General features: G+C 52.4%; 2 protein-coding genes across 10 annotated transcripts; both read right to left on the bottom strand.

Moving 5' to 3' along the window:
- Positions 37,243–91,135, bottom strand: SRC (SRC proto-oncogene, non-receptor tyrosine kinase). Of its 8 annotated transcripts, none has more exons than XM_021077969.1 (16): positions 90,768–91,116; positions 71,154–71,217; positions 59,706–59,872; positions 57,982–58,256; positions 56,861–56,960; positions 55,880–55,897; positions 50,455–50,487; positions 49,491–49,589; positions 49,215–49,318; positions 47,449–47,598; positions 45,875–46,030; positions 43,083–43,262; positions 42,090–42,166; positions 40,152–40,305; positions 39,860–39,991; positions 37,243–39,550 (listed from the first exon to the last, which is right to left on the bottom strand). In XM_021077969.1, exons 4-16 carry the CDS (start codon positions 58,247–58,249, stop codon positions 39,342–39,344), a joined length of 1,680 nt encoding a protein of 559 aa, XP_020933628.1. In that variant the 5' UTR covers positions 58,250–58,256; positions 59,706–59,872; positions 71,154–71,217; positions 90,768–91,116; the 3' UTR covers positions 37,243–39,341. The 8 variants fall into 8 exon arrangements, with proteins under 8 accessions (XP_020933628.1, XP_020933630.1, XP_020933629.1 ...); XM_021077971.1 differs by having other exon boundaries at positions 57,982–58,253; XM_021077970.1 differs by lacking the exon at positions 90,768–91,116 and adding an exon at positions 79,429–79,457.
- On the bottom strand, positions 112,448–141,360 carry MANBAL (mannosidase beta like). 2 transcript variants are annotated; one of them, XM_005672921.3, is made up of 4 exons: positions 141,275–141,360; positions 129,845–130,053; positions 113,266–113,378; positions 112,448–112,861 (listed from the first exon to the last, which is right to left on the bottom strand). In XM_005672921.3, exons 2-3 carry the CDS (start codon positions 129,992–129,994, stop codon positions 113,271–113,273), a joined length of 258 nt encoding a protein of 85 aa, XP_005672978.1. In that variant the 5' UTR covers positions 129,995–130,053; positions 141,275–141,360; the 3' UTR covers positions 112,448–112,861; positions 113,266–113,270. The 2 variants fall into 2 exon arrangements, with proteins under 2 accessions (XP_005672978.1, XP_020933214.1); XM_021077555.1 differs by having other exon boundaries at positions 112,448–113,378; positions 140,777–141,277.

The following is a 142,503-nucleotide window of genomic DNA, read 5'->3' as shown; positions in this document are numbered from 1 at the left end:
ACTGGGGGTGGGCTCAGGCAGGACTGGGGGTGGGCTCAGGACTGGGGGTGGGCTCAGGACTGGGGTGCATCTGACGATGTGCCATTCCTCCCCCGCTCGTCTGGGGTGGCAGAGAAGATGACGGGTGTTAGGCTGGACCAAATGGACCAGGGAGAAACCTTTGTTTCTCTGGGAGAGAGGTGAGTGTCCATCTGGATGCTGGAAGTTGCCTTGGGGAAGGAGAAGAGAAAAAGGACTCTGGGAGAGATGGGCGAGAGAGGAATCAGCAGGAATTGGGAACAAGAGTGGAGGTGGGATGTCGAGGTGTAGGGAGGGGTCTTTGGATGTTTTTCTTTCCTTTTGCTTTTTAGTGCCGCACCCGCAGCATATGGAGGTTCCCAGACCAGGGGTCTAATCAGAGCTACACCTTCTGCCTATACCACAGCTCACAGCAAAGCCAGATCCTCAACCCACTGAGCAAGGCCAGGGATCGAACCCACAACCTCATGGTTCCTAGTCAGATTTATTTCCACTGCACTACAACAGGAACTCCATGGATTTCTTACCCAGAGATGGGGCCAGTGGTTTGCACTGCTGGGGCTAAGGCCGGCACTATGGCTGTGTGTGTCCAGCAGGGGCTGGTATGGATGCAGAAATGCACCATCTACAGGAGGGGGTCTCTGAAGCCCTAGGCCTGATGGTCCCAGAGAGAGGAGAGGGAGTAGGGCACAGCCCTGGGAGCACTGATGCACTCTAATGGGAAGATGGGGGAGGATCCAGCAAAGAAGGGACCAAGACAGCAAACAGGTAGATTCCCCCTTTTCTCTCTCCCCGTCCACACACACAAAACACACACAACACACACACACACACACACACACACACACAGTATAGTGATCAGAGTAACAAAAAGATTTGGGACTGCTCTATCATTGTCTTCTCATGATGCCTTAACTTACCTGTCTCCCTTGGAGCTCTTCCTCAGCAAAGAGCCCAATGGATGCTCATATAGGTTAGAAGGATGAATGGTGTATGGGTGGCTGGGTGGATGGATGGATGGACGGATGGATGGATGGATGGATGGATATGGTTGAAGAACCAAATTCTTATACCTCAGCTGAGGCAGCAGCTCAGAAGTTGGAGAGGAGTCCTAACCTTTGAGGAAGACTTGGCGGGAAGAGGGGACAGGTGGGCCATGAAGGTAAGAATAGGAATAGTCAGAGATGACTTGGGGCTCCTGATCGTGGAGCCCTGGGTGGTAGTCATGCCCATTACTAATGAGAATGGGATCAGAAAGACATCCCGTGGGTGGAGAGACAGTACAATGGAATTGAGGAGCTGGGTAAGGGCTTCCTCAAGCTCAAGTCTGTGGCCGGAGGGGAAAAGAAAGAGGTCCGATGTGCAGGAGACACAGTGGTGCTGGTAGTGGTGGGGTTTCAGCACAGTGGACAAGTGCACCCTGGAATGTGTGTGTGTGTGGAGCAGAGAACCTGGGAGTGTGCGAGTGGGAAGAAGAGGAGTCGGGGAAGAATGGGAGAAACAGAACTGACTGACACTTAACTCATTAAGCAGGTTATGGACACATAGAGGAGCCGGCAAATGAACAGGCAAGGAGAGCAACAGAGAGGGTAAAGCCCACTCTAATCATGTAATCACATCTCAGGGGAAAAGATGAGGCCCAAACGTGTTCACACACAGCGAGATGGAGCAAAGACAGGATACAGGTCCTGGCACCTGCTGCTGTGTGTTTGTGGATGATGGGTGGAGGAACTCAGGGAGTAAGAATAAAATCAGATCATAGAACCAGACAGAATAAAATTCATGTGTGACCACTCTGCTGGTCACCTTCCTGATAACAGACTTCCTGTAGGGAAAGGGAGTGGGAACCAGGATCAGGGGAATGAAAGAGAATGTCAAGGCTTTAGAACAAAACTCTGCAAGCCCCCAGAAAAGAGAGAGAGCTGCGGGGGAAGGGCAGCCAGCCCAAGCACGCACACACACACATATATACAGCAGCAATGACGCACAGCCTCAGAGCAAAATTCAATAATTCTCCTCTGGAGAGAGGGAAAGAGCAGAGATGAGCAAGACACAGTCAGATACAGAAAGAGAAGAGGGATTAGACGTCAATAAGAAAGTTGAAAAGAAGCGGGGGCAGCAAGATTCACAGGCAGACAGATGGGGGGCAGGCAGAGACAGAGGTGCAGGCTCACGTGTGCCCACACGCACCTCACCAGACACCCCACCCCACATAGGGCACGGGGAGAGGCTCCGGGTGATATGCCAGATGGATGGTAGATGAGTGGAGGGGGTCGTGGATGGATGGTGGATGAATGCGTGGAGGGGGGTAGATGGATGGGTGGATACATGGAGGCAGGGTGGATGGATGGGTGGATACATGGGGGAGTGGATGGATGGTGGATGGACGGGTGGTGGATGGATGGATGGTGGATGGATGCATGGATGCGTAGTGGGGGTGGATGAATGGATGGATGCGTGGAGGAGGGTAGGTGGATGGGTGGATATGTGGAGGGGGGTGGATGGATGGATGTTGGATGGACAGGTGGTGGATGGATGGATGGTGGATTGATGGGTGAATGCGTGGGGGAGTGTGTATGGATGGATGGCTAGATGGATGGATGAAGCACCCCAGACACTGGAAACAAAACTTAATAGAGATCCCAGACAGAGAAAGTTCTAGAAGTCTTGTGCTGGCTCCTCCACCCGCCTCCAACTTCTCCTCAGCTCCAGGAGGCTGCCTGACCACCATCAGTGGGCTCCCTTCCCTCTGGCCTCCAGTTGGGTTTGGCCCATGAGATGCCCTGACAGGAGACAGGCGGGGGAGGAGAAAGCTTCCCGGGATCACCTCCACTGGCTGGTCCCCTGACAGAAGGCCACCGCTCCTCTCAAAGCGGCCCCTCTCTGAGACTGTTGCCTCCAGGTTTGGTCATTATATCCGCCCCTCATCCCCTGAGTAGCAGAGGTGGTCACAACCTAACCTCTGTCATTCCCAGGTTTCTGGGTTTTTGTATTACCACACTTGGCAACTTAGTGCCCTTGTAAGTAAACTCTCCTCTAATGTTCCTAAAGTCGAATGTTCTATCTCTTTCCTGTTGAGACCCTAACACAAACCCACAGAGAGAAGAACAGACAACACACATGTGTGCATGCATGAACACAAATGCACACACACACGTGCGGGGAAACAGAATGCACACAGAAAGGGGAAGCAGGGATACGGCTGGCCCTGGCAACCTTGTTTTAATAACAAAAAAGTAGAAATTATCTCAATGTCCATTACCTAAAGAAAGGCTACATAGTCCATGATGTTTCTCTTCTCTGAAATATCATGCAGCCAGTAAAAAGGCTGACATACAGCCTTGTGTGTTAAGATAGAAAGAGATTCCCCCCAAATTGCTCAGTCAAAAATCCCGCTGAACAATATACACAGCTCAGTATAATTTCTACGGGGAAAAGCACCCTAAACCCAAAACCATCAAAACCACTTTCTATTTCTATAGGGAAAATCGTGTATGTACATATATGTGTATATATATGCATGTGTGTGAATCTAGGAATGCGTGTGTGTGTATATCTGTATGTATGCATGTGTATCTGCTAAAGTAATAACCGTGGTTGGAGAACAGGGTGGGAGGAATGTCAGAAGGACCCCTTTAGTCTTTGATAGGGACTGTGTTGCATCGGCTGTAGATTGCCTTGGGTGGTATACTCGTTTGGATAATATTGATTCTTTTTTATTTTATTTTTTATTTTTTTTATTACTCAAGTGAATTTATCACATCTGTAGTTGTATAATGATGATATCAATCCGATTTCACAGGATTTCCATCCCACAGCCCAAGCACATCCCCCTACCCCCAAAACTGTCTCCTCCAGAGACCATAAGTTTTTCGATGTCTGTGAGTCAGCATCTGTTCTGCAAAGAAGTTCAGTCTGTCCTTAATATTGATTCTTCCAATCCAAGAACATGGTATATCTTTCCATCTGTTTGTATCACCTTTGATTTATTTCATCAGTGTCTTGTAGTTTTCAGAGTACGGGTCAGGGACCCCCCTTTAGTCTTATCTGTTATTCCTTACTTTTCATACACAGAGGAAGTGTCCGTGGGTCTCTTAGGTAACCAAATCCTAATTTTAACAGGAGAGGAGGCAGCAAGAGGAGAAAGAGAACTAGAAAGTTGAAACAGAAGACCCTCTAGACAGACACAGCTTCCATCGGTCTGTCCGCCTATCCTCCCCACCTTCCACGGTTGTGGGTCAGCCCCTCCTCTGCACCGACACAGGCAGACCCTGTCCCAAGAAGCTCAAAGGAAGACATCCAAAGCCACACACGTCTGGGTGCTCCAGACACCTCCGGGGTGCCTCCCTCGGGGAAGGGTCAGAGGGCATTTCTGGGGAGGACACAGACCAGGATAGACAGGGGAAGTGGGGAGGCCATGCCTCAGAGGAACACCCTCTCACAGCAACAGATGTGGGGGTCGAAGCTCAGTAGGAAGAGGCCTGAAGAGGTGTGGCTGGGAGGGAGGGAGGGCACCGACCTGGAGGAAGCAGGCTGAGCAGGTGAGGAAGGCAGGAATAGCCCCCACAAGCAGAGATGCCTCAGCTCAGGGAGCAAGAGAAGCCTCCAAAGGAACACAGGAGAGACGGCTGGACACGGGGGTGGAAAACCAGGAGGCTCATCATCCTGGGAGCCCAGGGTCCCTGTGGACCAGGAGAGACATGGAAAGAAAGGACCTGATTCTGTCTGGAGGTCAGTGGAGGCCTCACTTGAGCACCATGGATGGGCTCAAGTTCAGCTGCAGGTGTTTGCAGAGGGCGGGGGGTGGGAAGGATGAGGAGAAAGTCAGGGCCTAATGTTTTCTCCCAAGCTCTTCCGTGGACTGAAGGAGAGAGCAGACAGAAGGTACTGGGAACAAAAGGTCAGTGGAGGGAGGTGAACGTGTTTGTCTCGGAAAAAAACCCAGGAGAGGGGAAACATGGTGTTGCCAAGGCAGCCATGCTGACCGGGGGGGGGGGGGATGGAGAGAAACAGAGTAGAAGATGGGGGTGGGGGGTCAGAGGAAGAATCAACGTAAAGGTGGGAGGCAGGATAGGAGGAGGGGGCCGCGATTTCCACCCCCCAGATGGCGGAGGGGCAGGGGAAGCGGTAGGGGAAGTCGAGGCTCTCCTCCCAGACTTGGTGAATTTGCCATGCGGGTGGGAACCCCAAGTGAGGATGAAAAGGTGTTTGGGTCCATGGGCCTGGCTGTACTCAGACATGAACAAGGGGGCAACAGTAGCCCCCCCGATGTGCAGGGCATGGCCCAAGGAGAATGTGTGAGCAGAGGAGAGCAGAAAGAGGAGACCACAGCCTAGGGGGCTCTGATACTGGAGGGAGGCGGGGAGGCAGGCTGGAGGAGCGGACAGACAGAAAGGTACACACACCCTGGGTGTGAGACTCAGAGACCACAACTTGGGGAGCCTTTATTACCCCCCGCATCTTCTCATGGTGTAACAACTGGTCTGTCTTCCCCCAGACTCTGAGTTTCCTCAGGACACAGCTGGGACTATGGGCTCTTTGCCCTGAGCAGAGCGCACAGTAGGTGTTCCACTGGCATTTAGTGATGGGTGGATGGGTGGATGAGTGCCATCCAGGGACAAGATTTGGGGTCCTTGCTGAGGCAGAGCTGAAGAATGAGACAGGGATCCTGAGCAGACTCGGGGGATCTCTTGGCAGGAAGGGGGCCCGTATGGGTCTTGAGCAGTAGGGGAGACAGAGAGAGACATGAGGCACCAAGCAAGGGAGGGACATTCAGTGCTGATGAGAACAGAAAGCGATGCCCACCCTGGGGTGTAGAGATGCTGGGGGAGGGTGTTGTGTTGCTCTGGATTTAAGACACTCAAGGGGGAGCGTCCCAGACAGGGTTGGCTCTGAGAGGGTCTCATCTCCAGGAGCATAGCAGCTCTCCCATGGCGGGCAGGGGCAGGGTGGTCCAGGGAATCTGTATGGAGTAGAGAAATTGGGCACAGGGGAGAACCTGGTCCCCCGCAGGTGTGAAGGTGGGTGGAGAAGAAGCAGTAGCTGAGGAAGAACATGTAGAGCACAGGATAGATACCAGCCCAGAGCTCCCTATGGATGGATAGGTGAGTGGATGGATGGATGGAGGATGGACGGACAATGAATAGACAGGCATTCAGGAAAACTTGAAGCAGGATGGAAAAGGTGGGAGTCCGCCTTGACCCTGAACACACACACACACACACAAACACACTCATACACACACACACTCACACACTCACTCACCCACCACACAGCAAGCCACAGAGAAAGAAAAACTCTACAAGCCTCAGAAACAAGAGAGGAAGCTGCGGGGGAAGCAGCAGCTACGCGTACACACACAGAGCAGAAATGACGCACAAACAGAACGAAATTCAATAAGACTCCTCTGGAGAACTGAGGGCGATGAAGTTAGAGGCAGCAAGAGAGGGGGTGGTACGGCAAGAAGTTTGAAAATTCGAAGAAGGGGCGCAGAACCCCCCAGGGAGGCGAGGAGGTGGAGGTACCCATGTCCCCAGTTTAGCACAGACACCACCCAGCCTGGCGCCCTGGCTCCCAGGAGCCGCCCTGGGGGGGTTCCTAGGTGGATAGATGGATCCCAAGGGGTGAGAACTGAGCCTGAGGAAGACCCCAGGGGGACCCAGGCTGCAGGTAGCTCCCCACAGCTCCCTCCTCTGCCTCCTCCCAGCTCTCAGCCCCCAGGAGGCTGAGCTGTGCTGACAGAGGCAGGTGCCCCCCTCCCCAGGCCTGGGCCCCCAGCTTCCTGCTGGGCCTGGCCGGAGCAGGGGTGGGATCTGAGGGAGGGGAAGGTGAGGTCCGCTTGTTTGATCCCCTGGACCTCAGGCTGCCAGACCCCCCTCCTCTCGAGGCAGACTTCTAGAAACTTCTCCTGATTCACTGCCACCACCCCTGGCTTCCTGCACCACCCGGGCAGTTCCCTGACCCACACCTCAGCAGCTTTGTCAACAGACCTCCTCAAATCCCCTTCATTTGTGGAGAGTTCTGTTGGGACCTGACTGAGGCCAGGATGGGAACAGGGCTCCAAGGAGACCGTGGTTTTATACAAAAAGCCTTAATTGTTCTTTAAAAAAAAAACAAAAAACAAAAAACAAATGCAATAGATTCTTATCTCACCTGTGGAATTTAAAAATTATTTTCAGAGTTCCCATTGTGGCACAGCAGAAATGAATCTGATTAGGAACCATGAGGTTTCGGGTTCGATCGCTGGCCTTGATCAGTGGGCTAAGGATCCAGTGTTGCCGTGAGCTGTGGTGTAGGTCACAAATGCAGATCGGATCCCACGTTGCTGTGGCTGTGGTATAGGCTGGCAGCTGCAGCTCTGATTGGACCCCTAGCCTGGGAACCTCCATATGCCGCTGGTGCAGCCCTAAAATAAATAAATAAATAAATAAATAAAAATTATTTTCAAAAAGGAGAGATGAAGCCAGTGGGGAGAAAGAACAAGAGCATGGAAGACATGAGGCTCACAGCCACCTGTCCAACCTCCCTCCAGGCCAGACCCCAAGAGAGGGCCGCCCAGGCTGGGAGGCGCCGGCCACCCCACAGGGAGAAAGATGACCAAAGGTACAGTGCTTGGGGTGCACAGAGAGTGCTCACTGGGTCCCTTGGGGCCCCGAGGAAAGGGTCAGCAGGGCTTCTCTGGGGAGGGCCCAGGACCCAAGGCCTTTCCTCTGTGTGAGATGGGGGTTGGGAGACGGGGAAGGACCTATGGCAGCCACTTCAAAGGGACGCTCCCTGTTGCTAGCATGTGGCAGGAGCTGAGCCAGCTGGGCAGAGTGCAGTGTGGTGGGGGGAGTGGGGAGGAGGGAGCCAGGACAAGCCCCTGGGAGCACTGAGACCCTACAGAGGCTGGTAGGGTGTGGGGGGGACGCTCTGAAGGAAACTGAGGGGCCACAGCCTGAGAGGTGTGCAGTCCTGGCCCCCAGCATCAGGGGCCCCTGGGGGCCAGAGGGAACGAGGAGTGAAGCGGGCTGGCTGGCATCAATGAGCAGGTGGAGGGGCCTTGCTGGAGAGCTGCAGGGGGAGGAGAAATGACTGGGGCCTAATGTCCCACCCCCACCCCAGTCAGCTCCTGGTGGGGGGGGAAGGAGAGGGAAGATGGGAGGGAGACAGGAACCTCTCTCCTCAGTTGGGAGGGAGGTGAGCAAACCTCCCCCTGCCCACCCCCCCTGCCCCCCACCAAGAGGACCCAGGAGGAGGGGGAGAGGACAGCCGTTGCCAGGGCAACGACACTGGCCATGAGGATGGGGAAGAGCAAGGGGGTGGTGGGAAAAAGCCTTTGGGGAAAGAATCATGAAGAATTGGGGGTCGATTAGAGGTGGGCGTGGGGAGAGGGGAAAGGTGGCCAGATTTCTGGCTCTGGAAATGAAGGGTGGCTCTGGTCAGAGGATAGAGAATTTGGTCCTGGTTTGGTGAGTTTGTAATGCTGGTGAGACCACCAACTGGAGCCAAGGAGGGAACCATGGATATTCAGGATCTGAAGTGAGGCAGCATCTTGTGGAGGGTTCCCTTGAACCCCCAGGAGTGGAAAACAAGGCCACGGAGGCTACAAGGGAGAGAAGGAGGAGGGTGCAGCTTGAGGAGCATCAATGCTGAAAAAGCAAGAGGAGAGAGAAGGGTCTGGAAAAGTGCCCAAGACAGAGACACACACACACTGAAGTTCAGAGTGACATAGAGTCGTGAGAAGCCCCCATCACTCATCTTTTTTTTTTTTTTTTGTCTTTTTTTAGGGCCATGCCTGCAGCATATAGAGGTTCCTGGGCTAGGGGTCAAATCAGAGCTCCAGCTGCTGGCCTACACCACAGCCGCAGTAGCACAGGATCCGAGTCCCATCTGAGACCTACACCACAGTTCACAGCAATGCCAAATCCTTAACCCACTGAGCAAGGGCAGGGACTGAACCCACATCCACATGGATCCTAGTCAGGTTCATTAACTGCTAAGCCACGAAGGGAACTCCCCATTACCCATCTTGCAGCGCAGTGATAACTGGTCTCTGAGCTCCTGTGGGGTGTGGACTTTAGGGTTTGGGTCCTCAGCGAGATTCTGTGGGTGCTCCGGGCAAGTTTATTGGATGGATGCATGATGGGTGGATGGATGGATGATGGATGGATGGATGAAGGATAGATGGATGGATGAAATAGTCCAGGCATCAAAGACTGATGACTGAGTTGTGGCAGAAGCCGAAGGGATTGGGGTGGGGAGGGAAGTGCTGAGCAGCCCCTGAGGGAAGAGGGGACAGATGGGGGTGGACGGCAAGAGTGAGCACAGTCAGAGATGACTCCAACTCCTCGCTTCAAAGCCCCAGGTGGTGGTGGTGATGCTTTGCACTAATGAGAACCGGGAGAAAAAGGCATTTGGGGGCTCAGGAGATGATGCACTGGGTTTGCATGCGAGCCCAGAATCAGTGGCAGGAGGGGGAGGGAATGAGTAGGTTGGAGCTGCAGAAGGACACGGGTGTCGGTGCCAAGAAGGATGCTTCCAGAAGGACCTATGGGAAGCAGGTAAAAAGTAGGAGGAGGGAAAGATCCAGGACATGGAACTTGGGGCCCTCAATGTGAGGGTCTATGAAGCAGAAGGACTCAGGGAAGAAAGAGGGTCAGGACAGACAGACCTACGACACAGCTCAACAACGGTGTCGCGGGTCGTCAGATGGGCAGACAGACAAAGCGTCCTAGAGGATGATAGGGGGCGAGACCCGATCTCATGCCTGCCTCAGAGAGAGCATCGGGACCCCAACACATGTCCACATGTGCGTGTTGCACGCCCATGGTAAGGCAGAGAGAAAGTGAAAAATTTCACAAGCTTGAGAAAGAGATGGAGTTGAGGGTGCGGGCTGTGCACCCTCTCACACGCGCTCACAGCAGCAATGACGCACACACGCAGAGCGGAATTGGATAACACTTTCTCAGGGGAGTGGGAAAGCACAGCTGAGCGAGAGAGATCAGGACAGAAGCAAGGAGAGCGAGATGCTGTGTACATTTAACAGGTAGACAATAAACCAGAAGAAGGGGGGTGGGGCCTTCAGGGGACCCACGGGCAGGCAGGAGGAGGGAGGCAGGGGAAGTGCACGGGCACACACACCCTAACACACACACACACTAAGCTCTGCTCCTGGAACAGGCTCTGGATGTCACTGGAGGGGCTGAGAGGGTGGGGTATCCCAGAGAGGGTGAGAACAAAACCTAGGGATGGCCCCAGAAAGAGGAAAGCCCCTTAGATGATCCTAATTCAAGTGTGACATCGATTTCACAATGGGATCTTTACTGATTCATAGAGCGGAGAACAGGCAACACAGAAACACACACACGCACAAACCTAATAACTAGGGCCAAGTCCAAAAAGCACAGGAAAATTTAAAGAGAGACTAAGAGAATGAAGCAGGGAAAGAGATACACAGAGCTCTCAGAGAGCCCAGGTGACAGATGAAAAGGCACGGACAAGGTTTGGAATGACCCTAGGGCCTGGAGAAGAGGGAGCTGGAAGGAGACAGCATGTGTTGGGCTCAGCCTTCTCTGCAATGCTAAGTAAAAACAACCAGGAGTTCCCGTTGTGGCACAATGGTTAACAAATCCGACTAGGAACCATGAGGTTGCAGGTTCAATCCCTGGCCTTGCTCAGTGGGTTAATGATCCGGCGTTGCCGTGAGCTGTGGTATAGGTCGCAGACGCGGCTCGGATCCCACGTTGCTGTTGCTCTGGCGTAGGCAGGTGGCTACAGCTCCGATTCGACCCCTAGCCTGAGAACCTCCATATATCACGGGAGCAGCCCTGGAAATGGCAAAAAAAAAAAAAAAAAAACCAAAATTCTCATCCTTGGAGGGGAAGAGCTAAATAAACTCCAGTGCAGCCCTTCCCAGGAATCCTGGGAGCAGAGGAAAAGGACTGACGGCAAAATACGTTCTAATAGGGAAAAGGAGCCTTCAGAGAACTGTTGAGGGTAAAAGCCCGCGAGAGAATAATACACACAGTATGAGGCAATTTCTTTTAAAAACAAGAACATCAACGGTATTTTGAATACTATTTACTAGCCCATGCCCTGCACTTTCTAGAGGAATATATATGCTGCCGAATCTAATTGCTTGTTGATTTTTGTATATTGACTTTGTATGCTGTGACCTTGTTAAACTCACTTAATAGTTGTAGGAGTCTTTTGTGTAGATTCTTTAGACATTCCTATGCAGACAACAACGTCATCTGCTAAGAGAGACAGTTTTACTTCTCTTCCCGTCTGTATGTGTGTTTACTCCTTTTTCTTGCCGTATTGCACTGGCTAGGACCTCCACTGTGATGCTAAAGAAGACTGACAAAAGCAGATGTCCTTGCCTTGTTCTGAGCTTAGGCGGAGAGCAGTCTTTCTCAAGTGGGTATTATTTTAGCTGCTATTTAGGACCCTGTATATATATATATATATATATATATACATATGCTGAATTTTTCATACTAATTTGATCATGCTAGCTTCCTCTTGGAAAAGAAATTGCGGACCAGAATGTGGGCTGAGGGGACAGCAGAAGAGACTGTCTTTGGTCTCCTATGCAGTGTTTTAATATTTTCAGATAATACGTTCGTATATCACAGGTGAGAGCAAAAAGTAATTTCTATTAAAAAATAGAGTGGGTGGCAGAAAGAGGAGGAAAAAACTGACAAAGAACAGAGAGTTAGAGGAAACCCAAGACTTCCATGTGTCTGTCCATCCCTCCTCTTGCCCCAGGCCCAAACATTCCCTAACCTCTCCTCTGCACTGACATCTGGAGAAGAAATCTCACAACGTTCGCCTGGTGGAGAGAAAGGCACCCAGGCCAAGGAATTCCTGGATGTTCCCAGAAGAGGGTTCCTGGGAGAGAGTGCCTAGGAAATGATGGGGATATGATGGGATATTGGGAGAGAGGCTGTCTGGGGCTTCATCAAAGAGAACATGTGCTTTATCCTTTTTTTTTTTTTTCTTATGCACCTGCTTATGGGGGCATATGGAAGTTCCCGGGCTAGGGGTCAAATCAGAGCCACAGCTCTGGCCTATGCCACAGCCACAGCAATGCCACTTCCAAGTCACAGCTGTGACCTACGCTTTAGCTTGTGGCAGTGCCGGATCCTTAACCCTCTGAGCGAGGCTAGGATCAAACCTGCATCCTCACAGGAACCATACTGGGTTCTTAACCAGCTGAGCCACAAAGGGAACTCCCATGGTGCCTTATTCTTGAAAGATAGCTTTGGAAGCAGAAGGGAAAGAGGTCATTGCAACCTTGCTGACACTGAGGAGAAGCCCATGGGACCTCCCCGGGGGCCTCTCCACGCAGCAGATTGCTTTCTGCAATGGAAGAGAGATCACGGACCTGGCAGACAGGAGGTCGGTAGAAGGATTTGCCGAGTATGATGGTAGGTGGGCCCAGAGGAAGTGGGGGCGGCTATGCTAAAGCTGAGGCTTCTCAAATGGAAGGAGAGAGTGGACAGGAGTGAGCCAGAACAAGACGGAATGTTTCTCCACAAGTCAGAGGGAAGTGAGCACGTTCCCCCGCTGAGAGGAGCCTGGAGAGAAGGGAGAGCATGGCCGTTGCCAGGGCAACCATATCTGCCCTGAGGATGGGCAGGAATAAGGGAGAAGACAGAGAGATGTCAGAGGAAGAACTGGCAAAAAATTGGAACTAAATTGGAAATGGAGGGTGAAGGAGAAGAGAAGGTGGTGGCTGGATTTCTGGTCTTGGAATTGGGGGTAAGGATGAGGGAGGAGGGTGGGGATGAGGAGGAGTTTGGTCCTTTCTTGGTAAGTCTGTGATGGGGCACCCAGTGGGGCTGAGGAAGGTGCAGTGGATATGCTTAAGGGAGCTTCTGCGCAGAGCAGGGTCTCTGAAGCCCTGAGCATGCGGAGCTCATGGAAGGAGAGAAGGAGGAGGATGCAGCCCTGGGGAGTGCTGGTTCTGAAGGGTTGGAAGGAGGAAGAAGGTCTGAAAAAGTGGCCAAGGCAAAAAAGATGGTTGTCACCTCCCAAAACACACAGAGCATAGTGACCAAAGTGACAGAAAATCTTGGGAAGTTCCACCCTACATCTCATAGTGCAGAGGTGACAGGTCTCTTACCTCTGGACTCTGATGGGCCCCTGCAGGACATGGGCTGGGGCTTTGGGGCTCTGTTCTCAGCAGAGGTCCAGTGGGTGCTGGGGGCAAGTTTGTTGGTTAGATGGGTGGATCTATGGAGGGATGGATGCATGCATGCATGCAGTGGTCCAGGCTTCAATTTTCTGGCCAGGCTAAGGGAGGGGCTGCTAAACCAGTGGGGGATGGGTGCTGAACAGCTTTGGGAGGAAGATTCTACAGGAAAGAGAACAGATGGGCTGTGGGTGGCAGGAGAGTGAGGACTCAGAGATGACTCGGGGCTCCTGGCTGTGGACCCAAGCAGGCAGTGACACTCAGTGCTAATGAGAACAGGGAGAGAAACCCATTAGAGGTGCGGAAATGATGCGGTGAGCTTGTCATATGCTGGGTTTGAGGTACCAAAGCCAGCTGGGAATTGGCTTTGAGTTTTCAACTCATGAGCAAAATGGGAGTCTGGCCTGCAGGGCTGTCAGCCTTGGGGGGCAGGGGAGCATGTGCAGGGGAGGGAGTGGGGGACACACTGGGCATCCCAGAGTGCAAAGGCAGGTCGGGGGACAGGAGAGGGGTGGCAAGGCCATGGACAGCCGACCGCCATGCACTCACACCACACACACGCGCACACACCATGGACCAGCCCAGGTTCTGGCATGAAGCAGGTGTTTAATAAACCTCTCGTGGATGAATCAACAAATAGTTGGATAAAGTGTGAATGACAATGACCCAGAGACTGGGAACCACCTCAGCCCAAGCCCCCAAGGGAAAGACATGAGAGACTGACAGATGTTTACACACACACACACCACAAATGGCTCACGGTCTCAGAGCAAAAATTCAAAAAAGTTCCTCTGCAGAGAGAAAGGGAATGTGGTTTTGGAGTGAGACAGAAACAAAAGGTGATAAGAAGGGAGAAGGAGCCGTCAGACAGAGGGACACATATGGGCACACCCTACACACACACACACACACACACACACACACACACACATTCTCACTGATTGGCACAGAATCCAGCACTTGTTAAATGATGGATGGATGGATGGCTGGCTGGATGGATGGATGGGGCCAAGGTGGATGGATAGGTAGGTGGATGGATAGATGGAGGGATGGCTGGAAGGGTAATCCGGAGAGGAGAATAAAATTTGATAAAGGGCCCAGAATATGAGTGAGTCATATATATGTGCGCGCACACACACACACACACACACAGAGGATGAGCCACTCACAAGGGAGGGCCAAGCCTGTGAGGGCTCAGAAGAAGAACACAGAAGCTGGAAGAGGATGAAAAACACAGCCAAGAAAGGCAGGGGGGCCGGTGGGGAGCTGGGGCGGAGGGTCCAGGAGGAGCGCTGTGAAGGAAGAGACTTGACAGGATTGGGTCACCAGTCGGATTCCTGCCTGAAACTCCTGAGTATTTCTAGAGCACCTACTATGTGCCAGCCACTGTTGAATGAGCAAATGACAACAGGGAGCTTCTGTTGTGGGACTTTCAGCTCCTCTTCTCCCAGTACGGATCTGCTGGTCCAGAAGACAGAAAAAGGCCAAGTAAGTTAGTGAGATCATTTTTGACATCGATGAGAATTGGAAGGAGGGTAAAGCAGGATGGCAAGACAGATCTGAGGGTGGGGAGGGGTGCCCTTTAGAAGAGATGATGAAGAAAGCCCTGCCTGAGGAGGTGGCATCTGAGCTGAGAACTCACTGACAGAAGGAAGGAGGCAGTTTGGGGAATTTCTGGGAGAAGTGTCTTAGGCTGAAAGAATGACTTCGGCTAGAGCCCTAAGACAAGAATGAGCTTGGGGACGTTCCTGTTGTGGCTCAGTGGTAACAAGCCCAACTAGTATCCACGAGGGTTCGATCCTGGGCCTCGCTCTGTGGGTTAAGGATCCAGCGTTGCCATGAGCTGTGGTGTAGCTTGCAGATGCAGCTCAGATCTGGCATTGCCATGGCTGTGGCATAGGCCGGCAGCTGTAGCTCTGATGCAACCCCTAGCCTGGGAACTTCCATATGCCCCAGGTGCAGCCCTCAAAAAATGTTTTAAGAAGCAATAATAAGGAGTTCCCGTCGTGGCGCAGTGGTTAACGAATCCGACTAGGAACCATGAGGTTGCGGGTTCGGTCCCTGCCCTTGCTCAGTGGGTTAACGATCCGGCGTTGCCGTGAGCTGTGGTGTAGGTTGCAGACGCGGCTCGGATCCCGAGTTGCTGTGCCTCTGGCGTAGGCCGGTGGCTACAGCTCCGATTCAACCCCTAGCCTGGGAACCTCCATATGCCGCGGGAGCGGCCCAAGAAATAGCAACAATAACAACAACAACATCAACAACAAAAAAGACAAAAAAAAAAAAAAAAAAAAAGAAGCAATAATAATAATAACGAGCTTGGCACGTTGGAGGGGTAGCAAAGAGGCCAGTGGGGCTGGACTGAGTGAGTGAGAGGAGGAAATGAGAGAGCCCTTGACCTTGTTGAAGCTAGCACAAGGTCATGGCCAGATCATGTCAGACTTCGCAGGGTATAGCATAAAGCTTGGGTTTTATGGTCAGTGCAATGGGAAACCATTGGAAGAGTTTAAGCAAAGAGTGGTTCTGTCTGATTTACAAGATCCCTCTGGTCTGGACACAGGAATAGAAGCAGGGAGCCCAGGGAGGAGGTTGGGCTATTGTCGCAGAGAAAGGATGGCGGCTTGAGTTAGGGTGGAGCAGCCAGGGGTGAAGAAAACAGAATGACTCTGGGATCCCTTGGAAGTTCATTCGGTGAGACTTACCAGTGAACTGACCGGGGAGTAGGTATGAATGATGAAGGTAGCAAGGGACTCCTGGATAACTTCCAGAGTTTCAGGGTGGTGTGATTTATTGATCTGGGGAAGACTGGGGAAGGAACCGGTTTTCAGGGAGGATGGAGTGATTTCACCTTTGGGTGTAGGGAGTTTGAAACGCGTGTTGGACAGCCCAGTAGAGATGGTGAATGGTCAGTGGAGTCTGGAGGTCAGGGAGCCCTGGAGTTTGGGAAGCACCAGAAAATAGATAGTTTGGGGAGTTCCCTGGTGGTCTAGTGGTTAGGACTTGGAGCTTCCACTGCTGCAGCCTGGATTCAATCCCTGGTCTGGAAATAAGATGCCACAACAAGCCACTGCACAGGGCAACCAAAAAAAAAAAAAAAAAAGTATGCTAAACTATCGAGTTAGAGAGATTGTGTAAATCTAGAAGAGAAGGGGAACCAAATAGAAACTACTGTACAGCCCAGGGAACTATACCCAATATTTTATAATAACATATAAAGGAAAAGAATCTGAAAAAGAATATATACATATATGTATAATGATATCTATGCTGTTATGAAACTAACATGACAGTGTAAATCAACTATGCTTCAATTTTTTTAAAAAAAGAAGAACATGGCAGAATAACACTTGTATTCCTGATACTAACGTGTCATCAGCTATGTACAATTGCTGTTAAAGAAAATGCCAAAATCAGATTTATAAAGAAGGTTATTTCATCCATAGATGGATGACCAACAAAATCAATGATAAATCTTTCCTAAGCATATATGTTATATGGTATATACGTGCTAGTCATTGGACCTTTATGAGGTATCTTTAAGAGCTATTATTCAAAACAAGTATGAAATAAATATATTAGCCATGTCTTTAAATCACTCTATCACACAGTATTAAATCAACATTTTAAAAAATGTTGAAATATTCAATATTTTCAATAATGCTCAGTAATAGTTAACATATTGTTCAAAATAAAATAAAACACGTAAATGGGTTTATTATTAATAGAAAATTTTAATTATTAAAATATTTTATCTTTAAACTTTTATTACTGTGCATGCTTTAGAATGGCCATAAACAGCAATAAAAAAAATCAATATATTAAGGTTTAAAAAAAGAGAAAGTGGCCATTTAGAGGTTGGGGGAAGTGGGAGGATCCAGCAAATGAGACCAAAATGCGGAAAAGTAAAATCAGAAGAATCTCGTATCATGAGAGCCAAGGAAAGTGAATGATTTGAGATTGAGAGAGTGTTCAACCACATTCCAGCTGCTGGGACAGGGGAGATGAGGGCTGAGAATGGACCACTGGATCTGACAAGCTGGAGGTCACTGGTGACCTTGCCAAGCGTGGTGTCGGTGTAAGGTGGCGATGAAAGGCAATTAGAAAAGTTTAGAGAAAGAACGGTGGGGGCTGACGTTCAAGGTCTTGACATGAGTAAATAAGATGGAATGACAACAGGTGATGGCTTGCGAGTGGGATGGCTTGAAGTTGCGACTTTGGAGTTGGAGCTGTTGTTGCAAGTCAAAGATGCCGTCATAGTTGAGGTCATGTAGAGGACAAGATTCTTGGCGCTTGGGAGGTCAAGACCATGGTGGCGGCTACACCATCCACGTGGGTGATGAGGTAGGTCATCAGGGATGGCCACAGGATGAGGAACCAGGAATTACAATCCTCACTGGTTGAGGGAGCAGGTGGGAGACTGGAAAATGACCACCCCAGTGAGAAGTGCTGGTGGGTTGAGCAAAGCAGACTCGAAGAGTGATGCAGAAGTACCACCCTCCAAGACAGGGCAATTTGCGGTCTTGTTTACCGACCCAGGGACCCCAGGAGGAGGAATACATGTGGGAAAGATGCTGAGTCCACTTTGGGACAACAAGGAGTGGCAGGTGCCTGGAGGGACATCCCAGGTGGAAGCATCTAGGAGATGGCTGATCATACAGAACGAGGCTCAAAATAATGATCAGACAGGAGGTGAAAAACCAAGAATCATGGTATTTGAGTGGTTACTGAGACAGTGAACAGATGGGAGGAGAAAGGAGAGGGGCTGAAGACACAGTCCTGGGTGAGGGATGGAGGCTCTTGTTTTAGGCTTGGGTGGCAGCTGTAACAGTTACTAGGGTGAGGGAGGTGAGGTGGGGGTCAGGCTTGGAGACTGGAAGTCAAGGGCTCATTTGGAGCACACTGGAGGCGAATCGCCTGAGGTCGCCCACGTGGAGATGTGGATGCGGGAATCTGGGCTTCAGGCCCTGGCTGGGAGTCCTCCGCACAAGGCTTGCTGGGTTTTCAACTCATAGGACTGGATGAATCAAGATTCCCCAAGGAAGTAAGAAGAAAGAGACAGAGAGAAGACCTCCAAAGACTGAGCCAGGGGCTCCCCAACATTTCATCAACAAGTGGTCCTGTAGCTTTTCCCCAGCAGCCAGTCAGGAAGGACAGGACAAGGAGAGATGGAATGAATGTCCTGAAAACTGAGAACAGCGATGAAATGCTGCAAAGGTTGAAATGAAAATGTCCTCTAAATCCGGTTACATGGAGGCCACACCGATGACCTTGACGGAGGTGGAGGGAGGTGCTGATCACAGTGGGGGAGTGAAATGGGCTTGTTGGGGTGCAGGGGCAACTCTTTCCCCAAGCTTTCTGAGAAAGAAGGAGAGCGACAGAGCCGTAGTTGGTGCAGAGATGGGGTCAAGGGAGGGATCTTTTTCTAGGATGGGAGAGCTCTGCCTGCTGGCTGGAGGGATCCAAAGTTTTTTCCAAACGGTAGCCATCCTTCCAAAAGTACAGCATCTGAGACAAGGAGGTGGAAGTGGGCACGGAGAGGAGGACGAGGAAGAGACGAAAGGCGCACCCCCTGGGTCGTTCATTCGTTGGTTGAGAAAATCTGTAATAACAGCTATCCATTTAATCCTTAATAATAGCTACGGATTGTGAGCCTGGCCCTGCTGTAACAGCTTTTCAAAATTCATCTAATCCTCGTGACACCCCATGAGGAACGTGCTGTCAGTGGCTTCATTTACAGACGAGGGGACTTGGGAAGGTGACAGGTGTTTGAGCAAGAAGTGGAAGGACAGGCGCAGAGGTGGGGGGCCAGAGAGGGGGGCTGTGCCACAGGAGGGGCTCAGCAGGGGCTGCTGAGGGGCTCCCAGAGGGAGAGTCAGCAGGAAGCCTGACAGATGGCTGTGGCCGGCAGTAGCTGAAGAATCAGAGATGACGCCAGGGTCCTGGCTGCAGCCCCCGATTGGGCGCTAATGAGAACAGGAGGAGATCCTGTTTGGGAGCTGCGGGGACAAGGTGGTGGGTTTGGGGCACCCGTGGAGAGGCCCAGCCAGTGCTGGCTTCGGGTCTTTATCCTTGGGGACCGCAGGAGCTGGGGGTGCCCTGCCCAGGAAGAAGGGGCAGAGTGGGCAGACAACAGGCTCAGGACAGGAGACGCAGAAAAGGGAAAGACTTCCCAGCCCTTTACACTTTGAAAAAAAAGCGCTTAATATATACCACCTCGTACCACTTAGAGGGTGACTCTGGAGCCGGACAGCCTGGTTCCAATCCTACTTCCACCACTTACTTGCTGTGTGAGCTGGGACAAGTCACTTAACCTCTCTGAGGCTTGGTCTCCCATCTATAAATGGGGGTAATAATAGTATCAAGAAGCATATTGTAAGGAGATTAAATGAAAAATACACATAAGGCCCTAGGGGCAGTTTCAGGCAGGCAGGAAACAATATCGAAGATTAGCCACTGACCTTGCAGCTGGCCTTCCATTCTGTCCTGCCCTGCCCTGAACACCCAAAGCCTTGAGGAAGGAAGACACACAAAAGGAGAATGATGGGGAGTTCCTGTCATAGCTCAGTGGTAAAGAACCTGACTAGGATTCATAAGGATCCGGGTTCGATCCCTGGCCTTGCTCAGCGGGTTGGGGATCTGGCATTGCTGTGAACTGCGGTGTAGATCTCAGATGCGGCTGAGATCTGGCATTGCTGTGGCTGTGGTGTAGGCCGGCAGCTGCGGCTTTGATTCGATCCCTGGCCTGGGAACTTCCATATGCTGCAGGTGCTGCCCTAAAAAGCAAAAAATAAATAAAATAGAATAATGATAGGATCCCAGATTTGTTTGAACAGCCACATGTATGAGAGAGCCCAGGAGGAAGGTACATGAGGCACAGGGGGTCAGGAAAGACTGCAGAGCGGGACAGTTGAGCTGGGCCTTGGAGGGTGCTTACGAGTCAGCTGGCGGAGAAAGAAGGTTCATTCATTCTTCCAGCCACTCCCCAGCCTCCCCATGGGCCTTGATGGTGCCTGGCTCTGTGCTGGAGAGGGGAGGCCAAAGCTCTGGAGGGAACCTGAGCACCAGGCCGGCCCTCATGTCACTCCCAGTCTGGTGAGGGAGGCAGGCATGAAAGAAATAGATTGTTCTAGGAGAATGTGGTGACAGCCAGCAACCGGGGATGTGCTCAGGAGCTTATGGGAGCCCCAAGGCAGGATGCTGACTTGGGGGTGACAGAAGGGGCAGAGGAGGGGAGCCAGGTAAAGGGTATGACAAGCGAAGGAGGGTTGCATCCCAGGCCGGGGACAGCCATAACCAAAGGCTTCAAAGGGGACACCTTGTGTTGTGAAGGTCACGGGTGTCCCCAGGCTTCCCGACCAGGCTTCCCTCCACCATCCCCACTGCCCACAGGCCTCTGTGGTTTCCCTTGCTCCCTGATCCCTACAGAACACCTCAGAAGAGCCATACCTGGGGGAGGGAGGGATGGAAGGCAAGAAGGAAGGAAGAGAGATGGAGGGAGGGAGGAAGGAAGAAGGAAGGGGTAGATGGAAGGGGTGAGGTGAGCTGCGACACAGCCAGAGAGAAGGGAGGGGAGCCACAGGGTGGCTGAAGCTCTAACCAGCCTGTATGGGCACCTGCTGCGTGTCCACACTGTGCTGAGCACACCTGACATGAGCCATCACATGGAGCCTCAGAATTTTTTATCCCCATTTTGCAGGTGGGGACACCGAGGCTCTGAGAGTCACTCACGCGAGGATCATTGTAAGATGGGAACAGGTGTTGGGCACCAAAGCCCAGAGGCTAATTTATCTCCCGTGTTACGGCGAGAGGCAGGAGGCAGAGGCAAAACCACATGGAGAGAAGATGGCTGAGTTCTCTGAGCAGGAGGCCACCTGGGCCACGGGAGAGGCTGGGAGGGTCCAGACTATTCCTCCCTCCACCTGCTGCCATGAGCCACACCCCACTTCCCAGCCCCCAGCCCCGAACGCAGCTGAAAGAATGAAGCCCCTCCACGCCCGGGCTCCGGCCCTCTGCCACACTCAACTCCTGGGCTGCAAGGAAACCTTCTAGAAGCACCACCCAGTCTCCTGCTGCTACTCGCTCCACCTGCCTTATCAACCCCCCCAACCCCCCACCAGCTCTTCCTCATTCTTGAAGAACCTGAAAACAAAGGGACGGGGGGGCAGAAAAAAGGGATGGTGGGACACTGGAAGGCACCCAGCATGGCCAGTGCCAGCATCCTGAGGGAGGCAGCAAAAGCGAGAGGAGGGGTGACAGGGTCTCTCTGTCTCTCTCCACATCCCCTCCCTCTAGTTTTTTCTGCTGGATTTCTCTGTCTCGCTTCCTCTCTCCTCTCGTTCTTTCTCATCTCACGCACATGTGTGCGTGCACGTGCACACACACGCGCGCACACACACATCTGATGGAGCCCCAGAAGGAGAGGAAAGGACGGGGTGAGGGGGAGACTGTCAGACAGACAGACTTGCCAGACAAAGACATTCAGACGGGTTGACAAAGACACGTGGGGGTGTCCCAGGCGGGGACCCCCAAATGCTTCTAAAGGAACTGGAGGAAGAAGAGAATGGAGTCCAATCTGCAGAGAAAGACACACACCGAGAGGAAAGGTTCACAGGTACAAGGCAATTGTGAAAAGATCTCAAAATGTTAACAGCGGCTCCTTTCTCTCTGGGAGGTGGGATTACAGGGGATTTTTATTTCATATTCTTCTGCACGTTCTCTCTGGAATTTTCCACCTTCTCTGCGGTGAACACATATTACTTCTGAAACCAAAGGAAAACATAAATGTCATTTCTGAAAGAGAGAGCACATCTGCGGGGTTGCGGGGGGGAACAAAGCCTCCAAAGCCGCAGAGGAGCAGCGGGAGCGCGGACGGCACTCACATACACACACACACATGTGCATACACACAGTCGTCCACGCAGGCTTGCACACACATGGGCTCACACATTCACACACCCCTTCACCTTCACACAGACTGCCACCCACAGGCACACACAGCCTCCCTTTCTTTGGGAGTTTGTGTTCCCAGCACGAATAGCCAGAGAGAAATTCCAGAAACGTCCAAGGAAGGAAAGAGTGGAGAAGACGAGAAAGGAAAGGCACTGAGGGCAGCCTGGAGACAGAAGGACAGACACACACACTCACACCCCTCCAGCCCAGGGCAGGACTCTGGCGGCCACTGACACTGGGCTCCTGATGCCCTCCTTCTGCTGATGGTGGTTGCGGTTATAACTTTAACGAACTGTTCTTATTACAAAGGTAATAATGCCATTTGTGTTCCTGGCAGACAATTTAGAAAAAAAAAAAATGATGCTCTACTTTTTGAATGAGCAACAGAACTTATGAATGGGAGTGACCAACGGAGACACAGGGAGAGCAAACTGTGAGAAACCACAGAGAGGAAGCAAGAGAGGTGAGAGCCTGCAGAAGGATGCACACAAACACACACACACACACACACACACACACACACACACACACACACACTGATGCGGACAAAGGGGCAAGGGCAAGATGGCAATTCGAAAAGGCTGCAGAAGTGGAGGGTGGCACGCAGGCCGGCAGCTGGTGTCCAGGGAGCCAGGCACGTGGACCCAAGCCCAACAGACACCCCTTGGAGCTCCCACAGGGTGGGGGCAAAATTCATGAGGACTTGAGTGATGGGAGGGGGACTTGTCATCCCGCAGACACACACTCCCGGCCCCGGCGTCTTCGGGACAGATTTTATGAATGAATGAATGTGAGTGTGGGTGGGAACCCCAGGGTGAGAGCAGAACCCATGCAGACTGAGACAGACACCAGAGACAGAGGGACAGGCTGAGACACAGAGACAGGCTCTGAATCAGATCAGAGACAGTAACAGCGGCTGAGAAGGGCAGAGAGCAGAAGAAGGAGGGGCAGTAGGGGGGGGGCAGGGGTGAGGGGCACAGCAAGGAGGGGCCCAGGTTACAGGCCAGCTCAGGTCCACGCCCAGCACCGCCCCCGCCCCCGCCGGGGCCCCCTCCTCCGAGAACCAGGATCAATAGGCGACTTCTATTGTTTTCTCCCCGCTTCTCTGTATTTTCTAAACGATCTATCATGAAGATGGATGCGTTACTTTGGGGATCAGGAGGAAACATGTGCCTTGAAAGAAAAAGAAAAGAAAGAAAAATGGTACAGAGATGGAGTGGAGATGAAGCTACAGAGAACACGCAGGGGAGTGATCAGACACGTCCACACACACACGTCCTGGGACCGGGGGCAGAGTGGGGGGGAGCAGGCAGGAGTGGGGGGCTGGGGGCGGGGGAAGTGGGCAAACAGGCATGGAGCCCCAGATCTCCAAACACCCCTGCACTCACCCAGGGAGAACATGCTCCTGGAGACCGGGGATGCATTTGTTGATCACCAGCTGTGTGCAGGCGCACCTAGGGTTAGGTTGGTCCCTCAAGCGTACCAAAATCTTGGGTGGCAAGAGGTCCGGGCAGGAGAAGGTCTCCAGAGAAGGGTCCCAGAGCCCAGAGGCTCAAAGCAGTGTCCCGGGGGAGGAAGAGAAAATTGCCAAACAGATGGGAAGAAGGCCTGGGGCGCAAGGGGGCTTGCTTACCGAGCAGGAGGAAAGCTCATGCATGGGGACAAAGGCTGGAGGAGCAGAATGCGTGGTGAGACAGAGGCAGGACAGCGAGAAACAGAGGGAGACGCAGACAGAGACAGAAGCACAGATGAGCAAAGGAGGCTGAGGGTCTGCAAGGCCTCGGAAGTTGGCTTTGCTCTTTGCACAATGAGAGTGGAGGGATTTAGGGTCTGGAGGTTAGGGGTTGTTTCTGAAGAAGAAAGATCAGAGAGGAAGCCGGTGGAGCCTTCCAGGAAAATATGGGTGCCCTTGGGGGGAGAAGTGGGTGGAGAGCTGCTTAGGGAAGAGCAGCTGCAGGACGGGTGACTGTGGGGGGTGGAGGGCTGGGCTGACCTGGGCACCTAGAGGAATGACCGGGACCCCCACGTCAAAGGGGTCTCGGGAGCAGAGAGTGGGGTGAGATTTGCGGCACTGCCAGATATAGCGGTGTGAGGACCCCTCACACACGATGCCCCAGGAAAGGGGGGGAGTCATAGCTGGGGTGCCCCGGGGAGCTCCAGCAGGGTACGGTGGGCAGGGGGAGTGGAAGGAGAGGCAGATGTGAAGACTCACTCACAGACACACACACCAGAGGCCGGCAGGAAGGGGAGCCCGAGAGAGGAGGAGGGACGGAAGGAAATACGTGGCATGAGACAGACTCAGACATGGCACATCTGGAAAAGTCGAGGAGGAGGGAGAGGGAGGCCAAGACACAGAGAGAGAGGACGAGCGTTGGGGGTGTGGGGAGGCAGAGAGGGAGGAGAGAAGGAAAGAGGGATGCAGAGCCCGTGATGGGATGAGACCCAGAGACAGAGGGGAGAGTCACGCACGGGGAGGCTGAGAGGTGGACAGAGAGACCAGAGAGGGGAGCGGGCTGGGGAGCGCCCCCTCCTCCCCTCCTTCCTGTCTCAGAGCCGGGCAGATTCAGCAACCCTCAGAGACAGAGGGAACGGGCTGGAGGGAGGGGCACGAGCAGAGGGGTGTGCACACTCACAGGTGCATGCGCGCGCGCACACACACACACACACACACACACGCGTGTGCGCACAGCCCAGCCAGTGCGCGGGAGAGACTGGAGGGGCGTTGATTGAATAGAGGGATGAATGCAGCAGACTCACAGAATGAGCACAAAAGCAGGAACCCTGCAGAGAGGGGGCCCTAAGCAGGGGCTACTCTGTCTCTGTCTCTCTCATTGTGTGTGTGTGGGGGGGGCACAAGCGCAAAGAATGACAATGACCCCCAGGGCTGGAGCAGAGAGAAGAGAAAGCAAGTACAGCGTGGTGGACACTCAGAGGAACAGACATACACACACATACACACAAACACACAACAAAGCATTTGGTGCTCGAAAGGAGCACAAAGCCACCTACTGCTCCAGAGAGGAAGGTGGGAGAGAGAGCGAGGCAGGAGAGGGGAAGGCGGCCCTCTCCATACCCACCTGGGGCTCCGGGGATGTCACTGTCCTAAGCACAGGTGACCCAGAGCCTGAACTGACAAAAGGATGCATGCCATTAGCACGCAGTGGAGCAGGAGCTGTGCTGGAAGCCTCTTCCTTCCCCAAACCACAGGGGGAAGACACTTTGCTCAGGGTGAAAGGGGGAGCTTGGGAGGGTGACTCAGACCTGGATGCAGAGCTCTGAGGCAGGTCAGGACTCGGGGCAGTGGGGTGAGAATGCCAGGGGAGGGGTCCCTGCGGTGGCACAGGGGCAGAGGAAGGTGAGGCTTGAGGAGCACTGGGGACTGAGGTCCGGACTCTGTTTTGTGGGTGGCAGAACCAAGGAGTGACGCACCAGGGAAGACACATGTGGTCAGAGGGGTTTGAGAAGGCGCTGCTGTCTGGAGAGGGTGATGTGGGGGAAGCAGGGGTGGCCAGCCAGCCGAGGGGCAGCAGGAGGCAGCCTGGCAACAGGGAACAGCAGGAGACTGAAGAGGCGGCCATGGTAGGTGGCTCAGGATGGAGAGAGGGAGTCCAGGGTGCAGCCAGCCCAGGGGGTGGCAGTTGGGGGGAGGCACAGGTCATCCTGGGAACAGGCGGGCCCAGTGTCCCAAGACAGGAGGCCTTTTGAGACTTAAAAAGAGGCAAAGTGGGCAAAGTGTGGTCTCTCCATATAAGTGGAATATTATTCACCCCATAAAAGGAGCAAAGTCCTGACACACACTATGATGTGGATGAATCTCGAAAACATTACTCTAAGGGAAAGAAATTAGGCTCAAAAGGTTGGGACGTATGGTAGAACTCTGTTCATTGGAAATATCTGGAAGAGATAAATCCACAGAGACAGAAAGCAGATGGGTGGTTGCCTGGGATGGGAAGTGGGAGGAGAGGGAATGGGGAATAACTGCTTAAGGGGATGGCGTTTTATCTTGGGATATTAAAAAAAAAAAGCTTTGGGACTAGATAGAGGTTGTACAACACTGTGAATGCACTACATGCCACTAACTTGTTCACTTTAAAATGGGGAATTTTACGGTCTGTGAATTTCACCTCCATAAAACAAAATTTTTAAGAAAAAATAAAAAGTAATTCACCAAGCAGGCACGTGAGGAAAGGGATTTCCAGGAGGAGCTACCAGCACCTGCAAAGGTGCAGAGGCCTGAAGAGGGTGCAAAGGGGAGCGGGGAGGGGCTTGGAAGCAGAGGAGAGGAGGCGGGAGGGGGTGGGCTTGAATGCTTCTGGGATGTGGGAGCCTCAGGGAGCTATGGGGAGGGAGAAGGTAAGATCGGAGCCGCTTTGCAGAGCTGTGCCTGGTCTCCACGTGGCAAAGGGGTCCATAGGGTGAGATGGGAGACCAGGAGGCCAGAGAGGAGACAGGTATCAGCCACTCAAGGAGGGCTGGTGAGGTGTGAGCCGTGGGCGCCAGGTGGCGAGGTGATTCAGCCGAGCCTGCTGCCCTGGAGTTGGGACCCAGTTAGCCACAGGTGAGAGCGGGTGGGGTAGCTGCGGCTGGAGCTAGGGACTGCCTCCCTGGGGACTGGGTGGGCAAGAAGAGGCACTTCCCTGCATCCCAGCCAGGCAGAGCTTAGAAATGAGGTGGTTCAGTCAGTCCGAGAACACGAACTGAGTACCTTCTCCACGCTGGGCAGCACTTAGGAGCTGGAGACGCAGCACTGAACAGACACGCCCGCCCTCCTGGAACCCACAGCACAGTGGCAGGAGGATGGTGTGAGAGACTGAAAACAAACCAATAAATCCATATCTAAGATGACAGCTGGCAGGAAAAAGTGCTTTGAAGACACACAGAGCAGGAGAGGGGCAAGAAGAGCTAAAACAGAGGCTGCTGCGTTAGACTAAGTAGTCAGGGAGGCCATTCTGAAGAGGGGATGATGGAGTGGAGACCTGAGGAGGTGAACAAGCACACAGACTGAGAGAGAGAGAGAGAGAGAGCACTCCAGCCAGGGGGGACGGCAGGTGCAAAGGCCCTGGGGTGGGAGCAGCATGTCTCATTCAAAGAAAATCGAGGACCGAGTGGCTGCAGCAGAGGTGACAGCAGTGAGGAGGGGGCAGCAGCAGAGCCCTGCCTGGGGCCAAGGGGCTTCAGTGTGGGTGCTGGGGAGCTCCCAGGTTCTGCAGCAGGGCACCCCCCCCCAGGGAGAGAGATAGAACCTGGGGAGGACAGGGGCATGGAGAGAAGGACAGGAGGACCTGTCCGGCTCCAGCCCGGCCAGCGCCCCCTAGAGGGGTTGGTTGCTGGAGACTTGAGTTATCCCTGAAAGTTTCCCCAACAAACTAGCTCAGCAGCAGGAAAGCAGCAGGAGGGCGAGAGCAAGGAGCTTTGGACAGACGCGTTAGACTGCAGACAGACTGCAGACGCAGGCCTGACGCCGCTGGAGGAAAAGAGATGAAAGCCTGAGAAAGGCTTCGAGGGGGAGCGGGGCGGTGGGGGTGGGGGGTGGGGAGCGCAGCAGCGCGAGGCGAGACCCCCACGCCGCCAGGGGCTCGGGATGACGCACATGGCTGGGCCCACGTGGGGCACAAGGTGTGACATACCGCCTGCTCTCAGACTGGCGAAGCCACCAGGCACAGACGGTGACGTGTGCCATCCGACAAAGCCCCACGGAAGGGGATACAGAGAAAGAAGAGGAGGGGGAGGGAGATGCGGGAGCTGGAGAGCCAGGCGGTGGGCGGGGGGCCGGATCTGTGGCCAGACAGACAGACCTAGGAGCCCCCAGACAGAGAGGGAAGAACACACGGACACAATCACCCAAACAGACCCCTCCCTGAGATCCACAGACAGACACCTCTGTGCACACTCAGCACTGCACATGTGGGAGACAAGGACAGAAAGACACACGGAGAGTCTGGACAGACAGCTGCCACACAGTAAGACCTATACAGAGACCAGCAGACACACCGGTTCACACCGGCTGAAACAATCAGAAACTCAAGTCGGGACAAGTCAGGACACAGAGACCATCAGATAAACACAAACACATGGACACAAAGAGGCACACAAACGCAGACACTAGGATGCCCAGACGTCCAATACACACACAGACACATCCACGGACACACAGACAGGAGGACCAGATACTCACACACATTGGTGCACAGCGACAGACACACAGACCCTTACCCTGAGTCAGACCAAAACACACATACACTGAAACACGGAGGGAGACGGGCAGGGAGCAGGGGGAACGCCCAAGGGCAGGATGGATGGACGGGGAAGTTGGAAAAAGTGAGAAAACAAAGACGAAGAAGAGGATGTGAGGCCAGATGCCCACCAGGCTCGGGGTCGCCCCTCCACACCAGGGGCCCAGCCACGGCTATGCGTTTGACCTCAAGACCTGCCCCACAGCAGGGGGATTAGGGGTTGGGGGATATTTGCGCCCCTCCTGCCCTCGGTGGGGTCAGGGCAATGTTTGTTGACTGATGCATGACCAAATTTGCCTGATGTTGGAGGGTCACTCTGAGAGGCCAAGTGCACCTTGAGGGGACAGGTGACATGGAAGCCAGTGCAGGGCAAGACACGGAGAAGGAGCCAGCAAGGAGGCAGGGGGAGAGTCAAAGGATGCGGGGTCCCAGAGGTTCAGAGAATGGCCTTGTCTGCAGACTCAGCCCTCAGTTTGCTGGAAACGGGGAGAGGCCCTGGGGAGAGCCATTTCAAGGGGTCAGCGAGTGAGAGGGAGGTGCCCTGGAATGGGATAACCCTGGGATAGGACGTGGGCAGGTGGGGGCCTCGAGGGGGGTTCCACGGGGGGAGACAGACCCTGGCGGGTGGATGGCCCGGGGCTCAGCTGGGCTAGAGACCTCTGTGGCAGCCCGTTGTTTGCTCCTGATGGAGTGAACGGAGTTGGCGAAGGGGGCTGGGGAGCTGCAAGGGGCAGGGGGAGGAGGGCCAGGCCGGAGCCACAGCCGAGGTGGACAGGCCAGCACACATGCAGCATGAGCAGCCAGCAAGGGAAGAAAGGAGAAGAGAGAGAGAGAGGAAGAAATAGAGCCAGGCTCACCTGGAAAATTCTAGATGGAGCCCCCAGGAGCGGGAGAGGAGGAGAGAGAGGCAGAGGTGGGGGAAGCAGGAGCGAGGGGGAGGTGGTGGGCGAGCGGGACACACACACACACACACACACACACACACACACACTCTCACGCACACATACACTCCTGCAGTGACGCACAGAATAGAAGCAGAATTCAATAATGACTTGGAGACAGAGCGGAGGAGCGGGGCGAGAGCGGAGAGCGGGAGCAGAGAGCCAGGGGAGGGAGGGAGCGAGTTAGACGCACACAGCCCGTCTCAGGAGGTAGTCAATAATTGTTGATTGAATGAGGAAACAAAGATGAGGGGATCTCAGAAGGAAAGCAACGTGCGAGAAAGTTCCGAGACGGAGAGACAGAATGCCACACATATACACAGTGAGGGGAAAACAAAAAATCCCGATCGAGTTCTGGATTCAAAACAATGAGAATAAACAGTCCTGGAGTCAGAATAACAGTTCCCTTGGGGGGCTGGGGGAGGTCACGAGCCAGTGCTGGAGGCTGGGGGGTCTGTGTCTGCTCCAAGGGAAACGGTTCCACAGGTATAGACAACGCGTGAAATTCATTGGGATTTTTCACTTAAGATTGTGCATTTTGTGGTATGTTAAGCTATATCTCAATTTTTTTTTAATGAGAGAATGAAGATAAGAGAGGAAGGAAAGAAGTATATCAGATGGGGAAAGAGGAACAGGTGCACACGAGCACGCGTGGGCACAGGTACACACGCGCACACACACACACCACACACACACACACACACACAATGCGGCAATGCCCACAAGAGAGACAGCGGCTCGGATCCAGCATTGCTGTGGCTGTGGTGTAGGCCGGCAGCTATAGCTCCGATTTGACCCCTAGCCTGGGAACCTCCATATGCCGCGGGTGCAGGCCTAAAAAGACAAAAGACCAAAAAAAAAAAAAAAAAAAAAAAGCTAATTCGACCAACAGAGAAAGCCTGCTGCTTAGACCTTCGCAAGGAAAGAGAGAGACCCGGGACTGGCCGGCGGAGGGGGGGGGGCACAAGGCTGGAAGGCAATGGCCAACATCAGCCTCTGGAGCTGGAGGCATCAGGGGGTGGGGCTGCTGGGGCAGGTGTCCACCACCGCATGGGACAGCCTGGCCAGAGTGACCTGTTGGAGGTGGGGGTGATGCATGCATATGGGGGAGAAGGGGGCCAGGAAGGTGCTGAGTCTGTGATGCGCCTTGAGAGGTGCAGGGGCCAAGTTTGGGGAGGGGCCCGGGAGCAGCCGCGCTGGTCTGGAGCCCATGACACAGGGGCAGGGGAAGAGGGAGGGGTCGTGGGCACTGAGACAGCCCAGCAGCAGCTTGTGCAGGGAGAACGACAGTGGACCAGGAAGGGGGGCGGGGTGGGGAGTAGGAAAAGGGCCCAGAAATAACTCTCAGACAGACAGGCGGATGGCTAGATGGATGGAAGGAAAGACAGGTCACCACGTGCTCATCGGTGGAGTGACAGCAAACACCAGACAGAGCTGCAGCGATGGATGTAGACAGAGAAACTTAGGGGATAGCCGGGAGAGAGACGGACCCCAGAGTGCATGGAAAAATCCAAACAGAGCCAGAGAAAGGAGAGGAACAGAGAGCAAGGGGTGAGAGATGTGTCACACACACACACACACACACACACACACACACACACTCAGGCGTGCAGTCATGCGAGGTGTTCCGTACTGACCGAGAGAAAACACAGAGCAGGAGCAGAGCATTAGGGAAAGTGGCCAAGTTGACACAGTGACAGCTTGTCACACACGGATACACACACACAACCTCTCTCCGAATCTGTGCACACGGGGCCGTTTCAGAATGGCCTTTGAGACAGGGGGGCCACAGGCGGGCAGGAGGGAGACACACACACACACACACACCACTGCCCACCCCAGCAAAGGAGAGGCTGGAGTGTTGATTGAATGGAAAGATAAATGCAAATAGCTCAGAGAATAAGCATAAAAGCCGAGAACCCCAAAGACAGGGGCCTGGGCAGGGGGCTACTCCGTCCCTGTTAGTCCTCAGCGGGGCTCTCTCTCTCACTCACACACACACACACACACACACACACACACACACACACACCCGGCGGGTAGGAGCAGCTGCTCACAATGGATGTTCTAGGAAGAGCTGGGGTGTGAAAGGAGACAAAGCCCCCAGCAGGGACCCCCAGAGCAGAGCAAGAGCGGCCGCAGCTGCCCACGCTGGGAATTCCACATGCCACCAGGGACAGGGACAGGGCACAGACCCCGGCTCGGCCACACGCACAAGCCTGAGGGCCCCGCACGAGGGGTGTGGGGAGGAAGCGAATGGGGGACATGTTGTTGGGGACACACACACACACACGACTATGCGGTCACAGCTTGGCGGAGAGAACGCATTAACGCAGGGAGCGCACAGAGTCAGGCTGAAACCAACTGAGAGGCAGAGACAGAGAGAGACAAAGAGCAAAACAAAAAGAGAGACAGAGGCAGACCCGGAGACAAAGGAGAGGAAAAGAGAGGGAAACGCAGAAAGGCAGTGGGGGAGGGGTGAAGAGCTGACCGACAGACCGAAAGCGAGAGGGACGCGACCAGACAGCGGGGCGACCCTGGGCAGAGGGGCGGGCGGCCTGGAAAGAGGAAGCCGAGGTGGGGGCTGTGGAGGAGGAGGGGGAGAAAGATCCGCAGAGGAGGGGACAGAGCCCCAGGCCGCCTCTGAAGAGCAGCCCCATCGATGGGGGTTTTAATCGGGGTTTTAAGACGGAAGAAGCAAAGGAATGAATGAAAGAAAGGGACCTTCGGCACAGCCCGCGCTGGACTCAGGCAACAGCCGGGGGTCCGCAGGGGACCACAGGCCACACAGCCCACGCCACCCACATTGCACAACCCGCGCACAACCACACACGGCCCAGGAACACACACACATGAACAACTGCAGGAAACCGGAGAAAAGATAAGGTTCCCATAAGCCCAGGGAGAAGGGGAAGGAGAGAGACGCAGAGACAGAGGCGTGGGGAGAGCGGAGTTGCGTGCGCCTCTCTCGCCCTCTCTTGGTGTCAGTCTGTAAGTCTGTCTGTCTCCCTCTCGCCGCTCGCTCTCCCACATACAATCACACCCCACACCCCAAAACAGGGGTGAACCAGGGGGGGCAGAGGAAAGAGAGCATGTGATGACCGGGTGGCTGTCCCACCTCCTGGCTTTGGCACGCACAGCTGTCCCGCTGCCTGGACGCATCCCTTCCCCACCCCCAGCCCCGCTTCTCCACTGCTGCCCTCCAGCCTTGCTCAGCCCCCTCCTCAGGGGAGCCCTCCCAGACCCTCTCCTCAAGCTCAGACCCCGTCTCTACTCTCCCAGGCCTCTGCACCTGTTCTGCTCATTGTCCGTCTGGAACAGTAAGTGCCTTGCCCATGGCTGCCCCCCACCCCCCTCAGATTGTTCTCACTCTGAACCCCAACCCCTGACCGGGGCCAGGTGCTCAGTGGAAATGTGTTCGGTGAATGCTTACACCCTTGAGGGAAAGCAAAACTGCAAGGTGTAAGGATGAACGTGGAGGGGAAAAGCCGAGGGTGAAAGAGGCAGGCAGAGGGAGAATGGCAGAGCCCTGGAGGGGGACAGAAAAATGGGGCAGTGCTTTTAGAATAATCTAGAAGGAGGCACCTGGGTGGGGGCAGAGGCCTGGGAGCTGGCAGGCAGTGGTGGGGTGAAGTACTCTCAGTAGGCACAGGCAAACACACACACACACACTCGCACACAGCCAGGCAGGGGCAGCTGCTCCATGCTGAGTGTTTTCTGAAGAGACCAAGGAATGAAACAAAACACCCACCCCCAGCCCATGGCAAGGGGAGGGGGCTGCAGGGAGAGAGCCCATGCTGGAAACTCAGCAAGCCTGCAGATGAGAGAGGGCCGAAGGCCTGGGGGATGGATGGAGAGCAGACACACAGACACCAGGGCCACGCACGTTTGTTGGAGGAGTGAATGAATGAACAGAGATCCCAGAGCAAAGGCCAAACCTGCTAGGGTGAAAGAAATGACGAGAGGGACCGAGCCACAAAGACTCAGGGGCCAGGGGTGACACCCGTGGCTTTGATGCACTCACCCCCATGTCAGGGACCAAAGGCAGGGGGCAGAGTGGAAATGAAGAAAGACACGGGGCGAGGGTTGCTGTTCTGCCAGCAACAGTGTTTGTCCAGACCCCACATAGAGAAGGCACTCAGTAAATCTGCAGCCCACAATACCTTTAAGGGCCCTTGACAAGCATACTTTAATTTCTTTTAAAATCAGAAGAAAAATGAACTCAAACTCAAAGAAATTGTTTTCATCTATAATATGAATATATTCAACTTTCTATCAGTCTTGTGGGAAAATAGAATTTTTTGGTATTTTTTATGAAGGAAGCAGCCCATGAAGGCAAAGCTAACTAGAGCCCACGAAAGTCATACTGGGGCTCTGGTTGAGCACCCAAGCCTGGGACCGGGTAATACACGGCCAAGGTTAGGACAGACGCTACTTCAGGGAGTGCTGGAGTCAAGGAATCCAGGGAAGGGGCGATGAGGGGGCCTTCCCTGAGGAGGTGGATATACAGGCTGAAGGAGGAAAAGACACGTCAGGCAATCAGGTGGCTGGAGCCAGATTGCTGACAGGAGAGGCAGACAGGGACACCAGAGACAAGGGATTCCGAGTAGGGCCAGAGGTGGGAGGAGGAAAAGAAAGGCCATGGCAGAGTGCGGGGAGGGATGGCCGAGCCTCCCAAGGCATGCGGCCCAGCGAGGGAGGCTGAACGGTGGGGCCCCCTGCAAAGGGGGCAGGAGCGGACAGGAGGTGCGCTGCGTTTGGAGGGTCGAAGGTGAGGTGTCCAGGGGACGGTTGCCAGGGAAACCATTCAGGCGGGAGGCCTTGAGGTGGAGGCTGGAAGGCGAATGGAGGCCAAGATGGGGGTGAGCAGAAAGTGACCCTCGGGAGCCCCGGGGAAGGGGCTGGGGGTGGACAACAGGTTCATTCACAGATACGCATGCACTCGGATGCATTCATACCAAGGGCGGCAAGAAAGGGAGGAAGAATGAGAAGGAGGATTTTAATAAAACTGCAGGGAGGTGGAGGTGGGAGGTAGAAAAAGACCCACTGGCACAGAGATCCAGCGGCAAATGCGCGCGCGCGCGCACACACACACACACACACACACACGCAGGACAATCAGAGAAAGAGAGGGGTATTTAATGAGACCACAGCAAGGGGGAGGCGAGGTGGCAAAGGCAGATACACAGATGGATGGACAGATGGACAGACAGGCAGAGCCCTGAATCCCACGGAACACACTGAGGGGAGCACAGGTCAGGTATGGGTTGAGAAGAGCCCCAGGGAGGGAGGGCTGGGGAGAGTGGGATGGACAGACAGATGGGCATCTCTCAGCCAGACCCCCCCTCCGACCCCCACATCAACTCCCCTCTCCCTCCACGTCTCTTCCCGGCCAGTCCTTTATTTCTGTGTTTCTGTCGGTCTCTCTCTTTCTCTCTGCAAACCACAGCTTTCTGGAGCCCCAAGAGAAAAATGGGAAAAGAAGACAGAGATGAGAGAAAAAGACGAGGGACTGTGTGTGTGTGTCCAGCACGAGGTCTGGTTGGAATTTTTAGGAGGGGAGGGAGGGAAGAGACGAAGGGGCAGAGGATGAGAAAGAGACGAACGGCAGCGCGGGGCCACAGCCTGGAAGGGTCAGGAACACCCACATGCTCCACACGCCACGCACACCGCACACGCACACATTACACACCGAGGAACCGCAATTCCTGGAAGGGAGGTCAGTGAAACTGTAGAGAAAGGGAGGCAGGGAAGGGGCTGAGAAAGACAGAGCCAGCACAGGGGACTCACACAGATACACAGGGAGGCACGTGCAGTCACAAAGCCGCAGGGGCCGTGGGGGGTGGGGGGTGGCGGTTTCCTCTTTGGAACAAGTTTTACGAATGAATGTCTCAAAGAACCAAGAGACTGGCAGTCCAGAGGGAGAGCCCGTGTCTGTGGGCCAGAGGATGGAGAGACAGAGACAGACACGGAGGCCAGTGGGCAGAGAAGAGGCAACAGACCCAGATGGACACACACCCCAGAAACATGTCCCAACCTCTCTAGGTGGGAGGGGCGGGTAGAGAGCACAAATGACCGTCTTTTTTATGTGCTTTTCTGTATCTTTCCTCCTCTGCTATAAGAAATATATTTATATATATTACTTTTTCTCCACGGGAGCCAACATCTCATTTTTCTCAAAAAGGAAAAATGCATGCAGAATAAGAAAAAAAAACATTGAAACCTGGAAGGGCAGGTGGAGGGGACAAGGAGGTCTCCGTGTCTCCAATCCCCTGCCGTGGGCTGGAAACTGAACAGGGCAGCAGAGGGAGGAGCCAGCAGAAAGGCCGTGAGATGGCGGTCCCAGCCGGGTGGACGCTGCTCTCACCTCTTCACTCCGTCTCTCTCTCGAAGAGTCGAGCAAAAAGCAAACCTGACAGAGGCCCAGAGTGAGGGAGTCAAAACCAGAGAAGGAGCCAGAGACACAGCAAACTTCTGCCTCCCTTCCCTGACCAGGCAGCACCCCATGGGCCACATCTGGGTGCATCGGGCAGAATTTCCCCAGCCCCTCAAGCTCTCATTCTAGTGATGGAGCCGCGTGAACCTCTGTTACGTGACAACCTTTTTAAGTTCCGGGGGGGTCATGGAAAACCTCCCAGAGGTGGTCTATGGGGCTCATAGATGTGTTTTGAAGGATGAATAGGAGTTTGTCAGGCTGCAGAGAGGAAAGAAAGGCATTCTCAGTTTTGGGAACAGCCTGGGCAAAGGCTCGGCTGTGTGGGAGGGCCCGGGGAGAATAAGAGGCCAGAAAGCTTGGTAAGGAGAAAAAAAAAAATCTGAGACACACAGAGAGAAAGAGAGACTTGAAAAACAGAGACAGCAGCAAGGCACAGAGAAAGAGAAACTAGCAAAAGTGAGAAACAGACACATATAGAAACAGAGACAGAAAACCAGAAGCAGCACTGAGACACACAGAGAAAGACAGAGAAGTAGGAGGAAGGAGGTTTAGGGAAGAGAAAAGAAACAAAAAATTGTCCAGAGAACCTGGGCCAGAGTCAGGGAGAGCTTGTGAAGCAAAGCCAGACAAAGAACGAGAGACAAAGGCAGAGAGAGACACAAAAAGAGGCATACACACTGAATCACAGGGCGAGCCACGCTGCCGCCGAGAGATGGAAAGGGGGCTGGGGGGCCTCCCGGCTCCACCGGCCTCCCAGCACCCAGCACCACGCAGGCGCACTCCCTACCCGTCACTGCAGCGCAGGCCAGCGCTCTGTCCCCACCAGGGCTGGGTCCCGGGCTGCTCGCAGTGTCCCTGCGCTCCCAGGCACATGTGGGACCTGGTAGGAGTGGCCTGTGCACACCCTGAGCCCACACGCATCCCTGAAGACATACGCGGTTCCCCACGCAAATGAGCAGAGTCCGGCCATACGCATCGGACCCAAGGCCCCGGGGAGGCTGAAGGTTCAGGCAGAACCACTTGGAGTGGTGTGTACACAGTACACACAAATCCCTGCACATAGAGACAGAAAAAAATAGGTTCATACATCGGGGCATACACCCGCAGGAGCCCAGACTCACAGACCACCTGGACACATGTCCACACACCAACACAGACACCCATGAGCAGAGACCCATACACACCCACGTGAACACAAAGGCACACACTCCCACGAGCCTAAACGCATACCATGCTCCTGTCTCTGTGCCCCAGACACATGCACACTCACAGGGTCTCCCGTGTCCATTCTTACCCAGACACTGTGGTATCTGGCTCGTGATATTAACAGTAAACAGAAAAACGCCTTGATTTTGATCTCCCCTCCCCCCTCCCCGCAAGCCCTCCAGCTCCAGTGCTGCCTGCAAAGACCCCTCTGACCACAGTCTGTCCCTCACCTCCCCGCCCCTCTCTCTCCAGCACACAACAGATACTCAAGAAACCACTGGCCAAATTCTGAGGTCTGTTTGTGTTTAATCAGACAATATGCAAAGTATTTACAACCAATTCCAAACCCCCCTCCCCCCCCAGGCCTGGGCTGTGGAATGTGGGACTCCCCCAGGCCCTGCCCAGAGCCGGGGGGTCCCCTAGGCCTCTGCATAGTCATCTGAAATCTACAAAACACTGTTTTTTTAAAAAAAGGGACCGTATTAGGACACCTTATACAAAGGGTGCTGGGCAGTCGGAACAGCATTTGAGATCACGCCGGGGTAAGTGAGCCCAGATTTGACCAGGGCGGACAGGAGAAGACTCGGGTAATAAACATGTATGAAAGAAAAAGTTGAAATTTCATAGGCAGGCACCGCTTGGCCTCCTTCCCCACTGGCAGGGCCTGGCTGGCTCGAGAACCCCTGGCAGCGGGAGTGTTATTGCTATGATGGGGGTGGTGGGGGCTGCGGGTGAAATGTACAACATGTCTGGGGAACAGAGCAGGGGGCATTTTTACATGTTAAATATGGACACACACATGGAGCACACGCACACACACACACGCACACGCACACACACACACGTACACGCACACAAGGGCCCTTGGCACAATGCCTACAAATTGTCAGCTGCCCCTTTTAGGAAGGGCACACTGAGGCCCGGGGAGAAGCCACCAGATATTCCCAAGGCTGCACGGCAGAACTAGGGCCAAAACACCAACCCTTCATACCACGGGCTGGCCTCACCACGTGGCGCCAGGCCACAGGATCTGGACAGGAGTGGAGCAGTTGCAGAGCAGTGGCAGTGCCATGGCCACATATGGAGACAGACACTGCAATCCAGAGAGGAAGCAGGGGCTGCCCAAGGGCACAGGGCCAGACCTGGTGCACATTAATAGACACCCCGGTCCTCTCTCATCCCAGCACAGGCACTCCTTTCCTATGCACGAGTTAAGGGGTGCCAACTTGGGGAGAAGAGCAGGGGCCAGGCATTGAAATGACACAGGACGAATTGGGGGAAGGAGGACCAGGGGTTCCTTCCTGAGGCCAAGGCCTCCCAACCACTTGGATCTTCTACTTCTGCTTGATTGCCTCCAGAGCCTGTGAGCTCACTCCCTTTCATGGTTGGCTAGCTCTGAAGGTAAAAAACCACCCACATTCTGATTGAAATCTGCCTCCTTATCTTTGAGCCATCGCCCTTCATTTCTAGCTCAGCCCTCTATCCACCTCCACTCCCCACCCCCACAACAGCCCCACTGAGCAAGCAGTGGCAACACGAATCTCTCTGCTCTCTCTAACCCATCCTCAGGCCCCTTGTCTCCTGGGCTGCCCCAGTCTGTCCACGATGCCTCCAAGGACAATCTCGCTGGTTCCTGAGGAAGACAGAGGGAGCACCGGGTTCCAATCCCGCCTCAACCGTGAACTGCTCTGTAGCCTTGGACAAGTCACATCCCCTCTCTGGACTCAGTTTCTCCAGGGGTAATACAGGGACAAGGAGTTGATGATCTCTGAGGATCCCTCATGTCTAAGGAGGGCAGGGTTGGGGGGGTCCACCCCACCCACCATCATCACGTCCAGCTAGGCCTTGGGCCGCCCAGCCTGGGAGCCACAGCACAGGGGTCTGGACCCAGTGGCCTCCACCAACGGGTCTTTCAGAAATGGACGGCAAGTAGGGTGGCAGGTAGGCCAAGGGCCAGGGGCCCATCACTCCTCTTTGGAAAGGCTCTTGGGCCAGCTCTGCAGACAGACCTGGGAGAGGCGTGGAAGTGGGAAGGAGCCAGTGTGTGGATTAGGGCGAGGCTAAGAAAAGGGCGCCCTCAGCCCCAGCCCTTCTTCCCAGTTCCTCCTGCTGAGATGCGCAGAGCTCAGGGAGGGCGTGCAGGGAGAAGGCGGGTGGCTGGGCGGAGGCCCGGACACAGTCACTGCGCCAGCCTCAGACCCCGCCCCCAGGGCTGCCCGGGGCCCCAAGCCCTTCCATGCCACAAAAGACGGAGGGGCCTTGTCCTTGGCCCCTCAGAGAGGATCAATGGCGGGCAGGCAGAGGGAGGCGAGACCCCATGTCAGGGGCCACCCAACCCAGGATCCAAGCTGAGAAGGCAGTCTGGCCCTGTAGCCTGTACCCTATAGGTTCTCTCCGGGCTGGTACTGGGGCTCGGTGGACGTGAAGTAGTCCTCCAGGAAGGCCTGCAGGTACTCGAAGGTGGGCCGTTCCTCCGGGTCCTTCCGCCAGCACTGGCACATGAGGTCATGCAGAGACTCGGGACACTCAGGCGGACAGGGCATCCGGTAGCCCCGCTCCACCTGGTCCAGCACCTCGCGGTTCACCATCCCTGTGGGCGGAGGGAGGCGTGAAGCGGCTGGCTGCGGTGAGAAAAGTGGGGCGGGGGGAAGCGGACAGGGACAACAGAGATGGCTTCCTGCCTAGGACAGGGTGGCCGTGACCATGGGGAAGGGAGCTGGCCTTGGGCTGGGAGCCCTGAACAAAAAGAGAGCCTAAGATCAGATGTTCCACCTCTTGGTTATACAGATGGGGAAACTGAGGCCCGGGAGGGGCTGTGACTTGCCCGAGGTCACCTGAGCAGAGGGGCCCCAGGGCAGGGGCAGAAGGACCAAAGATGGGCTGCTAGGCGCCCTCTTACCAGGGTAGGGCACCCGTCCCTTGGTTGTGAGCTCCGTCAGCAGGATCCCAAAGGACCACACGTCGGACTTGATGGTGAACCGGCCATAGAGGGCAGCTTCTGGAGCCGTCCACTTGATGGGGAATTTGGCACCTGCAGAGGCAGGTAGGGTCAGGAGAAGCTCAGGAGAACGTCCTGATCACTCTGCCAGGTAGGAACCATTCTCATCCCCACTTGACAGAGGAGGAAACTGAGGCTCAGAGCAGGAGCCTGACTCCCTATGGCCACACGGCACTGCCGGGACCCTGCCCACCTTGCCGAGCTGTGTACTCATTGTCTTCGATGAGCCGAGCCAGCCCGAAGTCGGCCACTTTGCACGCGAGGTTCTCTCCAACCAGGATGTTGGCAGCACGGAGGTCTCGGTGGACATAGTTCATCCGCTCCACGTAGGCCATGCCCGAGGCGATCTGCAGGCAGAACCCCGCGAGCCTGGTTCAGGGGCGACCCTGTGCCCTTCCCAGGTCACAGGGCATGTACCCAGGGGTGGGGCCATCCCCAGGGGTGGACAGACAACCAAATACCCTGCCCTTCCCAGGTCTTCAGGCAATGAAGTCAGTTTACAATAAATACTGTTGGCACAAAAAGCAGGACCAGCACCAGGTGGGGGTGTAGCACAGGGGAAAGGGCAAAGGGTAAAGGAGAGGCCCAAGACCAGATGCAGCCAGGAAAGTGGAGTGACCATGAAAAAGAGGCCCCAGATGCCCCCAGAGATGCAGATGAGTGCCAGCTCCTGCCTGTTGTCCCAAGTCTCTTCCCTGAGCCTCAGTTTTCTCATCTGTTAAATGGAATAATGGCCATCCCTATCTCCCCTGATTGTGATAAGGATTAAATAAAAACTAGCTGCTGGAGTTCCCACTGTGGCACAATGGGTTAAGAACCCAACTACAGCAGCCCGAGTCGCTGCAGAGGTGCAGGGTCAATCCCTGGCCCCACATAGTGGGTTAAAGGATCCAGCATTGCTTCGGTTGCAACATAGGTCAAACCTGTGGCTTGGTTTCAATCCCTGGCCCAGAAATACAAAATATGGAGTTCCCGTTGTGGCTCAGTGGGTTAAGAATCCACCTAGTATCCATGAGGGTGTGGATTCCATCCCTGGCCTCGCTCAATGGGTTAAAGAATCTGGTGTTGACACAAGCTACAGCATAGGTCACAGATGCAGCTCAGATCTGGTGTTGCTGTGGCTGTGGTATAGGCCAGCAGCTGTAGCTCCATTTCCACCCCTAGCCTGGGAACTTCCATATGCTGCAGGTGTAGCTCTAAAGAAAAGAAAAAAACAGAAAAGAAACAAACAATAAAGTTCCCATCTTGGCACTGCGAAACGAATCTGACTAGTATCCATGAGGACACAGGTTTGATCCCTGGCCTTGTTCAATGGGTTAAGGACCTGGCATTGCCGTGAGCTGTGCTGCGGGTTGTAGAGGCAACTCAGATCTGGCGTTGCTGTGGTTGTGGCATAGGCCAGAGGCTATAGCTCTGAGTCAACCCCTAGCCTGGGAACCTCTATATGCTGCAGGTGCAGCCCTAAAAAGATTTTTAAAAAAAGAAAGAAAAAAAAAAGAAATAAAAATTTTATTTTTTTTAATTTTAATTTTATTTTTTTGCCTTTTTGCCTTTTCTAGGGCCGCTTCCCACAGCATATGGAGGTTCCCAGGCTAGGGGTCTAATCGGAGCCATAACCACCAGCCTACACCAGAGCCACAGCAACTCGGGATCCGAGCCGCGTCTGTGACCTACACCACAGCTCATGGTAACACCGGATCCTTAACCCACTGAGCAAGGCCAGGGATCAAACCTGCAACCTCATGGTTCCTAGTCAGATTCGTTAACCACTGCGCCATGACGGGAACTCCAAGAAATAAAAATTTTAAAAAGTAGTTGTTGAGTAGTACCTACAGCAAGCAAATATTAATACATGTCTGTTGAGTGACTGAATGACTTTCAGACAGAAGAAAACTGAGGCCTGAGGTTCCACAGTAAGTCAGTGACTCCTGATGCCCAGGTAAGGGCTCTTTCCTCTGCCCAGAGCCACCACACAGCATCTAAAGTGGTACCAGGAATACATGTGGTGAGGTCAGCAAGTGTGGGAGCAATCAAGGCAAGCTTCCTGGAGGGGGCACTCAAGAATCCAGAACTGGCTGACCAGGTCGGCGCACTCGAGGCCAGGTGTGGGAGGCAGGAGGGGCAAACTCACCTGAGCAGCCATGTCCACCAGCTGAGGCAGTCGCAGGTACTTGCCCGTCTCACCCTTGAGAAAGTCCAGCAAACTCCCTGGGCAGAAAGAAAGTGGCTCTAGCCCCAACGCTGTTCCCCCTGAGCCAGGAAGCAGTGATTCCCAGACGCTGTTCACCGGGGCAGGCTGGGCTTGCTTTAACCGCACTGCAGATTTTATGTAAACCCATCTCTGAATAAAGCCTTTGTTTGTCCCTCTTGAAAAGGCAAGCAGGATGGAAAACAACCAAAGGTGGACCTCCAGGCAAACAGCATTGGGGCACAGCCATATAAGGAATACTATTCAGCAATAAAAAAGGAACGAACTACTGATACGCAGCGCAAGAAGGAAAACCCTTGGATGTAAAAGATTTACATATATGAAACTCTATGAAACAAATCTGTGAAGCAGAAAGCCCATCAGTGGCTTGTCTGGGTTTGAGGCCAGATGGTGCTGTCTCTGGAGGGTACAAGGGTGCTTTCTGGGGGTGATGGAGCTCTAGATCTTGATTGTTCTAAGAGAGGCACGGTGTATCCAATTGTTAAAATGCACTGAACTGGATGCCTAAAACGGGTGTACTTCATCATATGTAAATCATACCTCCAAAAAGTGGAATTTTGAAAAAAAAAAAGTTAAATTTAAAACTAAGTAAAGGTCAAGCCAGGAACTTGACCCAAATGTAGCTCAGCTTGGAGGATCGGGGGAGTTCTCCTCCCAAGCCTGGAATAGCCCACAGCTTTAGAAAACCAGCAAAAGCGGGGATACCAGGTGCATTGTGGGAGATCACTTAAAAACAAAACGAAACAAGAAAGGCACTCTTTGGTTTAACCTTCCACTGACATGGGAAGTTGATTCTTTCCCTTCCACATTTAAAGACAGACACGCTACACCTGCCCGAAGCGCGTCCCACCTGCCCTTTGGTGAGGACCCCAGCGAGGGGCTGCCCGCGTCTCCGCGCCGCCACGAGGGCCTCACCCTTGCTCATGTATTCCGTGACGATGTAGATGGGCTCCTCCGACACCACCGCGTACAGCTGCACCAGCTTCTCATGCCTCAGTTTCTTCATGACCTGGGCCTCCTGCAGGAAGGCCTCCGGAGACATCGTGCCAGGCTTCAGGGTTTTGATGGCTACCCTAGTGGTGCCATTCCAGGTCCCTGTATGGAAAGGGGGGAGCTGTCTCAGTGGAAGACCCCCATGCCCGTCTCATAGGGGACCAGGATCTGCCTTCCTGGATGCCAAGTTTAGCTCTGGCCTCCCTAGCCATGTGCCAAGTCCAGCCAAGGCCCAGCATCCACCCCCCCGCCTCTTTTTTTAAGGCCACACTCACGGCATATGGAAGATCCCGGGGTAGGGATGGAATTGGAGAAGCAGCTGCCAGCCTATGCCACAGCCACAGCAATGCAGGATCCAAGCCATGTCTGTGACCTACATCACAGCTCACGGCAATGCCGGATCCTTAACCCACTGAGCAAGGCCAGGGATCGAACCTGCATCCTCATGGATCCTAGTCAGGGTGGTTTCCACTGAGCTACAGTGGGAACTCCAGCCCAGCCCTTTTCTGAGCCTCAGTTTCCCCATCTGCAAAATGGGCATAATGGCAGGACGCTTTTCACAGGTCTGCCCAAAGATTAAATGAGTTTCTGGTACATGTTCAAGAAATAGTAGCTGTGGTTAGGACTCTGATTATGAGAAACGTCCCCAAGGCAGCACGTTCTTCTGAGAGTTGGGAGACATGGTTCCAACTCAATTGCTCTCTCCTGGGTGGTCACGTTCCCTCTGGGTCACACATCAAAGGTGCCTCAAGCTTTAGCAAATTTGGAATGTGTAATGGTGGGGCTGAGGTGGGGGCTGAGCTGGTCTCAAGGCAAGGCCAGGAGAGCAAGAGCTGGTATCAAGACACACTCCCCCCAAAAGGAAGACTTTGCACCAAGTTTGGCTCCCACCTCTGCCTCCTGCCCAGCAGTGGGACTATAGGCAAGTCAGTTCCCTTCTCTGAGCCTCAATTTTCTCCTCTGGAACATGGGGACGCTATAGTATCCACCTGCAGGGCTGTGTGAGGATTAAACGATATTTTAACCACTAGACCAAGTTCATTGTGAGGACACAGTTATAACAGCAGCGACTGCCATTTTATTATTATCATTTGGTGTGTTTTTTTTAGGGGGGAGTGTTTTTTTCTTTTTTGGCCACCCCACAGCATATGGAGTTCCCGGGCCAGCGATCATAACCAAGCCGAGGAGTGCCCACTGTGGCTCAGTGAAAACAAACCCAAGTAGTGCCCATGAGAATGCAGGTTTAATCCCTGGCCCTGGCATTGCCATTAAGGATCCAGCATTGTCATGAGCTGTGGTGTAGGTCACAGATGCAGCTCAGATCCCGCATTGCTCCAGCTGTGATGTAGGCAGGAGGCTGCAGATCCGATTCGACCCCTAGCTCAGGACCTTCTATATGCCGCAGGTGCTGGCCTAAAAAGCTTTAAAAAAAGGAACCAAGCTGCAGCCTCAGCAACACCGGCTCCTTAACCCAATGCCAGGGATCGAATCTGCATTCTGGCCGCTGTAGAGACGCTGCCAATCCCATTGCACCATAGCAGGAACTCCGGGCTTTTAAATTGTGAGGCCTCAGGGGAAGCTGTTCTAAACCAGTGCATTTAATCTGAGTTTTTCTCCGAGGCAGGCCTGAGGCTCCTTGAGCGGCCTTGAGCCTACCTACCCCTTCCTGTCCTGGCCTCCATCTGTGGATTGGGGCCCAGCCCATGTCTGTGGCCCTCCAGACACAGGCCATCTGGGGATTCACTAGTGAACCTGGATCATCCAGGGAGGAACGAGAGCCTCCTCCTCTGGCCTCACTCATGCCCAAGCCAGGAAGCAGGTCTGCAGCCACCAGAACAGCTGATGCTGTGGATGTCTCAGGGTTTGCTCACATGTCTGTGCCTAGAAGCTGGCTTCTTCACCCCGGCCCCTCTCCCGCCAACACCTCCCGTTTCCTGACTCTGCTGGACCTCCAGCCGGCAGGCCTTTGCCCCTGCGGTGCCTGCCACCCAGGAACCCCCTGCTCTCCTCCACCACCTCTTCCTCTGAAGGGAGGAAAGTGGAGGCAGTGATGTCAAGCGAATACTGCGGCTCAGGTGGAGCGACCTTGGGACCTGCACAGGCGATCCCTCCGCTGGACGCAGGCTCACTACCCTGCCTCCCTCACCCTGAACCGTGTCAAAAGAAACCAGTCAGCAGAAGAGAGTCTGGGTTTTGTCGGGGCTGCGAGATGTGTGTTTGCAGGGACGGGTTTGCCATTTGTCCAGAGTTAGACAGGAGATTGTTCCCAGGCCTGGAATACTCCAAACCCGGCACTTCCCAGCGCTCCTCACGTGAACTGAGGCTTCTTGTCCCACAGCGGAGAGCGAACATACAGACGCACGCGGGGCCAGCATTCTCTCAGCCCCACTGGTGGGTCCTGCTATCACCAGCCCCATTTTACAGCTGGGAAGATCGAGGTTCAGAGTGAAGCCACCCACCTGGCCCAGACTACACGGCGAGTCACTGAGGAGTCACGATGCCCCGCCCCAAGCAGGTGCCACGGTCTGTGGAGGGGGGCAGTTTACACCCCAGCTTGCTGCCAGTCACCCATATTGAAAACGGGGCCCACTGTTCAGCAGAGGTGCTGAGACTCATGAAGGTGAAGGCTGGGAGAACTAATGAGGTCTTGAGCTGCTGCAGAGACTACACTGGTTCTCAAAGCCCCCCCTGCGGGGACAGGGGCAAGGACTTACCCATCCACACCTCTCCAAAGCAGCCCTGGCCCAGCTTGACCTCCAGCCGCAGCGACTCCCGGGGGATCTCCCAGGCATCCTTGGCCAGGCCCTGAGTCTGCGGCTTGGACGTGGGGCACACAGTGGTGAGGCGGTGGCACAGGCCATCTGCGTGTTCTGAAGACAGAGGCAGGAGGTGAAGTTCAGGCCAGGCAAGCGCCCCGGGGCCTTTGGGTTCCACAGTGCATACAGGCTTTGGGGACATCCATGATGCCCTCCAGACCAGGTGGACACACCTGTGTGTACACACCCTCCCCGACACAGGCCCATGCTGCCTCATACGCCTGCTCCCTGAGGCATTCATTCATTCATCAGACTTTAAGGGGTGGCTACCTGGGCAGGTGCCAGGGAGCCAGTGGGGGACAAGTCCAGTGGAACCCTGTCCTCAGGGAGCTCACAGTCCAGGGTGGCACCCAACTTCCCTTAATCCCCTCCCAGGATCATGAGAGTGACAGAAGGGAGCTGTGCATGCAATAGCAGGAGGGCTGGGTGGAATCCTGGAAGGCTTCCTAGAGGAAGAGGTGTCTCGGCTTAGATCTGCAGAGGATGAGCAGTTGACTAGGGAATAGGCCCTGAGGAGGAATAAGCCACAGGGTTGGAGGAGCCGAAAGGAGGCCGTGGGCTTCAGGCGAGTGAGTGGGGGAAGGAGGCCCCAGGTAAGGCAGGGAGGCCAGCTGGGTTAGACCACTTAAGGCCTCAGAGTTCCATGTGGGGGTTTCAAACTCCAAGGTCACCCCTGGAGGGTTTCGATCTGGGGGAACAGGGCTCAGAGTGAACCCAAGAGTGGTGGCCCAGGGGATGGAATGGGGTGGCAGCTCCTGGAGGGAGTTGGAGGCCCAGCTGACAAAGGAGGGGAAGCTGGCGCTCTCAGCAAAGGCCACACCTGCACGCTGAAGCCTCAGACACACAGCACCCGTGGAGATCTGCCCGCAGCGGAGCACACAGGCCACTATACGTCAGTCCTCCTGGGCAGCCCCGGACATCCACACGGCTCAGCCACATTCTTGCACACGTGGCCAGGCCCGGGCCCGCCACCTGCGCGTGAGCTCCCCGCCTGCCACGCTCTTTCCCCCTCTCTGCTTCGATCGATCTAGCCGCCCCCTCCTTGTCTCCCGGTAACCGGTTCTAACCGGTCCTAGGGCTGCAGAGACAAATGACACCAGCCTATGCCCCCTCCTTCCCGGCTCACTCCTCCAGGCAGCCCCCTCCTCACCAGACAGCTGCTGGGAAGAGAAGGAGGATGGAGGGGCGGGGGTAGGGGGAGACGGGGAGGAGGGGGCCTAGGGAGGAAAGAAGGAAGAAAGAGGGGGAGGGAGGAGGGGAATGGAAGGCGGGAGAAAGGGGAAAGGAAGAAGGGGGTGCGAGACGGGGGCCCACATCCGCAGGGTGAGAGAAGCCCTGGCCTTTGTCGGCCCCAAAGCCCCCCACCTCAGGGTCTGCAGCTCCCAGGACAGGCCAAGACTGCCCCCCATACCCTCGGAGGGCTGAGTCTCGCCCGCGCCCAGCTGGCCCCCCGGAGGCCTCCCGACACTCACTGGAGTAGTAGGCCACCAGCTGCTGCAGGCTGTTGAACTGGGTGCGTGAGGTGATGTAGAAGCCGCCGCTGTCCAGCTTGCGGATCTTGTAGTGCTTCACATTGAGGCCCTTGGCGTTGTCGAAGTCGGACACAGAGAGGCAGTAGGCGCCTGCAGGGGCGGCCAGAGAGGAGCGTGACCAGCACGCAGACACCCCTGCCGCCCCAGGCCATGGCTCTGAGTGCACCTGCCCGACACAGGAGGTGAGGGAGACCAAGGCAGAGCCAGGTCTGGTCCAGCCCGTCTCTGAGCACCCCGGCTCTGGGGTGGCCACAGGGCCAGGGCCAAGTGACAAAGGGGCACCTGACTGGTGAGCCTTTTCATGCACTCTTGGTCTTGGCAAGATGTCTGAAGCCCGGGTGTGCATCCCAGCGGTGTGTCTGGGCCTCAGTTTCCTCCTCTGTACAATGGGGCTACTCCTAGGGCTGCTGGGAAGATTCGATGAGATCACATATAAGGGGGCCTGGTACACAGCAGGTGCTCAATAAATGTTTGCAGGGAGCCTAACGGGAAAGGCCCCAAGTGGCTGTGTGTTCCTGGTCTAACTGCCTCCCATCTGCGGGTCCACCCAGGGAAGCACTGTCCATGCCCTGCCGCTTCCTGAAGACTCCAGGCTCAGGCAGGTGCCAGGGGTTGGCTGAGGCTGGGGCGGTCATGGGCAGGGGACCATGTGCTGGGTGTGGCCTGAAGGCTGCCAAGGCTAAGCTGGGCCAGCCCTGGTGGCCCCCTTACTGTTTATTGCCTTTGAGTCCACAGAACCCCTGGACGATCCTCAGGGTGGGCTTACAATCTCCAGTGTAAAGAAGGGAAAATGAGGCCCAGAGAGGGAAAGCAGCTAGCCTCAGGTCACCCAGCAAGGACTTGAACCTGTACCTAGGTCTCTACAGCCTGCATGGGACAACTATGACTTTCTGCAGATGGCCCAGGCCATGTGCATGTAGAAGCCACAGGCCTGGGTCTAAGGCCAAGCCCTGAACACATGTGCACACTCACAGCCATGCCCATGTCCAGTGGCTGCCTGTGCAGACATGTCCACACCCCCAAGGACAAACCCACAGCAATTCACTCCCACACAGCAACACACAGACAACTCCACCCCCCGTGCACACACACATGCTGGGACCCACACATGGCATGGCACGGCCACACAACTGCTCATAAATGCACACACATGACATGGATGCTCTGCTTTCCCATCTCCTACTGAGCCCCAGGCCCACAGAAGCGGGAGCTTTGTTGCCATGGTGATGGGGAAGTCTGCAACCCACTTGCAGAGGGGCTGGAGAGAAAGGGAGTGATCATTCTCTGGCAGAGGGGAGGGACTGCAGAGGAACAGAGGCCAGGACTGTTGGAGGAAGGGCAAAGCCAGGTCCCAGCACCCATTCCAGCCCCCAAGGCCCCTGGAGAAGAGGAAGGAGAGGGCCCATTGCCTCAGCACCCTCCCTGGGAATAGCTCTGTGACCATCAAACCTCCTGACGACCTGTACCTGTTCCTCATCTGAGGAACCTAAAGCCAGAGAGCTTGGCCTCTTTTGCTGCACCTCTGGCCACCCCAGATAACTCAGTGCTCCTTAAAAGTACCTCCCTGCCTTTGAGCCTGTCTTTTCTCCAGCTGGAGGGCTGTTCCCACCCGACTCCACATACCAAACTCCTATTTATTCTGCAACACCCAGATCAAATAACCCACAAAGGGCTCAGTTCCCACCGGCCAGCAGAAGCACTCATACCTTTCGTGGTTTCGCTTTCTCGCACTAAGAAGGTCCCTCTTGGGTTCTCCGCATTGAGCAGTAACCTTTCTGACTCGCGTCTGGTGATCTTGCCAAAGTACCACCTGGCGTGGGAGGAAGAAGGATGGTGCTGGTAGTCCAGGCTTCTGCCCGCCTACAGTGCCTCTTCCTGGAATTTGGCTGGGCCCGGGCAGTCAGCCTCCCACTCCAGCCCAGGAGAGCAGCTCGGACCCAGCAGTGGCAGTGAGCTAGCAGGAAGCCAGAGTTAATACTCACTCCTCAGCTTGGATGGAGTCGGAAGGTGCCACGTAGTTGCTGGGGATGTAGCCCGTCTGTCCTGTGCTGAGTGAGTGGGCCAGCCACCAGTCTCCCTCTCTGAGCAAAGGGAGAGGGAGGGAGCAAAGGGGAAGAAGGGAACCATCAGCAATGGGTCCCGAGGTCTGCAGTCTTCACAGGTGTTGCGCAGGGGTGGGGTCAGGGGGGTTGGCTCTTGAGGCTGAGTGAGGTGCAGGGAACAGTGGCATCAGGCCACTCACAGCCCGCCAGGCCGAGGTGGCCTGGAGTGCTTCCTCTCCCTATCCCAGATGCCTCTTGGCCAAGGCTGACTCAGATGAGGCCCGAATTCACAGGGGCAGAGTCCTGAAATGGGAAGTGATCTGCTCCCTCCAGATAAACCAGGTCGTCTCAAGATGCCAAGAGCCACCTAGGGATTGAGGGAGGGAGCTCCCTGTCTCCAGGGAGCAAGCAAGTTGTAACAGAAGATTCCTGCCTCAGGGGGAGGTCCACTCAGACCTTCCAAGCCTCCTGAAGCCCTGAGATTTGGAAGGCCAAGCCTGGGAGCTGGTGAGACCTGGGTAGAGGCAAGGGGTGGCCCTTTGGGGGCTTGGTGACAACCCGGGCGCCAACCTTACAAACTAGAGCGATGACTGGCTTTGTTACAAATCATGGGTCACACCCACAGGGCTCCTTGACTGAAAACCACAGACCTCCTTCTGCAGCCTACCCATCTCCGGGGGAAACTGAGGCCAGAGGGGGCTGGGACTTGCCCAAAGTCACACAGCGAGTCATGTCAGAGGGAGCTGAGGTGGCGGAGCCCCAGTGCCCAGGGCCCTTCTGCACTAATTGCCCCTGGAGGAGGATGGGGAGGAGCAGGTGATGGGGACAGGGTGATGGGGCAGGAGGAGCCCCTGGCAGGGCGGGTCCCCTTGGGCTGGGGGGCAGGGGAGAGGGGCGGAAGTACCTTTGCAGCCATCTGAATGTGAACCAGGTCTGGCTGGAGCGGGGGTCCAGAGACACAGAGGAGGGAGGAGAAAGCGAGAGCCCAACAGGAAAGAAGAGGCAGAGATGGGGGTGGTGAGAGAGAGAGAGGCAGAAAGAGCGAGGGAGGGAGCGGGGGTGCCAGGCGGTGCTGGGGACCAGGGACAAGGGGACAGGGTGGGGCAGCCACAGAGGCCTCGCATCCAAAGCAATCAAAGGGGAGGGGGAGAGGGTCCATGGGGAGGCCAACGGGAAGGGCTGCCTGGGAAATAGGGGCCAGCGCCCTCCATTCCCACTATGCTGATGGGAAGACTGAGGCTGGAGAAGCAAAGGCTCTGCTCAAGGTCACACTGTCCACCCAGACTCCTGACTCCCAGATAAGAAGGAATCCTTCCCTACGGGGGTGGGGTGGGGGGGTGGGGCATGATACTTTGCTGAGCATCTGGATCAGAGGCTGCTTTTGACCTCACCCCCCACCCCCCACCTCCCCCACTGACACCGCAAGCAGGATGCGCTCCCCCATCCCCATTGCCAGGACCTAGGGAGAGAAAGGCTCTTGCCCACAGCCACAGTCTGGACTTGAACCTGGACCTCTGGCTCCTGGTTCTGAGCTGTCCCTGACCTATATTCTTCAGCCCATTTTGAAGATGGAGAAGTTGAGGCCGGGAGAGACAGGGGCTGAGGGAGCTCTTTGAGAACAGGTGAGTACAGGTGAGCATCCCAGAGCCAGGGGCTCAGCCACGAGGGCCGAGGCTCCACCATAGGAAGGGAGAGGGCTCCAGGGTAAGGAAAGAAGCCCTCAGATGCCCAGAACCTCCATCTACCCCTCTGTGTACATGGCAGGGGGCGGGGGGGTTCCATAGCTGTCTGTCCCATTTGACCTTCAAGGCCACCCTGCAAAGAAGGAAGGGAGGCCACAGCTCCCAATGAAGAAACTGTAGCACAGAGATGTCTCGGAACCAGCCCAAGGACACACAGCACGCAGGCCCGAGTAACCCAGCACTTTCTTTGTACAGCTGGGGAAACTGAGGCAGAGAGCGGGACAGAGACTTGCCCAAAGCTACACAGCAAGACCTCACATCACAGGCAAGGGCTGAAATCTTCCAATCTAGAATCTTCATTTCATCAAGGGAGAAAAGAAGGCACAGAGAAGGGCAGTGATTTGCCCAAAGCCACACAGTGACAGAGCAAGGGTGAGAAGCAGGGGCCCTACATGCCAGCGGCCAGACCCAGCAGGCCTCCGGGATGCCTGCAGCCTCCCCAGGCCCCTCAAGTCTCGGAAACCCTCAGGGAAACTGGGGGAGACAGAGGAGGAGGCAGCAGGGCTCGGGTCAAGGGACTGGGCTGAGGTCTGGGTCAGAGACTACAAAAGAGGGCAGACTAACAAAGCCAGAGTTTGCAAGCTGGCCTCAAGGGAGCTCCCAGCCTCGCACTCACAGTGGAAGGCCGACAGGACCGTGTGCCCAGAGGCCAGCCAAGCAGGGCCCCAGAAGCAAGGAAGGTTCAGCTCTGCTGGTGTTACCCAGAGTTCAGCCGGCAGAGCCTCCGGCTCCCGGACGCCAGCCCTGGGTGAGTTTGGGCTCACAGTCCAGTTTGGTGGGTTTTATCTCATGAGGGCAGGGAAAGAGCTGCACTGCCATCCCACTAAGGATCCAAGGACCAGCTTCAGCCTGGGTCCAGCTCAAGGGGCACCTAAGAACTTGAGCACCAGCGTCAGACCATCCTGGCGCCATCCCAGGCTGTGCTACCTTGGCCCCGCCTCGGTTTCCTCATCTGCAGGATGGGGTTACTCATGCCCCACTCCCAGAATGGAAAATACCAACACAGGGCCTGGCACATAGGTGCTCAATGTGTGTGGCAATATCTTATTTGGCTAAAAAAGAAGGAAAACGATGAAATCTGCCTCTCTATGGTCCCCCTCCCCACTCTCCAAAAAGTTTTTTTAAAAAAAGAAACAAAGCAGCTCAGTCCCAGTCTCCACTAAGAATTTGCTGTGTGACCTTGGGCAAGTACCCTACCCTCTCTGGGTCTTAGTTTCCTCATCTAGAGGAAGGCGATAATCTTCACCACATCTCCCTGGCAGGCAAAGCGTGTCAACAGTCAGCATCAAGCCAGGCTCGGAGTAAGCTGTGTACCGTGATTATCCTCTGGGCTTCAGTTTGCTCCCCTGTGAAATGGACATCGCAAGCCCCATCTTCCCGTGCCCACAGTCGGGGAGGGTCGACCCTGCCTCAGGTGGCTGTGAGCTGGCCCTGCCAAGGGTCATGGACTACCCTCCCAAGGAGAGGCACCACAGCTCCCCAGATCAGTCCAGTCTGGCAGGGATCCCAATCTGAGCCCAGCGTCAGAAGTGCCAGGCATTAACCTAACAGGTAGAGCAGATTTACTGCATCTGGCACTTTCCCTGGGGCCTGGTCCTCACCAGCCAGGCAGGAGGCGGTGGGGGAAGGAAATCACACACTTGCCCTGCCTGAGCCCTCATCTTCCCACACGTGGCCAGAGGGGAAAGCCCTGGACCAGGAGTCTCCAAGCTACGATCCTCCATCCCCACCGCTGTCACTAGCTGTGTGACTTCAAGCTACTGACCTCACCTCTCTGAGCCTCAGGATCCTCTCTTGGGAGCCTAGTCTTTGTGGCTAATCCAGGCTGGCATGTGCAACAGGCATGTGGCAGCTCTGGGACCTGGAAAGTCATGCCAAGTTTGGGTCCTTCTATTTAACTCATTTGGGCTGTTGGGACGGGTTCTAGAGGCACTTTGGGGATTTTGGACAACCTAGGGCAGCCGGGCACGGCCCAGGCAAGTTTCCGGGCCCTGAGGCCCGGGCCTGTGGGTGATGTGGAGAGAGCAGGGTGAGGCCGAGGAAGGTCATGTGAAGACAGCAGGAAGGGGTCCATTGCTCCACGGTGGGGAGTGGAACTGGTGTGCCCAGGGCAAGGGGGCAGAGGCCAGCATCCCCACAGAAGCGGCTGGAATCTGAGTGGGAGGAGAGGGCAGCTTGGGAAGCAACCCAGAGTCAGACTCAGCAGGGCTCTGACCCCTGAAGACAGATGCCAGGGCAGGGGGGCTCAGGGCAGCCATACCTCAGCCCTCGGCGGACTTCCTCGGACCCAAGGCCACACAGCACCCAGGATTGTAGGAGCAGGACCATTGGGCAGGAAGATCCAGGGAGCAGGGTCTCTAGGCTACTACTGTGAGGAAACCACCCCCCACCCTCGGCCCGCCCCAGCACAGACTTAGAAAGGCCCTCACTCACACAGGATGGCCAGGTGGGGCAGGAGGTTGACAATGATGGACCCTAAGCAGTAATAGTGGAAGGACAGGCAGGAGGGTTCTTAGATAAAGTATGAGACCTGGACACCTCAAATTTGGGTGACCCATCTTCCACTAAGCCCCGCCCCCCACCCTGTTACCCCTCCTCTTCCCCTAATGCCAGCCCCCCCACTCTACCATCACCCAATGTCTCAGGCAAAGGAGCAGCTGAGTGCTGTGATGTGACGAAGGCTCCTGAGCCTTTCCCACCCGCCAATCAGGGCGCCTCACTTCCAGGCCTCCATCACTTCCAGGCCTCCCACAGCCTCAGACCCAACAGCACATCCTGCAGCTGTCCTGGAAGGCGGGAAGAAGGAAGGGCAGGAGTGAGTGAGGGCTGCCCTCTGACTCTGGGTGAAAGACGCAGAGGTTTCCAGAGCCTTTCCTCTGGCCATGCCTTTGCTCTACCAGCTGTGACAACACTGCCCCACCCCACCCCCACCAGATCAAGACACCCTTCCCACTGTTGCTGGCTGAGGTCCCCCCAGTACTTCAAAGCCTCCAACCTGAGTCTGTCCATCCCTGCTCAGCGCCCCCGCCCCCCTCCTGGCTCCTCTGTGAATCCACGGAGACCCTCCTCCAAGGGCTGGGGGCCACGCCTACTCCTCCCAGCTCTGCCATGACTAGCTGTGTGACCTTGAGCAAGTCATTGCACCTCTCTGGGCCTCAGTTTCCTCATCTGTAAAATGGAGCGAATATGCATGTCCACTTCCCAGGGCTGTGCTGCTGTACAAACAAAACAACACAACTGAAAGCGCTCAGCCTGAGACCCCGTTTACCCGCAGGGCTCAAGAAATGGTGGCTATTTTATTACTGTTCACCTTGTGCACCAGCTCTACCTGGGCACCCCAGCCCCCTCCCCAGGTGCTGAGCAGCAGGTGATGGGGGAACCCAGAAATGTGGCAGGCCCAAGAGCAACCCTCAGGGAGTTCCCAGTTTGGGGGGAGGCAGATGCAAACAGCTGGAACCATAAGAGAATCAGAGCAGCCCTGGGACTCAGACAGAGGCAGGTGGGGGGAGCTGGGAAAGCCCCCTCCCCCAGGGAGAGCAGCTTAAGGAAGGGAGAGAGCTGCTGCCCAAGTTCCAGTCCTGGCTTTGCTACTTGGTAGCTGTGTGACCTTGGGCAAGGGCCTTCACATCGCTGAGCCTCAGTTTCCTCATCTGCAAAATGGAGGTGGCTCCTCCCCCATCACTGTAGCCCCGGCGGGCGGGACTGCAGCAGAGTAAACACGAGGACAGGGGTAAAAATGCCTGCTCCCTTTTTTCCCTTTTGCCTCACAAAGAAGGCGGTTCTGAGCTGGATCTCGAGGGATGAATAGGAGTTCGCCAGACAGAGATGGGAGAAAGGGCATTTCAGGCAGAAGGAACAACATGCACAAGGTCAGGGAGGCACGAACAAGCAAGACATGCTTGGAAACAGTGGAGATGACCAACTTCCTTAGCCAGGCCTTTGAAGATGCTCATGGATCGAGTCTACTCTACCCCTAGAACTCGGTGTCCTTGCAGTCCTGAAGGTATCCGCCCCTCCAGCGCTCCACCCACCTTGACGGGGACGGCTTTCCACCACCCCCACAGGCCACGTGACTTCACAGGGCTTCCTTCAAGGTCCTGCTTGAACCTCCCAGCCCTGGTGGTCACCACAAGAGGGGGACACACAGCAGGGGCCCCGAAGCCTGCACTGACCCTGGCCTCGTCCTCTGCCTGCCACTTGGCCTGGACTGGGGCTGGGGCCCGGCCACACTCTGGCTGCAGGAGGGCATGGCCTTCTCCACCCAGGCCTCACTGGGCCCAGCACTGGACCCTGCATGCGGCCGGCACTCCAGGTGGGCTGAACGGGGAGAGGGTGAGTTAGCAGGATGGGGACGGGAATGGGGTGTGATGGGGAGTGACGGGGTGATGGGACAACCCTCCCCATTCTCAGCCTGGGGTGAAGGGCAGGATCTGGTCAAACTAGTGGGGATGAGGACAGAAGCTGGGGAAGCTGGAGGGGGTGCAGCCAAGGGAGCCAGACCCTAGGAAGCGCATGCCGGCAGCAGCCCCACCCCCACCGCCAAAGCGCCCCCACCCAGCCCGCCCCGCCCCCGGAGTGAGTACACACCTGACATCCACCTTCCTCCTAAGGGCCAGCGAGAGAGAAGCAGAGAGAGGGAGAAGCTGAGACAGAGCTGGAGGGAGCAAGCACTGGCAGGGAATGGGGAGCGGGGGTCCCCGAGGCTGGGGGGATGCTGGGGAGCGGGGGATGGGAAGTGGCAGAGAGGGGACAGCAGGCCCTATAAGGGCAAAAATGCAGCAGGTGTGGGGCTGCATCCTGCCCTCCCCACTGTGATCACCCCTGGGTATAGGACCCAAAGCCTGCCCCACCCACTGCCCATGACAGGTGTGGCACCCCACCCTGGAAAAGGAGGGGAGCGGGGCAGAGGGGAAGGACTCCCATCCCATGGCTACAGCCCCACTCACCCTCACCAGTTCTTTATCCCCACTCACAGGGCCCCCCCTCCCCCTCACACGCCAGCTTGGCTCTTGGATGCCATGCCCCAAGGCTGGAGTTCCTGCAGGTGAGCCAGAGATGCCCACCAGGGTGCCTGCCCACCACCCCTTATCCCATCACCTCATCCCCATGCCCTATCCTGACCCCTCTCCCACTGGGTCCCCCAAATGGGTCCCCCCAGCCCTCCGAATGTGGGCCCCTCCCTCTACAGCTGGAGACTCCGGCTTCACTGGCTGTCCCAGGCTCTCCAGTGCCTATGTGGACACAGCCTCCAGCTCACAGGCTCTGCTTTGTGTGGTCCTGGGTCCCAGGCCCAGTCCTGCCCTCACCACCTGCAACTTCTGCGGGTTCTGTGATCTGGAACGCTGTGCTCTGTTGACCAATTACAGAGCCTTCCCAGAGCCCCTGCCTCATCACTCCTGCAGGCCCCAGGTCAGCTCCCTGGACCTTGGCTGCCTTGATGCTGAGCTCTCCCCACTGCCCATCAGGCTGGCCTCCCCACTCTGGGGTCACTCAAAGCTGTCTGTCTCAAGACCAGGCCCTGGATCAGGGTCCAGAGGGGTGACGGGGAAGGGGGGGCGGGGGACTCACGTGTTGTTGACAATCTGGAGCCGTTCCCCTTTCTTGAAAGACAGGTCAGTCTCTGTCCGTGACTCATAGTCATAGAGGGCTACAAAGGTGGTCACCCCGCCTGCAGGGCAAGAGGGGCGTGTCAGAACGGCCAAGGCCTTGGCTGGGGGGAGGGGCGGAGTTGGTCTCCTACCACCAGCCCAGAGGCCTGGTCCCATTCACAGGGGGCGGGCCTCTATGCATGCCCACCTTGTCCAGGGGTCCAGGCAAGCCTGTGAAAGGTGTAGGAAGCATGCGTGTCTCTCCGTGTCTGAGTGTGCCCACTGGGCTCTAGGTTATGCTAGCTGTTGGTTTATCTGTTTGGTACCTGTCTTTCCCATAGAAGCAGAAGCCCCCAATAACAGGCATCTTTGTTTTGATCCTAGAGCCTGGGGGTCCTCTATGGGTGTCTCCGAATGAGCTACTGACTCTGTGTGTGTGTGGCTCTGTCTGAGGGTGTCCGAGTAAGTGTCGTGTTTGTGTGAGGGTCTTAGGTCTGTGCGTCTTCAGGACCTCCAACCTGCTCCCCGTGCCTCCCTGAGAAGCCCCCAGCTCTCATGGCCTCAGTTTCTCTCTCTCGTCCTCTATCTCTAGGACGATATGCTCTGTATCAGATTCACCCCTAAAGGCAATGAAGTGTGCCTGGGACTGCTATATTACCAAGGCGCCAGCAGAGGGCGCAGGGGCGCACCTCGGCGTTCGGCGGGGCTCTGAAGACCGAAGCCCCCCGTCTCCCTCCCAAAGAGCCCCGCCCTCTTGGCCACGCACCGCCTCCAGTCCTGATCCTTCTCTGGGCTGACCAGAGCCAAGAGCAAAGCCTCCAAGCTGCTCCCTGTGCCTCCCTGAGAAGCCCCCAGCTCTCACGGCCTCAGTTTCTCTCTATCGTCCTCTATCTCTAGGTCCTTTATGCTCTGCATCGGATTCACCCCTAGAAGCAATGAAGTGTGCACCACACTTTCCAGTTTATAAAGCCTCCAGGCAACTCCCAACAGTCCCCAAGGCCCAGTAACCCACAGGCTCCTCCCCTTCAGTGAGAGAAAGAGCAGAGCAGCCTAAGCCCGACAGCTTAGGCACCCGGCACCCACACTCCCAGGCCCACTGACCAGCCAGGGGCCCCGCCCTCTGCGGGGAGGTGACAGTGTCCGAGGAGTTGAAGCCACCAAACAGCTTGGGCTCGGCGGCCGCAGGGGCGAAGGCCGTGCTGGGGCCTCGATGACCATCCGCGGAGGCTGGCTTGCTGGGGGTCTGTGAGGTGGGAAAGGCACCACCGCCACCGCCGCCGCCGCCCCCGCCGCCGTGGGTGTTCTCGGCAGGCTCCAGGCTGCGGCGCCGCTGGCTGGCGTCCTTGGGCTTGCTCTTGTTGCTGCCCATGGTTCTGCTGGAGATGAGAGAGAACCTTAGGGTGAAGACCTCAGGGAGCAGGCCGGGCTGCCGGGGTCCCTAAGCTTGCACTCCCACCCATTCTACAGACAGGGAAACTGAGGCTCAAAGAGGTCTCTTTGGGTAAATTAGCCTTCCAGAACCTCAGTTTCTCCATCTGTAAAATGGGAACAATGATGGTACCCATGAAGTGCTTCTTTGGTACAGGGCCAAGCACAGAAGAAACCTCATAATCAGAAGCCCTAACCTCCCCAACCTTCCCAGGTCACTGTTTCTCTCCATTGGGGGCAGGGCCGTGTCTGAGTCACATCTGTGTTCCAGGCACATCGGAAAGGGCTAAGGGTTTGTTGAGTTAATACATGCCTGACTGAAACTGTCTCACACCAGAGGGAAAGTGCTAAAAGTTGCAGCCAGGGCAGGGGTACTGCAGGCAGCTGGAAGAAGGAGAAATGGCTGGGAGCTCACTCCAGCCCCAGGGCCTTTGCACATGTGGTTCCCTCTGCCTGAATGCTCTTCCCTGATCCCTTCACCAGAGTAACTCATGCCTCCTTCAGTTCCCAGCCTAAGTCAAGTCACCTCTTTGGAGGCAGCATGTGGGGGATGGGAGGGAAATGTTTAGGGGTGATGGATGATCTTGACTGTGCTGATAGTTCCGTGAGTGCATCCATGTGTCAAAATTATCAAGCTATACACCTTAAATAAGTATAGTTTATTGTATGTCAATTACATCTCAATACAGCTATCAAGGGGGAAAAGTCACCTCTTTGGGAAGGGTTTCCCAACTCCTTTCACTGGTCTAAGTCCCTCTGCTTTTTGTGCCTCTTCTTGATAAAATGTGGCCCAGATTTGGGGGTTGTTTATGGGTTTATATGATTGTTGTCATGGGCCTTTGCCTGTCTAGCTCACTGCTGTGCTCCCTGCACCTAACACAGGGTATGTATGGCACAGTAGGTGCTCAATAAACAGCTGGACGAATGAATGAATCTCTCAAGAGTTAAGAGTTCTCTGAGCCGGAATTCCCATCATGGTGCCATGGGATCAGTGGTGTCTCTGCAGCGCCAGGGTGCAGGTTCAATCCCCAGCCTGGCACAGTGGGTTAAAGGAACCAGCATTGCCACAGCTGTGGCTTAGGTCGAAACTGCTGCTCAGATCTGATCCCCGGCCCAGGAACTCCATATGCCAGGTGGCGACCAAAATAGAGGGGGAAAAAGTGGTAGAGATCTCCGAGCCAGAAATCTGGGAGGGCTAGAGATCAGGGAGCAGAGAGACACCCAAGCTGCACACTCCCCAGGGATGCCCGCAGCCCTGCCACCCCTCTTCGCTTCCCATGTCTCCATCCTCAGGTCCTGGCTCCCACCCACCGTGCCTGGCCAGGTCTCCCCCCACCCCCCACAGCCATCCCTCCCAGCTCCCTCAACTTGGCAGCCCTGACAGGTCACCACCTCACCTGGTGGAAGGCAGGGGCTCTCCCAGAGGACCTGGGAAGTAGCCCGAGGTCTCAGCACAAACACCAGGTATGGAGTCAAGGGTCTTGCACTAGAGGACCTGCTCCACCTCTCCCTGCTGGGTGACCTTGGGCAAGTCACTTCCCCTCTCTGGGCCTCAGGTCCTCATCTACAAAGTGGGAAGAAAGCAGACCTCTCAGGACTGTTGGGAGGATAGGATCAGAAAGAGAAATCACCACGGCTCTGACTCTGGGATCAGATTTCATCAGGCTCTGACTCCAGCAGGCCTGGTGCTGAGAACTACCCAGACCTGAAATATCTCTCATTCCTGCCAAAGCGAGAGTGAGGCTGGGTATGGCACAGTGGTTAAACGGCTTTGGGGAGATCCCACTGTGGCTCAGTGGGTTAAAGAACCCAACATAGTGTCTGTGACGAGCTGGGTTCCATCCCTGCCTGGCCTCACTCAGTGGGTTAAGGATCCAGCATGGCTGCAAGTTGCGGTGTAGGTCATAGATGCGGCTTGGATCCCACATTGCTGTGGCTGTGGTGCAGGCTGGCAGCTGCAGTTCCGGTTCGACCCCTGGCCTGGGAACTTCCCTATGCCACAAGAGCAGCCCTAAAAAAAAGAAAGAAAGAAAAGAAAGGTGACCTCTGGAGCCAGACTCCCCAGACTCAAATCCCGGCTCTGTCCCTCGTCAATGGCATGACCTCAAGCAAATGATTTAACTTCTCTGTGTGCCCATTTCTTCATTCGCAAACGACTGGACATCTGAAGGCAGCAAGGCAGAAGGCTGGGAACATGCGGTGACCCTGCCCCATCAGCTATCCTGATCCTGTGATTCTGGACCTGCTGGTGACATGAGCTCCAATTATTCTCCAGGGGATGCTGCAGGCCTGGAATCTGTCCAAAATTTCCTCTGGAAACCCATGAATGGAAAAAGGTCCCCTTGACGGGTTGGGGCCTCGGCAAGACTGTTTGCCCTGAGCACCAAGCCCAGCTCTGTGACCCTGCCCTTCCCTATGTGACCTTTAGCCAGCCCCTGTAACCCTCTGGCCTCAGGCTGCTCATCTGCACAATGGGGTCATGGCTTGCACACTCCCTGGGGACCATCCAGCTCAGAGAATGTGGGGCCGGGAAGGCCCTGGGGAGACCTGCTCACTGGGGCCTCCTGACAGACATGCCAACGGGCCTAGGAAGGCCAATTTCTATGGCAACCCAATCCCTTGAGGTCATGGTTCCCATCAGCCCTCATACAGGTGGTGTCCCAGGGGACCTCCTGACCCAGTTACCGACAGCTCCAGGCTTAATGGAGGCTGGGCCCCCACCACTGTACCCTCCCCCTGCCTGCTCCCTGGTATAGCGGTCACAGCACCAACTGTGCAGCAAGCCCTCTGCCAATCAGCACAAGGGGACACAGAGAGGATCTGGCCAGGTCCTGCCTCAAAGGATGCATGCTCTCACAGGGGACTTGTTTGTGGGACTTCGAGAAGAAATAAAAAATTACAAAAAACATTTAAAAATACATTTTTAAAAATTTTAATGAGGGGAGTTCCTGTCGTGGCTCAGCAGTAACAACCTGATTAGGATCCATGAAGATGTGGGTTTGATCTCTGGCCTTGCTCAGTGGGTTAAGAATCCGGCATTTCTGTGAGCTGTGGTGTAGGTCACAGATATGGCCCAGATCTAGCCTTGCTATGGCTGTGGTGCGGGCCGGCAGTGGTAGCTCTGATTTGACCCCTAGCCTGGGAACTTCCATATGCTGCAGGTGTGGCCCTAAAAAGCAAAAAAAAAAAAAAAATTAATGAGGAACTTTCTATGAATCCAAACTTTCTTCAGATGAACTAAGTGATAGAGAGTGAGCCCCCTGTCACTGGAGGTAATCAAAGATAGGAGAAAGGGTACTTGGTTGATGCACCATGGAGGAAGAAGGAAAGCTAGGTGTTCTGAAATATTTGCAGAATAGACAAAAGACTAAAGGAGCACAGACACATGATTTGCCTCCTGCTTTGTTCCTGAAATGCCACGTTGTAGAGACCATGTATCATTCTGTGATAGTCAACCACTCCCAGAGCCTGGACCTTGCACTGGGCCCCGTTCTAAGCACTTTGCAAATATTGACTCATCAAACCTCCATGATAATGGAGGGGTAGATATTAATAGTGTCCCTATTTTACTGATGAAGAAGCAGAGGTACAGAAAGGTTGAGGCACCTGCCTGAGGTCACACAGCAAGGGTGAATACAAAGGAGTGGGGACATGAAACCCCACTGGACAGGCTGGGATCAGGAACTGCTCCTGGGATCCACCTCCTGCCCGCTGACCTCTCTTTCACATACGAACAGCCAGACACCATTGGCAAATGGAGCATGAATGGATAAGCAGCCTAGCCCAGTCACTAGAGAAAGCCAAGATTTTAAGCTTGGACAAGACATCACATGCTTGAGGAAGGACAGCACGTTTAGGGTGGGGTCCAGTCCCTACAGGGCTGCAGCGGTGCTGCATGACCTTGGAAGAGACACTCCCCCCGCCTTGACCTTGGTCTCTTTCTTGAGGCAAGCCTCTGTCTCAGGGCACAAACGCTAAGTCACCATGAGCTGGGGCTCTGAGAAGGGCCAGACCCCACATCTTTTCCGCCACGCGCACACTCCAAAGCAGAGATAGATCCTCAGAGTCCAAGAGGAAGTGGTGGGGCTCCGCATTGGGGGTGTCTGAGGTTTGCAGAGGAAGGTGCCCTCTTTCCTTCCCGGGAGTGGGAGGCACTCCCAACCACAGGCTCTGTACCGAGGGCCTGCGCTACCACTAAGTGAGAGGCCCCGGGGCTGCCCTTCGGCACCTCCGACCAGCGCCCCAAAGCCTCGTGCTCAGCAGGTCCCAAATGGACATGGCCTCTCCCTCGAAGGCTTTCCCTCACCCCGTGTCACTGTCTCAGGGCTGCTCCCCCATCCTCCCTGCTACTCTCCCTCAAACGCATCCCTCCCCCCGCCCTATCTGCAGGCCTCGGGCCAGGTCTCTGTCCTCCAACCTGGGAGAGCAGTGGCGGCCCCTCCAGCGCGCCCTCCTGCGGCAGCCAGAGGCATCTCCATAATCCACACAAACAAATGGGGCCTCCTCTGCTCAACACTGTCCACAGAAAACTGGAAACGACCTCAGGGTGTATCAGAGAGGGACTGGACAAGCAAATAATGAAGCTAATTAAATGGAAAGAGAGCTCAGTGTGGCCTGGGAAGAGGCTCACACACACTGTTAAGTGAAAAGAGGAGGGTGGCCGTGTAGAATGTCCTCTGGGCCACTCGGAGCCTGTTTCCTCAACCGGAAAATGGGGGCAATCATGCCACCTATGTCAGAGGCTTGGTGGGAGGATTAAATGAGACAACGCATACAGTGGGCTTAGGGTGACACTTGCCATGGAGGACACATGAACTACAGTTATTTCTGTAAGGAAAATTAGTGCGTGAATGTGAATGTGAATGTGTGTGTGTGTGCGCGCACGCGCGCAGAGGTGCACACACGAGCCATAGAAGTTTAGAGAAAGCTCTGGAAGGAGTCCAAAAGGTTTGCATCCAAAAGGTGTGGAGAGGCAAAGGAATATCCCTTCACTACTTTCTCACCTCCCAGCCTTTGCCTCCTCCGGTCATACAGACACAACATCCAGAAGAATCAGAAAAGACTGCAGTTCAGTCAGGACATACCCACGCCTTCCCTCCTGACTCTGAAGAATGTCACCTCCACCTCTTCTAAGGGTGGGAGGGAGGCCAGGAGCTTAGTAGTTGAGAATAAGACCTCCAGTTCGAATCCTGGCCCCACTACCTACAACTAGCTAAATCTTCCTGGGCAAGTCACGTGATCTCTCTGTTTCCTTACCTTTAAAATGGGGGTTGGAGTTCCCCGCTGTGGTGCAACAGGATCTGTGACATCTCTGGAGCTCTGGGATGTGGGTTCCATCACTAGCCTGGCACAGTGGGTTAAGCATCCAGCATCACCACAGCTGCAGCGTAGGTCACAACTGCGGCTCGGATCTGATCCCTAGCCCAGGAACTCCATATGCCAAGGGGTGGCCAAAAAAGGGGGGGAAATGGGGGTAATAATAAAGCTGACATTTGAGAATTAAGTAACAGAGTCCATGTGCCAGGCAGAGAATAAGTATATGATAAACGGTGCTCACTGTTGTTTGCTGTTATTATTACCATTACAGGTGACAAGAGGAGCAATGCAAGAGGGAGCAAGAGTAGCTGGCAGGGCCTGGAATGCCAAGCACAGAACGGAGGATTTTGCATACAGTTGATACTCAATTGTCCGGACATACATCAAGGTGAAGTAGGGACTATAACTTTTCAGGTGGGACCAAAGTTCAGAGAAGCCAAAACCTTCCCTGAGGCCACACAGCAGCGAGTGCGGCAGAGGTGGGATTGCTCAAGGGTCAGAAGGCACTTCTGGAGTCCCATCCATGTGCTGATGTCCCCACTGCCCTAGGCACCCCACCACTGCACCATCTCCACCTCCCTAACACAGAGGCAACAGGGTCAGCAGTCAGCCTCTGACATCCACATCTGTATCTCTGGACCTTCCAGGGAAGAAGAAGCTTCGCGGAAGGCTTGGAGCCAAAATGCCAGGTTCAGGTGCCAACTTGCCACTTCCTAGCCATGCAGCCTCTAGGGGGCCTCAGTTTATCCCTTATCAAAAATGGGAATGTGCATTAATTCCTATGCAATTGGGCTTGAGGAAAAACCATGAAGTAATGCTTCTAAAGTGACTAGAACATAGAAAGTGCTCAATAAATACTAGCTATTACTATCATTACTATGGAAGAGCTCTCTTTGGAGCTTTGCTTTTTTTTCTAACCACTTTTACAATTAGGCAGAGGCTTCCAAAATTCCTACTGTGTGCCAAGCCCTGTGTGTGGCCCTGAAGAGACTGCCTGGTAGAGTTGATTAGAGCCAAGACCTACAAAAGCCACTTCACAGGGAAAGAGTCCAGAAAAGACATGCATGTCCACAAGTTAACTTTGTTCTAAGATGCCTGCCAGTGCAATGTGCTAAGAAAACGAAATGGAAGGAATAAAATGGAATTAGAAAAGAGAAGATGAGAGAGTTCCCGTCATGGCTCAGCATAAACTAATCTGACCAGCATCCATGAGGAAGCAAGTTCAATCCCTGGCCTTGCTCAGTGGGTTAAGGATCCAGCATTGCTATGAGCTGCGGTGTAGGTGGCAAATGCAAATGTAGCTCAGATCTGGTGTTGCTGTAGCTGTGCTGTAGGTTGGTAGCTGCAGCTCCAATGTGAGCCCTAGCTCAGGAGCTTCCATATGCCACAGGCGCAGCCCTAAACAAAAAAAAAGAAAAAAGACAACTATCATTATTTGAATTTGTTATCAACATAGATCTGAGATATCCAAGAGAATCTGCTACAAAACAATTAAATAAAAAGTGAATTAAGTAAAGTGGAAATTAAAAGTTAATGTCCAAAATCAGTAAGGTATCTATATACCCACAGAAATCAGGAAATAAGATGAAAGAAAGCTTAGCATTACAAAAATATCAATTCTTCCTGAATAAATCTAAAAATTGAATGTGAATAAAAACTCCAACAGAATTTTTTTGTTGTTGTTGTTGCTATTTCTTGGGCCGCTCCCGCAGCATATGGAGGTTCCCAGGCTAGGGGTTGAATCGGAGCTGTAGCCACCGGCCTACGCCAGAGCCACAGCAACGCGGGATCCGAGCCGCGTCTGCAACCTACACCACAGCTCACGGCAACGCCGGATCCCTAACCCACTGAGCAAGGGCAGGGACCGAACCCGCAACCTCATGGTTCCTAGTCGGATTCGTTAACCACTGCGCCATGATGGGAACTCCAGAATTTTTTTTTAACTAGGCAAGTCAGTGTTCAAGTTTATGAGTGAATGTATAAGAATAGGCAGTAAAATCCTAAAAATTAATTAGGAGAATTAGCCCAATCAGACAGTAAAACTTATTATAAAGTCATGGTAATTAAAACTGTGTGATATCAGTACAAAAACAGGTAAATCAATGGAGCAGAATAGAGGATCCAAAAATTTTCCCCAAACATATGGTAATTTAATATATTATGAAAGTATTTCATAACAGTGAAAAAAAGGTAGACTTTTTAAGATGGAGTTGGGCCAATGATCTGCCCTCAAGAAACAAAGTCGGACCTCAATCTCACCCCATATGCCCATAAATCCCAGATCAATCATATTTAAACCACACAAAAATAAAACCATAAAGCTCTAAAAATGGGAGGGAGAATAATTTTTCTAGTCTCAGCATGGGAAAAGGATTTCTAAACATGATCAAAAACCTAAAAATCATTTAAAAAATAATAAATCAACCTACATAAACATCTAAAACATCTGCATGGCTCAAATAAACATAAGTCCAAAACTAGGAAAAATATTTGTAACTCATAGGATAGACAAAGGGTTTTTTCCCTTAATATATAAAGAGTTCCCATAAAGTAAGAAAAATAACCATGAGGAGTTCCCACTGTGGCTCAGCAGGTTAAGAATTCAACTAGTATCCATGAGGTACCAGTTCGAACCCTGGCTTTGCTCAGTGGCTTAAGGATCCAGCTTTGGCACAAGCTGAAGATCTGGCTTGGATGTGGTGTTGCTGTGATTGTGGCATAGGCCAGCAGCTGCAGCTCTAATTTAACTCCTAGCCTGGGAACTTCCATATGCTGAGGGTGCTAGCCCTACAAAAGAAAAAAAGGAAAAGAAAAGAAAATTAACCATAGTGGTTTATAGCAAATGAAATGGTGCTTAAAACATATGAGAAAATGTACAACCTCACTTAGAAGATGAATCAAATTAAAACTACATAAGCCACCCAGCAACAGCAGAATATACATTCTTCTCAAGTGTACATGGGATGTTCTCCAGGATAGACCATATGCTAAGTCATAAAACAAGCCTCAATAAATTAAATGGAATGAAATCATAAAAAGTATATTTCTAACCACAATGGAATGAATTAAGAAATCAATTACAGAAGGAAATTTGGGGTATTACAAATAAGTGAAAATCAAACACCCAGTAACCAATGAATCAAAGAAGAAATCACCCAAAAAGGTAGAAAATATTTTGAGATGAATGAAAATTCATCATCATCATATGTTGTGAGTGACACAGCATATCAAAATGTATGGGATGCAGTAAAGTAGGACTTAAAGGGACATGTATGGCTGTAATGCCCATATTACAGAAGAAGAAAGATCTTGAATTAATAACCTAAACTTCTACCTTAAGACACTAGGTGTCTTAAGAGGAAAAGCAAACCTTAGAGCAAGAAAAAGGAAGGAGGAGTTCCCTTCATGGCTCAGGGGTTAACGAACCTGACTGGGATCCATGAGGATGCCTAGCCTTACTCAGTGGGTGAAGGATCCAGTGTTGCCATGAGTTGTGGTGTAGGTCGCAGACGAGGTTCAGATCTGGTATTGCTGTGGCTGTGGCATAAGCTGGCCGGTGTGGCTCTGATTAGACCCCTAGCCTGGGAACCTCCATATGCCACCCTAAAAAGCAAAAAAAAAAAAAAAAAAAAAAAAAAAGAGGAAGAAGAAGAAGTAAAGAAGATTTTAAGGAAATGCTATGAACAATGCTATGCCAACAAATTAGATAATGTGGATGAAATGGACAGACACCTAGGAAAACACAAACTACTGAAAGCAAGAAGAAATGAAAAATTTGAATAAAGTTAAAACAAGTAAAAAGATTTAATTAGTAATTTTAAAACTTCTCACAAAGAAAAACTCAGGCCCAGATGACCTGACTGGTGAATTCTACCAAACGTTTAAAGAAGAATTAACACCAGTTAAGGAACATAGCTTACTCTACAAAGCCAGTATTACCCTAACACCAAAACCCGACAAAGACATCATAAGAAAAGAAAACCACAGACCATTATCTCATGACTATAAGATGTAAAAATTTTCAACAAAATATCCGCAAACTGGATCCTGCAATATAAAAAGAATTATACATCGTGACCCAATGAGCTTTGCCCCAAGAATACAAGGTTGGCTTAACTTCTGAAAAATCAATCATGTAATGTACCATACCAATAATATAAAGGATAAAAACCATACAATAATCTCAATAGATGCAGAAGAAGTATTTGGCAAAGTCCAATACCCTTTCATGATAAAAACACCACAAACTAGAAGAAGGGAATTTCTTCAACCAGATAAAGGGCATCTATGAAAAACCTACATCAAACATCACACTTAATGGTGAAAGACTGAATGTTTTCCACCTAAGATCAGGAATAAGACAAGGATGTCCACTCTCACCAGTTCTATTCAACATCGTACTGGAGGTTCCAACCAGGGCAATAAAGGAAGAAGATGAAATCAAAGGCATCCAGATTGGAAAGAGAGAAGTAAGAGCATCTCTATTTTAGGTAACATAATCTTCTATATAAAAATTCCTAAGGACTCCACTAAACATTTATGAGAGCTAATAAATAAGTTCAGCAAGTTGCAAGATTCAAGGTTCATATATAAAAATAAACTGCATTTCTATATACTAGCAAACAATCCAATAATAAAATGAAGAAAATAAACTGTCATATCAAAAGAAGACTTAGAAATAATATTAAGAAAAGAAGTGCAACATTTTTACTCTGGAAACTACAAAAATTATTGAAAGAAATGAAAGAACTAAGTAAATGGAAAGACATCCCATGTTCATGAACTGGAAGACTATGCATTGTTAACACGGCAGCAGTCAGTCCCCAAACTGACCTATAGAGACAACATAATCCCTAACAAAATCCCACCTAGCTTCTTTGCAAACATTGACAAACTGATCCTAAATTCATATGGACAGTCAAGGGGCCCAGAACAGCCAAAACAATCTTGAAAAAGAAAAACAAAATTTGAGGGCCCACACTTCTCAATTTCAAAACTTGCTGCAAAGCCCTGGTAATCAAGACGGGGTGGTACTGGTATGAGGATAGATTTATAAATCAATGGCGAGAATTGAGAGGCTAGAAATAAACACCCACATTTATGGTTAGTTGATTTTTGGCAAGGGTGCCAATATAACTCAATGGAGAAAGAAGAATCTTTTCAACGAATGCTTCAGGAGCAACCGGATACACTCACGCAAAAGAAGGAAGTGGGGCACCTTCCTCAAACCCTACACAAAAAGTAACTCAAAATGGATCACAAACCTAAATATAAAAGGTAAAACTAAAAAATTCTTATTGGAAAATACAGGCATAAATTTTGCCACCTTGGATCTCAGTGGGTTTTTTTTAAATTTTATTAAAGTACAATTGATTTATAATGTGGTGTTAATTTCTTCTGTACAGCAAAGTGATTTATTTATATGTATATATATTCTTTTTAATATACTTTCCCATTACGGTTTATCACAGGATATTGAATATAGTTCCCTGTGCTGCACAGTAGGACCTTCTTGTTTATCCATCCTATCTGCACATAACACAATGATTTCATAAACATAACACAGGCAACAAAGAAAAAATAGATAAACTGGACTCATCAAAATTAAAACCTTTTGTGTGTCAAAGGACACCATCAAGAAAATAAAAAGAGGAGTTCCCACTGTGGCTCAGCAGGTTAAGGACATGACGCTGTCTCTGTGAGGATGCAGGTTTGATCCCTGACCTCACTCAGTGGATTAAGGATCCAGCATTGCCTTGGGACTGTGGCATGGGCCCCAGCTGCAGCTCCCATTCAACCCCTGGCCTGGGAACTTCTGTGTTACAGGTACAGCCATAAAAAGAAAATTTAAAATTAAAAAAAAAAAATTTTAAAGAAAGTAAAAAGAATGCACCAAATGGTAGAAAATATTGCAAACCATGTATTTGATAAGGGACTTGTATCTAAAATATGTAAAGAATTTTTACAGCTCAACAAACAAAATGACAAACAACCTAATTTAAAAAGGGGCAAAGGGAGTTCCCATCGTGGCTCAGTGGAAATGAATCTGACTAGTATCCATGAGGATGCAAGTTCGATCCCTGGCCTCTCTCAGTGGGTTAAGGATCCAGCACTGCCATGAGCTGTGGTGCAGGTGACAGATGCGGCTCAGATCCTGAGTTGCTGCAGCTGTGGTATGAGCCAGTGGCCACAGCTACGATTCGACCCCTAGCCTGGAAACCTCCATATGCCACGGGTGCGGCCCAAAAAAACAAATAAATAAATAGGCAAAGGATCTGAATAGACATTTCTCCAAAGAAAATATACAAATGGTCAATAACTGCATGAAAAGATGCTCAACATCATCAGTCATCAGGAAAATGCAAATCAAAATCCCAAAGAGCTAACCACTTCACACCCACTAGGAAGGCTGTAATTAAAGCCAGAAAACAAGTTGTTGACAAGGATGTAGAGAAATTGGTAACTTCATACATTGCTGGTCCAAATGTGAAATGATGTAGCTATTTTGTTCTTTTTTTTTTTTCTTTTTTCTTTTTTTTTTTTTTTTTTTTTTTGTCTTTTCTAGGGCCAGAGCCACAGCAACGTGGGATCCGAGCCATGTCTGCCACCTACACCACAGCTCATGGCAACGCCGGATCGTTAACCCACTGATTGAGGCCCAGGGATCGAACACGCAACCTCATGGTTCCTAGTCAGATTCATTAACCACTGAGCCGCGACTGGAACTCCCCGATGTAACTATTTTGGAAAACAGTCTGGCAGTTTCTCAAAAGGTTAAACATACAGTTACCATAGGATCCAGAAGTCCTGCTCCTAGGTACACACCCCAGAGAAAAAATATATATATGCACATAAAAACTTGAACAGGAATGTTCATGGCAGCATTATTCCTTATAGCCCAAAAGTGGAAACAACTATAGGTCCATCAATTGATAGATAAAGGTATTTTAAAACTGTGGTATATCCATATTATGAGTATTATTTGGCAAGAAAAAGGAATGGAGAACTGACACGTGCTACAACATGGATGAACCTTGCAAACATGCCGAATGAAAGCAGCCAGACACAAATGACCGCATGTTGTGTGATTCTATTTACATGAAAGGCCCAGGATAAGCAAATATATAAAACACAAAGTAGATTAGCTGCGGCTGGGGCTGGGGGAGGGGCAGCAGGCACTGACTAAATGGATACGCAGTTTCTCTTTGGGAGTGATGATAATGTTCTCAAATTGATTGTGGAGGAGTTCCCATTGTGCCTCAGTGGTAAGGAAGCCAACTCCTATCCATGAGGATACAGGTTTGATCCCTGGCCTTACTCGGTGGGTTAAAGATCCAGTATTGCTGTGAGCTGTGGCCTAGGCCACAGACGTGGCTCGGATCTGGCATGGCTGTAGCTGTGGTGTAGACCGGCAGCTGTGGCTGCAATTTGACCCCTGGCCTGGGAACTTCCAAACTTCCATATGCCATGGGTATGGCCCTAAAAAGCAAAAAAGAAGAAGAAGAAAGAAAAAAGACAGACAGGCTTACCTGGTTCAGATCCTGATGCTCTCTCTCATAGCTGAACAAGTCACTTTACCTCTGAGCCTCTGTTCTGCAAAGAGAGAAATAATAGAATTAAATAAGACAAGGCGCCACACAGCACACACACGGCTCCCCATCATGTGTGTTTGGCTCCTCGTGGTAGGTGCATGGTCCACGTTGGTTAACTATGGTCTATGTAGGAGTTCCCTTTGTGGCTCAGTGCAAAACGAACCCAACTAGTATCCACGAGGACGCAGGTTCAACACTTGGCCTCTGGCATTGCTGTGAGCTGTGATGCGAGTTGCAGAAACAGCTTGGATCCTGAGTTGCTGTGGCTTTGCATAGGCCGGCAGCTGCAGCTCCATTTCAACCCCTAGCCTGGGGACTTCCATATGCCTCGGGTGTGGCCCTAAAAAACATATATATATGGTCTGTGTACACCAAGGTGGATTGTAAAGCCACCAGAGAGCCTCAGTCCAAGTGTTCAGAGCATTAGCAAGCTCCTAAACTGGGAGAAACTGGGAAAGGCTTCCTGGGAGAGGTGGGTTTGAGAAGGGCTTCAAGGTCGAGAAGAAGGTTGGCAAAGGCCTAGAAGTAGGCAAGCTCTGGGTATTAGCTCAATCGTGCAGTCACGGCTCCCTCAACAAAGCTTAGCCGAGCACCAACTATGTGCCAGGCACTGCAGTGGGAAAGAAGGGCAAAGCCAGGTAGCTGGACCAGCCAAGTGAGAAATTAGGGAGAGTGTGGGGATGAGAGCTGGGGCAGAGCCTTACCCAGGACCGAGTGCTCACAAAGCAGACCAGGAAAAGGAGGCTCAGAGAGGGAGAGGGGTTGCCTAAAATCACACAGCACCTTAACTTCTGGAAGGGGCCTCTCCGGGCTCCACCCTCCCCATGACCCTAGAGAAGAGAAAGCCCACAGGGGCCACCCCAATGCGTACTCATCAGAAGGTGGACATAGATGGTGTCCAAACTGGGGACCCCAGCAAGGAGCGATGTTTTCAGATGATAACAGTACCTGGTTGATGGGTAGAGACTGTACCATGCTAGGTACCATGCTAGGTACCATACTAGGAAGTGCACTACATCCAGGAGTCCAGGTAACCTACGTGGTTAGCCACGTTTTACAGATGCGGAAACTGAGGCACAGAGAGGTCTAGTTGCTTGCCTAATGTCACACAGCTCATAAGAGACGGCATCAGCAGGCAGACTCAGATTGTCTGGGCTCTGTAGCCTAATGTTCCAGGGCCCATCCCCCAAGGGAGCCACTGCCCGGACCTATATCAGCGGTCACACCCCTTCTCAAAAGGACCCCAGGTGGAAGCTGTTCTCAGCCAGTCCAGGAATGTCTCCTGATAACAGTACCCAACAGGGGGCGGGAGGGGTGGGAGGCAGAGGTTGTGTGGCGAATTGTGTGGGGGTGGAGGAGGGAGGAGCAGGGGTAGGAAAGGACAAGGCCCATTTGAGTCCATCTGTCTTGCAGCTGGAGAGAAGGGAGCAGAAAGGTACCTGCCTGAGCCAGATGGGTGCAGCATCCTGGTTAAGAGGGGTCCGGCAATGGCCCATGGAAGGACCCTGAGCAAGTCAACTAAAGCCTCCTTCAGTACCATGGAGACACCCATAATCAACCCCGGGCAGCTGCAAAGGCCACGGAGCTAACCATGTGTGCCTGGGCCATGCTGGATAAATGGGGCCCTGACCAGTGCTGCTATAGCATTACTGCCATTGTTACTGTTTAGCTCTCCAGTTCTTACCAGGACTCTGCTTCGTGGGGATGATCAGCCCTATCTCTCAGAGAAGGCAACAGAGGCAGGCTCAGAAAAGCCAAGTCAGGTGCCCAGGCCACCACCCGAGCCAGCAGAGAACCAGCTGGGGATCCTGGCTCTCCTGGCCCCAGGCCACCTTGGCCCTCTCCCCAAAGCCACTGGTCCCAGCTGGGCTCTCACAGGGAGTTATTACACCAGGGACTCAGCAGGGCCCCTGCCAGTCCACTTTCCATTAGGGGAATAGGAGGCCAAGACAGGGAGAGCGGCTGGCCCAAGGCCACACAGCCCAAGAAGGACCACTTGTGGAGAGAACATGTCACTCCTCTGAATCTCCAAGGCCGGGTCCCCAGCTGACCCCGCTCCCCGCCTTCCTCCTCGCAACAGCCCTGGGGGGCAGGTACCACCAGCACCGGCCGTGTCCCCAGGGGAGGAAGCTGAAGCTGGAGGAACATGGGAGAGGACGCAGGCCCTATGGCCCACCTCACAGGTGGGGACGGTGACCCTTTCCTGCCTCCCCTGGGGCCTCCCGCACTAGGCAGGAATCGCTGATTTCCTTTTCTCCTTCAGGCTCTCAAAAGAATTACCTGCTCAGCTGGGGTGTTTTTCCACAAGTGGTTTCAGAAAATAGGAAAGAGTCCTGCTTCAGGGCAGGAATATGAATAATGACAGTAATAAGAATAAGGCAGCAGCAAGAGCGAATATTGATTTAGCATCTACTATATGCCATTTTTATCACCCCATTCTACAGATGAAGAAATAGAAGCATAGACAGGTTAAATGATGTGATTAAAACCTCATCTTAGGGAGTTCCTGTTGTGGAGCAGCGGAAACAAATCCGACTAGGAACCATGAGGTTGTGGGTTCAATCCCTGACCTCACTCAGTGGGTTAAGGATCTAGCGTTGCCGTGAGCTGTGGTGTAGGTCACAGACACGGCTCAGGTCCTGCATTGCTGCGGCTGTGGCGAGTCTGGCAGCTGTAGCTCCAATTCAACCCCTAGGCTGGGAACTTCCAGACACCACACCCATGGCCATAAAAAGCAAAAAAAAAAAAAAAAAAAAAAAGTAAAACCTCACTTTAGACTTCCTGCTGTGGCACAAGAGGATCAGCAGCATCTCTGCAATGCCAGGACACAGGTTCGATCCCCGGCCCAGCACAGTGGATTAAGGATCCAGGATTGCAGCTGCTGCAGTGTAGCTCACAACTGAGGCTTAGATCGGATCCCAGGCCTAGGAACTCCATATGCCATGGGGTGGCCAAAAAAGAAAACAACAACAGCATCATAGCTAAGTGACAACCTCCTCTGACTCTGAGCTTCTCCCTGAAGAGGGGCTCCCACAAAGGGCGCAAGGAAGGAGCCATGCCCAGCGCCCTCCCTAGAACTCAGTGCAGGCTGGTGGGGTGGAATGAGGCACACTGATGGGGTGTGGAAACCTACTCTTTTCCCCATCACGTCCTCCCATGTGGGGTTCACCCCTGCCATGCCCCCAATAGCTCTAGCACCAGTTGTGGCCAAGCTCACCATACACATGAGCACACGGGGGCTCTGGAAAGCTGCCCCAGCCAGGAAGTGGTGGGCCAGGCTGCCAACCCAGGTCCAAGTGATGCCAGAGCCCACCCTCTCTCCACTGCACCTGCAAGAAGGCAGAGGGAGGGCGGCCCGGGAGGTGGGCACAGCACAGGCAGAGGCCTCGAGGCAGGAAGGTCAGACGTCAGGGGGTTACTGAGTGAGAGGTCTGGACTGAGAGGGTTCCAGCTTATGTGGGTCACTGTGGGCTTTTGGCCCAAGTATGAGGAGGTCTGAGGGAGGCCCTGAGAGAGACTGTCCAGCCATTTAGGTCAGAAACTAAGAGGGAAGGTCATGACAAAATTCTCAGGCCCCTAAGTGTGCTGGGTGGGGTCGGGGGAGGTTACTGAGCCTCCAGTCCACAGCGATCCTGCCAGAGCACAGTCATCTCCAGCTCCAGAGGGCTGGAGGGGCAAGAGGAGGCACCTAAACCCTGGTGGACTTCCCAGAGGAGGGGACATCTCAGCTGAGGTCCAAAGGCTGAGCAGTTTGTAAAAAGAGGGAGGGGAAACGTGATCCTGGCAGAAGGCATTGCTGGGCCAAAGGCCTAGAGGTGGGACCATTTAGAGAAAGGCAAAGAGCCAGGTCCGTTTAAGTCTTGGAGCCTTAGTTTCTCCAGCAGCAAAATAAGGGACCTTCTCCAGCCCATGCCCAAGGGGAAGGGCAGTAGGAAGGGGGCTACTGGCTCCTCCTGCCACTGGAGCATCTTTGGGGTGGGTGAGGTTGGCAGGGTTGGGAGGCTTCTCTGACCCCTCACCCCTGCCCCCTGCCAGGTTTTACCCCAGAGCCCAAGCCAGGCAGCCCAGCAGGTGGACGGTGAGGGCAGCTCACAGGCCAGGAGGCCACAGCCCCGATCTCAGAGAGCCTTGTGAAATGTCCCCTTCACAGATGAGAAGTGGAGGCTCAGAGGGGGACACTCAGCCCCAGGTCACACAGCAAGGTGGAGGCTGTCCCTCCAATGAGGGCAGGACTGGGACTTGGATTAAAATAAGATTTTCAGAGCACAAGGCCCAAGAGTGCTGGACTGAGGAGGAGATACAAGAGAAGATACTGGTCCCAAATGACCACAGACCAGGCAGATCTCGGGGACCAGCCAGGTACCTCCTGGCCTGCCCTGATGAGGGCTGGTCCCCACGTGGCTAAGCGGAACACCTCCATCAGAATCTCCGTGGGCAAGTCACGCCCCTTCCTGGCCTCAGCATCTGAGCTTGGACAGAGGCCCTGGCGTGCCAAGGACCCCTTAACAGAGGCCCAGTATCAAGGGTGACCACAGGGAACACTGAGGTGACAAGTTTCACTCGCTCCCAGCCTCTCCAAGGTCAGGTCTCCCGGGCCCCCCAGCAGCCCCACCCCCACTGGCTGATGGCTGACAGGCCTTGTGAGGGGATGGCTGCCAGCCGGCCCCTGCCCACGGCCCCCACTATTTCCTGCCAGCAGCTCTGGCTGCTTCTCTGCTGTGGGAACACACAGTGCCCCCTCCTCCCCACCCACGCCCACGCAGGAACTCCCTCCAGGGACACTAGTGGGCAGGCGCACCTGGCGACCAGGCCTCTCCGCACAGTCAGCCCTGAGCTCAAGCCCCCACACTCAAAGCCTACGCATGCCTGCCCTGGACGTGTGACCTCGGGAGGGTCCAGCCCTCCCTTTACTCATCCATGAAATGGGAACTCTGGCAGAGCTCTGAGGGAGAGGGCGTCCAAGGCTGAAGCTGAGGGCAGTGGTCAGCAAGACGGCCAAAGCCCTTAAAGCTTCTACGTGCCATTCAGGGGATCAAGGCCAAGGGTGGAGGGGGCCCTGCTGCACTCAGAAGCCTCCTGCAGCTGCCATCCCACTGGGAGTTAAAAGCCAACATCAGAAGGGTCCAGAGGCTCTCCCTGACCTCCCCCCACATCCTTCTGCCTTTTCTTCCCTCCACTCTCCCCCTCGCTCACTCTGTTCCTCTGGCCTCCTTGCTGTTCCTCCAACACTCCCGCACGCCCCGACCTTAAGGTCCTGGAACCCGGATTCTCTTGCCCCAGAGCTCGAGTCCTCTCTCCCCTCCTGGGAGGTGAGCTTCTGGGAGTGGGCTTCCCCCCACCTCGCCCCTGCCACCATCTAATCATCTAATCACAGCCCATTCTCTCCGCCCAGCCAGCCCTCCCCGGCTTGACATTTGACCCAACACATTTACCGCGTTCTTGCAGACCCCGTGCCTATTTTCCTTACTGCGTTTTTTGAATCCCCACCCGAATGTCAGCCCTGCGGGAGAGCACGGGGTGATTCGTTCTTTGCTGTATCTCCAGCCTCTAAGAACACTGTCTGGCACATAGAGGGGCTCAGTAAATATTTGTGGGAGGGAGGGGTGAATGGATAGAGGGATAGAGGAATAGAGAAGTGGAAGTGGGGGGAGGGAGAGCAGGAGGGATCAAAGGAAGGGGAGGGGTGAGACGGTCCCACCCAGGGCCCCGCAAGAGAGACAGGGACAGGTCTCAGCCCTAGGTGTGTCCAGCCCCACAGCCTATGCCCCGGCCACTATGCTCTCCTGCCCTAGCCTGCCATGTCCCGGTGGCAGGGTCTCTGGCTGCCCTGGTTACAGAGGACCGTGTGCAAGTCTGAGACGGCTCAAGGCCCAGCGCCCCACCCAACACCAGCTCAGGCATGGAATGGGTACCGGGGGATGTTTGCTGCATGAGCCAGGAGTGAGTGAAGCATGAGCCAGGGGCCATCCATGGGCCAGGGCAGCCAGAACGTGTCTGATCCTGTGTTCACGGTACAAACACATGCAGGGCTGGCAGGCCTCAAACCGGCTCTGCCAGTGGGGCCGGGGCGGGGCCGGCACTGCAGGCTCAGGCTGGCAGGGCAGGCAGATGGCAGGGGTGCTGGGGCCGGCCTGCTGCCCGGGGAGGGTGAGGGCTAAACAAGTGGCCCGTGGTGCTCCGGCTCATCCCAGCCCTAAAGAGATGAAACCGTTCCCACCCTGGTGGCTCTTGGGCTTCTTCTTGGGCAGGAAGGGACCCCTTTCCAGATCCTAGGTCCTGACCTGCTCGGTAAAGGGCAAGGTCCCTGCTTGCTAGGACCGGTCCTCAGCCTAGAAGCCCTAGAGGGAGAGGCAAGGCCGGGAAGCAGTGGCACCAGAGCAGGACAAGGCAGCAGGCAACCTGGTATAAAGCCCCCCTCAAGTTGCTGCACAGCTTTGAGGCAATCCTGGGCCTTCAAGATCATTTTCCCACGGAGAAAGCACTGCTGGGAATGAGTTCCAGAGACCTTCAATCCCAAGAGAGTTTACCAGAAGAAGCCACCCTGACAACTCCAGTCTTACCCCCAAAGCCCACCTCTGGGAATGGATGTGGTCAGAGCTTGGACTCACATGTGTCCTCGCTCCCCATAGAAACAACAATAATAAAAACACCTGCTGATCACTGAACACTATATATGCCTGGCATCTGGCTTTACATGGACTGTTTCATGTGGTCCTCGCAGCAACACTGTGAGGGAGGGACCGCCACTGTACCCATTTCCCAGCAGAGGAAACAAGGCCCAGATCGCATGGCAAGTTGGAGTGCAGGCCCCTGACCCCATCCCTGATGGATGGACAGCCTCCATCTCCCCAAGACAGGTCAGGGCAGGAAAGAAATCTCAGATACTCTCTGAAATCTACAGCTAGAGTTGTGGGGGCAGCGTCTACAGTCCCCAGAACCACAGACTCCTAAGTCCTGAGAGGCCAAACTTGCTCCCATGGTGTAACCTGGGCTGTGGGTGTACCCTGCCAAGCCTCAGTTTTCTCATCTGTAGAATGGGTAGGATCTGGCCAAGTTTGCTTAGGGTGTACTGCTGCTTAAAGCCACGGGAACCAGAGGATGCAGTCCAGCCCTCAGGACAAAGCAGGAGAAGCTGCTGGGCCTATGAGCCTCCAGATGCATGAGGGGGAGGGGGAGTGAGCACAAACCAGAAGCCCGAGGTGGTCTGCAGGGGGAACTCAGCCCCTCAGCAGCCCAAGAGAGGAAGAGTGATTTTTCATGTAACCCTGGTTCCAAGCCCTGTCTGTCCCACCTCCAAATGCATCCTGAATCCACCATGATCACACCCTAGTCCAGCCCCCCACCCCCAAGCAGGCCAATTCAGGGCAGAGAGCCTTTCTGAAATGTCAGTCTGAACCCATCACTCAGCGCCACATCCCTCCCAGCCCGCCCTCCAAGACAAACGACAAAGTCCTCACAGTGGACACTCCCAGCCCCACCCCCTTCACGCACACTGGCCACTTCCGCTTTCCCTGAGACCCTGGGACACACCTGCCTGAGGGCCCTGGCGCTGGCCCTTCCCTCCACCCAGAGCACACTTCCTGTAGACACGCGCCTCACTCCCTCCCTTCCTTCAGGTGCTTTACTCAGATGTCACCCGCTTTCCTGAGCTTTCCTGACCAACACGGCAGCACACCCGGCCAACCCCGTGCTCTTTCCGTATCTCCTTTCAAAAGCCACCTCTTCCTCCTGGGAGGCCTCCCTGCCCTCCCCCCACCCGAGGGAGAACCTGCCACATCCCCTTCCCAGCACCGCCCGCCCGTAGCTCGATGACATAACGCATCCCACGAGGACGGGACTGATGAGGACCCGGGGGCCACCTCTGTCTCACTCACAGCTGAATACTCTGCAGTGGGTGTCATGTTCAAAGGAGTTAACAACCAGGATGCTTGGGTGGCAAATGGTCAGAATGGACAGGGGCCAAAGGTACAGGGTCTAGCATGGGGGGCGGGGGGTATTTGATAACTAGTGAATGAAGGCACAAATGAGCAAGTGACTAGACGGATGGAGGACGGATGGCCGGAGAGATGGATGGAGATGGACGGAGAGATGGACGGAGAGATGGATGGCTGGGTAAGTAAACAGGGCACACACAGCAGGCCTGGGACTTACCAGGGATGCCTGGGGCCCTGAGAAGGTGGCCCAGGGAAGGGAAGGGTCCGCCCATACTCACCAGCCAGACGGTGCAGCTGCAGCCTCTCCTGCTCGGCCCGACTTTCATTTCCCATCCTCTCAGTCTGAGGACGCTCCTTCCCCCCGGGGGAACTGGGTGAGGAGGAGGGGCAGACGGCCCCTGGTCCCCACAGAGGGGGGGCTCCCAGGCTCCATCTGTCCCGCCACAAAGGGGCTTTGTCCTCAGTGCTGAGAGCCCGGGGCAGACCGGAAGCTGCCCCTCAGCCGCCCAGCAGGTCCCACCACCCCCAGTCAGCTGGGCCAATGGCCTTAAAGCCAGATCCCAGAGGCTGGCGCAGTGTTGGGCACGGCCCTCTAAAATCTCATGAATCCTCCCTAGAGCCCTAGGAGAGAGGTTCCAGGATGCCCCTCTGTTTTCACAGATGGGGAAACTGAGGCAAAGTCACTTGGCCAAGGTCTCCCAGCCAGTGAAGAACAAAGCTGGGATTCAAATCCAGGCCCACCTGACCACTGCTCTCAACTCTCCTGGTCTGGAGTATAGACTGGGTTCAGGGAGGTGGGGGTGCCTTTCTAGAGGCACACGTGGACAACCATGCCTGGCCCTTCACACGAGGGAGGGAGGTCAAGGCCTGAAGCCAGAGCTCTCGCCCCGGGTACCAGCCAGGCCCCAACACGTCTCCACCACTTCCAGCCAGGCACACAATCGCAGGGGAAGGACATGCAGGCAGGCGGACCAGGGAGCAGAGGTCCCCTGCCCCTCACCCGCCGATCCCATCAATCCCAGACCTGCCATTTGCCTGGCTGGCACCCACCTTCTCTCCAGGCCCATCTGTTCTCAAGGTAGTCACCAAGGCCACTTCGCCAAAGTCACACAGCCAACAGGGCACCTCCCCTCAGCTGGGCAATACCCATAGTGCCAGACAAATCAGTCCTGCCCTGCCCCGTGGCCTTTCCTGGCTGCCTGAGAGCCATATGTAGACCCCCGCAAGGAAGGAACTGCAGGTCATGGCGGGGGGGTGGGGGGTCCACTGACTCGCACCGGCCACCTCTCAAGGCAAAACTCTACCGCTCCTCGGAGCTCCAGCAAGAGCAGCTACTCACACTGCACCCTCAGGCCTTTCCTAAACTCCACCCACTCCCAGAGAACCGTTCCATTCTTCCAGGTATGTCATACGTACCGCTTCCTCCAGGAAGTCTTCCCTGACCCACTTCCTCCAAGACCGCACACAGGCCCCTACCTTGTGCCCCAGGCAGGGACTCTTGATCCCTATCTTGAACCCCAGCCTCTGTGGGCTGCCTCCACTTGGCAACAGTAACTGAGCAGCCTGGCCGGGTCCTTCTCTCTGTCCTTCCTTCACATCTTCAGCGGGAGGCCTCGCCGAGAAGGCCGGCCCTGCTCCCAGCAGCCCCTGGCCAAAGCCTCGCCTGATCAACCCAGTCACCCTCCAACTACCTTGTACTTGGCCGGCTGCTCCCCAGCTCCCCAGGCTATGCTGACACCCACTGGGCTATTTCCCACCTCCAAACCTTCGCTCATGTTGTCTCTTCTTCCTGGCAGGCCCTCACCCTTCTTTTTCCCTCATGAGCTCCTGCCCACCCTTTAAGCCTCAGGCCAGGTATCACCTCCTCTGTGAAGCCCTGCTGGCTTCATAATAGCTGCCCCAGTTCACATGGCACCTACCCCACGGTAGGGCAATGATCAGCATCTGTATCTGGCTCCCTCCAGGGTGCAGGCTCCCAGAGTACAGGTTTGGGGTCCCCAGTGCCCAGCACAAAGCCCAGACCTCACCAGCAGATAATTGAAAATGCAGGAGTTCCCAGCGTGGCTCAGCGGTAATGAACCTGACTAGCATCCATGAGGACGCGGGTTCGATCTCTGGCCTCGCTCAGTGGGTTAAGGATCCGGTATTGCCGTGAGCTGTGGGGTAGGTCAGACACAGCTCGGATCTGGTGTTGCTGTGGCTGTGGCGTAGGCTGGCAGCTGCAGCTCTGATTTGACCCCTAGCCTGGGAACCTCCATATGCCGCAGCTGTGGCCATTAAAAAAAAAAAAAAAATTGAAAGTGCAGCTGCCAACTCCCTGCCCAGAGAAGCCAGGGGCAGAAGCCAGGAGCAAGTGCCCAAGGCAGTACTGAGTCCTCTTTTGCCCACGCTGCCCACAGATCTAAGGTAGGGGCAGAGCGGGGGAGGGGGCTTTCCACAAACGGCCAACTGGTAACCAAACCCACGTCGTTACTAAAACTAGGGCACAGGAGAGAAACGGGAACAGCAGAATTGTCCCCAAATAGAACTGTGGCTCATCTGGTTCCAGGGCCTCCGGGAACACCTGGCGGGGTGGGGGTGGGGAGGGCAGGTGCCTGCTCCCAAGGCTTCGAAAGGAAACCTAAAGTTTGAAGGGCAGCGAGGTCAGCATGGCTGCAGTCGGCACTGGCACCCTGCCCACCCCCCTCAGGGTCAGTCTGAACTCTGAAGGTGGGGGATCCTCTCCCACTTGCCCCCACCTATCTACGAGGTGGTCCCTAAACTGCCGCACCTCTGAGCCTTTGCTCAGCAGGGTCCTCCACCTGGAGCGTTGCTCCCCTTGCTGCCAGTCAGAATCCTGCCACTCCTTATCACCATGGCCACTGACTGGGCACTTTCTCTAAGCCTGACCTGGGTGGGCAGTGGTGGGGGGACGAGCTTATCAAATCTTCCCCACAGCCCTATGAGGAAAAGACTCCTTCCCCCATCTCACAGATAAGGAAACTGAGGCTCAAAAAGAGAAGCTGGAGTTCCCTGGTAGACTAAAGGTTAAAGGAGCTGTTGTTGTCACTGCTGTGGCACAGGTTTGATCCCTGGTCCAGGAACTTCCGTATGATGTGGCCACGGCCAAAAAAAAAAGAGAGAGAGAGAAAAGCCATTTGCCCAGGGCACACAAAGCAGATGAGGCAAGTGGACCAGGTGATGCAGCAGGACCTGGGCACCCAGAAGGTCTGGTGGGCCTGGTTAAGGCAGGCTCAGTCGTGGAGACTTGGCATAATTCAGGGACATTAGGGCACAGACCCACAGACAGAGCAAGATCCCTTGCATCCCCCTGACCCCCACCCTAGGGAGCTGATAGATGACTGAGGAGCCACACGGATATGATATCATGGAACCATGCCCCCAAAATATGTGCAGACCCACTGCACAGATGAGAAAACTGAGTCCTGGAGGAGGAAGGTTTCCCCATCTAGAAAGTGGGATGTGCTCCAGGACCCTTCTGGCTGTGACATCCCCTGGTGGCCTGGTGAATGCTATTTCCCTTCTCTGTGTCCCAGTTTTCCTCTCTGGAGAATGGGGCTCGGATTCCCTTCCTCCCCTGGTGGATATAAACTATAATCAAATAACAGCTAACATTTATTGTGCATCTCCTACGTGCTGGCATTCCTCAGAGCATCACGCGTGGTGCGATCCTTAGAACAAGCCCATGATGTGGATACTGCCATCAGGCCTGTTTTCTCAAATGGGGAAACTGAGGCACAGAGAGGTGAACTGACTCACCAAAGTCACACAGCTAGTATGGAGGTAGAGGAGAAGCCGGGGTGCTGGGGGTGGGGAAGGTGGCTTCCCAGAAGAGTCTCCTGGCTTTCGCGCTGCCCCGAGAGGAACAAAGGGGAGGGGCTGGAGGAGGAGTCAGGGTCCCGCAGGAGGCAGAGGGTGGCTCAGCCCAGAGGAGGCGGGGCAGGCCTGCAGCTCTGCCAGAGAAGGCCTTGGATCCAAATCCAGGCACTGGATGGTTTGGGCAAGTCCTCTGGCTTCTCTAAGCCTCCTCTTGGGTAAAACGGGGCCAGACCTGCTGCCTCACAGGGAGACTGTGAGGACCAGGCACAGCCACTCGCCTGGCACTGAGCGGGGCTGCACTAGGTACTCAGGGGAGCAATGACTATTGGAGGAACCCTCAGGGTTGGGCCACAGGACTCACGGTCCCTTTAGGATCTGAGTTGTATCTGAGCGTCCCTCCCAAAGAGTGGGAAGGGGAGCACAGCCCGCCTCTTCTCTAATTCCTAGATGGAAACCTCCCAGGTCTGCCAGCTTTCCAGGCTGTGTGGCCTCAGGCAAATCACTTCACCTCTCTGAACTTCCCGATCCTCCTTTTGACAAGAAGCCGAGGCTTCAGTGGGGCTCTGGGGGAGGAGTTCCTCTCTGGGGGGATGGGGGCTTGTGGGGGGAGGGCGGTACAGTTCCATCTGCCCAAGCAGAGCGAGCAGTACCTGGCAGGACCCTGCCTTGAGGGCCTTCATCTGCCAAATGGAGGTTATTATAAAGGTCTGTCTCCCTCCCAGCCCTGAAGGGGACGATCAGAGGTGATTGTGGAAAGTGCTTTGTAAACTGTAAAGTGCAGCACCCTTGGGAGTGATAACTATCACCGTAATCCCTTAGAGGCAAAAAGCATCCTACGACCTGGCATCTGAGGCAGAATGTGTTACAGCCATGGCAGAGGGCAGAGAGGGGGCAGGGTGGGTGCAAAGGAGGGAAGCAGGGAAAGCGTGGACTTGGGTTGAGAGCGTGGTCAGTGAAAGCTCTCTGGGTTTTTCTGGCCTCAAACTCAGCCACACGGTGGGTATGGAGAGGGAGGGCACGCCAGGCAGCGGGACCTGAGAGGCTAAGGCATGGATGCTGGACAACCTGGACCTGCAGGAAAGGCTAATGGGTCACCTGAATGAAAGGGAAACGCAGGAGGTGACAGGGTGAAGCGGAGGGAAGAGCTCGGCCCAGACCTCCTGCAGGAGCTTTGCTGTGGACCCCGGGACCCTCCCGCCTCTCAGCCTCAGCTGCTTCTCCAAAAGCACAAGAGCAGTAACAGCCCCTGCCTCCAGGCCAAGCAGGCAAAGATGCCAAGTACCCGGTGTTCAAATGGTAGGGGCCTTGAATGCCAGGGGTCAGGGCACTGGAAGGCCTCAACAAGCCCCAGGCAGGAGCTGGGCTCACGGAAGCTGGATGGAGCTGGTGGCTGCCAATTGATCTGGCCACCAAATCTGTCTTTAGTTAACCTACCCTCAGCCCCGCCCCACAGAACAAGCCTGGACACAGGCGTCCATTTCAGCCCCAGGGGTTCCAGGATCAATTGGCCTGCAGAGGCCCAGAATTCCCGCCTCATCAGGGAAGTACCTTCATAACCACAGGCACTCAGAAATCTACTGTGTGCGGGGCCCTGTGCCGGAGGTGACACATGTTCGCACATCAGATCCTCATGCCACTTTGTCAGAGCTGTACTGGATGGCACTGGTGTCTCCACTTCAAAGATGGGAGATTCAGGCTCAGAGCAATCATTTTCCCATAATCATGCACAGCAACCAAGTGGCCGAGCCATGACTCGAACCCGGAACCAATTCGCTCCAAAGGTCTGGCTACTTCCACACCCTGTGGTCCATGGACATCCACAGAGCACCCATGATATGCTGGTCCTGGGAGCTGGCGGCAGGGGCGGGGGGGCGAAATCCCTGCAAGATCCCAGTGCTCCAGATCTGCGTGGAGATCCACCAGCCAGAGCTGGAAGCCCTGAGAGTCAGGATGGCCTGCCCCACTCCCCAGCAACACATCCATCCTACACCCGGGGAAAGCTCTCAGCCAAGCTGAGCGCACACCCAGTGGGACTCGGATACCGCTCATCAACCAGAAGCCAGGATTCTGACCTCATATCTCACTCTGCTGGGTGATTGTGGTCCCAGCCCCTGGCCTCTCTGAGCCTCAGTTTCCCTTCTGTGTGATAGGAACAAAAATTCCACCCACCCCGGGGATGGGGCAAAGGATAGAATGAGCCACCTTGCCATGACCTGGCTGGGGAGGGTGCAATGTGACAACATCGCCATCAGACAAAGTAAAAGTCAAGGCTGCAAATCTGGATAAAGCGGCTGGAGAGAAGAGCATCCATTCTTGACGGGAGAGGCCAAGACTCCCCACCCCTTCGCAACACCGACCTCCTTCCCCCAGCCCTGGGAGTCCACCTGTGCTGGCCTCACAGCCCAGTAGGTCTGAGGATTCAAAGGACCAATTCCCACAGTCTTTTTATAGCCCTGCAGCCCTGCTGACACTCCCACCTCCACGTGGCATCAAAGAGGACTCAGCCAGGCCATCCCCTGGAGGAGCTGGGCTCTGTTGCAGAGCCTCAAGGAGGGAAAAGCCCTCACTGGAGAGATGAGGAAACTGAGAACCAGAGCAGGAAAGGACTTGGGCAAGATCATCTGGCTTCTTCTCTCTGGCTTCTCATTTTATTCTGGAACTTCTCGGGTAGCTCCTAGAGGAGGGGCGGTACTGGGGCCCAGGTTGGAGGGGAAGTCACTTGCTCAAGATCCCACAGCAAGGGGTGGGGAAATTGGGGTCTGGCTTCCAGCTCTGAGATCTTCCCCAATCCTCTACTCTGTGACTCAGCCCCACCCCCACATCCACCCCCACAGCCTGGTTGGGAGGAGAGAGCCCTGGATGAAAAGACAAGAGGTGGGCATTTTTCTCCCTGCTTGGATAATAGGTCCTGGGTCTTTCTGGCCTCAAATTACCCATCTGTGAAAAGAGAAGGTCAGAAGAGATCAGGAATGACAAACTCATGGCACACAGACAATGATGTCTAATCATCTGCCAGGGCAGACCTTGCTAATCTATCACAGCACTCCTTCCCACGAAGCCAAGACCGGCCTCAGAATGTTTCTCAAGACAGCAACCTCGATCTTGGGGATTTGAGCCCTGAGCCATTCCTAGATGAGATAATATCTGAGTCCCCCTGCTCAAGCGAAGGGAGAAAGAAAGATGTACCATTTACTGGGCATCCAGTTGTTTCCAGCCACTGGGAGACACGTCTGATTGAATCCTCACCAGGGAGGTGTGCAGAAGCTGAGGTTCAGAGAGGCTACGTGATATATGCCTTTGAACAGACAGGCGGGAAGGAGGCCTTGAACACAAAGGAAGGACCTAGAGGGTCACCCTCCGCAGGAAGAATGATGTAGAACCAGCCAGCAGGTGAGCGCCTAAGGTACAGCCTCAACGCATCCTCCTCCTGGCCCTACTGAGTGCAAGACGCGGGCCTCTTTTACAGCTCCAGAAACCAAGTCACAAGAAGGGGGTATCAGCTGCCAGCAAACAAAGGACATGTGCATGTTTCTGGCTCTGTCCTGCCCCTAGTTATGGAGCCACTGTGTGCGAAACGCTTTCCTCCACTCCCCTTGGGACATCCTGGGGGCCATGACACATACTACCTCACTTCATAGATGAGGAAACTGGGGTGCCCCCAAAGGAAGTAGCCCCCCACCCTCCCAGGGGCTCCAGTGGAAACCAGAGTGGTTTGCCATGGAGATAAAGGGTAGGAGCAGCAGAGAGGAAGTCAAGGGCTGGGGAAACCCAAGGGGAGATAGAGGCTCGGGAGCCACAGAACGGAGGCAGGAAATAAGGCTCTGGACCAAAGGCCCAGGGCTTGGGGCTGGAGGCCTCCGAAGGGGTCCCAGGGCCTACAGAGACATGGGAGGGCCTGGCCACACCCAGTCCTGGACCAGGACTCCAGAGCCCCACAGCCTAAGTTCAGCCCTGTCACTCGGCAACTGGGAGATACTAACCAAGTGGCTTCTTCTCTCTGGGTCTTAGTAAATACTGGAAAATGGGGCCAATCCCACCTAACATGAGCTTTCAAGAAACTGGGATGGCAGGTGTTCCCTTTGTGACCCAGTGTAAACAAACCCAACTAGTATCCATAAGGACTCGGGTTCGATCCCTGGCCTCGCTCGGTGGGTTAAGGATCGGGTGAGCTGCGGTGTAGATCGAGGAGGCAGCTCGGATGTGGCACTGCTGTGGCTGTGGTGTAGGCCAGCAGCTGCAGCTCCAATTCAACCCCTAGCCTGGGAACTTCCATGTGCCGTGGGTGTGGCCCTAAAAGCAAAACAAAGAAAAAGAAACTGGGGTGGGCTGGACCAACAGTGCTCTCCCCAGCTGAGCCTCCTCCCACACAGAGGCTGAGGTGGGACTTAAGTCACCCAGTGCGGATCCTTTCCTAGACCCACACCGTCAGAATCAGTGAGGTCATCCCCTCAAAGCCCTCACTGGACAGCTGGGGAGGCCGGACCCATTGAGCCAACTCATTTCCTGAGTACCTGCTGGTACCAGGTACTGGGCATGCAGCCCTCCTTTAACTCTCACCTGATAGATATGTACTGTTCCCATTTCAAGACAAGGAAGCTAAGTCTCAGGAAGATGGCATGAATCACCCAAAGACACACAGCAAGCAGGCACGGTCAGAACTTGAATGAAAGCCCTTCTGATTCTTGAGCCCTTACCATGCCTCTGTCTCCATCTCTCCAGCCGACCCCTCCCCACCTCACTCCCAGCTTCCAGCCACCCTGCATGGCACTGCCCCAACGCTGGCTCTCAGCCTCTCCTGGCTTCCTGCTACCGAACTCCTATTCTACTTTAAAGCCCAGCCTCAAATGCCTACTCCTCTTGTACCTGATCTGGGCCCCCACAGAGTACCTGGAGTCCAGCCCACATATCTAGTTGCACCAGGCACCTTGGGCAGCTCTGCACCCCTGGTCTCCAACATGGGGCTGTTGACACGGGGGATACCAGTCAGCCCCCTGTGTGAAGATGAAGGCCAAACCCCTCCCCAAGGCCCAGATGGCCCCACATGGTCCAGCCCTGCTGATAACAACCCCCCATTTCACCTCTGACCCCCTCCCCTTAATTTTCTGTGCTCCAGACTCACAGGCCCTCCCATTGTTTCTCCATAACGGCACACACTCCCCCACCTCAGGACCCTTGCACGTGGAGGTCCCCTGCCTGGTAAGCCCTATCCGTAGCTCCATGCCTGGCCAACTCCTCCATGCTTCGGGATTCCTCTGCGCCTCACATCTCTCTCTAAGCCCTTATCACATCGTGATTACATATTAATATATTTGGCAACTTGTTTGCTACTTAGCTCACCCTCCAGACTTAACTTTCCTGGCAGCCAGGGACCTGTCCACAATTCCCCAGCAAGGACACCCCCCCACTCCCCACCCCCCCAAGGCTGACCACTCCCCACAACCCAGGGGCCCTGGGAAGTAGCTGAGCACGCTCTCCCCTTCTCGGTTGAGCAAACTCCTGCTTCCTCTCATCACCGCCTCCTGGAAGCCTCCAGATGCCTCCTACAGCTCCCACTGCTAACCCATCCCCACACTGCTCGGCCCAAGTTCAAAGCTCCTAGAACATCATCGGTGCCTGTATCAGGCAGATTTGGGGAAATGGGGTCAGTGAGGACCAAGGGATGTCAGCAGGACACGGAGCCATCTCCCCCCGGTTCCTGGGGCTTGGGGGAGCCAGACAACACCTCCATCCCAGGTCACAATCAAGGAAGAAGTCAATGTAGGAACTGGCTGTGAGCTGGGGATCATTCATGCTCCAGGAAAAGGCTAGGGGAGGTGGGAGAAAGCCAGGCGGCCTTCCTGGGAGAGGTGGGCTTTGAGCTAAGCCTTAAAGAGCAAGAGCAGATAAGCAGCTCATAGAGGAGAGGGCCCTCCCAGCAGCAGGGACACCTTCAGGAGCCAAGCCCCAGGGGCCGCACAGGAGGGCCTGGGCAGGCAGTCAGCTGAGAGAGGTGACACACTGTAAATCACTTCCCTGGGTGGAAAGACCACATCACCAAGGCACACACATCACCACATCACTAAAAGGGCCGCGTGGCTTCCATACAATCACTCATCGGTATAGTCTTTTCCAGCCCTGTCCTCTGCCTGTTCGCACACTGGGAAACCACTGCTCCCCCCTCATCGGAAGGGTGCATGGGCAGCCAGACCAGGGATTCTGAGGTCGAGGCTCTCACTCCAGCTTCAAGCTGTGTGGGCCTGGTCAAGTCCCTTCCCCTCTCTGAGCCTCGGTTTCTCACCAGCAAAACGAGGCTACATGAGAGTCCCTCCCTCATAGGAGGCGCTCAGAAGATGTCAGCAGTGATCATGATCACTGGCCCATTTTATACTTAACAAAACTGAGGCCAGCGGGAGCCACGTACTGCCTAAGGTCACACAGCTGCTGGGGGACAAAATGGTGCTCAGGGCTATTTCTTTCTCAAGGGTTTAGGAGTGGCTTCGGGGGCACCCAATCCATCTTCTTCTGGGGATGCACCCCACTTGGGCCAACAACTTCACCTCCCAGCCACCTTTTTTTAGGCAATTCATCCAGTAAGGTGTGCATTTATTGAACACCTATTACATGCCGAGCCCCTACATGCAGAAGCACAGAGATTCTTCCCCTGAGGATGCCCACTGCACACACATGGACTCAGAGGCGCGCGGTCCCTTGGCCCAGGTCACCTATGAGATGAGAAGCCTACAGCTGTTTTGTCTCCCCAGCCAGGAGGCCAGAAGAGGGTCAGCACAGGACCAGCCAGATCCATTCTTGAGATCAAGTCTGATCTCAACTGTACTGTGGCTAAGCCTGGACTCACCTCTAGTGACCCAGAGACAGAGTCCCTAAAGCCTGGGAGGCCTGACCCAGGGGCACACAAGGGCTTTGCCACTATCAAGTCTGCCTGAACTGATACCCTATAGGTGAGCCCCTTCTGTTCACCCCATCCTTCCAACAGCCCAGTAGTAAACCCAGCCAGGCCCAAGCTGGGCCTGATGAGGACTCTGAGCTCAGAGAGGTCAGGTAGTTGCCTGAGGACACACAGCAAGGCAAGTAAGTGGTGGTCCCTGTTGGGACTCAAACCCACCACCAATGCCAGCCCGGGCAGGCAGATGGACCCGGCCTGGTGGTGAAATCCCAAAACTTTTGCCAACTTCTGAGCACACAGGCGGCTGGGCCTGCCCAGAGGCAAGTCTAGGGGGCTGTGGGCAGCAGGAACCAAGCACAGTCGGGCCCAGTCCCTTTCAGGCCGTCAGCACCAGGCCCTACCCAAAGCCCCACGAAGACGGGAAAATCCTGGTGCCCTGGCCAAGCACTCCCTCCCGGGCGCCCCCAGGCCCACCCCGCCCGCCCCCTCATCACCTCCCATCCCGGGCTAGGGGCGCCAGGCCGGGCAGCCGCGGCCAGAGGCGGCGCCGACCGGCTCAGATTTCAGATTTGGCCTAGACCTGGCCTGGGGGCTCAGGCCCAGCTCGCGGCTCTCAGGGGCCCGTAGGGGTAAGGTGGGCCGGAGGGGGTTCCAGCGCAGACAGGACCCCTACGCCCCCCCACAGAGCCCCCTCCCCCCCACCCCCAGGCATCACAACAAAAGGCCGCACCAGGCACGTCCCCGTGCGCCGGCCCAGCGCTCCTGGATCGCAGCTCGGCCCGGGGGTGGGTGGGGGGAAAAGGGGGGGCCAGGAGCCCCAGCGGCCCGGCGATCCGACGCCAGGGTGGTCCCCGGGCAGGGGCTCCCTCACTCGGGCGGGGACCGGGAGCCGGCGGCGGGGTGGGGGGCGCTCACCTGGGCCAGCGGACAGGCGGACGCACCGGCAGGCAGACGCACGGGAGGAAGGACCTCCGGACGGCCAAGGGTTCGGGCACACGGCGGCCAGGCCGCTCCGGCTCCCAGGCCGGAATGGATTCCCGGCCGGGAGAGACAGATCGAGAGAGAAAGGGAGAGGGAGGAGGAGGAGGAGGAGGAGGAGGAGGCGGCGGCTCAGGGAGGGGAAGAGGAGGGAGGGAGCGCGCGAGCAGGGAGGAGGGGCCCGGCAGGCCGCCGGGAGGAGGAGGAAGGAGGAAGCGCGCCGGGACGGATTCCCCGCCGGTGACCTGGGATAGACCCAGGCGCGGGCCACCCCCGCCCCCCAACCCTGGGGTCCGGGCGGGCGGGGAATGGGGGGCGGAGGCACCGGGCACGGAAGCCCCGCCCCCCACCCCGCCCCAAGAGAGTCCCTACCCTTTGGGACACCCATCAGCCCTCACGCGAAAATGCCCACCCTCACTGCCCCCAATCCACCTACCCTGTTTACCCCAAATCTACCTCTCCCGAAATTATCAGTAATAATAATAACTGCAGCACTGATGGAGTGCTCACTCCTTGCCAGGTGCCACGCTAAGCTATTCAGGTCAACTTTATGATCTATTCGTACCAACCAGCTGGGCTGGGCAGACCCAAGATTATCCCTATTTTATAGAGAAAGAAACTGAGGCACAGAGAAGGGAATCACCTGACAAGAACCAGGTCTTGGGATTTCCTGTTGTGGTGCAGCAGAAACAAATCCGTCTAGCATCCTTGATCCCTGGCCTCCCTCAGTGGGTTAAGGATCAGATGTTGCCGTGAGCTGTGGTATAGGTCACAGACAGGGCTTGGATCCTGCGTTGCTGCGGCTGTGGTGTAGGCCAGCAGCTGTAGCTCCAATTTGACCCCTAGCCTGGGAACTTCTATATGCTGCGGGTGTGGCCCTAAAACAAACAAAAAAAAATAGGCCTTGGACCCTGGCCTTGACCTGAGTTTCCTTGACCTGAGTTTCCCAAAGTGGGGACTGGAGCAGAAAGGACAGTGTGGGAAAGAGTAACGTTTATTTTAATAGATATGTATTCCTTTTAATGGATAGAAGAGAAAAAAAACTAAGGCAGCCTATCCAATGTCAGCCAGTCCAGATACTCCTACTTAGGATGGGGCTGAAATAGGTGTTTAGTGGCACTTATACTTCCATGTAAATGAAGAGGCTGAGGACCTCTGGACGCAGGGGGCAGAGAGTATAGCAGAGAAAGGAGGGGACATTGAGGAAAGGCTGGTTTAGCTACAGAGCCTCCTGCACCACCTATTCCCCCTCTGGCTTCAGGACTGCCCTCTTGAGGGTGGGTGCTGTATCCTTGGTTCTTCGCACGTTACAGCACAGGGGAAGGGAGGGCCCGAACCCAGCTTTAAATACCACCATCTGGAGTTCCATTGTGGCTCGGCGGAAAAGAATCCTACTAGGAACCGCGAAGTTGCAGGTTTGATCCCTGGCCTCACTCAGTGGGTTAGGGATCCGGCGTTGCTGTGAGCTGTGGTGTTGGTCGCAGATGAGGCTCAGATCTGGCCTTGCTGTGGCTGTGGCCTAGGCCAGCGGCAACAGCTCCGATTAGACCCCTAGCCTGGGAACCTCCACATGCCGCGGGTGTGGCCTTAAAAAGACAAAAGACAAAAAATAAATAAACAAATAATAAATAAATGCCATCCTCTGCCTCCACTTTCCTTCTCAGAAAGTTTTCCCATTTCACAGATGGGAAACTAAGGCCCAGCAGGGTCAAATGGTGTCAGGTTTGGGCTTCTCCTTCTGAGAGGAGCTGGGAGGGGAATCAGGGTACAATATAGTATCCAGGAGACCAGGAATGAGCAAGGCCTGGAGCCAGACTGATCGCCGCCTGCTATACCTTTGTACAAGCCCATCGACTTCCCCAGTCCAGTCCCCTCACCTACGAAACGGGAGCAAACACGGCCTCCGAGGACTCCTGGGAAGGTTAGAACTGACAAGGTTGGGAGTAGCTGAGGTTGCGCGCCATGAATGGCAACTACCATGGTTGGTAAACTAAGGCCAGAGGGGAAAGGGGCTGCTTGAAGTCTCCTGGAAATGCAGCAGCAGAGCCAGCCCCAGAAGCCGGCCTGGGCTGGTGAAATGGCTGCACGTATTTGCAAGGCTGGCTTAAAGATTAACCGTGGCTTCCCGAGATACCGGGCAGGGCCCCCAGCTGGAGTAGCAGGTTTCTCAGCCCTTGTTCACTCCTCAGATAGGCCTGAGGCCTTGACTGGAGACCCAGGCTACGGGTGGGAGGTTCATCCAGTGTGTGCTGGGGCTGGCCCTCACCACTCTTCATCTGCAAGAGCCGACTATATTCATCTCTTCCCAAAGCCAGGTTCAGGGCTGTCATGTTGGTAGCTTGATATCAGCCATGTTGGAACTATTAACACCTTGGAAATCAGCAAATTCTACAAATCAAGGCTTTTTTCCTGCCCGAGAGCTAGCTGTTAAATATTTACCAGCACATGACTAGATTCATCTCTAGGAATTCGACAGAAAGTTGGGCTTCCTTTAGAGCTAGGATGGCAGAGGGCTTAAAGGCACAAACTTTGGACCCACAGACCTGGGTTTAAGTCCCATCTCTACCCCTTCATGGATATGTGACTTTAAGCCTGCCTTTTCTCTGAACCTCACTATGCCAGCCTGCAAAATGGGTAAAGATGGTGCATCCCTCAGGCGGCTCACGTGAGGATGAAGCGACTTACACCCAGCATGTCCGAGCCCTCATTCACACCTATGCACTCTCTTGGAAGAGTCAGGGCAACAAATCTGGGCTCCGAGCACAGATGCCACCTTCCACCTGGAGCCACCACTGGTTTGGCTCAGAAGTTGATAGTCTCAGGAGGATGTGGCCAGCACACTGGTTTCATGATGGAGTGTTGGAAAAGTTCATTATTTTCATCCACCCCTCTGGGCCTTCACTCAGGCTGTAACCCCTACCAGGAATGCTCATGCCACATCCCTGTCCACCAAGACCCCGAGTAAGTGCCACCTCCTCCAGGACATGCTTCCTGAAAGAAATACTCTGATGGAGGCACATCCCAAGCCATTTGGGGAGTTCCCATCGTGGCTCAGCAGGTTAAGAACCCAACTAGTATCCATAAAGATGCAGGTTCAATCCCTGGCCTCTCTCAGCAGGTTAAGGATCCAGGGTTGCCACAAGTTGTGGCATAGGTTGTGGATGCAGCTCAGATCTGGTGTTGCTGTGGCTGTGGTGTAGGCCGGTAGCTGCAGTTACTATTTGACCCCTATCCTGGGAAATTCCATATGCCACAGGTGCAGTCCTAAAAAGACAAAAAAAAAAAAAAAAAAACCCAAAAAACAAAAAAAACAAGCCATTCAGGGTTTGTCTGTTCCAACCCCAAGAACAGGGACTATGGCCTGGTCTATGCCCAGCACAGAGCAGGCACTGCCCACTTGGCCAGAGAGAGGACCCAGACTAGGAATCCACATACAAGAGTCCCACCACTTCCATTCATCAACTATGTAACCTCACCCTCTTTGAGCCTCAATTTACTAATCAATAAAGTGGGTGCAGCAACCCTACCAAGTTTCAGGATTATCACATTGCAAGAGTAGCCAGTCTGGCCTGGTGGATCAGCAAGTGACTCTCTGTCCATTATTTTGCTTAAAACATTGTTAGTAAAACAGCAACTCATTGCTTACTTCCCACAAATCATTTATCATCATTAAGGGACAGCAAACACTTATTGACCGCCGAAGGTATATGCAGCCCTGGGCCAGGTCTGGAACACCAAGAAGGACAATTTCCCAACCCAAACACCCCCAGATGACAGATGTCATTGAGGTCAACTTGGGGAGATGGTGGGCACTGGCTGTACACAGTTCTCTGTCTCTGGAAGCCTCCTCTTCCCTTCTGCCCCCCACCTGGGTCAAAGCCACAACCGAGGACAAGATGGAGCATGTGGGGTGAGGCCTGGCCTCCCACAACTGTCAGCAGACCTGTGGTGAGAGCTTTCCCATGCCATGAGATCAGGGGCACTTCACCCAGGGCCCTAGTGGTAGCCTTTTTGGTCATGCCCACTCTGAGCCCAGCTCATCCTTGGAAAGCAACTGGGAAGCTGACCCATCACAGGCACTCAGTGGGAAATTCCAGACTAGTGCTGTCATTCCCCAGATGGTTGACGGCGAGTTGTCATCCAAAGAAGCAGGTTCAGGGCTGCAGGACAAGGTGGAAGAGTGGGCAGGCTCTTACTTGCAGCTGTGGAATGGGCTTGGCACCCAACATGGTAGCACACTTTACAGTTTACACAGAGATGCCTGGGGCATCAGTGCATTAGCCTGATCTGACCCTTGCCAAGCACTCAGGCCTCTCTTGCAGGCTCTGGTCCCCTTCTCTCCTTGTCACGCTCGCCCCCCTGCTGACTCTCCGCCATAGCAGTTTATTCCACCCCAAGTCCTCTGCACCTGTCCCTGTGCCTGGAATGCTCTCCACCTGTAGCCCTGGCTAAGGCTTTCTCTTCCTTCCTATGGTCAGTCAATATTTACTGAGCATCTACTATGTGCTAGGGTCTGTGGGACATGCTAGGCATACAGCAGTGAACAAACCAGGTCTGGTCTCTGCCTTGGAGTTACTCACAGTCTGGGGACAAGTCACAGCATGCTAGGCACAGCTAAAGGACACACGCTGGGGTCCAGGGGATTGGGAGGAAGGGGCTCTAACTCAGCAAGTGTGTTGGAGTAGGGGGGCTGGTAAAAGAAGGAGGTCATCTGTGGAGAGCAGAGAGTGGAGAAGCCAGAGCAGGTAGGTGCAGGTGCAAATGGGACAGAAAAGGCATTCCAAGCAGAGGGAGCAGCATGAGCAAAGAGAGAGAAGCCGAAAACACTGCCGTGTTTGGAATGATACCTGGGCAGCGCTAATGGAGCCCAGTGTGATGTGTGGGCTGGGGTGAGGGAAGAGAGGCTGGGAGGAGCCCTGAAGATCCTTGAATGCCAGGCTTAGCTTCTGTCTTGGGGGCACTGGGGAGCTATGGAAGGTGGTGAACAGAGAAGGGCCTGGGAAGACGTACTGTCACCGAGTGGGAGGCAGATTGAGGGGCGGTGGGGAGCAGTCTGGAGGCCTCTGAGCTGATGGCAACCACAACTGAGGACCAGTTGAGTGGATCCCCTGGCTTACATTGGGGTGCGTGTGCGTGGGCACATACCTAGGTTCCTGTGAGTGAGGCCAGACTGGCCCAAAGGCCTGAAGCATCCTTAGCGCCATGAGAGTCAGCAGCCAGGAGTAGGTAAGCCTGTGCTTCCTCAGAGGCTGGCCTCCAGGGGAGGGGGGATGGTGGTCAGTGCCAGCAGGTTCCTCCAGCATCCACCCTCTTCCAGGGAAGGGATGGAGACAGTGGGCACTTGAGCAGATGGAGCCCAGGTGATGACATACAAATGACAGTGTTGACCTCTGAGTGCCACCCGCACACTCAGAATCCTCATGACCTCATCTTCTGGGGCTGCAAGGCCCATTCACAGACAGGAAGCCGGAGATCAAAATTTCTCTTCTCAGGAGTTCCCACTGTGGCTCAGTGGAAACAAACCCAACTAGTATCCATGGGGATGAGGGTTCGATCCCTGGCCTGGCTCAATGCGTTAAGGATCTGGTGTTGCTGTGAACTGTGGTGTAGGTCACAGACACAGCTCAGATCTCGCGTTGCTATGGCTGTGGTCTAGGCCGGCAGCTCCAATTCTACCCTTAGCCTGGGAACTTCCATATGCCACGGGTGTGGCCCTCAAAAGACAAAAAAAAAAAAAAAAAATTTTCTTCTCAGCCCAGAGTCTGGTGACAAAACAGAGGGTATGACACAGGAGGAAAAGCCCTGCCCATGTCTCACAAGGGAGACACCTGGCCGCACCAAGAAACTCAGCCATTCATCACATCACTCCCCTCCACCTGAGGACTCAGAGGAAGACAGACACTCTCCCAAGGTCACACAGAGAGTCACTGGCAAGCAGAGCCCGCCCTCCTCCAGCCCAGGCCTCCTTCTACCATATCTGAGAATGTTTGTGAGAAAAGATAAAAGGAGCCAGGGCCCTTGATCTGCCTGGCTTGGCAGGAGGGCAGAGGGCAAGGCGGAAATCTGCAGCCAGAGCTGTGACCTCACAGATCAGAGCGGGTGAGGAACCTGCTGAGCAGACAGGAGACGGTCTGCAACAGGAGGGCTTCAAAGAGCGCTCATAAAAATAACCATCACGGTCAGCTCGCGGTCACCGTGCACGGAGCTTCCTGGGCAGTGCCCTGTTCTGGGGCTCCGTGTGGAGCAACCTGTTTGTTCTCTATGGCAAGTTGGAAGCTCCTGTTATCCCCATTGCACAGATGAGAAAACTGAGGCTCCATGAAGCGAAGTGCCACAGCGAGGGAGGGCAGGACCTCAAACTCAAGCCCAGGCAGAACTCAAGCCCTCCTGAATCTGGAACTGGGGCTCTGCAGTTCTGTCCCACCCCCAGACCATCTGCGAGCCTTGGCCGTCACTATTTCACGTCCACCCTCTGAGCCCTCCCAGCCCAAGCCTCTGCTTCCAGCTCCTGGAATGTCTGCATCTCCCCCATTTCCCAGGCTTGCTGGGAAGACGGAATGTAGCAATGTTTTGTGGGAGTGCTTTGCAAAGGAGATACTACAGAAGAAAAAGCGCTAATACTATCCTTGGCCCTGCCTAACCTCCCCGCCCTGCTCCTTCGGTGTGAGCTGCTCACAGCGATGACCTCCCGTCCAAAGAGGACAGCACGGCAGGCGGGGTAACTTTATCCTGGAGAGACTTGACAAACAGTGCCTCAGCCCTGTGTCAAGGTCGACATCCACAGGGAGAAGTCACGATGATAATACGAACCCTCGATACAGTGCGATGAGCATAGCGCTTCACCTGTGTCTTCTTCCCCACAACCCATCATCCAGCGTAACCAGGAGAAAAACATCCGACACATTCCAACAGAGGGACTTTCTACAAAGTAGCTGATCCGTCCTCCTCAAAACCATCAAGGTCATCAAAGACAAGGGAAGCCCAAGACATGGTCACAGCCAAGAGGAGCCTGAGGAGACACACTGAGGAAACGTAATGTGGCAGCCTGGATGGGATCCTGACACAGAAAAAGGACATTAGGGGAAACCAAGGAATTCTGAATAAAGTATGGACATTCGTTAACAATAACGCATCAATACTGGTTCATTAGCTGTCACAAATATTCCACCCTGGGGTGAGATGCTAGGAACATGGGAAACTGGTTGGAGGGTATATGCCAGGTTATGTTCTAGAACAAAGGACAGAATTTTAGGACAGACAGGAAGCCAAGAGAGCTGCTTGCTGCTAAACTTTTCTCTTTAAAGCCTGGGAAACTGGGAGTTCCTGTCATGGCTCAGCGGAAATGAATCTGACTAGGAACCATGAGGTTGTGGGTTTGATCCCTGGCCTTGCTCAGTGGGTTAAGGATCCAGCGTTGCTGTGAGCTGTAGTGTAGGTTGCAGTCGGGTCTCAGATCTGGCTGGCTGTGGCTGTGGCATAGGCTGGTAGCTGCAGCTCCGATTTGACCCCTAGCCTGGGAACCCTCATGTGCTACGGGCACAGCCCTTAAAAAAAAAAAAAAGAAAAAAAAAAAAGTCTGGGAAACTGAGGACTAGGGAATGGAAGAGATATGCCCAAGGTCATAGGCAAGTTTATGACAGCCTGAACGAGGATTCTCAAGGTCACAAGTATTCATCAAATGCCTACTGTCTACAAGACACCAGCCCAGGTCCTCATCATGATGAAGGCAGGTTGGGAGGTTCCAAGACTTGTCTGTGGGTCAGCATCTCCCCTGGGCCAGGTGTCCGGGGACACAGACCCTACCCACTGGGGGCTCTCAAACCAGAAGAGAAAACAGATGCTGAAACACCCTGAGCCAGAAAGCTGGAGAGCCATGAGGTCCTGTGTCCAAAAGATTCTGCGCCACCATCTGCGGCCTGTGTGTTCTTGCTAAGCCTCATTGTGCAGCTGGGCTAGGCGAAGGGAGATTGTGAGAGAACCTTCTTTCTGAAGGGGATGCTGAGGGGATTCAATAAGATGTCATGGGTATGAGGTCTCTAGCACAGTGCCTTGGGCACTGCAAGTGCTCAATAAACAATGATTCCTTTGTTTTTTTTTTTTTTTTAGGGCTGCACCCTGCACCATATGGAAGTTTCCAGGCTAGTTGAATCTGAGCTGCAGCCACTGGCCTACACCACAGCCACAGCAACACCAGAACTAAGCTGCATCTGCAACCTACATTGCAGCTTACAGCAATGCCAGATCCTTAACCCACTGAGCAAGGCCAGGGAAGGAACCTGCATCCTCATGAATACCAGTTGGGTTCTTAACCTGCAGAGCCCCAACGGGAACTCCTCTTTTTATTTATTTTTAAATGCAGTCTGAGTGCTAAAGAGCTCAGAGAGGGAGCAATTTGTCAGTTTGCTTTGGTAGTGTTTTTGCATGTGGATTCCCAGATGAGGAGTATTTAGGTTGGGTCTTGAAGGATGGGAAGGAGTTTGCCAGGCAGAGAGGATACAGAAGCTGTAGCACCGGCCTCCAGAGTTCTCTGGCGGGTCTGGCAGAGAGGGAGACGCAGCAGCCACTCTGCAGGGCATTCCCACGCGATGAAACTTCCCCATTTCTGGGCCTTAATGCCTCCTTCCTGGCCTCCCTGGGCTTCAGGGTTCACCATTGCCTGAGTCAAGGGCAGAGGCAGCAGGGAACGGGCAAGGGTGGGGGCGGGCACCAGAGCTGAACAACTCCAGGACTTTCTGCAAATGAAACCCAGCCCTGCCTCCCACTCACCAGCTGAGTGTCGCTTATACAACTTCCTCCTTCTGTTCCTGTTCAGGAATTACCCAGGCAGGGCTCTGGGCTAGTTAGGGATCTGCCCCCAGTGCTGGGTCTGGAGGTTCCTGTCTGGTCACTCAAAGACTCACAGATACTTTGTCTCATGCCCAGGTCCCACCGTTCGACATACACTTTCTCCTTCCCACCTCTGCCCATCAGGCCCTGTGTATCGCCTGCCATCTCCCCTCGGCTTCTCCAAGCCCCGCGTGTCTTCTTCCTCCCATCCCAAGCCCCTCCTGGAAGCCTCCTGCGCAGACCGCTCCTGGTCCCTGCATCCCCTCTGCTCCATTCACGCCTCTCCCATGGCAGGCCCCACACCGGGGTTGGGGACGGATATAGCAGCGAACAGGACCAGCATGGCCCCTGTCCTTGGGAGCCTGGGCCTCTACCCCCTGTGTCCTGTGCATCCTGTATGCTTTGTCCACGATTCCCCGGGCGGGCAGTCGGAAGCCAGGACCCCAGTCTGGTGCCGCCGCTACACAGTACGGTCTTGGGCAAGTCCCTTCCCCTCTCTGGTCGGCATTGTTTCCATAGCTGCTGAGGGGAGAGGTTCAATGACATATCCAGGGAGCCTTAAGGGAATAGGTGGGAGGGATGGAAAGGACTGTCCCCACCCACTTTGCTGACCCCAAGTGGAACAGGTGAAATGCCTACACAGGGCTTCAATTCAGCAGAGTTTCTGGGCATAAACACACATGGAAGCCGAGGAAAGGGCATCCACTCTGTCAAACAGTGTAGTTAAAAGTGATATGGAGACAGGGCTTTGAATCCTACCCAGACAGCTCCGTGGCCTTGAGCAAGGCGTTGGACCCCTCTCACTCTCACCGCTCTTGTCTGCACACTGGGGATAACTGTACGCAAATCCTTTGTTTAGTGATTAGCATGGCACACACATGCTAGATGTTAAGTAAATGGATATTATTATTGTTGTTGTTGTTATCATTATTTCTGGTGCAGTCAACTTAAGAGTCCTTTAGAAAAGTGGACAGCTGTTGCCATATGATCCAGCAATTCCACTCCTGGGCATATGTCCAGACAAAACTATAATTCAAAAAGATACATGTACCTATATGTTCAGAGTGGCACTTTCATCACAGCCAAAACATGGAAATAACCTAAATATCCATGAAATATCACACAGCCATAAAAGAGAATGAAATAATACCAACTGCAGCAACACAGTTGGACCTAGAGATTATCATACTAAGTCAGTCAGACGAAGACAGATATTACATGATATCACTAATACATGGAATCTAAAATATGATACGAAGGAGCCTATCTATGAAACAGAAACAGACTCAAGACATAGAGAACAGGCTTGTGGTTGCCAAGGTGAAGGAGGGGTGGGGGAGGAGTGGAAAGGGAGGCTGAGGTTAGTAGATGCAAACTATTATATATAGAATGGATGAACAAGGCCCTACTGTAGAGCACAGGGACCTATATTCAATATCCAGTGATAAACCACAATGGAAAAGAATATAAAAAAGAATATATATATGGTATATATACTAAATCACTTTGCTGGACAGCAGATATTCACACATTGTAAATCAACTACACTTCAATAAAAAAAAGAAAAGCAGATAGTTGTGGCAGCCTTAAAATTAACAATAATAGATTCATATATTTTGCATGGAAAGAGTTCATGCTTGAAGTTCCTATGGTGGCTTAGCCGTAACGAACACAACTAATATCCATGAGAACGTGGGTTTGATTCCTAGCCTCGCTCAGTGGGTTAAGGATCCAGCGTTGCCATGAGCTGTGGTGTCGGCTCAGATTTGGTGTTGCTGTGGCTGTGGTGGAGGCTTCAGGTGCAGCTCCGATTCAGCTCCTAACCTGGGAACTTCCAAATGCAGCATGTGCAAAAAGAGTTCATGCTACACTAGTAAATGTAAATGCAAATGCTGTAGTTTTAACAATACAATCTCATTTCTGGTTTTGGTTTTGTTTTGTTTTTTAAGTGGGAGTAGGGGAAATAACAGGAACAAATACTACCATGCTTCCAGCAGTTGTCCTGGGGATGGGAGGAGGGACACACAGATGAGCTTAATAATTTTTTCTTTTGTGCTTGTTTTTATTTTTAAGTTTTCTATGATGAGCTCATGTTATTGAGGCACTAGAAAGTGATGGAGATTATTTGCGAATCTGATCTGCTCCCTAACTGGTCTGGATGCCCCATGTAAGGTCTGGTCACGGAGCTTCACAGCTCAGGGCTCCAGGTGGGGGGGCAAAGTCCTCAAGCGTAAGCTGGTCATGCACTTGGCCTCTCCCATCAGCTCTGGGCCACCCCTCCCCCCAGGCGCCTCTGCCTGGGATCCTGTGGCTCATTTCGCTCCTGGCCCCACCTGATGAGGAAGAGAGAGACTCCCCTGGGGGAAGTGCTCAGTTCTCTTCCATGACGTTCTGGGGCCCTGTTCTTCCCCTTTCCGTGGACCTCGGCTCACCCTGTTTATGTCCACAAACCCTCCCAGGGTAGGGCAGAGGCAGGGGACAAGGAGGGGGTTCTCCTCAGCCCTGGGCCTGGGTGTGGGGCCAAGGACCCAGCCAATGGTAGCCCAGAGAAGCCCATAGTCTGGTGGCTCCCGCTAGACTTCACCTTCGTCAGGTTCTCTCCAGGCTGAGCCTGAGACCAGCACTCATCCGGGAGGGGATCCCAGAAGTCACAGAGAGGGGACAGGAGGAGACAGGGAAGGGGTGAGGCCAGTATAAGGAGTCTTATCCAGGTCACTGCCGGAGGCAACAGGGGCTCCATTCCTCCGAGAATGCGTTTGGACATGCCTTCCAGAAATGTCCATCCTACAGAGGGAGGCTGGAGCCTTTGTCCCCCACTCCTGACACCCTTTGGCTTCAGGACCGCCACCCCACCCCAGGGCTGTTAACTCCCTCACATTCCGTAACCAAGCCTGCTCCCCGCCTCCAGAGAGCCAGAGGGAGAACGTCTGAGAAGGGACCACCCACCCAGCTTCGCCCCAGCCCCCCTCCCACATCCCAGTCTCTCTCGAGACCTCTGAACCCATCCGTCCATCATCCTCCAGCCCTTCCCCCAGGACACTCTCCCACCCCCACTCTGCTGTCCTGGATATTCTCCTTGTCCTAAACAACACATCCTCTGTTCCCTGAAACCGGCCCCCTTCCTGGGTCCCCGGCATAATAGCTATTCCAGCCTCTCAGGCACTTCAGCTGGAAACCTAGCACCCCTAACCTGCCCGCTCCCCTCAGACCTCCTGCCTCTACCCCTTTCACCACACCTCCGTCTGCCCCTCCCCCATGCTCAGCCGGGGCGCAGGGTGCACCAGACGTCATTCTGGACTCCCTGTGACCTCCTGGCCTCTGGTCCCCCATCCCAGATACAGCCCATAATAGCCCTCATCTTCCTCTTTCCAAGATTCAACTCTGGTCAATGGCTTCCCGTAGCCTCAGGCCAAAGCCCATAAAGAAGACCACACAGTGCTATCTGCAGCCTCCCTGGGGGCTGAATTGCTGGTCACTGGCCACTGTAGCACTGTCTCACCTCTGCTCTTTGTGCCACCTGGGATGTCCTTCTCCCTGCCTCCCCTCCCTGGTTAATCCGGTTCATTCTTTGCCCCTTCCCTGACCCTCTGCCTAGGTCAAAGCTTCACGGACCCCACCTGCATATGTCACAAGGAATGTCCCTCTACTTCCCCTCCTGCAGGCCAAGAGCGCCAGGGGGCTGCAGCGTGGGCCTGGGTCACCCTCGTGCCCCAGCGTGGTCCAGACCAGGGCTTGACACTGAACAGGCCCCATGCTTGCTGGGACAGGAATCTCAGGCCTGGATTCCCCAGGTCCACTGGAACAGCGCCAGGCCTGTCCCAGCCCCTGCCTGAGGCGAGCACATTAACTCAGGCTCCCAGACCTGGATCTGAGCCAGCCACCCTGCCCCAGGTCACACCCTGAGTCTGGCCTCACCTTCTCCCTGTACCCCTGATGGCTCAGGGAGGGGTTGGGAGTGGGGGATCCCAGCAGCAGCCAGGAAGGAACTCAGCCCCTGTGCCGGCCCAGGCCTCGCCCCCCGGGGGGCCACAATCCCATGCAGGTGGCAGGACCTGGGGGAGACTCCTCCCTACCACCCCAGTTTGAACCGGGCCTCTTGCCACTTGTGGTCTGTCCTAGAGTTCCACCACAGCCACCTCCCAATAATTAAACATATTTCATCATTCAATAGCTAACTGAGCTGCCCAGGCCTGGAGCTAGTTGCCCTGCGGTCTTCTCATTCCTGGAGGTTCTGGCATCTGTGCTTGCAGGGCCTTGGGGACTCCACTCAACTCTGCAAACACTGTGGAGCACGGTCTGTGTCAACAAGAGGAAAAGTGTGAAGGATGCAGCAGGGGACAGGGCCAGCCTGGGCCGCCTCCCTCCATCCCCCTTGCACCTGGGGCCAGGGCAAGGAGGGGGTCCATCTGAAGCTCAAGGCTCAGAGATGGCAAGAAACTTCCCCAAAGTCACAGAGCCCGGGTGTGAATCTGGTTGAGGCCTCGGAAGTTAATGGAATATTTATGGTCTGGTGGGTACACACTGATTGATAAAATACACACAGCTCCTGCCTTCGTGAAGTTCATAGGTTGGTGTGAGCGGTGGTGGATAAACCAGAGGACAAACCTATTGATTCAGAAAGACAGGTTGTGCCACCTGCGAGGATGGGAGTAAGCCCCGGATGTGGTGGGGAAGAGTGGGGAGCGTGGAAGACAGGAAGTTAGGGAGGACTTCTCACAGGAGGTGAATTTTAGCTGAAGTTCGAAGGGTAAGAAGAGTGGCCAGGAGTTCCCTGGTGGCTCAGCAGGTTAAGAATCCAGCATTGGCACTGCTGTGGTTTGGGTCACTGCTGTGGTGCAGGTTCAGTCCCTGGCCCGGGAACTTCCACAGGCCACAGGTACAGCCAAAAAAAGGAAGCATGGCCATACATGGATCTGGAGGGAACAGTACTGAGGCACATGCCCTGAGGTGAGAACAGGTGTGAACTGGTCTGGGCGGAGCAGCAGGAGGTGAAGCTGGGGCCTGGAGCAGGCCTAGAGCCTCCCACGGTGTGGGGAAAGCCTGAACTTTAGTGAAATGCACTGGGAAACCTCTGTAGATGGTAAACAAGAAGGGGTGACACAATTCAAAGTGTGTGTGTGTGTGTGTGTGTGTGTGTGTGTGTGTGCGCGTGTGTGTGTGCTGGCCACTCCCACAGCATATGGAATCTCCCAGGCCAGGGATCAAACCTGTGCCACTGGAGTCACTCAAGCTACAGCAATGATAATGCTGGATCCTTAACCCACTGTGCCACAAGAGAGCTCCTCAGTGTGTTTTCTTGAAAGAGCCTCCTGGCAGCTGCAGGAAGAGGGTTAAGGGGGGGCAGGTAACAGTGGGGAGGCCAGCAAGGGGGCTGGGAGGGGGTGAAGATGTCTCAGCCCAGGCAGGGGAGGTGGTGGGGAGAGCATGATTCAAGCGCATTTAGAGGAAGCTCCCACAGTCCTTGCTGGGATCAGGAGCGTGGGTGCACAGAGAGGGCGGGAATGAGATTAATTCCCAGGCTTTTGGTTTGAGTAGATGGAGTTGCCATTTGCTGAGATGGGGAAGCCTGGGTAGGAACCCCCTGAGGGCAGAAAGTCAAGAGGTCAGTTTTGGCCAAATTATGCTGGAGGAACCTTTTAGGTATCCATGGCTGTGTTGAAAAAATTAAATACTTTAGCCAACATTTATTGAACACACTCTGCACCGGGTGCATTTAATCCCTTCATCAACTCCGTTATTATACCCATTTCACTGATGAGGATACAGAGGCTCAGAGTGGGATGTTGTGTCTAGAATGAGAAGAAAGCCAGGCAGAGCCCCAAGGAGTCCTCCCATCTCTAAGACCGCAGAAGGGGGTCTCTGAAGGGAGTTCTAGGCTCCCTGGAGGGGGTCCTGGGTCAGCCTGATGGTGCGAGGGGTCACGAGAGAAGGCAGGGATGGCAAAGTGTCCAGGCCATTGAGCCCTTGAGCAACTAGAGCAGCCCCCAGGCAGCGCAGCTGCAGAGGGGCGGGGTGGGGGGTGGGGGTGGGGGGTGGGGGGGCAGGAGCTGGATCACAAGAGGCCCGGAGGGGCGGAGGTGGGCGGAGGTGGATGGAGGGAGTGGCCTCACACTTGGCAGCAGCCTAGCCTGGCTGGGACAGGCAGGAGGGAGACAGGGGCAGTTAACAGGGACTGAGGGTCCCAGGACTCCATCCTTTTGCCAGAGAGGTGGACACTCAGAACACCTCGGAAGTTCCAGGTGGGGAGCCCATGGCCCTCAGCTGAGTTAGCCATCCCCCCAGAGTGTGCTCTGGGGAGCCTGGGGCCCCGAGTGGGGAAGGGGCTTGCCCAAGGCCTCATTCCATCAGTCATCCCCTTCTTCTTCAGTGCCCCTAGATGCTAATCCTCCGGCATTGTCACCTCCCTCTGGAAGCCTTCCCTGACTCTCCTCCAGGCTGGGTTAGGGCCCTCCCCTACATTCCCAAAGCCCCTCAGGCATGACATCACCAGGCTTGCCACAGTCTGTTGGAATTGTCTGTGTCGACGTGGCCCCACAGATCGAAGACAGAGGCCAGATCTGAACCCCCTGGTGTCCCCAGTGCCCGGCTCAGAGTCTGGACAGAGCCAGGGGCGTGAGGGTGTTTATTGAACAGATCTCATCCAAACTGAACTGGTCGGTGCCTGGGGAAGGGCCATGGGCCTTGATCCTTCTCTGGCTCCCCGGGCAGAGCCCCACATTTCAGGTTAAGCATCTCTCCCAAGCGGCCATGCAGATGCAGAGGGCCCCTGAATGACAGGACACGGAAAGGGATATCAGGGTCCCCGCCCTCGTTTTCCAGAGAAGGAAGCTGCAGCTCAGAACGATGAAGAGGTAACGCAGGGCTGAAGATCAGAGGGGTGAATCACACTCAGATGACCCTGGCCCTGCTCTCCTCCCGGAAATGCTAAAGCCTAGGTTTCCTCATCTGCAAGACCAGGCTGCACGCAGCCATCTCCGAAAGCTCAAGCCTGGTCCAGTTCTATGAACTCACAAGCCCCAGGCGCCGCGGTAGGGGGAGGAGGGATCATTCAAAGGCTGTTTATCAGCCTGTTGTACCCCCTTGAGCTCTTGGAGCAAAACATTCCCAAGAAGCAGGGTGATTCATTCACGGCACCACTTGCCAGTTCCAGAGAAAAGGCAGACCAGGAGATACATTCGGCAGCTTTTAAAGAGGAGACAAAGAAATTTCAAGATGAAGTTTCTCTTTAGTGGACCAAGGAGAAGGAGGGAACTGGGACCTTTTCACTTTTTTCTTCCAGAGATTCAAGCTTTGGGGAGAGAAACTATCACGGTTTGAGCCAAATTCTCCCAAAATGCAACGTGGTGTCTTCAAAGAACACCAAGGATAGTATTGCTTTTTAAAGAGCATGATCTGCTGAACCTGACAACAGCTGCTCTTAAGGTTGACCAAATTAGATTGGCTGTTTTTGTTGTTCCATCCCAGAATTCTGTCAAGGGGAAGGTGAGAAACTCATGCCTTCTACTCTTAAATTAAGCAGAGGGAAGCTTGATGAATGTGTTAAGAGGGTTTGAAGATCTTACAACCCAGGAAGACACGGCAGGAGGTAACAGGTGAATCTGGTGGCAGAGACCTAGGGGGAGAACATGGTTTAATTGCAGGGAGAGTGAATGGTAAGCTTCCATCACTCACAGAAAACCACTGGAACTACTCTGGCAGTGCAAAGACAGAGGGAAAACTCAATCTCTCATTTTGAAGTCACGGGATATCTGTGCCCTCAGTTTGGGTCTCATAATATGAACATCATACTCAACTCTTTTTCAAAATTGTACTTTTAGCTCCCAAGCCCCAGCTGGGCAGAAGTGGGAGTGAACATGACTCCTTGGCCTGAGTGAGGATGTGATTCAATAAAACTTTTGATGCCCAAAAGCTGTCTCCTCTCTGGGACTCAGTTTCCCCATCTGTAAAATGGGAAGGGGTAAAAGGAAGAGGGGACATTTGAGGCAGAGGCATGGGCTTTGCCATCATACTGCCTGGGTTCTAATCTCATTTTTCTAGCTGTGAGTCCTGAGTCAATTTACTGTACCTTTCAGGGCCTCAATTTTCTCTTCTATAAAGCAGAGATAATAACATCTGCCTATGGGATTGCTGACAAGTTAAATGATATAATGTGTACAAAGCACATAGCTTAGTGCTTGGCCCAAGAGAAAATTAAAAAAAAATTTTTTTTTGTTTTATTATAATATATAAATTTATTTTTTAATCACATTATTTTTAGTATTGTTATGTCCCCAATACAATTTTTTTCCTACTCTACAGCATAGTGACCCAGTTCCACATACATGCTTACATTCTTTTTTCTCTCATTATCATGCTCTGTCATAAGTGACTAGACATAGTTCTCAATGCTTAACAGCAGGATCTCATTGCTAGAAAACTCTCATTAAGGTGTAATTCACACATAGTGAAATGCTCAATTTTGATGAAGATACAGAACATTTCAATCACCCCAGAACGTTTTCTCATGCCCCTTCCTAGGCAGCCCTTCTCCCAGGAACAACCACTGATCCGATTTCCATCACCACACATTGGTTTTGTCTCTTTTAGAATTCCACGTGGACAGACCCAGGCAGTAGATATCGTATTTGTGTGTTTGTGGGTACATTTGGCTTCTTTTCCTCAACATAACAGTTTCAAGAGTCGTTCGTATCATTGAGTGTATGGGTAGGATGATTCCTTTATGATGTATAGTATTTCATCATATAAATACACTACACTTTTATCCATTCTACCGCTGATGAGTATCTGGGCTATTTTTGTTTTTTTGCCTATTATGATGAAAGCTGCCATGAACATTCTAGCTAGACTTTAGTACAAGACTTTCATGAACAAATATTTTCAATTCTCTTGGTTAAATACCTAAGACTGGAATGCTGGGTATGTTGCACTTCTTAAATTTTTTATTTTATTTTTCCTTTTTTTGTAAAAACAATTTTATTTTCAAGAAGAGAACAAATGTTTTCTCATAATTTTTTTTAAAAAAGTTGTTCCTAGAATGCTAAAGGAATTTATCTGCGAATTTGTTCAGCGGCCAGAAGCTGAGTCCAGATCTCTGTGTCTTGAATTGATGATGGTTTGCGCATTGTGGACCCAAACTGCGGTACTTTTTAAAAAAGAAGCTCCCAAATAGTTTTTTAACGTGGTTGTACCATTTTATCCTCCCACCAGCGATGTACGAGCATCCCAGTCACTCCATACTCCCCTCAACATCTGCTCAGGTCAGTCTTCGATTTTAGTCATTCTGGAATCACACTGTGGTTTTAATTTGCATTTTCCTGATGACTAATGAACTCCTTTCATGTACTTACTTAAATTTTTTTTAAAGGTAGTTCCTCTCTCCTTCGCTGCCACGGAGCTTTCAACCTCCATGATTTGAAAGACTGTCAAACAAATAAGGAAAGAAAAACCGAGGACAAAATCTACTGGCAACATAAGGAGCTCTACAAATACAAAAGCAAACATGAGCTCAGCCCTGGAACCCCTCTGTTGACTTTGGTTTCCCAGGACTCGGGGGCTAAGGACATGTCTGTCTTGCAAGAAAGCCAAGATCACGGCTGACTTGAGGTCAGAATGTTTTAATGATAAATTTGCCCCTGACTAAATAATCATTTTCACTGCTGCCATTTATAAATGGCTTATTTTGCTCCAGGCACCTTACATATACATAGTATGTCTAATTTTTATAATAACCGAGCAAGGTCGTTGAATGATCTCTATTTGGTGGACTCTGAACATCAGAGATGTGAATTCCTTTGCCTAACACCACTCAGCCACATGTCCATAGGATCCATATTCAAAATGTGACTGGCTCCAAATCTCATTCAAGTTGCCTTAACACACACACACATGAATACTATTCAGCCATAAAGACGAAAGAAGTATTGATACATGCTACGACATGAATGAACTTTAAAAACATCATGCTAGGAGTTCCCTTGTGGTACAGCAGGTCAAGGATCTGGCATTGTCATTGTAGCGGCTCAGGTCACCATTGTGGCACAGGTTCGATCCCTACCCGGGGAAATTCCACATGCTGTGGATGCAGCCAAAAAAGGAAAAAAAAAAAAAAAACATAATTCTAAGCAAAAGAAATCAGATAGCAGATTAGTGATTGCCTAGGACTGGGGGAAATAGAGAATGGGGGAGAGACTGCTTAATGGGCGTGCAGTTTTCTCCTGGAGTACAAAAACAGTTTGGAACTAGATGGTGATGGTGGTTGCACAACATTGTAAATATAACAAACGCCACTAAATTTACCATTAGTGATTTCGTCCTTTGAGTAGTAAAGTCCCCAGCACCTGAGTCCGACCTTTTCTCTCCCAGAGAACCACCCCTTCCCCTTGAGAATTCCAGGGCAGAAAGGGAGGAAACAGCAGCATGACTCAGAGAGTGGGCCCTGGAGTCAGCCTGCCTGAGTTCAATTCCAGGCACTCCCACGTCCCCCTCTGTGGGGGTGCTAATGCTACCAGCATCATGGGGCTGTTGTGAGAATGTCGTACTATTGGGCATGTAAAGTGTCTGGGCCCACGTAAGCTACAAAGTCAGGTCAAGCCACCTTCTCCTACCATCACCCACGCTGCAATTATTTATTGAGCACTGCTATGTGCCAGGCACTCTTCTAGGCCGTGGGGACTTTGGTCTATAAGCAAGAACAGCAATAAAACTCCTTTCTTCTTGGAGCTCACATTCCAAGGAGGGGATAAGACCATAAATAAAGTTACTAAAATATATAGTATGTTCAATGGCAGTATGTGCTAAGGAGAAAAAAATGAGGGGTGAGGGATAGACCGTTTGGGGGAAAGGTTAGAAATGTAAATTAGGTGGCTAGAGAAGGCTTTCCTGAGTAATGTTGAGAGGAAAGTAAGGGGCATTCCTTTCCTACTGCTGCTGTGGCAAGTTACCACAATCTTAGTGGCTTAAAACAACACAAATTGTAATATTCTAGTTTTTTGAGGTCAGGAGTCCAAAATGGGTGTCACTGGACTGAAATCAAGGTGCTGGCAGAGCTGTGTTCCTTCTGGAGGCTCTGGGGCGGCGGTGGGGGGGAGGAGTTGGTACCTTGCCTCTGCCGGTTTCCAGAGGCCACCCCCATATTCCCTGGCTTGTGTCCCCATATCATTCCAACTTCTGCTTCCATCATCACATCTCCTCCCTCACTTTCATACCTTTGTTCTTTCCCTTATAAAGATCCTGCTGGAGTTCCTGTCGTGGCTCAGTGGTTAACGAATCTGACTAGGAACCATGAGGTTGTGGGTTCGATCCCTGCCCTTGCTCAGTGGGTTAAGGATCCGGCGTTGCCGTAAGCTGTGATGTAGGTTGCAGACTCGGCTCAGATCCCGCATTGCTGTGGCTGTGGTGTAGGCCGGTGGCTACGGCTCCAATTCGACCCCTAGCCTGAGAACCTCCATAGGCTGCAGGTGCGGCCCTAAAAAGACCAAAATAAATACATAAAGCCACAAGCCTGGATGCTGTCTCCGAGGGAGTGCAGGCAGAGTAGAGAGGATCAAGGACTGAGCCCCGGGCCCCTTTGATTAGGAGGAACCAGTGACGTAGGAGGAAAACCAGTTAAGGGTAGGGGTTCCAGAAGGGTCAATGCTGCAAACTCTGTCCAAAGTTACGTGTGGAGTGAGGGGCGGGTGGGGCAGAGGACCACCCTTGCTTTCCTAGGGCTGTTCTCTGGCCAACAGCCTCAATGGGGAGCAATTTAAAGGAGTCAGACCTACCAAGGCAGCCCTGCTCCTGTGATTTCAGAGCTGCCCCCTCTCCAGGAAGTGGATGGGTGGGCTCTAGAGGTCAGGTCCTTGCTTTACCAGAATGATTTCCTTTGGTTTCAATTCCTGCTGGGCGTTTAAGACTCCGCTCAGTCATTCGGAGTCCCTCTGCCGGGTGCTGCCCCCCAAGACTGAATGGGCGCCCCCACCCACTGCTCCCCCGCTGGACAGGCTATGCACACGCCTCAGTCGATTGGTCTCCCACTGGGCCAGGCACACTTTGGGCTCCTGGGAAGCCTCCTTACTTCCGCACACCCCCCACCCCCGCAGCGTGGCATGAGCCTCGAGCAGACTCTCAGTGAATGTCTGTGAACAGAAACACTCAGCAGAAGCCCCTCCTGCTGGGATCCAGCCCGGCCTCCAGCAGGTGGGGCCCTCACAGCCCCGGCCTGCTGACACTCACCAAACATTTGTTAAATATCGAGAAGAGGGCCAAGGACTGGGTCCAAGTCCGAGTTCTGGCTCTCTCAAGTTGTCAGGACTTCAGTCTCCATCTCTAAAAGGGAAATGAGACACACTCATCCTTTAAGCTCATCCTCATCAGCTGTGACAACACTTAGGAAAGTGTTCAGGAAACTGTAAACCAGCCGGGCGTTTGGAAGAACCACAGGTTGAGGCTTTTCTTTGGGGGCTGTCAGGACCCACACCTACACCAAGACTGGGTCTTCCTCAAGCCACTCTGAGGACAAGCAGCGCCTTCCTCAGGCAGCAGGACCCGGGGAATGAGTGGGGCCTGGGTCTGACGGAAACTCTCACACACTCACGGATGTTCCCAGTGACTAAGGGCCGCACAAAGCAGCAGGCTGGACCCTTCCTGAAACTCGCCCCAAAGCTGCTCTGACCAGCTGGCCCCTGCTCCAGCCATCCCAGGCCCCACTGTCACACTTCTTCGGGGGTGGGGGGCGCTCCTCCCTCACTGCCCCGTCCCCCCAGCAGGGATCAGGGGACAGGCTCCATCTCAGCACAGGCAACAACACAGAGGAGGTTCAGCGTTCGGGGCCTTTTATTGACATCCACTCCCCCAAGTGACTTTTCCTCACTGGTCAGGAGTTTTAAGAACGGCGGTGGGGAGGGGGGAGGGGAGGGGGTACAGATGGAAGCCAAAAAGAATATCTTGAATGTGCTGTGATGGGTTGAAAAGAGGTTGGTCTGTGATTGACAAGTCCCCCATTTCAGAGGCTCAGGAAGTTGAGCCGAAGAATATACACTCCTTCAGCCAAGTCCCTGCCATCTGCTGGCCCTCCTGCCAGGCATCTTCCAGACTGGCTGTTGTACCAGTAGGACCACTAGCGCTGCAGTGGCCTTAGTGTCTTGACTTAAACAAACAGGGGACGCCTGGCCTGGCTCCATGCACACAAGCAGAGACAAAGGTGACTGATTAGCAGGAGATCTGATCTGCAGGACACAGAGGATGGGAGAGGGCAGTGCTTGTCAGCATCAGATAAGGACTCTGAGATGTAGTGTGAATCTATAAGGCAGGACATGGGGATTAAGTAAGAAAATGCAACTGTCAGCCGCCCCGCTTCTGAGAGACTTCCAAGGCAGTCTCTGCTCACAGGGGGTTTCACTCCCCATGGCTCTAAACCATCGGGGAAGCAGAAGGAAGTGGAAGTGGAGTCTGCCCAGCTGGGGCCTGGGGCCTGTCGTGACTGTCCAGCTCTCTGTGGTCAGAGGGCATCCCAGCCACCTCAGATCCTGAGGCTGGGATGAAGTGAGGGAACAGGACTTTGAGCCCCAGGGGACCGGTGGGGGCCCCGCCCCCAAGGCCCTGGCCCCGCCCACCGGGCTCTACAGGCCGCCTCTTCTACCGCTTCTTCTTGGCCTCCTTCTTGGGCCTCTTGTTTGCAGAAGGAGCAGTGGCCTTAGGCTTCCTCGTCACCTCTGTACTTCGGGGCTCAGACGGTTCTGCCTCCTGCATGGTGACAGAAAACAGAGGCCTGCTTAGACAAATCAAAATGACACCCACAAAATGAGATCATGTCTGAAGGGACTTTGCAAAGAGAGGCATGCCGCAGAGACACCAGGGATGGAAACTGTCCCTGCAGGGCCCCGGGATCCCCATGTTTGCAGGACGGCCCCCGGGGAGGGGGTGAAGGATAAGAGAAGATGCCCAAGGGAAGCGGGCAGCCTTTGGAGCCGCACAGGCCTGGGGGGGAATCTAGGCTCCCCCACGTTCCAGCCAAGTGACCCTGTGGGCCACACGCTTCCCCCTCCTGTGTCTCGGCTTGCCCACCTGTGAAATGGAAGCAGGGGCGCGTACCTTGGCGGGCGGGCTCTCTGCTGAGGCAAAAACACGTGGAAAGCACCCAGTGGATGCAAATGCACCCAGCGGCTGCTGGTCACCGCATGTGGGACTGGGCACAATGTGGTGAGGAGCGGCTGTGGGCAGACCCGCTGTGGCTTGCTCTCCTTCCAGCCCTGCTTCTCTTCTCATCCCTCGTCTGCCATTCAGGCCACAGAAGGCCAGGGCAGGGCAGGGTGGAGAGCGCTAGCCGGTGGAAGTGCAGCCACGGCACAGAGCTCTGCGGCCTCGGGCAGAGGTGCCCCGTGGGAAAGGGCAGAGGGCAGCCCCAGGGTAGAACTCCAGACTCTCCCTGTATCTGGGGCAGCTCTGCTTTGGATCTGTCACGTACATTGTGATTTGTTCCCTGTAAGATCTGGTTTAAACAAAGGTTCTCCTATTGAAAAAAGATTGAAAACCACAGAGCCAGCCCTGGCCTTTATTGTGCTGATAAAGAAAGTGGACTCTGGGGAAGGGACTTGGCCTGTCCCAGCCTCACAGGCGCATGTCAGAGAAGAACCTAGAGTGGCCTCAGTCCTGCTGAGTGTCCCCTCCCCTCTGAGGGATAAATCATACTGCGCCACAGCCAGGCAGGATGTCAGAGTCCACTCTGGCCCAGAGAGCACTAACCACAGGCCGCAGGCCTTGTCCGGCCCACAGGCAGACTTCACTTGACCTGCAGTGTTTATTTTTAAGAACTTGAGCCAATTGGGAGATTTCCCATTCAGTGTGGATTCCTTGCTTTTCTTGAAAACTTTAAACATCCGGTGACACTGGCCCCAAATCTCCTCATGGGAGAAATGGGCTGAGCAGTGGCTGCCCCTTCATTCAGGTGCCCCCGCCCCCACAGCCCCACTGCCCCCGGCACTAAGCAAGGAAATGCGCCTCAGTACCTTGTTCTTTTATTAAAGATGGGAAAACAAAAGACGAAGCAAGAATACTAAGAGGGAGTACGCTGTTTCTAGAAAAGTATTTCTGCATGTTTAATTGGCTACCTCCCAGCTTCCAGCTTGCTTTACTCTGTCCTTCCCTGTTCACTGTCGGCCCCTGGCCCAAGCCTCAAGCCTCCTTCCGAAAGAAGCGGCAGGACTATGGCTGTGGAGGGGCGGTCCCCACCTAAAGCCCAGTCCAAAGGTCTGCCACCTCCCTCTTATCAGCCATCGCTGTCTACTCTGCTGCCAACCAACGGAGACAACAGACCTAGCCTGATCCCAGGCACCCAGGCGTGATGGCCCCAAGATAACCAGGCGGCCGGCTCCTCCCCTGGCCAGGTCTCTGATAGTGCTCAGGACCCCCACCCCCTTGTGCTGATACTGTTTCTGTAACTTGGAGAAAGAAAGAAAGAAAAAGGAAGGAAGGGAGGAGGGGGCGAGGGAGGGAGGAAAGAAGGAAGGAGAGAGAGAGAGAGAAAGAAGGAAGGAAGGAGACAAAGGAAGAAAGAGTGGAAGAAAGAGAAAGAAGGAAAAAAAGGAAGAGAGAAAGAAAGCATGAGCAAGACAGAAAGGTAAGAGAGAGAAAGAAAGGAAGGAAGGAAGAAAAAAAGAAAAAAGAAGAAAGCCCATTAGAAAAACAAACCAACCAACCCAAATCTCAGAGAAGCCAGTGTGTCAAGGGCACAGGCTCCCGCTGCAGAGCCCAGCAGGATGGCTACTGTTTAAGGCAAACCCCACAGGGCACAAGGCCTTTGGAGACTTTGGGACCTGGAAACCGCCCCCAGGGCAGTACCTGTGAGGCCAGTGGAAACCAGTCAGTCCCTGCCCTGGGCAAACAGGGCATGATTAGACAAAGGGTTTGTGCACTGGGAACCTGTCAAGCCTGCCAGGATCTCCAGGGATGGAGCCCCCCTGAGCTCACAGCTGGACGCCTCCTGCGGTTTCAAGTGGGGCCTGGTACACAAACCAGGGATGAGGATACCTGGCCGCTGTCCCCAGTGCTTTCCTTACTCCACAGACCTTCTCCCAAGCACCTCATCCTTTCTGGCACCTCCAACTCAAGTGGCCCAGACAGAGCACAGCCCCTTCTCCAGCTGGCCTGGCCTTCCTCCCCTACCCGTAAGCAGAGTAACCAGAGCCCCAGTGACACCCCCACCCCCGCTGTCCCTCCATCCAATCGGTCACCAGGTCCTGCTGATCTGCCCTCCTCCATCTCTTGACCTGGCCACTCTCTGGAGCCTCAAAGGCCCTGCTTCAGCTCCCCCACTGCCAACTGGCCCCCCTGCTCTCTATGCCATTCCTTGCACACGTGCCAAGAGAATTTTTCTAAAGCGCAGATGTCCCCACCTTAAACCTTCCAGTGGCTTTCCATCACCCACGGTCTTGTGTCCCACACCCAGGACAGCATCTAAGGAGGCTGCCTCGCCAGCCTCCCTGGGCTCACCTCTGCCCCCTACAATGGGCCAGGCCCCAGGGCTTCCGCTGCCCACCCCTCAACAAGGGGAGCACCCTTCTCTCCTTGGCCACCCAGCAAACCCCTCCCCTCAGTGTGGTCCAGCCCAAGAACACACTCCTCCTTCCCGTCTAGCCTTCCTCCTCTGCTCCTCCACTGCAGCAGATGCATCCTTTCCTCCACCCCAGGCACCCAGGAAGATTACAGAGCCACCCTAATCTTACCTAAGCTACAAGTGCTCCCCCTGAGTCTCCCCAACTAATCTGTGAGCTCTTGCGGACAGCTTCAATTGTTCCCAAATGAATGAAATGAAAGAACATGCAAGCTCTCCTGTGACCAGGAGAACTTCATTCCTACTTATCATCATAAAAGCCTAACAGTCTCACTTTTTCCTGTGAGAAATGGGCACAGAGGACAGAGTAAATTTTAAACCTAATATACAAACCCTAAACCATGGCTAGACATAGCCACCAATAAGCATAGTAATAATAACAGCCATAACAGCTGCTAATATATATTGTCTTTTTAGGGCCGCACCCATGGCATATGGAAGGGGTCCAGGATAGGGATCCAATAGGAGTTGTAGCTGCCGGCCTACACCACAGCCACAGCCACAGCAACGCAGGATCTGAGCCGCATCTGTGACCAACACCACAGCTCACGGCAATGACGGATCCTTAACCCACTGAGCAAGGCCAGGGATAGAACCCGCAACCTCATGGTTCCTAGTCGAATTCATTAACCACTGAGCCATGACGGGAACTCCTAACAGCTGCTACTATTATTTGCAATATGCTAGGTCCCAGGTTCTGTGGTCTAGACATATCCTTTTCTTTTTTTTAAGCTATTTCCATATTGCTTATTTTTACTTATTTATTTATTTAATTTTTGGCTGCCCCAAGGCATGTGGAGCTCCCTGGCCAAGGATCAGATCTGAGTCGCAGGCTTGACCTAAGCCACAGCTGCCGCAATGCTGGATCCTTAACCCACTGTACCTGGCCAGTGATCAAATCCGTGTCCTGGCGCTTCCAAGACACCGCCAATCCCACTGCGCCACAGCGGGAGCTCCATGGACATATATATTTTGGCCTCACAAAGTGCCATAATGAGCCCCATTTTATAGATGAAAGAAGAGACAGTCAGGTTATGTGACCTGCCTAAGGTCTCAGATGCAGAGTGGCAGAGCCAGGATGAACCTGAGCTCTCAATGGCTGTGTGGCACAGACTCTCCTGGGTTCCTAAGGGCTGATGGCCACCAAGAATCCGATCTAAAAGTGAAATCGACTTTCTCTTTTTCAGCGCCTGGAAGCACAGGTGACTCTGGAATGACAAGAACAGCTTGTTCTAGATCCCACTGGCGGGTCATTCAGGAACCCCCGTGCTTGTGATGGGAGTCAGGCTTTGTCTTCCAGAGTCGAGAGCAGCTCGCCGTGGGTGTGTGGACACTATACAGTCACCGAGGATCTGAGTGCATTATCTGTCTCCTCTTCACCCCAGGCCTCCTCCTCTCTTCCCCAGCTCAATTTCTGGCACTGTCACCCACCCCGTCACCCAAGCTGGAAGCCTCTGAGCCATTTCTGATTTCCCACCAGTCCCTCGTGCCCCCACGTCTAATCTGTCCCCATGGCTGGTCCATTCTTCTTTCCATGGGCACTCAACTCTACCCGGTCCCCTCCGGACACACACCAGGGAGCTGGTTCAGACCCCTGCTCTCTTGCCTGTCCCTCCCAAGGGCTTTCCTGTTTTCAGAGCCCGTTCTCCTAAAACAACCATCCTGATCACATCTGTGTTCTGCTTTAAACGTGTTGCTGGATCCCTCTTCATACAGGACGGATTCCAAGAACCTCCAGGTGTCTCTCTTTGTATAAGACAAATTCCAAGAACCCCCAAGTGGCCTCCAGAGCCATTCCACTGCTGCCTTGGCCCTGTCTCTGGGCACGCCCCCTCGGTCACTTCTGGGCCACTGGCCAGCCAGTATCTCCCAGATGCTCTGTTCTTTCACGCTCTGTCTGCGTCAAGCACATGCAGGTCCTGTGCCAGGCAAGGCAGGCTAATGGAGAGGAGGCGGCACACTTAGTGATGTGCACCACGTGGGTACCTCACAGACCCGGGCACGCTGAGCCCCCACCACCCTCATGAGCCCTCACTCTGAGCCCCATTTTACAGGTAAGGAAACTGAGGCTCAGCGAGTCCTAGCCACTGGCCCAGCGGGGCACAGCTGCCTTCCCCTCAAGGGGCAGGGAAGCAAAGGCAGATGTTACGCGCATGACTCGGATACTGGGGTCCTAGCCACACAGAGCTGTAGCTCCAAATTCTTAGCTGGCAAGAGTGACTCTAAATAAATGGCTGACTTGTCATTTCTCTTCAAATGTACGTTGCTGGTACAAGCCAGGCAGACGGCAGACTCTGAACACTGTAGCCCCACCTTTCCATCTGGGAACACCTCGCCTCCTCTGAAGCAAGTGTTCAGTTTCCTCAGCAATCCCACCTTGGGGAGTAAAAGACCTCCCCCGCCCTCAGGTGGATCCTGGGTCTGCGGAGGCGTCCTCTGTGACACAGGCCTCATCAATAATGTAGCAGCTCCACAGCCACTTACAAAGCCAGAAAATTGCTGCTATTCATCAGATTCAAATAATCGAATCTGTGCCGCGATGTATCAACTCCCTTCCTGCAGGGAAAAGCACAGAGAATTTTATGATTTCCACGCTACAACTCAGTGTGGATTTAGTCCAATAAATCAGGATGAATGTCATTCTACACAGACTGAAACCACTCTCTCCTCTAAAACAGTCCAGGGAAAGAAAACCACTGTGCCACACTCAGGTAGCCTCACATACCTTCCTTGCCTCATTCGATCCTCAAGAACTGCATGGGAAGGACGTGAACGCCCTCCTTCTCTAGCTGGGGACACAGGGGGGAAGGCAGGCGGTCCCCAGACAGGTGCCCAGAGCTGAAGCTCTGGCTCGTCCTGCGCGCTCTTGCCCCAGGCCCCAGGTGGGGTGGAGACTGGGAGACCAGGCAGGGCCAGAACTAGCCCTGGCCTTGAGAGGACAGGACTAGCTGGAACAGAGAAGGGGAGGCCGACCGAGTGGGCTCCACAAGGCGAAACACAGAATCCAGAAAGCACATGGCAGGCAAGAACTGTGATAAGAGAGAAGAGGCCTGGGAGTGCACCTGACACAATTCAGCGCCACCCAGGCCCTGCCCCCCGGCTGGTCTGGGGCTCCTTGTGTGTCCAACCATCTCTCCCACGAACCTGTACCCATCTCAAGACCATGTTTAGACCTTCACCCTGTCCACCGCCCAGCAGTCTCTCAAAAATGGCTCATGAAGTAAAAAACAGCCTGCCATCCAATTTAACTGCAAACACCTCCCAAGCTTAAAAAAAAATACAGGGCAGAGCTACAAAGTCAGTTGTGCAAGACTGTCTCCTGAGATGTTGAGAATGGGTGTACGCTTGCCCGGGTTAACTGTTTCCTGTGGGAGCCTTCACCAGCAACTGGGGGCCGGGCAGACTTTTCCAACAGCATCCTGAACTTTTAGGCCACTGCCCCACTGCCCCTGGGAAGGCGCCTCCTTTTCAGGGCTCCAAACACCGCCGGGCTCTTTGATCGACAGCAAAGTCTATGTGGGCATCACAAGGAAAGCCACCCCTCTTGCTATCGATTCTGATGGGTGAGTTCTCCTCTGCCAGATCACCGTGCTAGACATCAGTTGTCTTTGCCCAGACCCCCTCTCTATTGGGACCCCATCCTTTCCCTGTCCCACGTGGTTCTGAGGGGACTCTCAGTCACTGTGGCCATAGGAGTGGCCAGTTAAAAGTGGCCTGGCCGGAAGCGGTTACCCAAGGTCCCTTCCCACCTAAGGGGCAAAGTATAGACTTGTGGCCAGGCCAGAGCCAAGCAGAGGCCTTCCAGGAGATGTGGAAAGTGAGCACAGGCAGAGAAATAGCTTCTCTTGCTTGTAAATCATGAGTGATGAGGATGCGGCCTGGAGCTTCTTGCAGCCATCCTCCTGACACGTGGCAAGGGCCTAAGAATGAAGCCAGCGCTCGCAGGAAAGCCAAGAGATGGAGAGACAGACGGAGCCCTGACGACCGTGCGAACTTCTGAGCCCAGCTGTGCCTCAAAATTCCCAGTTCCAAGAGCCAATGCAGTTCTTCCCAGGGAAACTGCTCAAGCTGAGTTTCTGAGCTTTGAACAGAAAGGGTCCTCGTTAAGAAGACTGAGACTGAGGCAATCAGGTTAGTGGAAGTGAAAGTATCTGCCTAGAGGCCAGCAGCTGGCAGGGCAGATGTGACATAAACACATGAGGAGAGGAGAAGAGCCAGCATTTTAAACCTCTAGGAGACCCTGTGACTGACTGCCAGATAACTATTACTACAGGCTACAAGAGTCGCTGAACTAAATGTCAACACCTGCTTGCTTAGAGATGACTGGATCAACGTTCTGGGTGGAAACGGATCTAAAAGCTCAAGCAGGCTGTGGGGGAGGGGCTCCCAACCTTTACTTCCTCATTATCTATTTCTTCACTCCTGAAATTCAGCTCCTACACCTCATTAAAACTGCTGCTCTCCACTTTGGGAAAAGCTGCAGACTCTCTTTCCAGAAAATGTGCATAAACATGAAAACATCACACTTTTGCACACAACTACAGGGAGCTCACAGACTTGTGCAGCCTTTATCTAGGGAAGCCCAAGGGAAACAGGAACTCCTTATTAAGAACATAGTTCTACTGAAACCAAACCAGAAGGACAGCAGCCTTAACACAGCATCATCATCCGATTGAGCAGCCTTTCCTCCATCACTCGGCTGCTCTTGTTTTATATGTGCCCTCCTTGAATCACTGGAAGGTTTACAAGGAAACCAGTCCCCTAGTCCTCTGCCCGCTGCTCTGACTGCCTCCAGGAGAGTGAAAGGAATGGAGACCCCAGCTTTGTCTGCACAGCACTCCTGATCCTTTGGGAACCGACCCTGCCCTCCACCCCTAGAGATCACTCCACAGGATGCTCCCCTCCCCCACACTGGCCATAGCAGTCCCAACTTGGGACAGCTACAGAGCTCCTTCTCTAGGGATTTTGGAAGTGGGACCAAGCAGGAAGGCAGCCTCCAGATGCTGCAGCTGAAAGACATAAACTTTGGAAGCTGTTAGTGGCCCTGTTTCATCGTACCAGAGGGACAGCGAGCAGAGGAGGCAGGGCAAGAGAAGTGAGAGACAGGAGATGGACAGTGGAGGCAGAGGGATGCAGATGGTGAGTGATGGAGTCCCTGGTGCCCACCCCTTCCAGAGGTCCAGCTGCATCCCTGCTCTGGAACAGCACCCACATCTTTTCAGTATCTCTATATTGCACAGAAACTACCAAAATCTAGCATGCCCCTGTTCAGGCCTGCCCTGAATCTTCGTTTCCTTGGCAAAGCTTAGCAACTCACTCTTGGGGTTATAAGAAATAATGCTATATTGGTTAAAATAACTCCCAGGTCTCCATCCCCAGCTTCTCAATGGACAGCATGCTATTATTACTTAAACTTAAGACAGAGATCTGAACACCTCCTGTCTTCCTCAAATTGGTTTGTGCTTCAGGGAAATAATCAAGGGACTAGATCAGTGGCTTCATTACAGAATCACCTGGGCACTTAAAGAAAATACTGATCCAAGGCTTCAAAGAACAACTGAATCAGAATCTCTATAGGTGCAGCCCAGGCCTTTGAAAATTCCCCAGGTGGAAAATCACAGACAAGCCCAAGGCCAGGCAAGCATTGCCACTCTCCAGTCCCTTGCTCATGGCAGACATCAATGAATCATTTCTTTAGTCTGGAGCCTAGAAGCAGCCCCGAATCCTTTCCACCATGGCCACCATATAATCAATCAGACTGGGCATGAGAGATGAAACACAGCTGCATCCTGGAATAGACAGAAGTGGTACAGGATCAACCTTCTTATATTTTAGAATCCAGCCTACAGAAAATTCTTGGAATAAATGTGGTCCAGACCTCAATCAAGCTCAAACAAATGTTTGTTTTCCTGGGTCTTAGTTTAATGAGGTGTCAATGAGAAAAACGTTCTCATTTGGCTTAGGATTCTAGGGACTTTGGTTCTGATTTTACGAATTAGTTCTTGCTCCTACTATGAAAAGAAAGGGGGTGGGGTGGGAAGCATTTCTTTGTGTTCATTTTCTTCTTCCCTGATTACCCCCAAAAGAGCTTTCAAATAATCTGCTAAGTATTGAAATACTGAAGTCATAAACTAGTTGCAAAAAATCGGCTTACTGGAACAACAGGAAAGACATTCTTTTGCTTTTCAAAGCCTTTCCCATCATCTGGAGCCAAAAATATTATCATCTGACCCAAAAAGCCACTAATAAATCTTGCGTCTATAGGCCAAGCAAGAAAGATGATTTTGCCCTAAGCAAAGTGGCAGAGAGAGCAAGATTGTTCTCTGGGTCCTCCTACCCCCACCCTCCTTCACCTCCTTGCCACCTTCACTTCCAGGTACCTCCCTCCTGCTCCTGGGCTGCCTAGAGTCCCCCCAGCTCCCCATTCCCACAGGCTCTCTTCCTAAGAGCTCCAGAGCCCCAAGTTAAAACCCCTTTCTTTTCTCCTCCCCATCCAAATTCCAAATCCCAGTTAACTGCTAAGCATAACCTTTAAGCACAGTCTGAGCACTCACCCTGTCTTTGTAAGACTGTTTACACACACAGAATACTCTTTCCATTTATTTAGGAGTTTGGGGAGTGAGAGAAGGCTGCCTTGGGTGGGGGAGGGGGAATAGGGGTTCACAGAGGAAAGCTGGGAGTTGAATCCCTGCATAACTGAGGACCATACTGCTGGCATGATGCATCAAAAAAACTTACATTAATAATACCACTTTTTTTTTTGCTACTGATCTATTGAAAAACTAAAAAACAGAAACAAAACGGAAACAAAAACAAACAGAAAAACAAAAACAAAAAAATAACACAGTAACTTTCAGTTATAAAGACAATTCACTTGTGTGAGCCTTATTCCCCTAAACTTTAAGATAAATGAAAATGATATGTTCTGATGTTTACATTTTAAAAGATGAGGGTGTTGACATCACAAATAAAGAAAATCACAGGGCAATGTCACTGATGAACATAGATGCAAAAATCCTCAACAAAATATTAGCAAACCCAATCCAACAATATATTTTATTTTTTTATTTATTTATTTTTTGTCTTCTTCTTTTTTTTTTTTTTTTTGCTATTTCTTGGGCCGCTCCCTTGGCATATGGAAGTTCCCAGGCTAGGGGTCCCGATTGGACCCCTAGCCTGGGAACTTCCATATGCTGTGGGTGCAGCCCTAAAACAACTATACTTGGAAAACTATAAAACACTGATAAAAGAGACTAAAGATGACACAAACAGATGGAAATATATCCCATGCTCTTGAATTGAAAGAATTAATGTTGTTAAAATGACCATACTACCCAAGGCAAGCTACAGATTCAATGAAACTCCTATCAAAATACCAAAGGGATTTTTTTTACAGAATTAGAACAAGTAATTTTAAAATGTGTATGGAGACACAAAAGACCTGAATAGCCAAAACGATCTTGAGAAACAAGAACAGAACTAGAGGGAGTTCCCACTGAGGCTCAGGGGAGATGAATCTGACTAATATCAATGAGGACACAGGTTCGATCCCTGGCCTTGCTCAGTGGGTTAAGGATACAGTGTTGACGTGAGCTGTGGTGCAGGTCGCAGATGTGGCTAGGATCCACTGTTGCTGTGGCTATAGTGTAGGCTGGTGGCTACAGCTCCGATTTGACCCCTAGCCTGGGAATTTTCATAGGCCACGTGTGTGGCCCTAAAAAGACAAAAAAAAAAAAAAAGTAGCAGAACTGGAGGAATCATGCTCCCTGACTTCGGACTATACACAAAGCTACAGTATCAAAACAGTATGGTACTGGCACAAAAACAGACACATAGGTCAATGGAACAGAAGGGAGAGCCCAGAAATAAACCTATCTTATGGGCAATTAACTTAGGACAAAGGAGGCAAGAATATATACTGCAGAAAAGACAAATCTCTTAAATAAGTGGTGCTGAGAAAACTGGACAACTACATGTAAAAAAACAAAATTAGAACATTCTCTAACCCCATATACAAAAATAAACTCAAAATGGATTAAAGACTTAAATGTAACAGCGGAAATCATAAAACTCCTAGAGGAAAACATAGGCAGAACATTCTTTGATGTAAATTGTAGCAATATTTTTTTAGATCTGTCTCCTAAAGAAAGGGAGATAAAAGCAAAAACAAACAAATGGGACAAAAGTTTTTGAAGGAAACCATCAACAAAATGAAAAGACAAACTACTGAATGGGAAAAAATATTTGCAAACTATACAACCAGTGAGGGGTTAATATCCAAAATACATAAACAGCTCATACAACCTCAATATCAAAAAAAAAAAAAAAAAGATCCAATTAAAAATAATGGGCAGAAGGCCTGAGTACACGTTTTTCCAAAGAAGACATGCAGATGGCAAACGGGCACATGACAAGATGCTCAAACATTGCTAATCATCAGAGAAATGCAAGTCAAAACCACAATGAGAACCACAATGAGATATCACCTCACCCTTGTCAGAAGGCTATTATCAAAAAGAATACAAACAGGAGTTCTGTGGTGGCTCAGCGGGTTAAGGATCTGGTATTGTCACTGCTGTGGCCTGGGTCACTGCTGTGGCACGGGTTCGATCCTGGCCCAGAAACTTCTAAAAAGGGAACCCTTTTATACTCTTTGTGGGAATGTAAATTAGAGCAGCCACTGTGGAAAACAATATGGAGGTTTCTCAAAAAACTGAAAATAGATAACTGCCAGATGAACCAGCAATGCCACTCCTGGGAATACATCTGAAAAAACCAAAAACACTAATTTGAAAAGATACATGCACCCCAATGTTCATAAGAGCATTATTTACAACTTCCAAGATATGGAAGCCACCTAAGAATCCAACGGATAACTCACCAATGGATGAACAGATAAAGAAGATGTGGTATATGTATACATGCAACAGAATTCTTCCTAGCCATAAGAAAGAATAACATTCTGCCATTTGTAACAACATGGATAGACCTAGAGGATATTATGCTAAGTGAAATAAATCTGAGAAAAGATAAAACCATACGATATCACTTGTATGTGGAATCTAAAAAATAAAACAATCAATGAACATAACAAAAAGAAACAGACTCACAGATATAGTGAACAAACTATTGGTTACCAGTGGGGAGAGGGAAGCAGGGAAGGGCAAGATAGGAGTATGGGATTAAGAGGTACAAACTATTATATATAAAATAAATAAGCTACAAGGACATTTTGTAGGAATATAGCTAATATTTTATAATAACTATAAATGTGTGTACACTTTAAAAACTGAATCACTGTGTTGTACTCCTGTAACTTATGTAATATTGTACCTTAAATACTTCAGTAAAAAACTAATAATAAAAATAATGAAACAAAAGATGAGGTTGTTGTCCCAAATTAACCTCTAAATGTCTAAATGGCAGGGTTGAGGCATCCTGTTGAGCCCTTTGTCGACTCGCTGCCTCAAAAGACCTCAACCTAAGGTGTACTAAAAACCTCAGAGATCAGGAAAGGGCTCCCCTTTTTCTGAAAATTTGCTAAATGGACCTGGGCCTCTAAGGCCAGCCTTGAAGGGTTAAGAGCACAACAGGAGGTGAGCAGCAGCTCTCCTAAAGACCACAGACCTCTGACTCTGCATCTCTGCCTATAAATCAAAACATCCATTCCCTCCCTCCCTCAGGACTCTGAGCAGGCTTCATCAGTGGCCAGTGATAATAAAGATGTCTGTTACTGGGAGTTCCTGCCGTGGCACAGCAGGTTAAGGATCTGGGGTCGTCTCTGAGACAGCATGGGTTTGAGAAGGCACAGCTTCGAAACCTGGCCCGGCATAGTGGGTTAAAGATCTGGCATTGCCTCACCTGTAGCTCGGATTCAATCCCTGGCCTGGGAACGTTTATATGCCGTGGGTACGACATGCCGGGTTTGTGAGGACAGAGCCACAGGGCACAGGGATTATGTCTTTAGAGTGTGCTACAACTGTGGGTGGAAAAACTCCAACGGTGACCTCCTCCTCAGAACGTCAGAATAAGAAACGGAGATGGACAGAACAACCCAGAGGCCACGTGCCTGTCATGTCACGTTCACCAAGGCTTCCCCCTCCTTTGGCTGCTGCTCCTCCTGCGGGTTCCCTGAATGCTGGAGCTCCTCAAGGCGCCCCCTCAGCCTTTTCTTCATCCCACCCCATATTCCTCCTTAAGAGACCTCATCCTCACAGCTTCAGTCACAACTCACAGACCCACAAATGTTGATCAGCACTCACCACAGACCCTCCTCCTGATACAGACCCGTGGAGCCACTGCTTACCTGACAGAACATCTTAAGGGCACCTGTTCACAATTGAACACAGCATGCTCCTTCCCCAGCCCCATCCCAAGCCTGCCCCTTTGCCAGAGCTCCTCCCAGTCACACCAGCAGAATCTCAGGGACAGAGTCATCTCCAGAATATGCATCTCCAGAATATATTAGAGACTGTTAAGCGAAAAAAGAAAACTGTGAAACTGTTTAATAAGATGCTATCTTTAATGTATCAAAGGAAGAATATAAATGAATAAATAAATATCACACACATAACCATTTGCATATGTTTTCAGAAAGAAACAAAAGAAGGAAAAGTCAAAATAAAAACAGTTGCCTATGCAGAGAGGAAGAGGAAAGGGTGGAAGATACTGAGGTTAAAGGAGGTTTTTTTGACTGTATTCTGTAATATAGTTTTGGGGAAATGTTCTATATAAGTTTTACATAATTTAACGTTCCCATCGTGGCTCAGGGAGACAAATCTGACTAGCATCTATGAGAACTCAGGTTCGATCCCTGGCCTTGCTCAGTGGGGTAAGGATCCGGCATTGCCGTGAACTTTGGTGTAGGTCACAGATGTAACTCAGATCCTATGTTGCTGTTGCTGTGGTGTAGGCCGGCAGCTGCAGCTCCAATTTGACACCTAGCCTGGGAACCTGCATATGCCATGGGAGCGGCCATAAAAATTAATTAATTAAAGGGGGGGACCTCTAAAAATTAAAAACAAATTGGGAGTTCCCGTCATGGAGCAGTGGTTAACGAATCTGACTAGGAACCATGAGGTTGCAGGTTCGGTCCCTGCCCTTGCTCAGTGAGTTAACGATCTGGCGTTGCCGTGAGCTGTGGTGTAGGTTGCAGACGCGGCTCGGATCCCGCGTTGCTGTGGCTCTGGCGTAGGCCGGTGGCTACAGCTCCGATACGACCCCTAGCCTGGGAACCTCCATATGCCGAGGGAGCGGCCCAAGAAATAGCAAAAAAAGACAAAAAAAAAAAAAAAAAATGAAGCAAATTAATATCTGTCATTAATTAATTATGTATACTTATGTGAAAAAAAGACTTACTAAACACAGTACTCTGACCATATATCCCTACTGGGACAGATTTTGGGGGCCCATAAAGAACAATAAAAAAAATCATAAATTTCATTTTGAGCCTGTTAGTAGAGAAAAACAATATAGTTATTTGAAAACTATAATAACTATATTGTCGGTGTGCAGAATAGAGTTTACATTAAAATAAAAAAATAAAAACCTGCTATCCTTAGAAAAACCAGCTTGCAAGGTTGGTCCTTAGTTGGCAACTGGGTAACTGGATTTTTGGGTGGTTCCCACAATTCCTAGAACTGATAAGAATGGCTCACAGTGCCTAACCTTTTGAGCAAACAATACGGTTTATGCTGAATATCTGCTTTTCTTCTGGAAGTCTGGAATTATTTTGGACCAAACGAGGCAGAGGAGGTTTATGTGACCTGCCCCCCAAAAAACCCTAGGCAATGAGTCTCTAATGGGTTTCCTTGGGCAACAATATTTCACACAACTTCCTGGGGCTCCAACTGAGACCACTTGAGCCAAAAAAGAAAAGAAAAAAGAAAAGGAAAAAGAAAAAAAACCTAAAATTAATTAAAACATCAAATATATAAAAATTTTTAATTAAAATAACACAAAAATCTAGTCAAGACTTGGAGGCTGCTATAGCTCAAACTCTCTACTCTGAAAACTAATGAATAAAGGAAAAGAACCAAGCCTTTTACTATGAATAGCATTTCAGAGGAACTACATAGGTGATAAGGAAAAAGGCCTCTTCACTGAAAAACTCCAGCTACTAAATGCAGAAGGAAACAATGCATCTAAGAAATGATCACTGGAGGCTGAAAACATTTAGGTAAAGACTGATGAAGATTTAATCACAAAGGGATCAGCTATTACACCTGAACCCATGGATATCTTTTAGAGTCTCTGTGTGACAACCAGATACCACGTGCCCATTGATGACATAAAAACAGGAAGGACACAGCACTAGATATGAGGTTTTCTCACCAAATACCCCGATCTGAACTGAATCAAGCCTCTAGATCGAATTTCCTGTTGATAGAAATATGGGGAACACAGGAACATGTCAATACCACAGAGATGCAATCAGCCAATCCTGGATGTGGATGTGGTAGAAGACAGTGACCTGTGTTCTCCAACAAATCAATGCTATGGGAAAAGCTGGGGGGGTGGGATGGTGGAAGGAGGGTCCAGAGCTACAGAATAAAGAGAACTAAGGAGTTTCCATTGTGGCTCAGTGGTAAGGAATTCGACTAGTATCCATGAGGATGTGGGTTCAATCCATGGCCCCACTCAGTGGGTTAAGGATCCGGCTTTGGCGTGAGCTGTGGTGTAAGTCACAGACGTAGCTCAGATCCCTCGTTGCTGTGGCTATGGCGTAGGCCGGCAGCTGCAGATCTGATTTGACCCCTAGCCTGGGAACCTCCATATGACGCAGGTGTGGCACTAAAAAGGAGAGAAAAAAAAAGAGAGTGAGACAGAGACCTACAGAATAAGAGTCAAAAATAACAAGAAAGCCAATCTGACCATGTCACTCTCTCCTTTAAACTCCTTTGGGCCCTACCGCCCCTTCGGCTACACCCCTCTTGGTGTCCCCTCTGTGCTCTGGCCACAGTCACCGGCATTCAGTTCCTAGCCGGTTCCTTCATTCCCCAGGTCCTTAAACACATGGTTCCCTCTTCCTGGGGGAGGTGAATGGCTGAGCCCCTGCCCCTTCTTAGACACCCTCATAGTACCCTGTACTTCTTACAGAAACATGTGTATTTGTTTCATAGCTGCCTTTCCTCAAAGACTAGAAGCTCCTTGAGGGCAGACACCACATCTTTCAGCAGAGTCTAAACGTAGTAAGTAGGCACTAAATAAAAATCTGGGAGTTCCCACTGTGGTGCAGTGGGTTAGGAATCCAACTACAGTGTCTCAGGTCACTGCAGAGGTGTAGCTTCGATCCCCAGCCCAGCGCGGTGGCTTGAGGATTCAGTGTTGCCGCAGCTATAGCACAGGTCATAACTGTGGCTCAGATTCAACCCATGGGCGGGGAACTTCCACGTTCCACAGGTGCGGCCATTAAAAAAAAAAAAAAAAATTCGCTGAACACACATTTGGACACACAAGGTATGAACCATGTGGCTCAAGGCCATCAGTTGGGAATGTGGGGACTGAGACCATAGTCCCTGCTGGTCTTCGCTGCTGTGATATCTATTTTCAGTACCTAGAACTCAGCCTGAGGAGCTGAGGGTCACAAGGAAGGACTCACCGTCTCGTGGGACTTGGGCACAGGCACGATGATGGCCAGCACACAGATGAGCTGGAAGATGGCCCCCAGGAAGAGTCCATACCGCAGCAGGTTCTCCAGGAACGTGGGCTCGGGCACCTCAGGAGGTGAGAAGTCCAGGTCGGAGGCCATGGCCCCAGCTGCCTGCTGCCTGAGGTCTCCTCCGACTCAACACTCTCCAGAGCCGACCTCTAAATGCAAAGAGTTAATGCCATGTTTCTACAACTGACGTTTAAATGGTTCCACTTACACACATACGAGAATACATAAAGCAACTGTGGTGAAACGTTAACAATTCTTCACCTTAAGTGGAGGATATATGGAGAGCCATGGGACCATTCTTTTGACTTTTTGGTATGTTTAAAATTTCTCCAAACATAAAGTTTGCTAAAGTAAATAAATGAAAACACCTCAATAAAAATATCAAAAATATTAAATCACCATGCATTGACTGAAGATCTGCTCTGTTTCAGGCTGTGTTTATTCATTCAGTCATTCATTCGACAAATACTGTCTGGACACCAAGCAATAAAGGCTGAGCAAAACTGACAAATCCTTGTTCTACTGGGGCCAATGTCTCAGGACAGTGGGACAGAGGTAGACAAGGAACACATCGAGATGTGACATGCCAGCTGGTGAAAACTGTTTTTTAAAAAAACTTGAGCAGGGCATCATTTTATTTTGGTATAGGGTGACAAGAAGGGCCTCTTTGAGAAGAGGCAGGACTAAAGTGGCAGAGATCTGAAGTGTGCGAGTGAGCCAGGACAGCATCTCCAGGGGGGCATCTCCAGGCACAGAGAAAAGAAGACAGGGATATGAGTCAAAATGGCCAGAGAGGAGTGCGGGAGGGAGAGTGGAGGCAGGTAAGATCAGAGAGCAGTATGGACTGACCTGGACGGACCCTGACACTCCGATTTGACTGAGTAAAATGTAAAGCCAAAGAAGGGTTTTGAGCAGAGACGTGACATGATCTGACAATTTTTTCCCCTATGGTCGCACCCACGGCACATGAAAGTTCCCAGGTCAGGAACTAAATCCAAGCCTCAGCTGCAGCCACGCCAGATACTTCAACCTAGGCTGAGGATGGAACCCGAGTCTTCGCAGCAAGCGAGCCGCTGCAGTGGGATTCTTAACCCATCTCGCCACAGCAGGAAGTCCTGATCTGTATTTTAAATGGGGGGTGAAGGAGAGGGTGCACAGTGGACACAGGGAGACCAGTGAGGTGGCTACTACCAGTGACCCAGATAAGAGATGCTGGGGACATGGATGACAGGGACAGTGGTGGCAGGTCCAGCCTCACTCACCTCTCTAGCCTCTCCTTTCACCAGGGCCCCCTATTCCTAATACCCTGGTCGAGCTGAAGGAACTACCTGCAATTCTCCAAGAGCTCTGGGCTTTTTCACAATCCTGGGCCTCTAGCCAAGCTGTACACTCAGCCAAGAGTGCCTGTTCCGACTCTGACTGCTTGGCGAAGCCCCCACCCTACCTCCAAGACTGCGCTCGTTGTCACCTCCCCAGCAAGTCTTTCTTACTGCCCTCCTCCTTACCTTGGCAGGACTAAACTGCTCCCCCTCCACCACAGCGCCCACGAGTGGTGTCCTTCCGCCTACCCCAATGAGAAAGGGGAAAACTAACTTTGGAACCAGGCCCACTGAACTCCAAAGCCCTTTGTGTGTCCCGGGATCTGTGCCACAAGGCAATTTTCTGCTAAATCTAAGCTGCCCAATATGGTGGCCAGGAGCCACACATAGCTATGGAGAGTTGAAACACAGCTAGACCAAACTGAGATGGCTGTTAAGTTAGATACACACTCAATTTAGAAGATAGTATGAATAGGAGAACGTAAAATATCTCAACAATGTTTTATACACTGACTGCATGTTGATATATTAAGTAAATCATTCACTTCATTTGAGCTTGAAAAAGAACGAAGTTGGAGGACTTTCTGATTTCGAAACTTACTATAAAGTTAAATCAAAACAGTGTGGTGCAGGAGTTCCCGTCATAGCTCAGCAGTTAATGAACCCGACTAGTATCCATGAGGATGCAGGTTCGATCCCTGGCCTTGCTCCATGGGTTAAGGATCCGGCATTGCCGTGATCTGTGGTGTAGGTCGCAGACATGGCTCGGATCTGGCGTTGTTGTGGCTGTGGTGTAGGACAGAGGCTTCAGCTCTGATTGGACCACTAGCTGGGGAACCTCCATATGCTGAGGAACCTCCATATGCCAAGGGTGCGGCCCTAAAAAGACAAAAAAACAAAAACAAAAAAAACAAAACAGTGTGGTACAGGCATAAGGATCTAGGCCAATGGAATAGAATAGGAGCCCAGAAGTAAACCATATATAGTCAACTGATTTCTGAGAAAGAGTGCCACGCCCATCCAATGGGGAAGGACAATCTCGTCAACAAATTATGCTGGGAAAATTGGATATCGACATGCAGCAGAATGAACTGTACCCTTATCTTACACCATATATAAAAACTCAAAATGGATCAAAACATTAAACTAAAGCTTAAATAGAGCTAAAACTATTAAACTTACGGAAGAAAACACAGGAGGAATCTTCATGACATTGGATTTGGCTGTGACTTCTTAGATGTGATACCAAACCACAGGCAATAGAAGAAAAAATAAACTGGACTTCATCAGAATTAAAAACTTTTGTGTAACAAAGGGTACTATCAAGAGAGTAAGAAGACAAACTGGAAACAGTTTGGCAGCTTCTAAAAAAGTTAAACATAGAATTACCATATGATCCAGCAATTCCATTAGGTATATACCCAAGAGAATTGAAAGCACAGACTCAGAAACTTGTACACCGATGTTCACAGCTATACTATTCATGACAGCCAGAAGAAGGAAACAAACACAAGTCTATCAAGAGATGATTACATAAACAAAATGTGCTATAGATATACAAAGCAAATTTACTTAGCTATTAAAATGAATGAAATTCTGATACATGCTACTACACAGATGAACCTTGAAAATATTATGCAAAGTAAAATAAGCCAGACACAAAAGGTCAAATATTGCATGATTCCACTCATTTGAGACACCCAGAATAGGCAAATTCACAGAGATAAACTAGAATACAGGTTATCAGGGGCTGGCAGAGAAAGAATGGGAAATTAGTATTTAATGGGTACAGAGTTTCAGTCTGGCATGTTGCAACAGTTCTGGAAATAGTGGTGATGGTCACACACATTGTGCTCCACTGAATGTACACTTAAAAATGGCTATGGGGAGTTCCCACTGTGGCTCAGTGGTAACAAACTTGACTAGTATCCATGAGGATGTAGGTTCAATCCCTGGCCTTACTCAGTGGGTTAAGGTTCCAGCGTTGCTGTGAGCTGTGGTGTAGGTCACAGATGTGGCTCAAATCTGGCATTCTGTGGTTGTGGCATAGGGCAGCAGCTGCAGCTCTGATTCAAGCTCTGATTCAACCCCTCGCCTGGAAACTTCCATATGTCGCAGGTGCAGCCCTAAAAAAAAAAAGTTAAAATGATAAATTTTATGGTATGGTTATTTTACCCGCCCCCCACAAAAAACTACATGCTTCTTTCTACTTTTTATTTTCTTAATTTTTATTTTTGTCTTTTCTAGGGCTGCACCCACCGCATATGAAGGTTCCCAGGCTAGGGGTCTAATCAGAGCTACAGGTGCTGGCCTACATCAGAGCCACAGCAACGCCAGATCCGAGCCGCATCTGCTACCTACACCACAGCTCACAGCAACCCTGGATCCTTAACCCACTGAGTGAGGCCAGGGATCCAACCTGAATCCAAAACCTCATGGTTCCTAGTCCGATTTGTTAACCACTGAGCCACGATGTGAACTCCCTCTTTTTACTTTTTAAATGTGGCTACTGGGAAATTTTAAATTATACACATGGCCTGCATTATATTCCTATGGAAGGCTCTGGGTTAAAGAGGTTGTCCTAAAACCTTTCTCCACTTTGGCTCTGTGGCTTCACTGCTTCCCAACATTTTTCCAACATGAAGGAGGAGTGACTAAAGGATAACAAAAATGCCCTTCTAAGTGAACAGGCTGGGGTTTATGCAAATGTGCACTGCGTACCTTTCAACCTAGTCACTTAGGAAGGTCATGTGCCTGTGCCAACAAGGCAGTCACTGTTTCACACCACTTGTCTCCTTTGAGAATGGTCCTCAAAGCCTGAGGGCCCCCCCCCCTTTTTTTTCCTTCCAAAATCCTCAGAGCTGGCAGATCTTCAGCCTTCCAGGAAGGATTTGACTTCTGGAAAGGACCCAACATCATCTGAATCCAAGTGTGGTGAATCAGGTGGCGCCTCAAGCCCAGGAATACCATTTTTGGTCAAATACAAGGTATGATACTCAGACCCTAGGCAGAATGTTTGGATGGCTCAGAAACTGGTCCTAAAATGAATTTCAAGGCAAGAACAGCTTCACTGGAAGAAACATACAGCCCTAACAGGGCACTATATCCTTATGCCATGTGAAAAGCAAGGTACAAAAAAGCTCCCTCATTTCTTCTCAGTTTCACCTCATAAATACACATTTTTTAATACACTTTTTCTTTTTTTTTTTTTTTTGGCAGCGGGGGGGTGGGTGTTCTTTCTTTTTCTTTTTAGGGTTGCATCTGCAGCACATAGAAGTTCCCAGGCTAGGGGTCAAATCAGAGTTGCAGCTGCCAGCCTAAACCACGGCCAACAGCAACTCTGGATCCGAGCAGTGTCTGCGACCTACGCTGCAGCTGGTAGCAACGCCAGAAACTTAACCCATTCAGCAAGACCAGGGATCAAACCCACGTCCTCCTGGACACCATGTTGCATTCTCAACCCGCTGAAACACAACAGGAACTCTCTTGGCCCTAAACTTTATGTTTAAGACTATAACAAGCCTTATGGGATTATCAATACTTAGATTTATTAGTGTTACTAACAGCAACATTATTAAGAATATTTGTCGATAAGAACTGGAGGCCAAGAGTCAGACAGGAGCACAAACCCTGCTTCTATCAGCAATTAGCTACACTTCAGGCCAATCTCCTGACCTCCTCTAGACTTGATTTTCTCATGAGCCAAACAACAACAATAATATCTATTCAAAGCTATAATGCATTTAGCTTTTTTTTTTTTTTTTTTTTTTTTTGTCTTTTTGCCTTGTCCAGGGCCGCACCCACAGCATATGGAGGTTCCCAGGCTAGGGGTCGAATCGGAGCTGTAGCCACCAGCCCCAGCAGAGCCACAGAAACTTGGGATCCGAGCTGCATCCGCCACCTACACCACAGCTCAGGGCAACGCCGGATCCTTAACCCACTGAGCAAGGCCAGGGATCGAACCCGCAACCTCATGGTTCCTAGTTAACCACTGCACCACGACGGGAACTCCAGCTGCTTTTTTTTTTTTTTTTTTTTTTTAATGGCAATTAGGCAATATATAACAAGAGCCATAAAAGTGATTATATCCTTTGACTGAATAACTCATTTCCTAGAATTTAGAGTAAGGAAACAATTCAAAAGAAGGAAAAGGCTTCAGGTACAAAAAAAGTGCATGGTAGTGCTATTCATAATACTGAAAAACAGGAAGCAACTAAAACATCCAATAATAAAGAAGCAGTTAACCCAATTATGGTACATCATGGCATATTCCCCCTTGGCTAAAATGGCAAATACAAATGTTGAGTATCAGGCCAGTGGAAAGTCTTTGCAAAATTATACTAATTGAAAAAAGAAAACAGTCAAATAAACACTGCAATTGCAACCATGTATAAACCATGCTTTCATTAGCTAAAGATTAAAGGAGGACATAAGAAAATGTAAACAGTTGCTGTTTAAGCGAAAGGGTCATAAGTTTTAAGGAGGGGGGTATTATTATTATTATTATTATTATTTTGTCTTTTTGCTATTTCTTTGGGCCGCTCCTGCAGCATATGGAGGTTCCCAGACTAGGGGTCGAATAGGAGTTGTAGCCACCTGCCTACGCCAGAGCCACAGCAACGCAATGCAGGATCCGAGCCGCATCTGCAACCTACACCACAGCTCAGGGCAATGCCGGATCGTTAACCCACTGAGCAAGGCCAGGGACCGAACCCAAAACCTCATGGTTCCTAGTCAGATTTGTTAACCACTGCGCCACGAGGGGAACTCCAAGGAGGGGGGTATTATTGAAAGAGTTCCCTGGTGGCCTAGTGGTTGGGGATCGGGTATTGTCACTGCTGTGGCTTGGGTTCGGTCCCTGGCCTGGGAACTTCTGTGTGCTGTGGGTGCAGCCAAATAAATAAATAAATGGATAATTTTTTTTTTTTTTTAAAGAAAGATCCATGCCCTATCCACTCCCTTCACAAGACTTTCATAGGGTCTAGTGAAACATTGCCCAAGAGAACTTCCTGCAATAACAGAAATGTTCTATAGCCCTGCTCTCCAATATGGTAGCCATCAGCCACATATTAACACTTAATGGAACTTAATTCAGACTTAAGGAACTGATTTTTTCGTTTTAACTTTACTTAACTTTAATTAATTTATAGTCACATGTGGCTAAAGGACCTCCATATTAGACAGCACAGATATAACCAGAGGGTGGTTATAACAGAGATCTGGAAAACATAAAGTACTCTACACATCCAGTGTCTGCTTTAGAACTCCCGTCTAATTTTCTCAGCACCCCTGTGCTTTACTACCCAGCCTGCCTACCGAGATTTCTGGGCTTTGCTTTCCTGATTACAGAAGTCACAGGAGTCCTACTCAGCCTTCAGCTCCCAACTAGAAGGCTTGTATCCCTCAGACTCCGTGACAGGCTTTGCTCCCTCCCGCCCCCTCCACTGTCACAGCAGAGGCAGTAGCAGTGAGCAAATCATTTGCCAGACGTGCACCACACTTTACAGTTAGCATCGAGTTCGCTTCACAACCACTCTGGGAGGCGGGTGTTACCAATGAGGATGAGGAAACAGGCTTAACAGGTTATGTGGACTTCCCAGGGATTACTGGCTGAGAAATGACAAAGTCAGGATTCAAACTGGCTGATGGGTAAGACTGAAACTTGCCTGATGGTCAGTCGTTTTCAAACTACAGGCTGCGGCCCATCAGTGAGCTGTGGAAACTGTTAAGGGGGGGTGCAATTGGCACTTTTTCCTTTTAATTTTATTAACCAGTACTTTATTTAATTATATAAATGACAATAGAAAATATCACATTAGTAAGGGTGAGTATTGTGTCCTAAAGCTCCCCCCCCCCCCAGCTATAACCATCTACATACAAGTTCTGGGTCAAAATTCAAATTGTATTTCTTATCATCTGAAAAACACTACACAGTCTAATGGTTTTACTTGCTCCACTATAAGCCCCCGGACAGCAGAGCCCCTAGGTCCATCTTAAGTTCGTTTCAGGGCCTGACTCAAATATTTGGTAATGGATGAAACCTATGTTGTTTCTCACCTTTAAACAAGAATAGAGCCTCAACCAATGGCCTCATTTAACAACAGGGAGTGGGGAGGGCTGAGAGGCACAGGGCTTGTGTAGGCTCTCCCTGTGACTCAGGGCAGAGCTGAACATCCTGCAGTGTCTCTAACCCTGTGGTGCTCCAGACTTGCTTCAGAGCAAGTTTTTATACATCGGAGAAACCCATACCCCCACCAGAATTTAATAAAATGTACAGACCCATTTTTCACCAAACTTGGCAAATAATTTCATAAGGTTATTAGACCCCTTGAGGCTCATCCCTGAAGGCTAGACACCATTGGTCTGAGACATTCATTCAGTGGACACATACTTATTGAGCATCATTCTAGTTCCTGCCATGGAGTTTTCATTCAACTAGAGGCACTCAAACACATATATACAGATATAATGTCGGGGGTGAGTATTATGAGATAATATAAACAGGGAGCTAAAGGGTGGTATTTAACATGAGGTGGTCAGGGAAAGATCTCTCTGAGAAGGTGATGGTTCAGCAGGGGCAAGAAGAAAGCAAAAGAACAAGTCTTTTCAGTATTTGCAGGTATCCCAGGATGGAGAAATAGCACGGGATGAGGTCCTGAGGCAGGAATGAACTTTATGATCAAGGAGAGTAGAGTGAGCAGCTGTGTAAGGCCACTAGGACTTTGGCTTTTCCTCTGGGTGAAAGGGGAGCCACTGGAAGATTCCTAGCAAAGAAACGACATGATTTGACTCATTTTTAAACAGTCCCTCTGGCTGCTGTGTTGAGAACAGACTATGGAGATAAAAATGAAAACAGGAAGACCAGTGAAGAGGCTATTATCACAGTCAAAAAGACACACTTGCACCAGGTGGCAGTGGAGGTGGTCAATTCTCAGGTTATAGAGGGCCAACAAGATTTCTGAGGTGTACCTGAAGGTGTGCTATTCTATATTTCATACAAGACATTAAACATTGGTTAAAAATCCATAGAACTTTACAGCACAAAGCGTAAACTTTAATGTATGCAGATTAAAAAAAAATCATTTAGGTATCCAAGAATAGAAGGCAGAATGTGACATTATGAATCTAAATGGATTAAACAATTTTTTTTTCTTTTGGTCTTTTTGCTTTTTTCTAAGGCTGCTTCCTTGGCATATGGAGGTTCCCAAGTTAGGGATCTAATCGGAGCTGTAGCTGCCAGCCAGAGCCATGCCAGATCCAAGCTGCGTCTGCGACCTACACCACAGCTCACGGCAACGCCGGATCCTTAACCCACTGAACAAGGCCAGGGATGGAACCCGCAACCTCATGGTTCCTAGTCGGATTCGTTAACCACTGCGCCATGACGGGAACTCCAGATTAAACAATTTCACTGAAGGGACAGGAAGAATCAGGTGCTGATCTCAGTAACTTTGGAAATATGTAGAGTCTGCAAGACTAGAGGCAAAAGGAACTGTGCATGTGCACTATACTCCAGTTAATCAAGTTATTTCCGACATGGGCCACAGTTAACAATTCTGAAAGTACTATACATGTACACTGGAAATGAACAATTAAGTAAATGGGATAATGGGAACTAGGTTTGTCGCCACTGGAGTAGAAGGTTACAATAAGCCAGAGGCAGCTAGAATGATCCATGTGGAATGGATGGGAGTTGCGGATATCAGAATGAACCCATGTTTAGCTTAATATAGATACAGACGGCTACGTACGTATTTGTAGATATGTGTGTGCTGTGTGTGCGTAGGTTAGTATACACACTCAGATCTCTCGCTCGATCAGCTAAGAGGTCCTAGAAACAGAGGCATCCCAGTAGCAATGCGTACACCTCGCACTCAGATCTTTTTGTCTAATACCATTCTCCAATAATGGAGAAATGATTAATTCTAGGTCTGAAGGAGAAAATATACAAGATGAACCAGAAAGTAAGAAAGTGTCCAAAAATGCCAAAACATACTGATTAGGATATGTCAAAGGGATAGAGGAGCCACTTCAAAGAGCTCCCAATTGCCAAAGTCTGAACAATTTGCACAACAAAATAAAAAAGATACTACTGGATTATAACCCAAAGTATAAAATCCAAGACCATACTGATATAAACAATTTAATATGTAGACAAATTTCCCATGGAAATTCCAAACAATTTACGTAGATAATCTGCCTTTAAGTGTGAAGTATAATTCCATATTCCTTAAGTGTGGTCTATGCATAATGACTTCCTTCCAAGAGTACGATATGGAAAAGTAGGGGAAGGAGAGTAACTTCACAGTGGAAAACCTTGACTAACTCCAGCTGGTGATCTGGGTTAACATCAACGGTGATAACCTGCACTGACAGATACACCCTTACTGTGATGTGATGAGAATGGCACTTTACCTCTGTGGTCTTCCTCCCCTAACCCTGAAACTCCAATCTCATAAGAAAAACAAATCCCAATTGGGAATAATTTTACAAGATACCTGACAAGTAATAATACTCAAAACTGTCAAGTTTATCTAAAACAAGGAAAGTCTGACAAACTATCACAGTCCTAGGAGCCTAAGGAGACACAACTACCAAATATAATGTGGGATCCTGGAACAGAAAAAGAACATTAGGAGAAAACGGAGCAAATGTGAAGCATGGACTTTAGCTAATAGTAACTTACTGGAGTTCCCGTAGTGACTCAAAGGAAACGAATCTGACATCATGAGGATGTGAGTTCGATCCCTGGCCTCACTCAGTGGGTTAAGGATCCTGAGTTGCTGTGAGCTGTGGTGTAGGTCGCAGACGCGGCTCAGATCTTGTATTGCTGCAGCTGTGGCATAGGTCGGCAGCTACAGCTCTGATTAGACCCCTAGCCTGGGAACCTCCATATGCCATGCGTGCCGACCTAAAAAGACACACACCCCACAAATATTAATAACTTACTGACATTGGTTCATTAATTGTGACGAAAGTACTATATGCTATTGTAGAATGTTAGCAATTGGGTAAATGGGAGTTGTATATGGGAACTCACTGTCCTATCTTCACAATAATTTTGTAAATCTAAAATTGTTCTAAATAAGAAGTTTACTGGGGAAAAAGGTCAACATTCCAAAATAAATAACCCCTAAGACATGTCTAGCTGTCCAGACTTAGCAAGTAGAAACAAAGTCTTCACTAAGACTGAAAAACCCAGATTCCAAATATGTTGGTAGGGGATTCCTGGCTTTGAATGAAATGATTTTTAAATTGTGTCCTGAGAATTCAACAGAAACTCAGTGTCAAGAATCACTGCCTTAGAGACATGGGCTATATACCCAGACCCATCCCATTAAAGTCCCCAAGAACTACCCAAAACTGGGTTAGAGTTATGTCCTATGCAAAGGTAATCCATCCCCCACAGCAATCAGAATCAGCAGCCAGTGGGCTGAAACTGGTGGGCAGATGTCCCGCAATTTGGAATTACTAAAAAGTAAAACGTTTCAGTCATTTCCCACTTCTCCTAAAAACAAACAATTCGGCAAACAAACACGCACTGTGCACTTACTAAGGCGCTTTGCCTCCACCACCGCCTTTAATCCTCGGATCAAGTCTAAGAGCCCATTTTACAGAGATGGAAATTGAGAACCAGAGATAGTCCCCAGTTACAGAGCAATACAGGTACACTCAGGGGTCGAACCCCAGGCCAGACTGACTCCGGAGCTCTGGCTAATCCTAATGCTCCGCCCGTGGAAAGAAAGGACAGGTCAAATCTGCAAGGAACACCGAGTTTTGGCCCTGGCTCAAAACTAAGGCGCTGGGCTGCAGCAACCGAGGCCCTCTGCCTCGCTGGGACTCAAACCTCCCTCTCCAAGTAACTTCCGAATGCTTGGAAGCGCCCCAGGAAGTTATTTACTTTAGGCACCAAGCGCAGCTCTGCGACCAAGCGCCTCCGAGACAGCCGGACCGGGCCGGCGCCGGAGCCCAACCCCTCTCGGTTCCGCAGCCAGTACTACTCCGCCCAACCCTCAAAGCACCGCCGGGCCCCTACAGCCGCAAAACTCACCTCCCGCGCCGCCGCGGCACTGCCCCGGAAGTGGTTCCCCGTGACACTCCCCCATCCCGGAAGTGACGTTCCTGAGCAACCAGCGGACTCGGTTCCGCCCGCCAGCGTTGTTAGAATTTGTGGATACTGGCTCTGGGCTTTGTTAGACGTTTGTCCCGATTGTGTCGGTTTTAGATGGAGGGAGAGATCTGCGGAGGTGAGGTCCAGACGCCTCGGTTCTCCCAGCGGCTTTATCACACCCCATTTCAGGAAATGTTTATACACATTTGCAGAAGCCTTACTCTTTTTTTTTTTTTTTTTTTTTTTTTTTAAGTATAGTTGATTTACAGTGTTGTATAAGTTTCAGGTGTACAGCAAAGTGATTCAGTTATACACATAGATATATTCTTTTTCAGATTCTTTTCCTTCATAGGTTATTATAAGACATAGAATATAGTTCCCTGTGCTCTACAGTAGGACTTTGTCAATCATTTTGTGTATAGTTGTCTATGTCTGTTAATCCCAAACTCCTAATTTATTGCTCCTCCCCTCCCCCTTTGGCAACCGTAAGTTTTCTATGTCCATCAGTCTATTTCTGTTTTGTAAATAAGTTCATTTGTTTTTTTTTTTTTTGTTTTTTTTTTTTTTTTGCTTTTTTTAGGGCTGCATCTGCAGCATGTGGAGGTTCCCAGGCTAGGGGTGGAATGTGAGGTGTAGCTGCCTGCCTACACCAGAGCCACAGCAACGCCAGATCCCAGCGGAGTCTGTGACCTACACCACAACTCATGGCCACACCAGATCCTTAACCCACTGAGCAAGGCCAGGGATCCAACCTTCATGCTCATGGATACTAGTCAGATTCGTTAACCACTGAGCCACAATGGGAACTCCTCATTTGTATCTTTTTTTTTTTTTTTTAGATTCCACATATAAGTGATGTCATAGGATTTGTCACTCTATTTTTTATTTTTAAAATTTTTATTTTATTGTATTATTATTTTGCTTTTTAGGGCCACACCTGCAGCATATGGAAGTTCCCAGGCTAGGGGTTGAATCAGAGCTACAGTTACCAGTCTACACCACAGCCACAGCCACAGGCAATGCTAGATCTGAGCCACATCTGCAACTTACACTGAAGCTCACAGCAACGCCAGATCCTTAACCCACTGATGAGGGCCAGGGATTAACCCTCGTCCTCATGGATACTAGTCAGATTCGTTACTGCTGAACCACGAGGGGACTCCTATTTT

The sequence above is a fragment of the Sus scrofa genome, chromosome 17, assembly GCF_000003025.6.
Source record: "Sus scrofa isolate TJ Tabasco breed Duroc chromosome 17, Sscrofa11.1, whole genome shotgun sequence".
Classification (NCBI taxonomy): Eukaryota; Metazoa; Chordata; class Mammalia; order Artiodactyla; family Suidae; genus Sus; species Sus scrofa.
The sequence above is the reverse complement of the archived record's forward strand: the minus strand, read 5'-3'. Positions and strand labels throughout refer to the sequence as shown.

Excerpts from the sequence above, each read along its gene's own strand:
- SRC (XM_021077969.1), bottom strand. The coding sequence starts at position 58,249 with ATGGGCAGCAACAAGAGCAAGCCCAAGGACGCCAGCCAGCGGCGCCGC. Across the intron at positions 56,961-57,981 it reads GAGGGCGGGGCCCCTGGCTG|GCGGGGTGACCACCTTTGTA; the intron begins GTCAGTGGGCCT and ends CTTGCCCTGCAG. Across the intron at positions 40,306-42,089 it reads TGGTGGACATGGCTGCTCAG|ATCGCCTCGGGCATGGCCTA; the intron begins GTGAGTTTGCCC and ends TTCTGCCTGCAG.
- MANBAL (XM_005672921.3), bottom strand. The coding sequence starts at position 129,994 with ATGGCCTCCGACCTGGACTTCTCACCTCCTGAGGTGCCCGAGCCCACG. Across the intron at positions 113,379-129,844 it reads TGCCCAAGTCCCACGAGACG|GAGGCAGAACCGTCTGAGCC; the intron begins GTGAGTCCTTCC and ends GTCACCATGCAG.